Source organism: Telopea speciosissima, chromosome 2 (genome assembly GCF_018873765.1).
Source record: "Telopea speciosissima isolate NSW1024214 ecotype Mountain lineage chromosome 2, Tspe_v1, whole genome shotgun sequence".
Lineage (NCBI taxonomy): Eukaryota > Viridiplantae > Streptophyta > Magnoliopsida > Proteales > Proteaceae > Telopea > Telopea speciosissima.
The window spans coordinates 74157283-74300871 of NC_057917.1; the positions used below are offsets into that span (position 1 = coordinate 74157283).

The following is a 143589-nucleotide window of genomic DNA, read 5'->3' on the forward strand; positions in this document are numbered from 1 at the left end:
GGTTGTGATTTGGTTGGAAAGTGAAATGGTGACTTGATGCTGAAGGTTACTATTGTATTGGTTTCATAATTGGATCGGAATCGATCGAAATTGGCCAAGCTTCCTATTAATGTTGATTTAACATTTTTTTGAATCAGTTATGAATATTTTTATCTTTATTTTTTGTGATTTTTTCCCTTATTTTAGTCAAAATAATAATAAAAAAAAAAACCAATGAAACTTTCCTTATATAGCATGATCTACTTGTCTTTTGAATAAATAATTTAAAGAAATCATAGATCTTTGAAAATTTTTGCTTCTTCTTCACAAATCTAATTTTTGGGGTGAACTTATTCTGATTTGAATTGAATCGAAATCAATGGAGGCAGATTTTATGTTTGATTATGAGTTTTTAAACCTTGCTTAACATTTTCATCATTGCAGCCCAAGTGTCAGGGCTCAAGAATAAAGGTCGATTCGAAATGAAGACAAAACAAAATAATTATAGCAACGTATGCACTCTCTTTCCCCTCTTAGGGCAAAGTAATTATTCATTATAAAGTGGGATTCATCTCTACCATGTGTTCTTAGACAAATGTGTCAGAATAAATATTCTTCTTCCTTTAATTGGACTTTCTAAATGACATCTCTATAAGTATATTTGGAATTTTTTTTGGTAATAGTGTATTTAGAAATTGACACCTTCTTTTGAATTTTCTTTGTCTTATTCGCGAAAGTTATTTAAATTAGAGGTAAAAAGAATTTTCAGAATTATTGGCACATGACTTATCATTATGTATTAAAGTAATAATAAAAATAATTTAACGGTCTTAATAAAAAAATCTCTCCTTTAATTATTTCATCAAGATCCTAGATTTTTAATGAATATATTTCTCTCCATGCTTATTCTTGCCAACTAAATGCTTAACTTGGATTAGAAATAGAAGGAACGATTTACAATCCTCTTGCAGCTAAACATGCCCTAAATTCACTACTAATGAATTTGTCACTTATTGGAAAAAAGGGATTCTCCTCTTTTTATGTGTTTTAAACTTTCATTGATGTTTTGATTTCAAGAAACTATGACATTTGAGAATTACTAGTGATTTATAGAGTAGGATTGATAGAATTGGCTGACCTTGATTCCAATTAATTTTGACTTTCGCAACCTATTTTGAATTCTATCGCGAATATTCTTTGATCTTTATCTGTTGACTATTTTTTTCCTTCTTTTAGTCAATAAAGTAATAAAAATTTCAATTAAAATTATCTATTGTAGCAAAATTAACAATACTTTTGAATAAAAACCACAATTCTTAAGAAATCTTTTGGCTGTGTTTGGTATGCATTCTAGGTCGATAATGCATTATTGGACGATAAAAACAACTATTTTTATCATTTGAAAATGCAAAATCGACTTAGAATGCATTCCAAGAATGTATAAACACTACCTTTGTTTCTTTCTACTTCTAATTTCTAGAGTTCTAGTCAATTTTGATCGATTAGCATCGGAATCAAAGGAGACCGATCCATGCCTATTTTTTGTTTTTTATCCTCCATTCCTCCTATGAATTATCAACATTAAAAATTAGGTCAAATTGACCAGTAAATTTGGGAAATAGGGGTGATGTGTTGATTTTGAACTAGATTCAGATACATCGATTCAAATTTTGATTCCAACCCATATTTGAATAGATGAAACGGACCCAGTTTCTCTAAATCCATGGTAAAAGTAGATTCTTTTCATCTACAGATCTAACCCTCTGATTGAACTGGAGAAGGATATTTCGAATATTCAACAATTAGGGGTGAAAGTTAATGATGATATTTATTCTTCAAAAAAATTAAATCATAGCGTCAAATCACCAACGGTTAATAAAAACTTAAATCCACATGAAAATGGGCCAAAATTGGAGAAAATTAGCCAAGACATTTAATAAATCCCTATAATTGGTCAGCCTCATTTGTTTTCTACAAATCCCTATAATGATTTATGAGATGATTCAGATAACCAGAAAATCTGAGAACCTAGCTCATGTCACCGATCTATGATTCATCCCCCATGTGTCTAGACTCTTAAGACATGACCTGTGTCTTTGACAAAAAATAAAACTGCCAACCATTAGAGCCTCACAAGTCAAAAAATTAAAATAAAATTAGGAAGGTTAATAATAATCCTTTATCCTAATCATAAAAGGCCCAATTCCATAACTTATCTTACAATCCTCATACCATTAGTTGTGCTTCCATGCTATTTAAATCCTCTTGGGTTAGCCAACCTGGTTTGACTATGTTTCAGTTTAGGTTTGAACTCTGGACGATTGGAACCTTAACTAGAACAAAACCCCTTGGCATCTTTGCCTCTATAGGCTAATTGGTGCTATCAAGGATTTTAAATTTGGAATCGAGGTCAGACTGATCTAGGGAACCTTATCAAGGGTTTTTTCCCCTCTGGATTTTAAACTTGGAATCGGGGTTGAATTGGTCCTTGACTATTCCGATCTGGATTGAATCGAAATCGGTCTCAAAAGCCTTAGAATCGGTCCTCAAATTTGTAAACCCAGTAAACCGATCCCAAAAACCCTAGAATTAATTGTTTTGAAATTGCTAAGATCAAGTTCGATCATGGCCGATTCCAATCCAAATCAAACGATGACCATTCCAATTCCAATTTTTGAAACAATGGGTGCTATTTTATGCAAATAGATAATTCAACTTATACATTAGGCAAATTGATGGTAGGGTTTTTCCAGTGGCATTTCAAATAATTTATAGATAATGTGAGCTCTTTTATTATTGTTTTTTTCTCCGACTCTAACCATGTGTACTCCTTGTAAATGATACCAATTTTTGTAGCACCATTAGTGTGGCATGCATGCATATTTCTCTCGCACTAGCATCGTGGAAATCCTCTCCCTTTTCTTATGAGAAAAGAATTGTCACAACATCAGAGCATTATTTTCCCTCTCACATAGGGGTTCTGTATTATTTTCTATTTCTCTCTCTCATGATCTAACCATGTGGACCCATATAGATGATATTGTTCCTTGCACCGCTATTTCTTCTCATACATCCTCTATTATGAAGTTTGGTTGTTTAGCAAATAAACTATATATAGCACGTCTCCTCATCGGTTAAGCAATTTTTTGAATGAAAACAATGCCACACATGATAATTAAAGATGGGAATCCAAGGCTATGAAATGCTGGTGTGGGCTTTTTGTTGAAATATTTTTGATAGCCTTCCATTGGTTTCATCTTCTATTATTGATAGGCAACATTAACATTGCAACCTAACATCACCTTATATAGTGTTGAGAAAAGAGGTTTTAAAATGTATTATGGCAATGACATGGTGATAAACAGAAACCACTAAAATTATGGCAACATATATAAACCCAAATTGCCTTATAAATTGAGGTATGAGGCTTTGAAATGGGTGATGCGAGAGATAACTGCAATCTCTTCAGTCCTTGCAGGAATCCACTTGTTTATGAAGGTTTGCTTTGAAAATCCGAAAGCTACATTAATACCAAACTTTTGAAATAAACATCACAGTTTCTTTCTTTTTGAGGAAGGGGGGGGGGGGGTGGCCTTGTTTCCATTACCCCCTCCCCCACACGAATTTTTATTCTGTTTGGATTCCCGTCTGGTATAGTTGTTCAGTTTCTCTTACAAGGAGGTGAAAATGACGATTTAACCTCACTCGGACAGGGGGTAGATCATCATTAATGAACCCTATGAGAGGAATCGAACAACTGTTCCGAGTAGGTAACCAGAAAGAATAATAATCCCTCTCATATACACTATGTGAAGTAACAAGCAAGGAGTTTCCCCCTCCCTCTTTAATACAAAAAAATGCAAAATTAAAGAATTCTTCTTTTGGGCTTTCCTAAAATGAGCTGGAGAAGGGGTGATGGCATTTCTTGCAACCAAATTTTATAGAGGACAAAAATCATCTCCCTCTCTACTTCTAAGAGTAGCTAGCTAGAGGAGGCATGAGTTTTTCTTTATTTCCATATTAGAGTGTGAAAATGGAAAGATTACCAGTAAGTTGTCATTGTAGTTTTAAAAATTAAAAGATTCTTTTCTTGGACTCATCATTCATAATGGATTCTTTATGATATGAACACCATTTTCTATAAGTCTAGTCTTGTATTAGTTAGAAAGACAAGACCATGAGATTTCAAAAATACTTTAAGAGATAAAAATACTTGTTTACCTTGATTCTGAACTGGATAAGACCTATTAAATATCATTTCATGGAGTTTAGATTATTTTATATGCATAAAATAATCAACATTAGTGATGATTATCTTAGTTATTAAACTAATGAAGCTTCAAAGTCAGATAATGGGCTAGGTGTGGAAACAGAGTTAAATGACTAAAATTATTTTTAAAAGTCATGTGCTGAAGTGGAAAAATCTACTTGTTCAACCATCCAAGAATGGAGTATTTTAATAGGGTATTGAGGGGAATACACACAAACCAACAAATTAAAGAAATTCTAAAACAAATTTCATAACCAGCACAACCTCAACTCTCATTCTACTTAAGATCAAACAAGAACTTAATTGGGTGGATTTTTTATTAGAGAAAATAGTTCTATTATTTGTAGCTTAGACTTTGCCTCAAGATCAGATGATCATATAATTTGATCAAATGTATCTTTCTCTGATTATCATAAAATAGATGGCTATTAGTTACGAAAAAACGAATACAAATCGAAAGTTAGAATTATTCATAGTTGTTGGTGTTTAGTGAAGTGAATAGAATTTTAAGAATAGGATTTTCTTATTGACATCCCTGAACGTGTCAAATAATTTGTAATCTTATATTTTCGCCCTTTGAATATATCAGTGTATCACATTTTTTTCCTAATGAGGGTCAATGCTATTATTTTAAATGCATACTCAAAAAATGTGCGATTAATATAATGATACCTTTTGAAAATGATATAATGATAAGTCATGTTTAAATTATTTTTGAAAAGCCCATTTAAAATATGACAATAAGGAGTAATTAAGAGAGTTTCTAAATGACACCTCTATATAGGTGTATTTAGAACTTGATATTTTCTAAAAGGGTAATTAAGAGAGTTTCTAAATGACACCTCTATATAGGTGTATTTAAAACTTTAACATCTTCTTTTAATTGCCTTTTATCTTATTTTCAAAAGTTTTTAAATAGGAGTATAAAAGAATTTTCAAAAATAATTTGAAAGTGATATATTATATGATTATCAAAAGGTTAAATAATTGTCATACACACTTTTCGAATATGCATGTGAAATGACACTATTACATTCTTTGGAAAAAATTATGTCAAACTATAAGGACGAAAAAATAAAGTTACAAATTATTTAACACCTTAATTGTATCAATATGAAAATCTCTTAAAAGAAAGTGTCAAGTTGTAGATACACCTATAGAGGTGTCATTTAGGAGTCCCATGAATGAAACATAAACCAAAAATTAACTGACTCCATTCTTTGATATAAAAAAAGGGGTGGGTCCTATGTGTAGTGGAATGGGTAAATCGAAAAGAGAAGGATGACAAAATTAGGGGAAAAATAATGTAGTAGATCCATGTTGTTTTTTTCCCATGAATAGTGTAAAACTCCCACTAAATTTGGTGGGACTTTTGAAAGGGGTGGGGTGGGGTGGGATGGGGTGGGGTCGGGTAGAAGAAATAAGGAACCACGTAGGTATAAACAATTCTTAATTCAAGGATCGTTGCTTGTTAAAATCCACCACATGTATCTAAAATTCCAAACAACAATCATTTTGGGAATTCTATGGAAAAAGACACAACTATCTCACCATTTTTTTTCCACCCCAGTTTTTGCTGGCAAACAGACAGGGCTTATATGATCTATGAATCAAGGTTTAACTAGAAATTAACTATATGATCAAGGGCTAATTGATGATTTAGCATAATTTTTTTAATTTTTATTTATAGAAGATTTAGCATAAAATTTAATGTTGGATGTAACTCATTTGATACGAGGCTAATTCCTCATTTCATGGCAATAAACCTGGGTCTATGGAGTTGCCAGTTGTAAAAATAGAATTAATTGTGAAACTAGTTCCTACCTAGGGGTACCAAAAGTTAAATGGTCCCACCATGCCTACCTATGATCTCTTTTTGGATGTTAGGCCATACACAAGGCAGATAAGGACCCACAAGGGACCAGCAAAGGGGCCTGAAGGACCATAAATATTACTACATTATTATACTAATAATACTATTTTAAGAAGGGTGGGGGAGGGGTTGCAACTGAGCTAGAAGTTCATCCCTAGCCTTGATCTAATTGGATGAATTGAACCCATATGATATATCATAATCAAGTTGTGTATACATATAGTTATTAGACATGTATTAAACCCAACTCCTGACTACACCTAATTACTAAGAAAAGATCATGATGGTGACCAGTCATGACATATAATTACTACTTTGTTGCTGTTAATCCAGGGTTTGCCCTGGTGGTTCGCTACTCCATTGGGGGAACTGCGTCAGGAGCTTGATCGGTGGTTCAAGTCTCCTTACCGATACCAAATCCACATTTACTTGCTTTCCAAGAAGTGGAGCCCATGTAGATACCATATTGATCCCTTGTGGGTCTTCTGACTCTTTTCTTGCCTCCTTGTGGGGCCCTGTTGGTAAATAGGCCCTTGACAACTGCACCAAAAAAAAAAAAAGAAAAAAAACTATGTTGCCTAAACAGGAAAAACATTTTCTTAAGTTATTAGTAAGAACTGAAAAGCAAAAGCAGAGGTGGTTAGATGAAATTCGTGACATAGAAAAAAAAGGTTCATTTATCAAACAAGGACAGTTTGTGTGAGGACTGAGGAGGGAAAGGGAAGGTAGTAGGGTCCTTCATGTGGCACACACACACAAACTTGTGTAAGTTTTTAAGATTTTAGGACCCATCATTTAAGTGGGCCTAGAATGTTATAATCAGATATGATATTTGGAAGAAGATATAATTACCATTTAGGATTTTATGTCAGCTTATTTAACCTACAAGACCTCTTGGAGGGAAAAGAGGGGGGGGGGGGGGGGACCTCTAAAGTGGTTATTTTAGGACATGGGACTGGCCACTATTGATAATAGGCTAGAGTTTGTTGGAACCCTTGAAATTGGAATTGGAAAGAAGAAAAATTTTCTTGAAATTTATAATTTTTTAAAAAGTTTTTTCTTCAATAAATTTGAGAATCTCACTACGAGAAGTAAATTTCATTAATTTTTTCCTTTTTAATGATAAAAAATTAATGATCAAACATAGAATAATTGGTGATTCAAAGAAAGTTATAGACTCCATCTGATTTCAATTATCAAAAGCATAGCCATAATGAGGACCTATTATGAGCACCTTGTGCATTGCAAAAGTTGGCACAGCCACCTCCATATCTGATTGGTTCTCTCTCTCTCTCTCTCTTGGAGAGAGTTTTGTTTCAGACAAAATTTAATCAAAAGTTATGCTTCTAATCAAAGGCTTTTGTCTCTCTCCAATGTAGGCTTTATCTCCTCCCAATTTAAAATTACATCATAGAAAGCCACATTTGTTTATTGAGATGTCTCTCTCTCTCCACCCCTTTAATGAAAGAAGAAGAAAAAAAAACTGCATAACCCTTCTCTCTCATATTCTCTTTTGGCCTATTCTCCATGTAACCAAGAATTTGTGACTACCTTTTTATTGCCCACACAATTTGACTGTGAGTAAATAAAACAAAAGATTTTTATTATATAATCTAACCATATTGTATGGTAAAAGAATATTTAATTTTGATGTGTGATACCATTATTACCCCTCCTTACATGAACAAAGAAACTTATATTCGTTAACAATGATAATCTCAGTATAACCAACCGTGGTACTCTCAGATGGAATTTTCTTTTTTCAATCTTGGATTGAGAGAATTTCTTGATCGAGACCTTTGATTGATGTTGAGAGGGCATCACTCAATCGCACAAGAGGTTTTTTTTTTTTTGGGGGGGGGGGTGGGGGGCATTATCGACTTTATCTTATAAGGTTTGGATGGTTAAATTTTGGATTGATACCTTCGACTGATGTTGAGACTTGAGAGGGCATCACACAATCACAAAAGAGGTGGTGGTTTGGGGGCGGGGCATTATCGACTTTGTCTTATAAAGGTTGGATGGTTAGGTTTTGGATTAGTCAAATATTTTAGCAAATTAACAAAAGTATCCTTAAGAGAGCCGTTTGTACTTGATACTCAGCAACTACAAATGTCCTTTTCCTAGGCAAAATCCTTCAATGACAATGAAAACCAGATAAGCTCTAACGAACTTGAATTGAATAATAAATTACCACAAGATGAAAGAGTTCATTTCTAGACACATCACACCTTTAATTGTTTAAAGAAGGATTTTGTAAAATATTACCAAGCAATGGGTCCCACTTACATGGCAGGTGATTAGTCATTTCAACTATGTGCTTATTGGATAATTGGAACACTAATTGACCAAAAAAAATATGAGGATTAGGTGGGTATGAGTTTTCCCTCAAACTAAGTTTTTATCCTGGCTGTTTAACCTTTAAGTAAATGACCAATTTAGAAGCTTAATCATAACTTAACATATAAAAAGTAGGAGAAAATGTTCTCCGGCGGTGTAGGCCACGCCAAGACACAGTGGGAGGCGAAATGACCTCCTCGCCTCCATGAAAGACAGATTTTTCGCTCCCAAGATGCCAGTGTATGCTCTCATTGATTATCGTGCGTGTGTGATCCCTGCGCTCCCCCACAATAACGTTCTCCCAAAAAATAGATTGTTTTATCAATCCTAACATGATCTGGATCATGACTATAACAATAGGATTATTCGGGATACGATCAATTGAAATGTTGATTGGTTTCTAAAGCTAAATCCATCCACACTAGCATTATGTGTAAACATTAGTATTTGTAGCTCACTGAATTATAGTTTTCCAAAATCAATATTGATACCGATTCAATTTATTATAAATCATATGCATAATACATGTAATATATATCTTGTTTTTGGATTGAGTGGAAAAGGGATGGATTTGGATCCTCTGTGGCCTAGAGTTAAGCGACTATGGTGCTGCGCTCAACTCACAGGTTGCCACATGAATTTCATGCTAATCCAATGGTTGGTAGGCGAATTAAATTTAAAATTCAACAATGTAAGGCAACCCCAGGATCCAAATCTTTGTGATGACGACTAAATCCCCATAAATAAGGGGTAACTTTCGTGTAATTTTTGATTGGATGTAATTATTGAGATTTTCTCTCACATAAATCTTTTTCTTATTAGATCTGTTCTTGCTCAATCTTTGGGATAAGAAGTTTTTGCCCTTACAAAAATCTATTTTATATTATAATTTGACCATTTTACCCTTTGTTCGCATCATATTACCAGATATCAGTCAGGTATTGGTATCGATATCGGCCTACATCATTTCCTAAATCCCTGCCCTGGTTTGCATTTGCATAATACAACTACTTCTCTGTCTCCTTCTATGAAAGGCAGAAATCCTTGTGAGGAGAGGGGGGGAGAGTAACTCAACGCGCAATGCCAAACACAGGGGAAGGAGGACAAAATGACCACCCAACCTTTTGTGAAACACATAAATCCTGCCCCAAGATGCCTCTATATTTCCTTCCATTGGTCCCCACAAGTCGCAGAGGGCACGCTCCCCCAAAGAGAATGGTCTCCCCTAAAGATTATGATGATGATGATGACGAACTGGGATTATTGTATGCTTTTATCATCTTTTTAGAGTAGTAATTTAGTGGGTGGCGCTGTAACGGCAGAAGAGTGATGTAAGGGTAGTTTAGTAAATGTGCCTAACGAGCATGCAAGATTGCAAGCTAGATTTGGGCTTTCTCTGTGCTGTTTTAGTGTTGGACAGTTGGGTTCCTTGGGTTGACCTCTCCTCTCTCTCTCTCTCTTTCTTTCTTTCTCCTCAGCTAAAGTGTATCAGACCTTACTCATCACCTCAATCCTTTAATATCTCTTCTTTTAATTTTTGAATCTTTCCCTACATTTTCTCTTGCAGGCTATAAATGCGAGTTCTGCTGCTTTACTTCTATTTTACTGTTTCTCACTTTCTCTCTCTTCCCCTCTGGTTTTCCTCCATTGCAAACCAAGCTTTCTTTTTTTTCCGGCTTTCCAAGGTACCCTCATTCATCCAGAAAGAAGAAACCCCACCAACCATTTCACCAACCTTTGCTTTTATAGCCCTCTAAAGTTCTAGATTACTCTTCCTCTTCATCTATTGCTCAAAGATTGGGTTTTTGTCCGGCCTTAGTTTGTTTTTCTTTTATTTGGTTTTTGGCCCACCTCTGTTCAGAAGCCCTACTTCTAAACTACTCCTCTGCAAATTCCATTTTTGGGCTTTTGAGGTTGCGTTAGTTCTGGTCGAAATCTCCCTATCTATGCCTATCGAAACTCTGTTGGTTGAAAAGTTCAAGAGCAGGCCTGTTCTTGCTTCTGCTAGGTCTCAAAGTGGAAGATCACGGGCGTTAGATCCCCACAAATGGTACTTCTTTTTTATTTTAATTATTTTTTTGGTGGATCCACATTTTAATCTGTTACCTTGGACAATATATTGCTGTCTAATTTTTGGTTCTCACTTTTTTTAGAAACTTGTATTTTTGTTTAAGGGTGTTAGTGCAGGGTTTTGATATTGTTTGTTCATCCCTTTTATGATGAATACATTGTGGGTATGGCTCGGATGGTAACGGGGTTTCCTTAATTTCTGAAATGGCTGAAACCCCAAATGGGATTTTTTTTGGTTATCTTTGTTTTCTCATGGAACTCTGGATTTGAACTTCTTGAAGAGACGTATGGGATTCTCGTTGCTTTTTCATTTTCTTTTGTGAAGTGAGTTGAGTAGGGAATTGTTTTTTGTTAAATGGGTACTTAGTATTTTCTTGGCTTTTTCCTGGATTAGGGCCTGAGTATTAATTTTAGATGAAGATGCTTTGAATGTGATGGGTGACTTGGATAATTTGTTCTAGCTTGTTTCCCAAGGCATTCCAATATGGGATATATATGAGTTTACTTATACCATCAACTCTGAAACCGTCCAGAAAGTTTTAGATCGATGATGGGTGAAGATGTCCAGACTCCAGAGAGAAACTTATATTACCCTAATTTTTTGGTATTTCAGGTGGGGTTGGATCGGTGTTGCAGCCCATGACATTTACTGGACAGTTCCTGAGCACTACATATAGGCATTTTCCTTCCTTCTGTATCCTGATAATCAAAAATGTCATCCGAGAGCTCTCTGAGTACTCAATTGTCAAAGAAATATTTGAGTTTAGAACTATGGGTTTGGATTTGTATAGGCGTTGGTGCATTTATCTTGTTGGTTCTGTTAATCCTGTCTATATGGGTTGCTCGGAGAAAGTCAAGGACCCTAGACAAGTTTTCCCTTTCCCAAATACCCAGTGTCTCGAAGGAAATCAAAGTTGACAGGGTTGGGGCTCAGAATTTCCATGATCAAGGTTTAGTCCTTACAGTCCATGATAAATCAAGTGACAAAGATTCAGAGAAAATGTTAGTTCATTTGGGCATGAGCAAATCTAGTGAGGCAGATAACATCAGCCAGTGCAGCTCAGTTTATCAGCTTGAGAAAGGTTGTAGCTCACAGTCATGGGAAGAAGGAAGTTCTGGGACTGGTCGCAAGCAGCCTTCATATGGAATTGCATCAGCTTCTCCTTTAATTGGTTTGCCTGAGTTCTCACATCTTGGTTGGGGTCATTGGTTTACTCTTAGGGATCTTGAATTTGCAACAAATCGCTTTGCGCCTGAAAATGTTCTTGGGGAGGGTGGATATGGGGTTGTTTACAAGGGCCGTTTGATCAATGGAACTGATGTTGCAGTGAAGAAGCTCCTTAACAATCTGTAAGGATACTCTCAATTGCTTTGCCACTATTTGACATTGGTTTCAACCCTTTGACGGTTATTCATTTATCCTTTATGATTATTTTCTGAATTGGATCATAGGGGGCAGGCAGAGAAGGAATTCAGGGTTGAAGTGGAGGCCATTGGCCATGTTCGGCATAAAAATCTTGTGCGCCTTCTTGGATACTGCGTGGAAGGCGTTCACAGGTAAGATTCGTTTATGATTTACATTCCTGCTGCCTTAATCTCTTCTGATTTTGGAGTAGGTTGAGTGTGTAAACAAGGAAAGGCAGTGCTGTTCTCTCTCTCTCTCTCTCTCTATATATATATATATATATATATATATATATATCCATCACCCACTCCTTTTTTTCCTTCATTTCTTAATCCTTCCAATAACAGAAATGCAGCTGCCTCTTTTCTTCTCTCTAAACTGTGACAGAGAAGGTCTCTCTCTCTCTCTCTCTCTCTCTCTCTCCTTCTTCTATTCATTTTTATGATTCCTTTTCATGCTATGCATAGGTTTCCTTCCCTGTGGAACTCTTTTTTTATTCAATCTGCCTTGGTAATTATTCTAATGGATTCATACTATTATGTCATAGAATGCTTGTGTACGAGTATGTGAACAATGGCAACTTAGAGCAGTGGCTTCATGGGGCTTTGCGCCAACGGGGATCCCTTGGTTGGGAGGCTCGCATGAACGTCATCCTTGGGACTGCTAAGGCGTAAGTCATTCTCCCGGCTCAAATCTGTTTTTCGATCTTCCTTTCCACATATGTATAATATGTATAAAGAACTAAAGATATATTTGTCCAGCTTTGAAGCTTTGAACATTTTGCTGAAGTGATTTTATGTTTGTGGTAAAATGATTTGCAGGCTTGCTTATCTGCATGAAGCAATAGAACCAAAAGTCGTTCACCGTGACATAAAATCGAGTAATATCTTGATTGATGAGGAATTCAATGCCAAGATTTCCGATTTCGGATTGGCCAAACTTTTGGGTTCAGGAAAAAGTCATATCACCACCAGAGTAATGGGGACGTTTGGGTATGCCTGCATAATTAACTTACTTCCCTTTTCATAGATTCTTGTATGTTTGGTTGTGTTCTTTCTGTTGTTTTGAGATGTTGGCCAATGTTGGACACAATCTTTTGGTCGAATATTAAATGCCAGTCTCTCATACTTGTTTTCAGGTATGTGGCACCTGAATATGCAAATACTGGTTTGTTAAATGAGAAAAGTGATGTCTACAGTTTTGGTGTCCTGCTGCTAGAAGCAGTTACAGGCAGGGATCCTGTGGATTATAGTCGGGCGGCAAATGAGGTATTCCACTATAGGCTCTAATTGATACTCAACTGGTCCCTAGTCTTATTTGAGAAAATTAATGTTTTAAGTTTGCAAGGAAAGCGATTAAGTACCCCTACGTATGCTTGTGGCAGGTCAATCTTGTTGAGTGGCTTAAGACGATGGTGGGCACTAGGAGAGCAGAAGAAGTTGTTGACCCAAGCCTTGAAGTTAAACCCACAACCCGGGTTCTAAAGCGTGCCCTTCTGGTTGCGCTGAGATGTGTTGATCCTGACTCAGAGAAAAGACCTAAAATGAGTCAGGTTGTTCGAATGCTTGAAGCTGATGAATTTCCATCTCGTGAGGTGCCAATCTTCTATTCTACTGCTTATCTGTTTCTCTTTAAACCAATAGGGGGGGGGGGTTCTTTTAACCTAGAAGCTCATTTTGCATACTTCTACAAATTTTCTTTCTGCAGGATCGGAGGAACAGGAGGAGTCAGACAACTAGCATGGAAATTGAATCCATGAAGGAGAATTCTGGCTCGACTGATGTGGAAAGCAATGTAGCGGCATCAGAAAGTAATACAACTGAGAGATCTCATGGGGGCAGGACTCAAATCACAACCTGATCTGAGTGAAATAGTCTCCTTGCCTCTGAGATCTGAAGCTTTCTTTAGAATTAATCGAAAGTCGACATGCATTATAGATTTTGTTAAAAGAGATAGCCTTGATAGAGCAATCAGATTGGGGAATGGGTTTTTTAAAGTGTTGGTTCTTAGAAGCCATAGCTATTGAATGATGTTGAGAGTTGCCCTCCATCCATCTGGGATTTGTTTGCAGTAACCAGAAAAGGGGAAAGGAAAAAGAAGAAAAAAAAGAAGGGGGTGGGGGGGGGGGGGGGAGAAATTCTTCATGTACAGATATGTTTCAGGGTTCAATGGGGTTTCCTGTCGTTTTTTTTTTTTTTTAATTCTCTTTCTTTGCTCTCCTTGTTCTTTCAATCACATTTTTACTGTTCTTTGGCTGGAAATGGACTCTTCAATAGCTCTTTTGTTAAACTTTCTTTTCTATATTAGTTATTAAAATAATTTAATCCTTTTATATTTTTGCAGTAATGGGTTGCTTTTCATGTGGTAGAATTATGCTTATTCCATCTTCTTTTTACCCTTTTTTTTTTTATTTTTTATTTTTTTGTCCTTGATTCAGATTTGCAGAAGATGATTACTTTTCTGTGTTCTTTTGCTTCTATCTTAGGCAACATGGTGGAAACTTATCCTCCAATTTAATTGGATTTACTGGTTGTCTTGATGATCCATTAAACTTGTCCAAATAATTAAATCCCAGAGGGAATTATGAGGTTGGGGTGAGGACTGAGGAAGATTCAATTCAACCTGAAAAGAAACAACTCAAAGAGAGTGAGTTCAGGAGAAGGGTATTTCCCAAAAACTGATTCCAGCCATGAATGGTTTCAAAGTTCAGAACCCACCTTGAATTAGACAATTGGTGGGAAATGGGAATTATTATCAGATGGATGAATGATGATTCAAATGGGATTTGTTTTTTATCTGATTGGGTGGGTTATGTGGGACCCATTTAAGCTTCTACTTGTCTTAAGGAGTAAAGGATCTGCCATTGATGAATTCTATGCAGTGTGTGAAGACTTAGACAAGAAAGAGTGGATGGAAGAAAAGAAAATCAGAGAGAGAGAGACAGTACTCTGCTAGTCTGCTGCTCACCATTACCTTTCAGTCCTTCAATCGGTGATTCAATTCAACTGAGACATACAGAGAGACTGCCCGAGGCTCAGTGCGCCTGTAACGGTCATAATCTTTTGGGTTTTTGTTTTAAAAAATATTTTTTGGTTGGATGAAACGTTATTCGTACACGGTTGTTTTCTTAGACGGAGACAGGGGCTTAGATTCCGGTCCTTTCTGCGTTCGCTTTGACAGGTGATTATTTGAATTGGCGTGCCAGAAAGCTGGTATGGGTCTTTTCGCCACGTCACCTTTTTCATTTAATCCCACTAGAACGTAGGGCTTTTTTTTTTAGTTGGATAATTACTAAAACACCGCTCCTTAGATTTTGGTGGGGGTGGGGTAAGAACTAAAAGAAGATGATAATCACATGAATTCTGTTCTGCCATTCTAACTCAAAATTCCCTCCGAAATCTATGGGTGTCAAATTGGTCGGACTCGGTTTGACTTGGCATCTGATATATAAAATAGAGCCGAATTTTTGTGAATAGGAAGGCCGCAAGGACTATTATGTCAAATTGACTTGGAGTTTTTGTTTCGTTTATGGGAAAAAGAAATATTATTAAAGAAACTGAAAATATTACATTAGGTTAGGCTTGATATAGTTTTGATAATAAACCAGGTAAAAATTGAATTGGAGTTGGCCAAGTAGCAAATTATATAGCTTCGAAAAATCCAAAGTCACTTCTACAAGAAGAAAAAAAAATAATAATAAAAAAAATCCAAAGTAAAAATAAAATGAAATTTCCCTAAAAGAAACGGATGGCTAAAAATAGAAATGGAATTTGCCAACACTATGAGAGGGCATATGAATGATTCTTAATATAAAGGCTCCGTTTGATTGCAAGGGGAATTAAAGGGAAGGGAAGTGAAATTTTTATACTTAAAAAAAAAATTTGTGTAATCATTATCCTATGTGACAATATCAAACTAACTTCAAATCATTCCATATTTGGTTATTAAATTCCACTTTACTTTGCATCCAATTCCCTTTAGTTTAAAATCTAAAATAAATATTACATGTAAAATATATCATTACTAGATATGGTAAGAAATTTAAGTAGTTTATACAATCATATGGGGTAATGATTACAAATGTTTTTTTTTTAGGTTTGAAAATTTTTCCTTCTCTTCCCTTTAATTTCCTTTGCAACCAAACGGAGCCAAAAAAGGTTTGATTGCTACCTTGGAAAATAGAATTTTTTTTGATAAATAATTGAGAGTGGTGGAAATCTAAGTGTTTTTTTTTTTTGGGAAGAAGAATTTCAAATGTTTGTGTAGCCTTGGTAGTGGACGTAGGTAGGGGTGTCAATTCCAGGCCCGGCCCGGCAGGCCCGATCGAGCCCGCCCGGTTAAAGCCCGACACGGATCGGACCGATTCTTCAATGTGTCGGGCTTAGTTTAATAATAGGGTGGTCCCGATGTGGGGTCCTAGCCCGTCGGGTGCCCGACCGGACCAACCGTTTTCAAGCCCGACCTAGCCCGCCCAGCTACAGCCCGACCTAGCCCGACCCTTTAAGCAAACCACCCTCCATTAATCCATTTTGCCCACCTGATAACCCTCTCTCTTTTCCTATTTAACTCCTTAAAATGATTAGCTCATTAAGCCCAAACTAAATGGGCAATTCAATTGATGGGTTTCCTTAACTCAAAAAAATGTTTATATTCTTCTCCATTAAGCTTCTCATTTCATAGAATCAGAATCAGACATATACAAAAAGGGCTGGGGGTGTTCTTGCTCCAAAGAGAAAACAAATAGCAGGACGAACCCAGTACCGTCAATGATGATTGAGCTGATAAGCATAAGCACTTCATAAATTTGAGTTAATTATAATTACAAAAAGAAACAAATCAGTAAATAAAAACTAATAAACATAAGTTCTTCCTTTTTATTGGTAGAAACTAATAAACATAAGTTCAGGAAAAGATTATGGTTTGAAAAATTGGGTTTGGATTTGGGTCTTGAATGTGTTTTGGTGGAAACCCATTTCTTTTCGCTTTATTTTTTGAAGTAGGAATTTAATTCTGTAAAGGCCCGATTAAGAACCGGGTAAGGCCCGATGAAGAGTTAAACAGGCCCACAACCCGGTTAAGACCCGATTAAAGCCCGATTTTAGTACCCGATTAAAGACCGACACCGACCGAACCCCGATCGAGCCCGACATGGCCCGGACCGAATACTTAAATGGTCGGACACGGTGCAACCTGCACAATTGGTGAGGCCCGGCTAGGCCCGACCGAGCCCGACCGGTTGACACCCCTAGACGTAGGGAAGTTACCAGTTACCAGAACCACTCTAAATTTCTTTTTTTTTTTTTTTTTTTTCTCATTTGTTTGTTTGTTTCTCTTATCCCCTTATTACTTCTTGAGTGTTTTAAAATTTGTTTGTTTATTTGATTATTAAAAGGGCAGACCTAGTGGTCGTGGGATTGAATCGAGAAACAACCTCTCCGTGAAGCGAGAGTAAAACTACGTACATTATGACTTATTTATTTGATTATAGAATTACTGAGTCGTGGCATCTTCCTTAGCAAATAGAGCATCACTCATCCCCTGTTGCTCAATTTCTCCTTCAACAGAATCTAGCTCTACCTTGGCAACCTCCAACTCGAGATCAATGTCAGGGATAGCCAACTTTGCCCAAGACCTCAACACCAGTTTCAACCTTTTTAGCTTATGAGATAAACAGGAGATGCAAGAAACCATCATGATCACTCCAAAATTTGTCAAAGTGACACGTTTACAAGTTAGGAGATAGCCTCTGAGATGATCACCAAGGGGGCATGGTCAGAACAAGATTGTTATAGGACACGCTGGGAGTAGTCCTAGAAATAATTACACCATTAATGTCGTTACAAAAACTACGATCCAATTAACACCGCTGCCATATTTCCCCTGCGGCTATTGTTGGTCCAAGTAAACTTCTTACCCTGCGAGCAAGGGGGATTGAAATCAAACCACAGGATAGATTAGCTTGATACTCTGCCGTCGAACCAATATTGAATCTACCAGGCCCTCTCTTCTCATGCGATTGTAAGGTTGCATTGAAATCACCTACAACGAACCATGAAGCAACCCATCTGACCCAAGAACAAGCTGAACCGAACCACAAGGAATTGAATTAATTGGCGTCAAAAGGACGATGAGATTTCTTTAACCAAGAAACAAACAAAAAAAAAGAAAAAAAGAGGAGGATGAGATTGGGATTGAGTGATTGACTGCCAGTCTAAGTCTACCACCCTCCCTTCCTTCCTTCCTTATCGATCGGTAGAGGATATCCCTTTTCCCACCAATTTGAAATATATATACCGTCGTCGTCAGTTCAGTTATATAGTAAATCCAGAATTCCTACCAAAAAATAAGGAGATTCCCTGATCGATCCCTCCACCGAGAAAAAAACCCTAGAAAAACCCCTCCTCCTCCTCCTTTGAGTCGAGTCTTAGAGAAGGAGAAGAAGAAAAAGATGGTTGAGATGGCGAATCTTCCACTGGACATAATCAAGGAGATCCTCTTAAGGTTACCCGTGAAGTCCCTGCTTCGATTCAGGTGTGCTTCCCAAGATTGGCGATGTTTGATTTGTGATTTTTCCTTCATCTCTATGTACCACAATCGATCCATAGAGAAAAACCGGCCTTCTTCTCTCATATTAATTGATGATCATAAAAATAACTTTTACACAGTAGTAGACAATTCATGTCACAAACTCTTTGATGATCTTGATATTATGCCTTTCTTCTCAACAACTTCTTCTACCGAATCCGAATTGGAATTGGAATTGGAATTGGAATTGGGGGGAGGGAATAATTGCTGCCAGCGTCATATCAAAGTCGTGGATTCGTACAATGGGTTGTTATGCTTTTCGTTTTCAGAAGGGTATCGAATGGTTAATTACAGTGACCCCGTATACCTGTTGAATCCAGCCACTCGAGAACTCAAGAAGCTTCCACCACATTCACATTCTCCCTCTGAAATATTTTATGATATTCGCAGAACTATTTCTATTTAAATTTCCAGAATCACGAAAAACGCCAGTAGTCAATGCTTCTATTCATTGGATGGTAGGTTTTGGTAAGATATACTGGTTTGATCTAGTACATGAGGTGTTTAGAGAGTTACCGCCGCCGCCGCCACCACCCCCCCCCTGAAAAAGTACGTTACAGAAGAGATATTTCGGTGATGGGAGGATGCCTTACTGTTTTCTTTGATAACTTTTGAGATTTGGGTGATGAAGGAATATGGTGTCAAGGAGTCTTGGACTAAACAACTAATCGTTTTCAATTCTCACTCGCATGGTTCCTACTTTCCACCATTATACGGTTGGGCGTGGACACCAATTGAATTCTGGAACGATGATGATGATCAAATTCTGTTTGAGAAAGATGGTAGACAGCTAATTTTGTACAACACCAGGACCAAGACGACAAAAGGGATTCTTGGAATTCTTGGACTTCCACCTACGTTCCCAGCATTTACTCACGCCGAGACTCTGATTAGGCTCAATCAAGGGTGCAGGGAGTGGCCGGTAACAGTAGGAAAGAGAAAAGCAGCAGAAGACGATCGAACGAAGATAAACAAGAAGAAGGGCGGCGGGGTAATTGAAAATCGGAACCCTGGCCTGAGTTGAATTGAGTGGCCTCTCTTTAATCCTATATATCCCACTAATTAAATTCACCTATTTTATTTTCATTTTTCTGGATTAACAAAGATTTTGTTAAAGATTTGATATTGATTTTTTGGTCCATCCTACTTAAGGGCCCATAGGGCAACTACAACCTAAGGGGAAGGCTAAGACAAGCCTAAGATGCTTTTTTAGGCACAATATGCAATCCAAGAGAGTCGAACCCCTGACCTCTTTGGGGACATGCACCAACTTGCAATGCCACCAGCCAACCGAGCTAATGGTTGTTTACAATTTGATATTGATTCATGTCTTGCATAACTGTGCCTTTCTTTTTTTTTTTTTAAACCTCTTTCAACTGTGTGATTCCTTAGGGTTCATTTGGTTGCAAGCATAGTTCTAAATATCGATATCGTATCGATTTTGTATGTAACCGATTCCATACCGTATCAGTGACACGGTACGGACAAGGTGGGTAAAATGGTCAAGAAATCTACTTTTTGAGGAGATTTAAGGGTAATTTTGTTCGATATGATTGATCCATTCTGATTCCGTATCGATATCGTATCGGTTTTGCAAATGACCGATACCCGATCTAATACCGTGCACTAGAACCATGGTTGCAAGGGGTATTAAAGGAAAGGGAAGGAAAGTGAAATTTTCATACTTAAAAAAGAAACTTTTGTGATCATTACCCCCCAAGTCCAAATCATTCCATATTTAGTTATTAAATTCACCTTTACTTGGCATCTTATTCCCTTTGGTTTAAAATATAAAAGAAAAATTACATGTAAAATGTATCATTACTAAAAATGGTAAGAAATTTAAGTAGTTTCCTTTAATTTCCCAGCCTTAAACGAACCATAGTTCCCTACAATGACTAAACATCATCTTCAAGTGGCCAGGATTGGTTTTCAGCAAGCCAGTCATTCAAGTTTCATATTTAAAGAAAGATCAAAGAATAAATATCTAGGCATGAGCATTGCATCACATCCAGCCATCAAGTGTGTGGCTGATTTCTTTAAGTCATTTAGAGCCTGCCAGTCCCTCCCCTCAACATGAGTTTTGGCTTCAACTGAATCTTCCATCGATTGTTGTTGCTAGTTAACTATACTTAGCCATTAGTTTCTATTTTGGGCTTAGTTTTGTAACCTCTATCCTAGATATTAGTTGGGAAGGGATCAGATTCTCGTACGAGAGCGCCTGTAACGCGTTCAGATGGAATCTACCATGTGGGTATAAATTGGAGGGTATCCTAGCTTAGGGTTTAAGAGTTACATATAGTTTCTAAATTTGCCAGCAAACTGCTATACACTGTAGGCCTGCTGTGGTTGCCAATCCAACCATTGGATTGCATTCACTGTTTTGGGGGCATATTATTATTGTATTTTTTAATTTTTTTTGGCAAATGCATATAAGCATATTACTATTGTCATACCCTTGCTGCTGAACTAGATTCAGGTCTGATCTATTTTTTTCTGTTTTTGATTTTTTTTTATACCCCGAATATTATCTGGGACCCGGGGAGGCCCCTAAAAATTTATTAAATAAAGTGGAAATAAAAGCCAAATACAAGGGGGGGACATAGCTGCCTTAACCCAGCCCAAGGGAGAAAAAAAATCACTCTGACACTCAAAAAAGAAGACCCATAGCCCTTGCACCAGAAGCTTGTCACACAGATTTAAGGGTGTCAAATGATTGGGTTTCAGTTTCTCGGTTTGATTTTGGTTTGTCAAGGCCTCAAGGGATTGAAGAAATGGCTCTCTTCAGTCTGTATCTCTTTAATGGTACTCAGATATGGATTTGGTGGTGGCTTGTTTCCTTGAAGACGTTCAAATTAAGTCAGTTGTTTATATGTTTGATTCTTTGCTGACAGTCGGTTCTAAAACAAAACAATCAAAGCTTTATGAATGGATTTATACCTACATTAGCAGCAGCAGCAATGGCTTTCTCTTTGGTCATTCCACATTCTTTCAACTCAAGCACTCGCCAACCAAGGATACGAGGATCTGGAGGGAGATCAAGGCCACAAAATTAAGCTGTTAGATATTAAGTTAAAGATTGATGAAACATTATGATTCCCAATTCCGATCAATCATTAAAATCTGTTTTGCCCTTGTCTACTCACAAACCAGTAAGATCCATCCTCAAATCTTGAGAGTTTTCTACAACCTCGACATATATGATTTTTTTTTTTGGTAAACAACTCAACTAGATAATTGTGAGGAGTGTAGGAGTTTCTAGTAGGACATCTTCACAAGGTGTAAACACTCTAGAATTCTTTGACATAATTCTATTTATTTGAATAAACATTCCAAATTAAGATAGCTTGCCATTCATGGACTACTTTCAAAGTTCAAATAACAGTATCAAGTAGATAATTGTGAGGAGTGTAGGAGTTTCTAGTGAGACAATAGGTCTAACAACTCTAGAGTTCTTTGACAGATATATTCTATTGATCTGAATAAACATTCCAAATTAATATCTCTTGCGTAATCCCAAACATAAGTATGCATCAGCAAGAATTAAAAAGCAACAATTATAGGAGGCACATCAATGGAATTTCTGAATATTGAAGAACATGAAGCATGGGTTGCCATGCCTTTAGGAACAACTTGGAGATATTTATACAATAGTAGAAATTCGCTTCTGAATTGATATTTAAATGATGAAGGTGCACTACACAATAGGATAAAACTGTCAAGAAAGCATCAAATGGGTACCAAGTGAAAGTATTGTGAAAGATACGCCGAACAACTTGAAAGCAACATAAGTAAGCAACGAAAGGATTAAGAAGCTAGTAAAGGATTTCTTATGAGAAGGCCAGAGTAAGAAGCGAAGATTCCACCCAATTAAAAGGGAAAAATTGCATAAACCTGAAAGAGCAAGAGAACTTACAAATCTCTTCACTGTTGGTCTAGACTTTACCGCCACTTTCAAAGACAATAAAGGAATCCCCAATTGGCAATTTTAGATGTTACAAGAATATGCAACAGAAGAACATAATAAATGGAATCCAGATCTTAGTTAAGGGGAATATCAAAATAAGAAAAGTTGGAAGAAAAAAAAAATGCAATGCAAATATTAAGGAATCTAAATGGATTCCATTTGATTAATGTCAACCATTTATTGAAATTTATTTTGAGTTAAGTTAATGGCTGAAAGGTATTGGTGTCACACATTGTTTATGCTAATGTTTCCCCCCTCCAAAAAATTGATTCAAGGCAGCCATTGAATTAACTCCACCATCCTATTTACACAACTGCCCATTACATACATAGAAGACAATTTATATATTAGAGTATGGACTCATATTTGGTCAACTTGCTTAATATTGGTGGTCAGACTTTTTTTTTAATATAGATAATATCACTTTATTGCCAAAAGAAGAAAAAAGGAGGGAAGACTTACTAACTACTCTTCACAGAATTGACATCACGGGCTGAAGAAACAAAGAACACCCACCCGCCCAACACCCTAAGACAGCACAATTCGAGACAACTGAACCCAAGAAACTTGAATTTCCCAATTCCCAACCAAGTATAAATTCCTAAAATAAGGCCATACTCCCAGATCCATTCTCTCAAGCATACAATATTGAAAGAAAAAAAAGGAGAATAAAGTCAAATATAACCTTGAAGAAGATACTGAATTGTTTCTTAATGAATATGGAATGCTTGATTTGAAGTTCTCTCTCTCTCTCTCTCTCTCTGTGTGTCTCTGTTGTTATTTTATGGGATACGTTATGTTTCCCATGCATAAATGAAATAAGTAGCACAAAGTGCGGAAAGCCCAGAAGAGCTTAGCTCAATAGCTAGATGAAAGGGAGGAATATAATGTTGAAACTAAAGAAATATCTTAATATGCAGAGAACATGCATGGAGCCATAAGACTGCTTAGAAGAAGTTGTTTTTCTATAGTAAGAAAGATAAGCGAAATAATGTGTCTAGAGTCCACACCTATCATTCATGCGTTAGGTACTGTTTAGCCATCTTGACCAAATCTGGATGGGAATCATAATCTCATTGTTGACTGAATCTCCTCTCCTCATTTATGTGTTAGGTATTGTTTAGCCATTTCAGCTTTAGTCATTGTCCAACTAAATTTGAAAAAATGTAAGGTTGACATTGACATCATGAAAGGACCAGTTTAGTAAGTCCAGGTACTTGGGCTGTTTATAATTGCAACAAAACCTTTTTTATGTCAAATATACAGAGCAGCTGGAGAAGGAATGGCCAACAAAACTTTCCAAATAATGTCATATAGAGCAATTCTACCAGAGAGAACTTGATGCAGCCAGCCAACCTAGATTCCAAAGATCATTGGCTGCTCCACAGGCCCAGGTCTGAGTTATTTTCCTGATAAAACAGGGTTCAAAAGGCTTACCGACAGGTTTGTTGATTTCAGAAACAAACAATGGAGAAAATAAGATAAAAAGAAGTAAGTGATACGTGCTAATCTAGGACTGTGAAAAGTACCCTTGAACAGTACCCAGGTATAATAACATGAACATTAACTTAAGAAAAGAAGAGATAGGAGGTAAGAGTTCTCACAACTCTTCATTAACTATTGATTGGGGGTGTTCGTGACCTAGTGTTACATGTATTTTAAGAATGAGAAAATAATAATTAGAAAAACATCCTCCTAACATCTAGTTTCCGTAAATAAATAAATTAACTTAGAAAATAATATTCTCTTAATCTGCTAAACTGCTAAAAAAATCAAAACAGAAACTAAATCTAATAGGACTTTTCTAGACTCATGTATAAGAGCTTATGAATGGGCCCCACAAGATCCCTATTACTACTATTATTAGATAAATACTAAACTAATCTCTAATGGATCATACTTAGATGGTTGGATTTATATGTCGTGCTTTACACTAAAAACTTGTGCAAGCAATCCAATCCCCACCAACCAGAGGATCAGCTACTGTACTCCTCTTCTTGTATAACATGGTTACTCATCGTGATTGGTCACTTATTCATCCAGATGAGCCCATCACCATGGATCCCCTTCCATTCCCTCGCCATGGGATGCCAATCAAAATTTCGCCCAAGTTTTTTTTAGAGATCAATGAATGTTGGATGCTTGAAAGCCATATGCGGCATACTCTGTAAATTCAGCAGCAGTTGGTTTATAACCAGTAATCTTGACCGGTCAGATGTTAAGCAGGTATCCATGTTCTATTGTCTGACATACGCACAAAGACAATGAGAGAGGAAAAAGAACATCAGATCATCCTCAGAGCCTTTTGAGTCATTTTTACTCCGCACCCATGAAGATTTTGGGTATGACCATAACTTGTAGTCTTGTAAAATCCAGATTGTTGTTCAGGAAGTTTTGAATAAAGGGAAAATCTTGTTGTAAAAAGTTGTAACCTTACTTTTTAAGGTAAAATCTTATTACTCCACATGTGTACTCGGAAAGCATGCAAGACACTGACAACTCTTGAGAATGACAAAAGAGTAAGTCACTTTCAAATTATTTTGAAAACCCTTTTTTACCCCCGACCTAAGGAACATCTGGGAATAAGACAAGGGCAATCAAAAGTTCTCCACTTTGGTTTCAACAAGATATATCATATTCACCTCGACTTCTCCATGTAAACTATTTTTTTATTTTCCAGGATCCTTCTTAGAGACATGATTTACCCTCATGGTAAAAAAGAAGTATATTATACCAAAAGAGTTAAAAAAAAAAAGAAAAAGAGAGGTTACAATCCTGTTGTAACCAACCTTGGCGTCAACTATATATATGTATAGAATTGACTAAAAAACAGCTGGTCACTCAAATTCTGCATAGAGTGAGTAAACATACTGAGCAGCGGTCGAATAGAGGCTTCTTCCCACCATGGGGCCCTCTGTTCTCCGAAAGGGTTAATGTACATAAACAAATGCAACATGCATAATAACTGTGAAAAGAGGTAAATGATTCAGGATAAAAATTTCAAAGAGCTATGTATCATTTCCAGATGCAGTAAATGTCCAACTAAATATGAAAAGTGTACTACTAGTATTGACGAAGTGAAAGCACTTGGGAAGCTTTAAAATGACAATACAGAGCAGCTGGAGAAGAAATGATAAAAAAAAAACTTCCAAATTATAAACATACAGAGTACTTCAATGATGAGATGGCCAAAGATAACCTTTTCCAAAATACAATTACAGTGCTCATGGATGATGACCCAAATGGTTTCCAGATCTGAAAGAGAAATAGATCCATTCTGTTAAAAATACAGAATACTACTCATTTACAACAGTCAGAAGAGAACAACTTCTCATGAACAGAGAAAAACACAGGTAAGTGAGGAGAAAGACCATATGCTTACATCATGAATTGCACTGTGTCAGTGATATGACATGAACTTATCACAATCAGATAACAGTTTTTCGTCTGATCCATCCAATATGAAATCTTTCATCATGAACAGCCAAAGGCAAATAGAAATATGAATGATGATACCCTGGAAAACAAAAGTAATCAGACCACCAATACAAGGTAGACCTGGGAACCATCCGGAACTGATGGTTTAAATACAAATGAAACTCAGTTTCTGTAGATGTTGAGGCAGTCTTCTGATTTTGTGTGCATATGAATATCTGCTTAAATCCTTGGGGTGCAATGGTTGACCTTCAACGTAAGAGAAGAGAACAATGCAAATCAAACTTAGTTTCTGTGAGATGCAGATGCAGTCTGCTGATTTTTTGGGCACATATGAAAATCTGCTTAAATCCTTGGGCGCAGTGGTTGACCTTCAATGAACAGAGACCAAGTCTTGCAAAATATTGTCATCTGTCTGTGGAAATTAAGATAAAAAGACCACATGAATTTGGTAAAAAAATATATATTACCTTGGTGCACATGTGTTCTGTACATCTCTCAAATGGGCACGGAGACCACTGGCACGAGATCCAGATGATGTGCATGTGAATGATGACATGACTGAGACAAACTTTTCCATTGATTTCTCTGCTATATCAGAATAATCGCTTAAATGGGAAATGTTACATCCAAATTTCCTTTCACTGTCCATCTTCATAAATTTACTGGAAAAACCAGTAATGGAACTACCTGCAGGTAATAAGCATATCAACTGCAATTTCTTTTATGGCGCATATTGGAAAGCCATGTCATAAGTTATAACAAAGACAGTGGAAAAACGAAGAGAAATCGGAACAGATATTATAATCCACCTATTTGTAAAGTATAGGTACATAAAATTATGTTTCAATTCTTCAATACAATCAACATTTGATTACCATTAGGCTCCACACCAATTTGCGGCAGCAAAGATTTTGACTTCAAAACCCTCAAATCACATTTAACATTCATTTTATAATTGCATCTAAGGTTAACAAACACACCACTAGCTTCTATCAATATTTGCACTTGCATACTCAATTTAACCATCCAAGCAGGCACTTAGCATTGATTTTCTAATATTTATTGTTTCTTTTCTAGACTCTGACCCAGATTGCGCATAGGCTGACTTGATACAAGAATTTATAAAAATGGGAACATAATCCATCCATGAATGATGGAATAGGCTTGTGTAATCATTCCTCCATATAACACCATAACGTAGAATCAATCTGGATCGTTCAATTGTGGCCAGCTCTTAGATTGATACAATTAAAATCAGCACAAAGGAAAAACAACTCCATTTGAAATTCACTGTGCTTTATCAAATCTTCCAGCTCTTCTTAAGGACTTATTTCTATTCAAGTAACACATCATTTGGTATGGCATGGATTACTGCAAGTATCACCTCATGCTGATGGACTATGGGACTGGGCATCTGAATATTAAGATCTGTGAATCAAGATCTATTTGATAAATAGATAGATGATACAAAGAAGTAAGAGCATCTTAAGGGACAGATCAATTGCTGGTTAGAATGGACTGTGGGTACAAATCACTAAGATGGGAAGGCAGTGGTGTCCACTTTCTTAAAGCAACCAGCAAGTTGAATGACTTCATGGGCTTTGAGATGAGAAGGGTGATTATTATCAAATTCTAGAGTGATCACTGGAGCAGTGATGGGCCTCAGAGGCAAATTTTCCAATGAGTACATGGATTTGCTACCAATAAAAAGGCTTTGTTTAGGGTGTGTTTCGAAGTTGAAGAGAAATTGGTAACTTGGATCACCTGGAGTTTTTCTGGAATTAAATGATTGGGAAGAGGATGTCTTAGTTATCCTATTTGCTGGTCTAGGAAAAGTATATCCTCAAATAGCCATCTATCAGAGGAAAAAAAAAAAAGTTCCCTCAAATAGCCAGAGGGCAGAAAACTGTTGGCCGTTAATCCCAGAAGTGTTTTATGGTCAACTCATTCTTTCACTCCCATTGTCATTGTGGTCAATCAGGAAATCTTTCCTTAACTGCATATTACATTTAGATCCTCCAAACTCCCTCCAAGATCTCTTTTTAGAGCAAGACAATATGGACAAACTTGTGACAGTGGACCATCTCATGTCAATGGAACATTGCATCCCCAACTAATGCTTTTTTGTGCAGGCAAAGTTTAGAATTATATTTTTTCTTTTTAAATGTTAAGAATTTTTTAATCAATTCTAGCAGCTTTTTCCTTTTGAGTATGAGCTTTTGGTCCAGTTTATGCTGAGATTTGTGGTGTCTTAGGCTGGAGCACACAATCTCACAATCCTTATTGAAACTTGACCTGGGAGAACCATTAGTAGTAAGGGTTGGATTGCTTGGAACTCCATGCCTTTTGCAGTACGTGGACAAGGTAGAAGGAAAGAAATCACACATATATATGTAATCAAGAAGGTGACTCATTTGACAAAATTCAAGGGAAAAGTATTTGTTGCGCACTCTATTTACAGTATAGCCTTTTGACATTGATCACATAACCTGTCTGATGACTATAATTTCTATACTCAAGACTTCTCTATGTAAATAATATTTTTGTTATCAACTTCAACTTTATAAAACAAAATCTGGTAGCTACATGCACTTGGATATTACGGATTTGTGTGTTGTATATGTAATGGAAAAAAGTGTGAAAAAAAATCTTTGTTCATACTTCATTCAATAATAAAAAAATATAGAAATAAAAAGGACAGAGAGATATATACCAAAAATGGTTTGACTGCATTCTCTACAAATATGTTGCCAATACCTTGACAAAAATCTACCTCCACATTATCATATAAGAGGACAAAGTTGTAATCCCTCTATGTTCTTTCCACAGAAGGAATGGTGTATTCTGCACCCAAGTGATATCTTATATGGCTTCTCGCATTTTATTGAAAAGGTCAACAAGGTTAAAGATGAACAATCTTTCTTTTAAGTTCTAGGGTCAATAAGGGTCTACCATACAATAAAAAAGGTTAGAAGTTCCATGATCGATGTCATAAACTTTGACTTCCATAGTTACAATGGAATACTTTCAGCACTATATAAGAGTGCAAATCACTGTTATGAAAATCAATTGATAATTTAAACCAAACCAAGGACAGGAAACAGGAAGGAAAGAACGCATATAAACTATTTTATGAAGATCATATGAAATAAACAAAATGTTGGTGCAATGATGCAAATTAATCTTGACAAATATGTTCCATATATGTGAACCCATTTCGTTTAAATGGTTTAATGGAACTTTGCATGTCAATTAAACAAAACTCTTTATGGTTTCATACATAATACACAAGGAAATAATAGCTATTAGAATTGGTACATACTTTTTCTGGGAAGTGATGCATGATGCTCGGCGTACTTCACTTCAACAGATTCCTCAAGAGAATAGAATAGATGAAGGCAAACAAACAAATAAGAGAAATGAATTATAGCATAAAATTTTCAAACTCAGAACTTCTTTGACAGGGTTTACACCTCCTCACCCTCAACAGTGTCATTATTTCTTACATGGACTTTGAGAGGGTCAGAGGGTTTACACCTCACCCTCAACTTCTGTCTTGCGGTTTTGTTCCATTTCCTCCTGAAGCTTCTTTGCAAGATCCTCATCACTCTCTAATACAGCAGGCTCGGTGGCTGATTCTTTGCCTTGTTCATGAATGAACTAAACCGTGTTGAGGGTGTTCAAGGGGAAGAGGTGAACCCTGAGGGTGATCAAGAGGAGCTGAACGGTGAAGGTGTTCAGGTGGAGGAGCTGAAACCTCAACAGAGCGAGGGTGTTAAGGTGGAAGAGCTAAAGCCTCAACAGGGTCATTATTTATTACATGGACTTTGATCTACACCTCCTCACCCTCAACAGGTCATTATTTATTTACATTGACTTTGAGAGGGTCACACCTCCTCACCCTCAACTTCTATCTTGCGGTTTTATTCCATTTCCTCCTGAGGCTTCTTTGCAAGATCCTCGTGACTCTCCAATACAACAGGTTCGGTGGCTGATTCTTTGCAATGATCTTTCTCCTCAACAGGTCATTATTTATTTACATAGACTTTGAGATGAAGCCTAGTAATGAGGAGAAAGATCATTGCAAAGAATCAACCACCGAGCTTGCTGTATTGGAGAGTCACGAGGATCTTGCAAAGAAGCCTGAGGAGGAAATGAAATAAAACCGCAAGATAGAAGTTGAGAGAGTTGAGGGTGAGGAGGTGTAAACCCTCTCAAAATCAATGTAAATAAATAATGACCTGTTGAGGGTGAGGAGGTGTAGATCAAAGCCCATGTAATAAATAATGACCCTGTTAAGACTTCAGCTCTTCCACCTGAACACACTCACCCTGTTGAGGCTTCAGCTCCTCCACCTAAACACCCTCACCGTTCAGCTCCTCTAGATCACCCTCAAGGTTCATCTCCTACCCCTGAACACCCTCAACACGGTTTAGTTCATTCGTGAACAAGACAATCTTCTGCTTCTTGATTGAGTAAGAAATCAGAATTATACCTTCCTTTACAAAAAATTTGCAAACATCCGAGTTCTTTGTTGCATTTGCAAACTGGATTAAGAGTATAACCAATTAATGATACGAAGAACAAAAAAGACAATTTTTAGAAGTATGAAAAAATAAGACAGAAAACAATTTAATAGACTTACTAGTAGCTATCGGATGACTCAGGAAATAGGGATTCCTTTTGTAATTTTACTTCCTCTTCGTAATCGGGAAGAGGAGTAGGGTTTTAACTTCCATCTTGTCTCTGGATAAAAATCGTCTCCAATTCTCTAATCTGGCAATACCTGGCAATGCTGCCTTTAGAGAGTGACACATGGCATTTTTGGATCGTGCGGCTGATGTTAAAGAAACCCATTAAGTGCAAGTGAAACCCATATTACATCCGGATCTTCTTAGATGACCCACCCGCTTTGAATCCCAAAACGATGATGACGAACACTCTATGCTGTTATCTTTTTCCTCTCCGAGAAATCTCCATGGCTGTCCCACCTCTTCTCCTTCCTTTATTCTACTTACCCATCTAACCGAAACCGTCACCATGCCTATTCCCATTTCTCATCTAACCCCTAACCTGCAAACCATCTCGATCTTCTCCGTCTTTCTATATTCTAGCATTTGGGTTTTCAGACAAAGGCAGGCGGCAGCTTCCACTGGAAGAAGAGAACCAGGGATGCTCACCCCGGAGAAGATGACCGGATGGTCACTTCAAATGGACAGATTTCTGGCGAAGGTTGGTCATAACGAGTACGATGCGATGAACAAAACGAAAATAAAAATGGGAGAAGGGAACATGTTACAGGGGGGAAATTACTGGAAGATATGGTTGGATTTTCGATTACCGGCGAGAGCTCGCGATTCAGAGCGATGGCTTAGAGAGCAAAGACGAGATGAACCGAATCAAGGGATGGGGAAGTTACATTACAGACCCAAATAGAGGAAAACAGAATAAAAGAAGAAAAAGAAACGTTAACAAAAAAAAAAGGGAAAAAGTAGAAACAGAGGGCAAGTTTGCCGTTGGATTTTTGGGTTTTCAAAGCGGGTGGGTCATCTGAGAAGATCCGGACATAATATGGATTTCACTGGCACTTAATGGGTCTCGATAAGAATCATCAATTCCTGGTCAGCAAGCAGCTGACCGTGTTTGACTACTTCACCATTCACTTTTTCGCCATTTACCTTTTCGTCCATCTTTGGAGTGAGATCTGCACCATTCACTATTTCACCAGTCCCTTTTTCACAATTCACTTTTTAAAGAAAGGTTAAACAGTGAAATACATATAATTTATAAAAATTGTTTTATATATATATAAAAAAATAAATTATGGGTTCATGTTCTTTGTGCCGCAGCAGAGACTGCGCCTGCCACTCGGGGGGTAGGATGGTCATTGCATCCACCCCTATGTATCTGAGCACAACCTGCACCCTTGGTACAGAAAATTTTTTTCCATAAATTATAATATTATATACTAGGTCTCAGAAAAATTGGGTCGACCAAAATTTGATATTCTTAGGACTCGTTAAGTTTCTGGTTGTATCACCAAGCTTTGGAATGAATTTATTTGGACTAAAAAATTCACACCCAATTCTGGCCCATGGACTCCTTAAGGAAGCCCAGAATCATTTGAAATGAGTTTGGTTGAGGTCCCATTTAGGTTGGTACGGTCCATCTCAATCTGAGCCATAAAATTTTATTTATTTATTTATTTTTAATTTTGTATGAAAGTGTAATCACACAAACCGCATATCACTCCAACAAACATAAACTTTAGAGTTGATCGAACTCTATTTTTGTACTTTTTAAATGTAAAAAGTGCCCAGACAGCCTTTAAAAAAACGGAGAGATAAGAAGGTAGAGGAAAGGTAATGGCAGGGACATAACGGAGGGGTTGCAGAAGTGATCGCAGCGGGCATATGTCGCCGGCGGGGTTGCAGAACTGCTCGCAGCGGGCATATGTCGCCGGCGCCAGAGAATTAATCACTAACTAGTTCACAAAACTGTTACGTTTTTTTTTTGATAATTAATCACTAACTAAAGAGAGTTAGCTGTTTTTTCAAACGACACATGGAGAGGAGAACCGACTCGCTACTTTTAGCTTTCACCCACCAGAAAAGGCTGACTCAGTTACCTGTAATGAGTTTCAAATTTGCAAGCCTGCCGATGAAGATGAAAATTGCGAGATCAACTTGAGATGCCTAGAAGTTCTTCAGAGCTCCTGAAACTGAAACTGCTCCTGATAACGATGAAAGCTCATCTTAGCTTAGTTCAAACTCTAGCCTTCATCATGATTTCGAACGGAAATCTAACGAAGCTGATTATTTAATTGAAACGTTAGAGTTTGTGTAACTACTTGGGTGAGCTTCCGATGAAAATAAAAATTACGACAGTGCCAAAGGTCTTCACAGCTCTTCAAACTGATGCTGATACCGACGATCTGAGCTCATTTCAAACCCTAGCTTATGCTGAAGCCCTGACGTGAAGCATCTATTGAAATAAAAACAGGCGCCAAACCCTGTATTTATAAGAACGGAGCAGCCTTTTTTTGGTAAAATGAGAAGGGAGAGGCACAACCAGATGGAAGCTAGTATGGGCATTGTGCCACGTCATTGTTTTCATGGGAAAGGTAAGGTTGTTCAATCGCATAATTACTAAAACACCCCTGCTTTCGATTTTGTTTTAGAATGGGGAGGTAAAAGGGAGATTCTATTTGTACAAAGTCTTCCCATTGGCATAGGTGCGAAGCATCCTCGTTGCTCTGCAACTGCGTGCGACTGTCTTAGATTTCAATAAGATACCGGCACCCTGCAACTGCGTTTCTCAAAGGTTGAAAACTTCCTTGGGCTAGTAGTGTTGAGCCCAAGAGAAAAACCCTTCTTCTCTCATCTAAATTGATGATACTAAAAACAACTTTTACACAGTGGTAGTAGACAATTCATGTCATAAACTCCTGTTTGTTCTCTTCCCTATTTGCTAAGATGGTCATTTTTTCTGGGTTTACTCGTTGAATTCCGATAACTGGAGAAAACTTGGAGATGCAGATACTATCCCACTCCCTAATCTATTTGTCTTTCCAGATTCACGAAAAAAGCCAGTTGTCAATGCTTCTATTCATTGGATGGTATGTGGTAGTAAGATATACTTGTTTGATCTAGTACATGAGGTGTTTATAGAGTTATCCCTGCCGCCACCACCACCACCTCCTGAAAAAAGGACGTTACAGAAAGAAAGTGAAGTTTATGAAAATTCTTTCCCCTTTTGAGTGTTCAAACTGTTTTTTTTATTTCATTGTCAATGTAAAGTGAAATTAAAAAAATTGATTTTTAGTAGGTTGCAGTGTCACACACTCCTAGGGGTTGCGACCTTGCTTGGAACCAAAATTTGGTATTGGGGGAGGCAGAACTTGTTACACCCTTTGTGAACGTTCTGGCAAACAGGATTACAATCAGATAAAGTGAATCTACTCCGAAGTCCCTACCTACATGATGAGAGGTTTTGAAAGTGGATCCATCCTTTAAGAGAGACAGGTATGAATCCCAAATCCACAAGGGTGAATGATTCTATTTTTTTTTTTTTGGTTACCGGGATATTGGAATCCAACCCTGCTTCTTCTTGTAATTAAGAACAACACAATACCTAATTCCACTTCTGATTTAATATCTTCTATCTATTATGATATTCATGAATCAACCTCAGCCTCATCCAAGAACTCCCCCTAACTGAACAGAATGGAATAGAATTTAACAGGAGCAAAAAAGAAAAACGAAAAAAACATTGACAATGAATCTTGAATATGTTTGATAACCTAAGAAGGAAGCCTATGTAACACAAGCCCATCATGGCAATTGGAGAAAAACTCTAAACTGTTACTGCAATTTCCAAGAATACAAACCAGATTTCCCCCATCCCATCCCATGCCCACACCTGCACTTTTTCCATACTTTTAAGGCAAACTCTACCTCATTTTCCAATAAAAAGAATCCAACTCCCTTCCATTCTCCAACACTACGAGGTATATATGTTTGACGGTGCCATGCAGGATGCTAGAATTGTCTTCAAAATTTGTTGGAAATGCATTTCCCTATCAAGTAAGATTCACAAACAATAGATTCCGAGTCCACTGCTTTTACAGTTTCAAGAAATCTCTCTGTGAACATATCTGGGTCTCTATAACCATCTGTTAGGCCTCTAGAGGAATAAAAGGAAATGATGAGGACAAGACAAACACATGAGCTTCGGCACCCTCGGAGAGGGTAATGATGTATAGCACCCATGGTTGTTGTAATTACTTCAGGGGAAGCAGTTTCCTGTCCGAGAGTGTGGCCTACGCCAACACTCCCATGTGTCTATCTCTCTCCTCCTTAAAACAAGGGGGCAGAGGTGTCTTTTCACATGGGGAGGAAAGAGATAGACTCATGGGAGTGCTGGTGTAGGCCACACTACCAGACACAGATCTTTTTCCCTTACTTTAGTTTGAAACAAATGCATGAACCACGTATTCCAGCCTCCCAGGAAAACTTGCTAGAACTACACATGTAGGGCTGTCAAAAGTTCCAGCAAGTTTTAATGGAATGTAAAGTCCAAATACCACGATCAAATACATGCCAATGTGTTGGCCTTTTGTAGTGTCACCTTTTCTACCATGACAAATGGTCATTTGCTTAGTACTCTTGTCATTATGTACTCCCAGCATGGTAGCACTAGAATAGTTATAAATCAGCATGTAGCAAGGATATAGTATTTTTTTTTTAAAAAAAAAAAGAGGAAAAATTAGCTACTATTATATATAGAGTGGTTAAATTGGCATACTGATCATTGAGGAATCTGAAGAAGAAGCAATGAGATGCAATATATGCTCAATCCAATCACAGCTGCAGCAATAGAATTATGTAGAAGACGCCGGCTGTCCTTTGTGGGTATAAAAACTGCCTTCAGTGAATTGGTCAGTTCAAGAAGTCGGTAGGATATCTGCAGAAGCAAGTGGAGAATGCAGACAATCAACATGGGAGAAACCGAAACTAGTTCTTCCCTATTAATATTTTACTTTTTCCCTCCCATATTTTCCAAGAAATGTGAGAAAATGTTCTCACCAAGACATAAATAGCAGTTGTAAGCATGAAGTTTAGCAACGGGTAATCTGGAATAAGAACAAGAAGCCATTTTGGCTGACCATTTGGCATGCTAGATCTGCAGATTGATTGAAAAAAAATATATTAGGGTGTTTGCTATACTATGCATGCACAACTCCAAAATAATTCCGGAGACAACATCAATAGATTGAAAAGCACATATGAGCCCTTTGACCGTTTTAACTACATATGCTGCCATCTAAATATATGGAAGGTTCATTTGAATTAATGAAGTCTGCACACCTCAGCCAGATATGAAACTAGGAAATGTAAGTCTCCAGTGTTATCTTGCCATGCCACCTAATAATCCAAAGAAATAAAACAAATGAAGAAAACTGGAAAGGTAGTATCTAAAATAATTTATAATTTTGACAGAAAATAGAGAAAGAAATGTGCAGCTTACGCAAACAGAGTCAAAGAGAAACTACGGAGCTGCTGTGTGCAATTTCGCAAGCAAATGTAAACACTGGACCAGAAACAACAGGAATAGTAAGAAGCTGACAGCTACCCTAGATCCTCATTTTAAAAACCAGAAGTTTATAAACATATAATGTAAAACTCCCCAATACATACGTCATGGGTATCCATGGGGTGTAAGGATGGTACTTGTTGTATGTAACCTTGTCCAGCTTTTAAATAAATTCATACCACAAATAACCAGCCTAAAAGGAGAGAGTATTAGATCAGGCCAAAAATATTAGAACAGGCAATTCTTTTAGGGTTGAAGTAAGATTTAAAAAAAAAATAAGCAGTATAGGGGAGAATATTATCATGGTAGTACATTCAGCAGCTATAGGATTATGCAAGTCACCAGTAAAGAAACTGCTACAATGATTGTCTTAATTGAAAGTCTTTGCTTGGTTTCAGATTCCTCTAGTTTATCCATCCACTTCTCAACCTACAATTTTTTTTTTCTTTTTTTGGGTGGGGGGGGGGGGGGGAGAGAAGAAATTGGACATTTAGCAACAGGATTACCACGAAAGCTGGTAGTGCAAAATGATGGTAAATTCAGAGCTCCAGTAATTACTGTGGGATGATAATAAGCATAAAGCATTCCAATGATCCAGATATAACGGTCAAGGCCTGATCTGAAATGCCATTCATGTAGACTTGGCAAATTTTCTTTTGCTGGATCAGTGTAACCTGTCATAAGAAAAAGTATTATACATATAAACAGAACACATTTCGACAATGTGATATGTGATGACTAGAAGAGCTAAATAAATTGCAAACCTAAAAGGAATGTCAAAGGCCACCAGAAAAGGTCAAAAACTCCAGGGACTTCCCGAATCAAGATAACCACCAAAAAGCATACTGTAATTTTTACAGCCATCACGGATCCTGTCTCGTTGTACTTATTAAAAATACCAAGTGCTCCATACACCATAAGAGTGAAAAGCGTGTGCATTGGGCAGATATAGTACAGCATATAGTCATTGTTAAGAACAATACAGCAAAATGCCACAAAGAAATTTAACCGACACATCATCTGCAACAGAATCAAAAGAAACTTTCATTTCTGCATTAATCAAGAAACCAAGATGGAAGGAAGAAATAATCTCTAATAGAGAGTATGACACATGTCTACATAATCATCAAGTTACCTGAGCAAACCGTGCAAGACTAAAATCCTTCCGAATGTAGTAATAAGAGAAGTTCCCAAATCCAGTCATCCAAACATATGCAGCAATGAAGACACGTATGGCATTGTAAAACTCCATTGCAGCAAAATAGTGGTACATTAAAAATAGTACCTGGTAAAAATGACAAGACAAAGGACAGTAAGAAAAAAAGAGGTGGGGTGAAGCCACACTTCCCTTTTATCTTGGTAAAAGGAAATTCTATTCAATGGACAAGGAATGCCCACCTGCATCCATCCTTTCCACTCCTCAGTTTGATGACGATCAAGATAAAGTATAGATTTTCCAGAAAATGCTGATTTGTCATGGTGCCGCTTGAGAGAAGCAATAGCTGAAACTATGATGAGAAGAGAGTAGAGAGAGAAAGGTCGCGATTGTATGTCTGTCAAAGGGAATGCATAATATCACAGGCAATATTAGTAGACTGTATTTTGATGTAATTTTCTTCTCTACATTTATACCTAAAATATGAGGCAATTGTATCATCAGAAACTCTTAATTTCTAAAACTAAATGGAACAAATAGAACATTTAAAACCAGAGAGGTGAAAACAATGCTTCTTTAAGAATAATAATTAAATGAAACTGCAGCAAGTACTTAAAATGAAGCAAAGCAACAATTTATTTTTTTTTAAAAAAAATAAAATAAAAAATCGGTTTTGTTGTTAAGCTTGGATAACTAGTTATGATCCATGGGTTGCAAAAGCGAAGACATATCACCAACCCCTGCCGCTCAAGAAAAGAACCGCTGAACCTTGAGAAAGATGGCTCATGAATTTTTAAGTGCTCAAAATCTTCGAGGGGTCTTATGGTGTTACATGGAAAAGATGATGAAAGAACATAAAGTGAAGACTTCTACAATGACAATAAGTATGAAGAGTTGCAAAGACAAGGTACAAACTACTAGTCCTCTAGTTACAGCATATTTATTTTAGCTTCTGTATTGGTCTAATAAGAGAATGCTACATCATAAGGGGCTCAAGAAATGTATGGGATTCTGTTCCTGGTTTGGGATAATTGTAGAGAAAAAAATATACAGGTTCACCAATCCTCACACACACCCTCTGCATCTGTTTTGCAACATTCAACCATGCTTTGCCTGCCAGATGAGGAGATCATGACAGTGTATGTGGGACACAGGGCTGCTTGGTGGTATCCTTTCTCTCTCTCTCTCTCTAAACTTTTTTCTGCTGAATTTTTCTCATCCAGCTGCCCTTTCTTATAAGTAAAATTAATATATACCTTTAATTTGATCTTTCTTTAATGAGGTGCATAAGCAGCTATAAGCATTGTCCTAAAATCTTGATTGTACAAGTGGAAGTACAATGTTGGCTGTATTTCTAATTTTTTTTATGAAATGGCTGTATTTCTAATTAAACTTGAGAAACCTGGGATATGCTTTGGGTATGTCTTGGGAATGGAGATGGTTCCTTTTGTCTTCTAAGTATTTCAATTGATAATCAGGTGGCCCTTTCCAAAACTGGTAATTATATTTGAAGGAAAATATCCGTTCTGTCAACTGAATGAAACACAAAGTCAGGAATTTCAACGGACATGAGCCACCACCAGTTGTGTAATGTGCTCAAGGCATATCAACTTTTAGCTGTGAATGCATAAGACGATCACAAGTCTTGCCATTACACATGTTGTAAGTGTTTCCAGTCAATTTATGCACCTGCATTGTGAAGGTCATGGGAAACCATCTGAGGGGGTCTGCAGCTCTAGGTGCTAGGTTCTACGGTGGCCAGAAAAAGGCAAAGGCAGAATAAAGCCAGAAGCAAGGTGGCACCACTGAAGGGCAAAGCAAAGGTTCTCTGATATTCAATTACAACAAACAATAGTCGCCCTTCTCCTTTCGTCCTCTAATCAAATAATAAAATCAACAACTAAGAATAATCATCCAAGAAAATATAACTAAATGATACCTTGAAAATGGGAAGACCTCAAACAATATTGATTGACCTTTAAATTAATGGAAAGAGACAACTGTAAGTCTTCTCTGGTTGAAATACTTAGAGCTCATAGAGACTGAGTTTTGGAACTTTGCTGCCAAATCAAAAGTTCTAGTTGCTACCAAATGGGGAAGTTGGTACGTGAAGTTTTTACATACACTCTTCCCTTTGAATTCAAAGTCATGTAAATTGTAAACAAAACATATATCTTTGCATTAAGTGTTTCCATGATTTATTAAGTCACTAAAAGTCTGAAATCAGGGTTGATTTCGATTGGATGCACCTTCCATGTTTTCTTTCATGTAATCAAGCAAATTCCATGTATGCCATTGCCAAAATACTTCCCTCAATGGGTATCCATGATAAATAAATCTTCAAAAATCATGAGAAAAATATAACCAGAGAAAAGGGAGGGGCACCTTAGTGGACTCTGGAAACAAGTCAGTGCAATCACATAGGTAGAAATAGATCAGAATCGCTCCAAATTCAGCCCTAGATGAAATTGCATGATTTCTTGAGAAATGATGAACCATCAATTGTATAAAAAACTTTTTGTGAAGAACAAAGACTTACATGGCTCTCAAAGTTGGTCGATTCTCCAGCAAGAACAAATCATCCATAGTTAGAAACCTAGATAACCATGGCAACCCAAACAGAAAATAAGTCATGCTTCCATCCAGGCACGAGCAGAAACTCTATCAGGATAAAGTGTCGTCAGTTAACTACTGACCTGACTATGTTTGCTTTGACTGATGAATTCTGAACTCTTGCAGATGCTGATCTTGTAAGGCCCCCTACCAGCAAAATGGCACGATCATCATCCTTAATTGTCTCCTTATCCAATTCAACCAGATTGACATCTGAATGGCTGCTATCCAGAGAAGTATCAAAAGCTTGAGTGCATATTTTTATGGACCATATAGGAAGTTCGAGAAGTAGAGAGCACACATTGACAGGCACACAGAGTCTTTCAGTAAGTATAAACATAACACTAAAAGTCTAGAACTAACTTGTCCATCAGTGATAATTTTTAACATAAAAGATATCATAATGAGTTTATAATTTTATAGTTCTAGGATATACAGATGAGTTTCATCAGTTGAATCATTCACAAGCAAAAACAAAACTCCACGGTTCTCGGACAAATCTAGTAGCATTACACTTCTATGAACTATTAATGGTGGTTCATACAGAAGCAAGTGAAAGGTCTGTGAGAACCTCCAAATCTCAAAAGACGGCTTAGATCTGACTTTAGTAATAGGAGGAGAAACTTCTTAACTATTTTAAACACAATATTATCCCAGTGAGAAACTTCTTAACTATTTTAAATGTATCACAGTCAAGCAATCGCAAGCAAGATTCTAAAGTCTGGTGTGGAACAAACAACTTACACTTTCAGAGGAGATGAAGACTTTCTATATTCCAAGATCTCAGCATATATCCATGCAATAATTACTGGGGCTATTCCAAGCAAAAAAGAAACCTTCAACATATAGTTAAATGAAAGCATACTAAAAAGAGAGTTAAATTAATGCATAACAAAAAATTTCAATCAAGCTTTAACATGGAATACTTAATGAAAAGAAAAAGAGGCACCACATAAAATGTACCTAAACTCAAATAAATCTGTGATGCATAGATAGAGGTACAACTGTACAAGTGTTGAAAACTAACAAATATTGGAGCTTTGTATTGCATGGACTAAACAGTCCATAATAATAAGGGAAGGTAGCCCAATAAAGTTTATGCCCACAGCCCATATATAATGACAACCCAACATCTTGACTGGCACCAAATTTGGTGCACAGGTGGGTCTCACTCTCCCCAACCTGCCAGTCAAATTTCAAGTGGAAGGAGATTGGCCAATTGCAAAATAGAACATAAAAAAATGGATGAAAGACAGGAAAAGAGGAAAAAAGTTTAATGTATACAACAAGATGGGTTTAATGACTACAAAAAAAAAAGTCCAACAAAAGGTGGGTTATATGGTTGGACTACCCCAATGAAGAGGCACCCAGGATCTTGTGCACCCCTTTAACAATACAGATTCATGCAAAAGGCAGAATCACAACCCTTGGACATTGGCTTCCATCTATACTTATAAAGATCAGAGAAACAAAAGGCAGTCCAATTGAAAATAGGATAGGTCTCATGCTTATAGAGAGCTGCCATTTTTCTAACCCTTTCCTCTGAGGAGGAACAGAACCAATTTAGTTTGATTGGCATGGAGGAACAAAGCCTTCCATTAACCTGATAATATCTTTGGGGTAGTTATCCCCCACAGGAACTTCTCTGTGGAGGAAAAAACTGCCAATCAAGATCTAAGAAAGTGTCATGAAAGAAATCATCCCACCTCTCTTTTTGATTTCTTCATGTGCACCCTGAACATCAATCATTTCCCATTCCTGCCCATCTCTGGATATGCCTAATCAACAGTCTCCAATCTATCTGAGCACTTTAGGTAGGAAGGAAAAAAAGCATATAAACTGTTTTATGAAGATCATATGAAATAAACAAAATGTTGGTGCAATGATGCAAATTAATCTTGACAAATATGTTCCATATATGTGAACCCATTTCGTGTAAGTGGTTTAATGGAACTTTGCATGTCAAGTAAACAAAACTCTTTATGGTTTCATACATAATTCACAAGGAAATAACAGCTATTAGAATTGGTACATACTTTTTCGGGAAAGTGATGCATGATGCTCGGCGTACTTCACTTCAACAGATTCCTCAAGAGAATAGAATAGATGAAGGCAAACAAACAAATAAGAGAAATGAATTATAGCATAAAATTTTCAAACTCAAAACTTCTTTGACAGGGTCTACACCTCCTCACCTCAACCTTAGTTAGTAAAGTCATCATACGCAAGCTTCATATTTTTAAACGTATAATACTCCCGCCGAGGATATACACCTCCTCACCCTCAATAGGGTCATTATTTTTGCCATGGACTTTGAGAGAACATCCAACCGTAGGAGGTGCAAAAGTAGCCGCCTCCATCTCCAATCATCCTCGCCATCTCCGTTCAACAAAGCGGCACTTAAGTCTTGTACTCTCCTCTTGTTTCTCCGGTCTTTCAACTTGCTCATGTCATTTTCGGACAATCTACATTCATTTCTTGTAGATTATTGATATTTTGGTATGTTAAATGATAATCTTAGAGATGTTATATAGCATATTATATTATTGTGTTTATTTTAGTTAATAAAATCATGATATTATTTTGTTTATTAGGTGGTGAATGCATGTTATATAATGAATATATGTCCGTTTTTTTAAAGTATTATTGCCGTATGCCGTATTATATCCGTATTAAACGCTGCATCGCATTATTACCGTATGCATTTTATGAAGCCGGATTTTTGAAAAGTATTATTACCGTCTAATCCGCTTAATCGCCGTGACGTATCCGCTCCCGCTCAATTGCCGCTCCCGAACTTACTAACTAAGCCCTCAACAAGGACTTTCAGAGGATATACACCTCCTCACCCTCAATAGGTCATTAATTAGTTATATTCTTAATCCAGCTTCTTTGCAAATGCAACAAAAGCTCCTGGATGTATGTGGAAGAATGGAGTGGAAAATCCATTTTTGATTCCATCGGAATCATATGAAATTTTTTCTAAGGGAAGGTATACCAGAATCATATGAAATTTTTTTCTAAGGAAGGTATAATTCTCGATTTCTTACCCAATCAAGAAGCAGAGGATTGCCTTGTTCATGAATGAACTCAACCCGTGTTGAGGGTGTTCAGTGGGGAGGAGCTGAACCCTCAGGGTGATCAAGAGGAGCTGAACGATGAGGGTGTTCAGGTGGAGGAGCTGAAGCCTCAATAGGTGAGGGTGTTCAGGTAGAGGAGATGAAGTGTCAACAGGGTCATTATTTATTACATGGACTTTGATCTACACCTCCTCACCCTCAACTCCCTCAACTTCTGTCTTGCGGTTTTGTTCCATTTCCTCCTGAAGCTTCTTTGTAAGATCCTCATGACTCTCCAATACAGCAGGCTCGATGGCTGATTCTTTGCAATGATCTTTGTCCTCATTACAAGGCTTCATCAAGTTCATCCAATCAGCAAGACCTTTGGAACAGCTCTGCGTCCTTGATGTCCTGCTGCATCTCTGCCTTTGGAACAGCTCTCATAATCTTAGCAGAACCAGCCTTTCCAGGCTAGGGGATGCTCATGGATCTCCCATAATCATCACCTTCAACAGGGTCCTCTGCCTTTGGAGCAACTCTCACCTGGTCCTTTCCAGGTGAGCTTCCTTGATCACCACCCTGGTTCAGCTCCTCCACCTAAATACCCTCACCCTGTTGAGGCTTCAACTCCTCCACCTGAACACCCTCACCTTAACACCCTTACCCTGTTGAGGCTTCAACTCCTCTACCTGAACACCCTCACCCTGTTGAGGCTTCAACTCTTCCAGCTGAACACCCTCACCGTTCAGCTCTTCTAGATCACCCTCAGGGTTCAGCTCCTACCCCTGAACACCCTCAACACGGTTTAGTTCATTCATGAACAAGGCAATCCTCTGCTTCTTGATTGGGTAAGAAATCAGAATTATACATTCCCTTAGAAAAAAATTTCATATGATTTCACTCCATTCTTCCACATACATCCCAGTTCTTTGTTGCATTTGAAAACTGGATTATGAATATAATTAATTAATGATAAGAAGAACAAGAAAGACAATTTCGAAGTATGAAAAAATAAGAAATAAAACAATTTAATAGACTTACTAGTAGCTATCGGGTGACTCAAGAAGTAGGGTTTCCTTATTGTAATTTTACTTCCTCTTCGTAATCGCGAAGAAGAGTAGTTTTAACTTCCATCTTGTTTCTTAGTTCTTCTTCGATAAGAATCATCAATTCCTGGTCAGCAAGCAGCTGAGTGTGTTTGACTACTTCACCAGTCACTTTTTCACCATTTACCTTTTCGGCCATCTTTGGAGTGAGATCTGCACCATTCACTTTTTAAAGAAGGGTAAAACAGTCAAATACATATAATTTATACAAATTATTTTATATATATATGCATATATATATATATATATATATAAATAAATTATACACTAGGTCTCAGAGAAATTGGGTCGACCAAAATTTGATCTTCCTAGTTTCTGGTTGTATCATCAAGCTTTGGAATGAATTTATTTGGACCAAAAAATTCGCACCCATTTCTGGCCCATGGATTCCTTAAGGAAGCCCAGAACCATTTGAAATGGGTTTGGCTGAGGTCCCATTTAGGTTGGTGCGGTCCATCTCGATCTGAGCCATAAACTTTAGAGTAGTTTTTTTTTTTTTTTAATGAAAGTGTAATCTCAAAACAACACAAACCACACACGAAAACTTATTTTTGTACTTTTTAAATGTAAAAAGTGCCCAGACAGCCTTTACCCCTCCTCTTTCTTCTTCTTCGCTTACCACCATTGCCCTAACCTCATCTCCTCTGCAAACAGTCCCCAGTCCCCACCCTCCACTATTTACTACCGCCCCCACCCCCTGTGTGAAGAAGACGACGGAGAGAAGCTAGAGGAGCGGTAATGGCAGGGACATAATGCAGGGGTTGCAGAAGTGCTCGGAGCGGGCACATGTCGCCGGCACCGGAGAAGATAGTTCACAACTAAAGAGAGTTGGCATATGTCACGTTTTTTGGTGGTTATTAATCACTAACTAAAGAGAGTTGGCTGTTTTTTAAAATGACACATGGAGAGACCTGCTCGCCGAGGAGGAGAACCGACTCGCTACTTTTAGCTTTCCCCCACCAGAAAAGGCTGAGTTAGTTACCTGTAGTGAGTTTCAAATTTGCAAGCCTGCCGATGAAGATGAAAATTGCGACAGCAGCTTGAGATGCCTAATTACGACAGTGACGAAGATCTTCACAGCTCTTGATACTGATAACGACGATTTGAGCTCATTTCAAACCCTAGCTTATGCTCGAACCCTGACGTCACCACTTCACACAAAAAGCATCTATTGAAATAAAAACAGGCGCCAAATAACCCTCTATCTATAATTACGGAGAGGCATTTTTTTGATAAAATAAGAACGGAGAGGCGCAACCTTACATAGTAAATTCGGGAACGGCAATTGCACAGGAATATATACGTACGGCAATTAAACAGACTAGACGGTAATAATATTTTTAAAAAATTCGATTTAATAAAATATATATAGTAATAATACGATATGCGTCTAATACATGTTTAATACGACAAATACAATAATAATACTTTTTAAAAAACGAACATATATTCATTATATAACATGCATTCACCACCTAATAAACAAAATAATATCATGATTTTATGAATTAAAACAAACACAATAATATAATATCCTATATTATATCTCTAAGATTATCATTTAACATATCAAACTATCAATAAAATAGTCTCTAAACCATAAAATATCAATAAAATAGTCTATTACCTTTGTATTTGCTAGCTCTCTCATTCCCTTTTTCTTTTTCTTCCTACGGGAAGGAGGTCAATCATTGTATATTGCATAAATTCTACTTAGATTTGTTTAGAAACAAAAAGGAAGAGAAATCGGTTAGGTCTTCACACTTGATTTAATGAAATATATTTCAACATTCTCATATATACAAACAAACAGAGCATATATTAGCCATTAGGTAAAGAACAACTGCAGTAAAGGGCCATTACAAACAAACAGAGCATATATTAGCCATTGGGTAAAGAAAAACTGCAATAGATTCGATCCAGTTTGGGAGGAAGAACGTTTCAGCTATTTCTGTATATGGGTTTGCAGGTTTTACTTGACATCTACTGTCAAACTTACCCAGTGTGGGAGGAAGAATAAGATGATGATGGATGTTGAATGGAGATGGTGAGGAAGAACAACAGTGGAAGAAAAAAGAAAGAAAGGGATACTAACCACAAAGGAGAAGCGTCGCCGTTGCCGTCACCGTTACCGTCGCCGTCGAAGCTTTGACGATCGCCGGTGGCTGTTGAACGGAGATGGGAAGGATGATTGGAGATTGGGGGGGGGGGGGCAGCTACTGCCTGCTAGGGCTCGACGCAAATCGTAGAATGGACTATGGAGAAAGGGAAAGTGAATCGCAAATCGTCTCTTTGGTTTTTTTTTTTTTTTTAAACATTAGGGTTAAAAACTTAAAAAGTATAATACCGTATAATACCCGAATTATACGAGTATAATATTAGGCCGTTTAAAAAATGCATTTTTTTTATAAAAATACGGGAAAGTGCGGGGACGAAAGTATTTTTCATCTAAACGTTCGGGTACGCATATAATACGCGTACTTACTAACTAAGGGCGCAACCAGATGGAAGCTTGTACGCGTATTTTGCCACGTCAACGCTTTCCCCGAAAAGGTAGGGTTGTTTAATTGATAATTAATAAAACTCCCTTGTTTTCGGGTTTTTTTTTTTTTTGAGAAAATTACATGATTAACTATTTTTGGGTTTTCATTTATAAAACTGTCCACCTATGTTTGAGTTAACAAAAATAGACAAAAACAACTAAACAAGTTAAGGTTTATAAAACTGGATAAAATAGTCTCTCCATCCCACACTTACTTTTTTAGACATTTTTATCCCTATCATTGATTTATCGCCCAGGCATCCTCTGTTCCCTGCAACCCTACCCTTGTCCCAGCCATCGCCATTCTCTGCTACCTCAAGTAACAAAGGCAAAAAAAAAAGAAATTCTTTCAAAGGAAAACTGCTGAGGAAGAAAGGAGAATCACTGTTTTATTTAGTTTTGTAAAACTAAACTTTTTTTTATCTATTTTTGTTAACTCAAACATAGAATGGACAATTTTGTAAATAAAAATCCAAAAGTAACTAATCATGTAAATTTCCCTTTTTTTGGGGTGGGGGGGGGGTGTAAAAGGAAGATTATATTTGTAAAGAGCCTTCCCATTGATTGGCATAATCCCGTGGCAGCTGCCATCGCGGTGCCAAGCATTCTTCGTGGTGCCACGTGTTTTTTTTAGCATCTATCGATTATGTTTAAAGAAATTCAAATTTAGGGTGAATAACCACTTCAATCAATACGGATCGGACCTTTATCCGCTGCTGTAACTGGAGCGCTATTGTGCAACTGTCTTAAATTTCAATAAGATACCGGCGCGTGTAATTGCGTTTCTCAAAGCTTGAAAACTTCCTTGGGCTAGTAGTGTTGTGCCCAAGAGAAAAACCCTTCTTCTCTCATCTAAATTGATGATACTAAAAACAACTTTTACACAGTGGTAGTAGACAATTCATGTCATAAACTCCTGTTTGTTCTCTTCCCTATTTGCTAAGATGGTCATTTTTTATGGGTGTACTCGTTGAATTCCGATCACTGGAGAAAAACCCTTTTTCTCTCATCAATGCTTCTATTCACTGGATGGTATATGGTGGTAAGATATACTTGTTTGATCTAAGTACATACATGAGGTGTTTAAAGAGTTACCGCCGCCGCCGCCGCCGCCACTACCACCTCCCGAAAAAGGACAGGAGAGATATTTTTGGTGATGGGAGGATGCCTTTCTGTTTTCTTTGATAACGTTTTAAAAGAAACTTGGGCTGCTTACCAAGCTTGAGATTTGGGTGATGAAGGAATATGGTGTCAAGGAGTTTTGGTACAACACTTGAATTCTGGAACGATCAAATTCTGTTTGAGAAACATGGTAACCACCTAATTTTGTACTACACCAGGACCAAGACCACAAAATGGAATCTTGGAATTCATGGACTTCCACCTGCGTTCACAGCATTTACTCACGCCGAGACTCTTGTTATGCTCAATCAAGGGTGCAGGGAGTGGCCGGTAACGACAGAGGGGAAAGGAACCCTGGCCTGACTGAGTGGCCTCTCTTTAATTCTATATATCCCACTAATTAATTGTCTTGTCACCAACTTTATTTTCATTTTTTTCTGGATTAACAAAGATTTTGTTCAAGGTTTGATATTTCCTTATTCAAAAAATTAGACTTTTTAAAGAACACAGGAGTAAATCTGTCTGATCCAGACTGATCTGGATCGGTATCAATCAGATCAATACCGATTATTAAAACATTGCTCTGGAGACTTGTACCATTACCAGATCGGTGATAGAGTAGCATTACCCTTGGTCCGTAATATTACACCAATACCAGAGATTCCGCGTCTTTGTGCAGTTTCCCAGCATATACGGAGCCAAACTCCTGCAGAAGGGTGCCAGTTCAATTTTCAACTTCACTGCTTGTTCATGTCATCGTCTACTCATCATAAATATTAGACATGTGACTAATCGATACTGTCTTTTTTATTCAATAGTTGGAACTAGGGTTGCAAGTTTGGCCTTGTTGGCCTGAACCTGCCTTGAGTCCGAACAGGGCCTAGGCTAAGATTTCTGGTCCTGAGGGAGGGTTAGGGTCAGAAATTCTTGGCCTTGAGCTAGGGTCGGGTCGGGTCAGGGTTGAGACCTCGGGCTCAGCCCAACTCTGATTTTGACCCTGATTTTAGCCCTAAAGAAATTTCTTTATTTATTAAACAATAGAAGTTTTTCTACATATGAACAAGTACTTAGCAAACTTGGTATTTTGTGATGCATAAAAGCCAATTGCTATCAGGAGGTCTTGGATTCAAGCTTACTCTTTCAGATCTTCCCTACATTTGTTATTTTAATTTGCTTATTGCAGGGCAGGGTCAGGGCCAAAAGGCCAAGCCCGACCCAATCAAGGTCTTGGGCTGGGCTTGGCCCGTCAAGTCAGGGTTAAGATCAAGGTATTTAGGCTCTGAATTAGGGTCAGGGTGACCTGGGCTCAGCTAAGGGGATTCAAGGTTGAGCTAGAGTTTTAAAAAATCCGACCCAACCCAACCCTGCTGCAGCCCTAGTTGAAACTCGCATGTGCGTGGACAGAATAATAATAATTCACCTTAAAATTATTGGAAAAGCAACTAGTTACTTTAGAAAACCAACCAGACGGAAGCTTGCTTGTATAGGTCATCTTGTCAGGTCAACTTTTTCATTAAATCCCTCGGAAAAGTAGGGTTGTTTAATTGCATAATTATTAAGACACCCTTCCTTTCGATTTTTTTTGGGGGTAAAAGGGAGATTATATTATAATTTAATATAAAAAAATTACAAGGAGTTCACACCCAGCAAGGACATCACCACAATTGTGCAACTCTCTAACCTGATGCAAGAAAGTGCAACTTCGAAATCGATCATGCAGACAATGGATGTCCTCCATTACGCTCATGGCAGCCAGTTGGTTTTTCGTTGCCCAATTCGAAATAGATCTCCTCTTGCCGAGTTCATTAAAACCCCGGGTATTCCATGTACCCAACTTAATCATTGAGAAATAGTGGGGGAGGAGCGTTGCACTAGGCTCCTCCTGGCCGGACTTTTATCGCATTGACGAATCGACATTTCTGTAACACCAACATGCTCTTTTGGGTTCTCCCTGGCCTCTCGACCTTCTAGAATTGCAAATCTATTAGGCGAGTGACCCTTCATGGAATCCCAAGAATCTCGAGATGATCCATTAATTCCTACCTCACAAGAGAGCATCATGGTTGCGCTTCCTGATGCAAAGTGATTTGTATCATTTGTCTCTACGACAACTTTGTTCTGGCGCCCCTGAAAAGAGTTTTGAGAAACAAGTTCGATTCTTTTGCACGTATCAATAGATGAACGTACATGTGAGAACTATTCACTTGTCTTAATTTTGTCATTTACAAGGGGAGGGGGGTTTTACGGAAACAAAATTAAAATGTGATTAATTCTGAGATGTAAGTTCACCTGTTGGTACGTACAATTGATCTATTCTCTTGAGAAACCGACTTTGTGGGCCGATTGAGATCGAGATCACTCCTAGGTGGGATCTTCTGAATTCCTGGTTGCAACTGAATTTCCGCCAAGAGACTGATGCTTGTCACCGGGGGGTGTCGCCGGAGCTGCATCGGAAGAACTATCAAACTCCACGGGCATTGGCCTCTTCCCCTTTGAACGGCAACGATTGAGGGTCTTCCAAGCACTGTCAATCACCATGTTATCTTGGCCACAGTCTGGATTTTCTGTAGGTTGAGTGATCGCAACTGCAAGACATGAGCAGTCATTATGGCCAAAAACCTTTGTTGCCCCAGAAATGCAGGTTTAAACTATAGAGGCGTACCCATAAAGGTAGTTGTTTCTCCTTCTCTTGGACATGGTCCATGGCCCTCATCCAGAATCTAGCGACTCAAATCTGCTGCTTGGAAATCAAGAAATGAAGATTTCGCTCTCCAGTCCGAACCGGTTCATATCAATATAAGGTTCCATATCGTTTCCGATCTGGTTATCATTTCGACAACTACCACGAAAATGACCGCCTCCGGCTGCGAATTCAATCTCAATTCCTTAAACTATGTCAAGACCACAATACATTTGATGGGGGATAACAATGATTTAGAATGTTTCTTCTCCATTTTCACTGATTTTGGCTGATTCCAATCCCAATTCCTATTTTTAAACCTTGGGTAGGAACCGCGGTTAGCTCGACAAAGCAAGAAAATGTTGGCCCAACCTCACCTTCAAACCAAGGTTTCAAAGGTGGAGACTCGTCTTCTTGTATTCCCCCACTTCTTCTTCTTCTTCCGATGATTCCTCTTCAGATCTGCGACTGGCATTCCCTTCATTTGAACCAGTAATTTCTTCTGACTCGGAATCACCCCTGGGTTCCTCCGATCACCACCCGAACCATGAAGCAACCCATATGACCCAAGAACAAGCTGAACCGAACCACCAGGAATAGAATTAGCGTCCAAAGGAGAAGATTGGGATTGAGTGATTTTTTGTTTTTTTTTGGTTTTTTGGGTTGAAATCCCTTCCTTCCTTCTCGGTAGAAGAATAGGATATCCCTCTTCCTACAAATATATATATTTTTTTGGTAAATCTTCCCACAAATATGAATCCGTCGTCAGTTATAGAGTAAATCCAGAATTCCTCGCAAAAACCCTAGAAAAGCCCCTCCCTTGAGTCTTGAGTCTTGAGTCTTAGAAGAAAAAGAAGAAGAAGGAGATGATGGTTGAGATGCCGAATCTCCCACTGGACATAATTAAGGAGATCCTCTTAAGGTTACCCGTGAAGTCCCTGCTTCGATTCAGGTGCGTTTCCCAAGATTGGCGATGTTTGATTAGCGGTGATTCTTTCTTCATCTCTATGTACCACAATCGATCTATAGAGAAGAACCCTTCTTCTCTCATCTTAATTGATACTAAAAACAACTTTTACACAGTAGTAGACAATTCTTGTCATAAACTCCTCTTTGATGAAGATGATATGCCTTTCTTCTTAACAACTTCTTCTTGTAATATCGAATTGGGGGGGAATAATAATGATTACCGGCGGCGTAATATCAAAGTCGTGGATTCGTGCAATGGGTTGTTATGTTTTACGTATTCAAAAGGAAGGATTAGTTACAGCGATCTCATATACCTGTTGAATCCAGCCACTCGAGAACTCAAGGAGCTTCCACCACATCCAAATTCATATTCTTCTCCCTTCTGTGAAATATTTTTTAATTCTTTCGGTTCCACTCGGATCGGATTTGGGTTTGATCCCATGAGTAAAGACTACAAGGTCGTTAAGCTTGTAAACTGTATTGAACATGGCCATGTCTGGGTGTACTCGTTGAATTCCGATAACTGGAGAAAACTTGGAGGAGACATCCCAATCCAAGTCCCAAAACAACTATTTGTCCATCCAAAATCACGAAAAACGCCAGTGGTCAATGCTGCTATTCATTGGATGGTATCTTCAGGGGAGATATACTTGTTTGATCTAGTACATGAGGTGTTTAGAGAGTTACCGCCGCCGCCAACTCCTGGAAAACGACGAGGTTACTCCAAAGATATTTTGGTGATGGGAGGATGCCTTTCTGTTTTCTTTGATTGCGTTTTAAAAGAAAATTCTACTGCTTACAAGATTGAGATTTGGATGATGAAGGAATATGGTGTCAAGGAGTCTTGGACTAAACAACTAATCGTTTTCAATTCTCACCCGTTTGATTACTACTTTCCACTGGTATATGGTTGGGAGTGTACACCACTTGAATTCTGGAACGATGATGATCAAATTCTATTTGAGAAAAGTGGTGGTGGTAACCAACTAATTTTGTACAACACCAGGACCAAGACCACAAAATGGAATCTTGGAATTCGTGGACTTCCACATGTGTTCACAGCATTTACTCACGCCGAGACTCTTGTTATGCTCAATCAAGGGTGCAGGGAGTGGCCCGTAACTACAGAGGAGAAAGGAACCCTGGCCTGACTGAGTGGCCTCTCTTTAATTCTATTATATATCCCACTAATTAAATTGTTTTGTCACCAACTTTATTTTCATTTTTTTCTGGATTAACAAAGATTTTGTTAAAGGTTTGGTATTGATTCATGTCTTGTATATTTATTTATTTATTTATTTTTCTTCAATTCCAACTGTGTGATTCCTTAGTCTTCGTTTGGTTGCAAGCATAATTCTAAGGGAGGCAGAACTTGTTTCACCCTTTGTGAACGTTCTGGCAAACAGGATTACAATCAGATAAAAGTGAAGCTACTCCGAAGTCCCTACCTACATGATGAGAGGTTTTCAAAGTGGATCGATCCTTTAAGAGAGACAGGTGTGAATCCCAAATCCACAAGGGTGAATGATTCTATGTTTTTTTTTTTCTCACCGGGATATATATTGGAATCCAACCCTACTTCTTCTGGTAAATTAAGAACAACACAATACCTAATTCCACTTCTGATTTAATATCTTCTATTACGATATTCATGAATCAACCTCAGCCTCATCCAAGAACTCCCCCTAACTGAACAGAAATGGAATAGAATTCAACAGGAGCCAAAAAGGGGTAAAAAAAATGCATTGACAATGAATCTTGAATGTGTTTGATAACCTAAGAAGGAAGCCTATGTAACACAAGCCCATCATGGCAATTGGAGAAAAACTATAAACTGTTATTGCAATTTCCAAGAATACAAACCAGATTTCCCCCCATCCCATGCCCACACCTGCACTTTTTCCACACTTCTAAGGCAAACTCTACCTCATTTTCCAATGAAAAGAATCCCACTCCCCTCCATTCTACAAGGTATATATGCTTGATGGTGCCATGCAGGATGCTAGAATTGTCTTCAAAAATTGTTGGAAATGCATTTCCCTTTCAAGTAAGATTCACAAACAATAGATTCCGAGTCCACTGCTTTTACAGTTTCAAGAAATCTCTGTAAACATATCTGGGTCTCAATAACCATCTGTCAGACCTGTAGAGGAATAAAAAGTAATGATGAGGACAAGACATAAACACATGAGCTTTGGCACCCTTGGAGAGGGTAATGATGTATAGCACCCATAGTTGTTGTAATTACTTTAGTTTGGAACAAATGTATGAACCAGGTATTCCAGCCTACCAGGAAACCTTGCTAGAACTACAAATGTAGGGCTGTCAAAAGTTCCAGCAAGCTTTAATGGAATGTAAAGTCCAAATACCACGATCAAATACATGCCAATGTGTTGGCCTTTTGTAGTGTCACCTTTTCTACCATGATCAAATGGTCATTTGCTTAGTACTCTTGTCAATATGTACTCCCAGCATGGTAACACTAGAATAGTTATAAATCAGCATGTAGCAAGAATATAGTAGTTTTTTTTTTTATAAAAAAAAGGAAAAATTAGATACTGTTATATATAGAGTGGTTAAATTGGCATACTGGTCATTGAGGAATCTGAAGAAGAAGCAATGAGATGCAATATATGCTCAATCCAATCACAGCTGCAGCAATAGAATTATGTAGAAGACGCCGACTGTCCTTTGTGGGTATAAAAACTGCCTTCAGTGAATTGGTCAGTTCAAAAAGTCGGTAGGATATCTGCAGAAGCAAGTGGAGAATATAATCAACATGGGAAAAACCAAAACTAGTTCATCCCTATTAATTTTTTACTTTTTCCCTCCCATATTTTCCAAGAAATGTGAGAAGATGTTCTCACCAAGACATAAATAGCAGTTGTAAGCATGAAGTTTAACAACGGGTAATCTGGAATAAGAACAAGAAGCCATTTTGGCTGACCATTTGGCATGCTAGATCTGCAGATTGATTGAAAAAAAATATATTAGGGAGTTTGCTATACTATGCATGCACAACTCCAAAATAATTCCAGAGACAACATCAATAGATTGAAAAACACATATGAGCCCTTTGACCTTTTTAACTACATATGCTGCCATCTAAATATATGGAAGGTTCATTTGAATTAATGAAGTCTGCATACCTCAGCCAGATATGAAACTGGGAAATGTAAGTCTCCAGCGTTACCTTGCCAAGCCACCTAATAATCCAAAGAAATAAAACAAATGAAGAAAACTGGAAAGGTAGTATCCAAAATCATTTATAATTTTGACAGAAAATAGGAAAAGAAATGTGGAGCTTACGCAAACAGAGTCAAAGAGAAACTACGGAGCTGCTGTGTGCAATTTCGCAAGCAAATGTAAACACTGGACCAGAAACAACAGGAATAGTAAGAAGCTGACAGCTACCCTAGATCCTCATTTTAAAAACCAGAAGTTTATAAACACATAATGTAAAACTCCCCAATACATACGTTATGGGTATCCATGAGGTGTAAGGATGGTACTTGTTGTATGTAACCTTGTCCAGCTTGTAAATAAATTCATACCACAAATAACCAGCCTAAAAGGAGAGAGTATTAGATCAGGGCAAAAATATTAGAACAGGCAATTCTTTTAGGGTTGAAGTAAGATTTTAAAAAGAAATAAGCAGTATAGGGGAGAATATTATCATGGTAAGGGTGTCAATTTGGAACCGAAACCGAAACCGCCAGTGTAAAACCGTACCAAACCACACCGTTGCAAAAACGGTACGGTATAGTCAAACGGTTTTGACCACGGTATGGTACGGTATCGGTATTGGGTACAATACCGTCGGTATGTACCGTTACCGTACCGTTATACCGAAACCGTACCGTATATTTGTAAAATCAATTTCTAACTCCTAAGACCCTAAACCTAAATCCCTAATTTCTTAACGGCTTAGCCTCTCGTCCTCTCACGCTTTCGACTTTCAGAGTTTGAGACTTTGAGTCTCAGTGTCTTACAGTAATGGAGCATTTCACGCTTTCGACTTTCAGAGTTTCAGACTTCAGTCTCACAGTAATGGAGTAATGGAGCAACCTTAACCTCTTCAAAGTTCAAACACAACTCCTCTCACAAGGGTCGTCTTCTTCAGTTCAGCGAAAACCCTAACAGTGGAGGCGGAGATTTATCAGGTACACAATGAATCTCTCTCGTTCTTGGTTCCTCTGAGTGTTGTTGTGGTTTTTAATCACTGGAAAATTTGTGAAAAATTTCAGTTCGATTTCGTTCTCTGTGATGTGGTTTCTTCTATTTTCTGATTTATTTCCTCAAAGCTGCTGCTCTATCTTTCTCTCTCTCTATGTGGTGTGTTTAAAGATATGCTGCTGCTGCTCTCTCTCTCGTTCTTGGTTACCTCTGAGTGTAGTTGTGTTTTTTTTCAAGTGAATCACTGGAAAATTTGTGAAAAATTTCAGTTCGATTTCCTTCTCTGTGATGTGGTTTCTTCTATTTTCTGATTTATTTCCTCAAAGCTGCTGCTGCTGCTCTCGCTCTCTCTCTCTCTCTCTCTCTCTCTATGTGGTGTGTTTAAAGATATTTCTGGGTTTTTGCTGAGCAAACCGATTTTCTTCTCTCTTTGTTGAACTTGAACCAGTGTCTTTTGTTTGTTAAACATATTGCGCAGGCTGCTGCACTTAGGCTAGAAATTAGAGGTGGGGAATGGAGAAAAGCTTATTTGCAGATGGATGGGGAACCATGGAAACAGCCAATGGACAGAGAATTCTCAACATTTGTGGAGATAAGAAGGGTGCCTTTTCAATCGCTAATGATAAATGGAGATTGATTTTTCTGGCTTACCATTGATTTAGGGTTTACATATTGAAGTAAGTTCAAAATTATAATTAATTTTGGACACCATGTAAAGCTGTTTAAATTCTCACTGGGCTTGTAATTAATGTTCTGCTGCTTAATGACTAGTTTCTCAAAAAAAAAAAAAAAACAAAAAAATGGTTCCAATACCGAATAAGCGTCATTTCTAATGCCGGTAAAAAAAAACTATTTTCTAACCATTTCATGTCGAATTTGTACTGTTTTTATAGTTTTTTTTTTATAAAAATAGAATTCATACCGTTTTTGTACTGTTTGCATACCGTTTTTATACCATACCAAAACCGTACCATGTGTATACCGTTTTCATACCGTACCGTCACGGTACGGTTGCGGTATTGAAAATAGGACTTCTAAATGGTACGGTACGGTATCGGTATTGGGTACCTATTTTTGGTACCGTACCGTTTTACCGAAACTGTACCGGTTGACAAGCCTGTATCATGGTAGGACATTCAGCAGCTATAGGATTATGCAACTCACCAGTAAAGAAACTGCCACAATGATTGCCTTAATTGAAAGTCTTCGCTTGGTTTCAGATTCCTCTAGTTTATCCATCCACTTCTCAACCTACAATTTATTTTTTTTGGGGGGGGGGGGGGGGGTGTGGGGGGAGAAAGAAATTGGACATTTAGCAACAGGATTACCAAGAAAGCTGGTAGTGCAAAATGATGGTAAATTCAGAGCTCCAGTAATTACTGTGGGATGATAATAAGCATAAAGCATTCCAATGATCCAGATATAACGGTCAAGGCCTGATCTGAAATGCCATTCATGTAGACGTGGCAAATTTTCTTTTGCTGGATCAGTGTAACCTGTCAAAAGAAAAAGTATTATACATATAAACAAAACACATTTCGACAATGTGATATGTGATGACTAGAAGAGCTAAATAAATTGCAAACCTAAAAGGAATGTCAAAGGCCACCAGAAAAGGTCAAAAACTCCAGGGACTTCCCAAATCAAGATAACCACCAAAAAGCATACTATAATTTTTACAGCCATCACGGATCCTGTCTCGTTGTACTTATTAAAAATACCAAGTGCTCCATACACCATAAGAGTGAAAAGCGTGTGCATTGGGCAGATATAGTACAGCATATAGTCATTGTTAAGAACAATACAGCAAAATGCCACAAAGAAATTTAACCGCCACATCATCTGCAACAGAATCAAAAGAAACTTTCATTTCTGCATTAATCAAGAAACCAAGTTGGAAGGAAGAAATAATCTCTAATAGAGAGTATGACACATGTCTACATAATCATCAATTTACCTGAGCAAACCGTGCAAGACTAAAATCCTTCCGAATGTAGTAATAAGAGAAGTTCCCAAATCCAGTCATCCAAACATATGCAGCAATGAAGACACGTATGGCATTGTAAAACTCCATTGCAGCAAAATAGTGGTACATTAAAAATAGTACCTGGTAAAAATGATAAGACAAAGGACATTAAGAAAAAAAGAGGTGGGGTGAAGCCACACTTCCCTTTTATCTTGGTAAAAGGAAATTCTATCCAATGGACAAGGAATGCCCACCTGCATCCATCCTTTCCACTCCTCAGTTTGATGACGATTAAGATAAAGTATAGATTTTCCAGAAAATGCTGATTTGTCATGGTGCCGCTTGAGAGAAGTAATAGCTGAAACTATGATGAGAAGAGAGTAGAGAAAGAGAAAAAGGTCTCGATTGTACGTCTGTCAAAGGGAACGGATAATATCACAGACAATATTAGTAGACTGTATTTTGATGTAATTTTCTTCTCTCTACATTTATACCTAAAATATGAGGAAATTGTATCATCAGAAACTCTTAATTGCTAAAACTAAATGGAACAAACAGAAAATTTAAAAGTAGAGAGGTGAAAACAACGCTTCTTTAAGAATAATAATTAAATGACACTGCAGCAAGTACTTAAAATGAAGCAAAGCAACAAAAAAAAAAAAAAAATCGGTTTTGTTGTTAAGCTTGGATAACTAGTTATGATCCAAGGGTTGCAAAAAACAAAGGCATATCATCAACACCTGTCACTCAACGAAAGAACCGATGAACCTTGAGAAAGATGGCTCAAGAATTTTTCAGTGCCCAAACTGAACTCTTCGAGGGGTCTTATGGTGTTGCATGGAAAAGATGATGAAAGAACATAAAGTGAAGACTTCTACAATGACAATAAGTATCAAGAGTTGCAAAGAGAAGGTACAAACTACTAGTCCTCTAGTTGCAGCATATTTACTTTAGCCCAAGGAATTAAGTCTCAGACTGTATCGTATCGTATCGTCTCGGCCGATACGTCTTGGTATCGGTTGTGGTCGATACGATACAGGTCGAGACATATCTTTTTTTTTTTTAAATACAAATGCCTCGACTGTATCGAGACGTATCAACCAATACGTACCGATACGATACGATACAATCCGATCGATACGTATCGATACAGACGAGACTTTTTTAAAACATTATTTTATTATATTTAAAATAACGATACGTATCGAGTCGTCTCGATATGTATCGACCGATACATATCGATACATATCGAGACGACTCGATACGTCTCGATACGTATCGTTAACTTAAAACCCACATGCCCAAGTCATTCTTAGAATAGAAAATCGAGCTCCTAGCAGGCTGGCGGAAAAAACCTGGTTCCAGCTTTGAGAAACCCATCAAAAAACATATCTAAACTTGGTTTTTGGGTAAGATTTGTTGAGGGCTTTCATTCCTTTGCCAAAAACGACCCTAAAGTAGCTGAAATCTCATCATTTGGTGCATCTAACAGCCCACATTCGAAATCAAAAGGTGTTCTTGAAGGGAAAGGTAAGTTTTTTGAAAAAAACTTGATTCTTTTGAAAAAAACTTGATTCTTTTGCTTAAATCTTTGATTTTTGGTATGTTTTTTGGTATGAATCAAAGGGAATATGTTAAACTAACATAGAAATTGCATTCTTTGTATACATTTACAAAGATTTGAGTTCAAAATCCATGTTTCTTTGCATTTTTTACCCAAAACCGAAAATTCCTTCTTTAAAATGATTTTTTTTTATTTTCTTCTAAAATTTAAAACAAATGCTAATGTATATAATATATGTAGTACATTATGTATAGATCTATGACATCCCAAGAAGATTATACATTTACCCTAAGATTATACATTCTTCATGGCAATAGAGTGACTCTACATGTAAGAAATTTCATCTTTTAATCTTTTATAACAATTTCAAAGTGCCGCACTTGTCTGGTTATTGATTATTCACAATTCTTAGTATATATGCATGATATATGACACAAATTGCTTGTTTATATTGTTTTTATTGTCCAAAAGTATATTTCCATGTGTATTTTGATCATTTTCATACGTTTCTGCACCGATCGATACGTATCTCAGATACGCTACGATACGATACGTCTCTTAAAATCACCCGACCGATATGATACCCGATACCGATACTTAAATCCTTGCTTTAGCCTCTGTATTGGTTTAATAAGAAGAGAATGCTACATCACAAGGGGCTCAAGAAATGTATGGGATTCTGTTCCTGGTTTGGGATTAATTGTAGAGAAAAAAATATGCAGGTTCACCAATCCTCACATACACCCTCTGCATCTGTTTTGAAACATTCAACCATGCTTTGCCTGCCGGATGAGGAGATCATGACTGTGTATGTGGGACACAGGGCTGCTTTGTGGTATCCTTTCTCTCTCTCTCTAAACTTTTTTCTGCTGAATTTTTCTCATCCAGCTGCCCTTTCTTATAAGTAAAATTAATATATACCTTTAATTTGATCTTTCTTTAATGAGGAGCATCAGAAACTATAAGCATTGTCCTAAAATCTTGATTGTGCATGTGGAAGTACAATGTTGGCTGTATTTCTAATTAAACTTGAGAATCATGGGATATGCTTTGGGTATATCTTGGGAATGAAGACTGTTCCTTTTGTCTTTTAAGTATTTCAATTGATAATCAGGTGGCACTTTCCAAAACTGGTATTTCTATTTGAAGGAAAATATCCATATTGTCAACTGAATGAAACACAAAGTCAGGAATTTCAACGGACATGACCCACCAGTTGTGTAATATGCTCAAGGCATATCAACTTTTAGCCGTGAATGCATAAGACGATCACAAGTCCGGCCATTACACATGTTGTAAGTGTTCCCAGTCAATTTATGCACCTGCATTGTGAAGGTCATGGGAAACCAACAGAGGGGATCTGCAGCTCTAGGCGCTAGGTTCTATGGTGGTCAGAAAAAGGCAAAAGCATAATGAAGCCAGGAGCAAGGTGGCACCACTGAAGGGCAAAGCAAAGGTTCTCTGATATTCAATTATAAAGTCTCCCTTCTCCTTTCGTCTTCTAATCAAAATAATAATTTCAACAACTAAGAATAATCATTCAAGAAAATATAACTAAATGATACCTTGAAAATTGGCAGACCTCAAATAATATTGATTGACCATTAAATTAATGGAAAGAGACAACTGTAAGTCTTCTCTAGTTGACAGTGTTTACCTGCCAAATCAAAAGTTCTAGTTGCTACCAAATGGGGAAGTTGGTAGTGAAGTTTTTACGTACACTCTTCCCTTTGAATTCAAAGTCGTGCAAATTGTAAACGAAACATATATCTTTGCATTAAGTGTTTCCATGATTTATTAAGTCACTGAAAGTCTGAAACCAGGGTTGATTTCGATTGGATGCACCTTCCATGTTTTCTTTCATGTGTTCAAGCAAATTCCATGTATGCCATTGCCAAAATACTTCCCTCAATGGATATCCATGACAAATAAATCTTCAAAAAACATGAGAAGAATATAACCAGAGAAAAGGAAGGGGCACCTTAGTGGACTCTGGAAACAAGTCAGTGCGATCACATAGGTAGAAATAGATCAGAATCGCTCCAAATTCAGCCCTAGATGAAATTGCATGATTTCTTGAGAAAAGATGAACCATCAATTGTATAAAAACTGTTTGTGAAGAACAAAGACTTACATGGTTCTCAAAGTTGGTCGGTTCTCCAGCAAGAACAAATCATCCATAGTTAGAAACCTAGATAACCATGGCAACCCAAACAGAAAATAAGTCATGCTTCCATCCAGGCACAGGCAGAAACTCTATCAGGATAAAGTGTCATCAGTTAACCACTGACCTGACTATGTTTGCTTTGACTGATGAATTCTGAACTCTTGCAGATGCTGATCTTGTAAGGCCCCCTTCCAGCAAAATGGCACGATCATCATCCTTAATTGTTTCCTTATCCAATTCAACCAGATTGACATCTGAATGGCTGCTATCCAGAGAAGTATCAAAAGCTTGAGTGCATATTTTTATGGACCATATAGGAAGTTGGAGAAGTAGAGAACACACATTAACAGGCACAAAGAGTCTTTCAATAAGTATAAACATAACACTACAAGTCTACAACTAACTTGTCCATCAGTGATAATTTTTAACATAAAAGATATCATAATGAGTTTATAATTTAATAGTTTCAAAATATACAGATGAGTTTCATCAGTTGAATCATTCACAAGCAAAAACAAAACTCCAAGGTTCTCAGACAAATCTAGTGAGAGTCATTGACTCATAAGGTAGATTGACTATGAAAATAGTAGCATTACACTTCTATGAACTATTAACGGTGGTTCATACAGAAGCAAGTGAAAGGTCTGTGAGAACCTCCAAATCTCAAAAGACGGCTTAGATTTGATTTTAGTAATAGGAGGAGAAACTTCTTAACTATTTTAAACACAATAGTATCACAGTCAAGCAATCACAAGCAAGATTCTAAAGTCTGGTATGGAACAAACAACTTACACTTTTGGAGTAGATGAAGACTTTCTATATTCCAGGATCTCAGCATATATCCATGCAATAAATACTGGGGCTATTCCAAGCAAAAAAGAAACCTGCAACATATAGTTAAATTAAAGCATACTAAAAAGATAGTTAAATTAAAGCATAACTAAAAATTTCAATCAAACATTAACATGGAACATTTAATGAAAAGAAAAAGAGGCACCACATAAAATGTACCTAAATTCAAATAGGAGCATGAGAAAATGTGTGATGCACAGATAGAGGTACAAGTGCTGAAAACTAACAAATTGGAGCTTTGTATTGCATGGACTTCCCAGTCTATAATAATAAGGGAAGGTAGCCCAAAAGAGTTTATGCACACAGCCCACATATAATGACAACCCAACACCTTGACTGGCACCAAATTTGGTGCACAGGTGGGTCTCACTCTCCTCAACCTGCCAGTCAAATTTCTAAGTGGAAGGAGATCGCCAATTGCAAAATAGAACATAAAAAAATGGATGAAAAGGCAGGAAAAGAGGAAGAAAGTTTAATGTATAAAACAATATGGGTTTAATGACTACAAAAGAAAAAATCCAAAAAAGGTGGGTTATATGGTTGGACTACCCCAATGAAGGGGCACCCAAGTTCTTGTGCACTCTTTTAACAATAAAGATTCGTGCAAAAGACAGAATCACAACCCTTGGACATTGGCTTCCATCTATACTTATAAAGATCAGAGAAACGAAAGGCAGTCCAATTGAAAATAGGATAGGTCTCATGCTTATAGAGAGCTGCCATTTTTCTAACCCTTTCCTCTGAGGAGGAACAGAACCAATTTAGTTTGATTGGCATGGAGGAACAAAGCCTTCCATTAACCTGATAATATCTTTGGGGTAGTTATCCCCCACAGGTACTTCTCTGTGGAGGAAAAAACTGCCAATCAAGACCTAAGAAAGTGTCATGAGAGAAATCATCCCACCTCTCTTTTTGATTTCTTCATGTGCACCCTGGACATCAATCATTTCCCATTCCTGCCCATCTCTGGATATGCCTAATCAACAGTCTCCAATCTATCTGAGCACCTTAGGTAGGACCTTAACTAGTTAAGATCTGTTTTCACATCATGGGGCCACAAAGAGTCAAAGATCCAATCTCAATGACCAGAAACCTTGCTAGTTATGACATGATAAATTCCATTAGAGTAGAATATACACCTCCATATCCAAAACTGACATCTTTGTTATGGTTTGTTACATTTTGTTGGCAGAATGTCTACAATCCCATTCCTGAAAATATTTCATTTCTCTTCTCTTTATAAGATTTTTTCTACACCTCTAGACAGAGAAGTTCTGTCACGAGCAACATTGGGTCTTGACTTTATATTGACTAGGTGCCACTCACAACTCAAACTATAAACCACTTAAGCATGCTTCTTTTCTAGGGAAGGAAGTTCATGTGGCAAATCACAAAACCGTTCAGCATCCAACCTCATATGAGAATATACTTCCAGTCTTGTTCAATAAATTTCATCCAAATTAAGAAATGCCAACAGATACCCACTAGGAGAAACTATAGTACAGTTCAGGATGCGTAGAATTAAGCAATGCTCAAATAGCAAAGGAAAAAGGTCTACAAAGAAGTGCAAAATAATAAGTAATATATCACACCTCAAGATCACACCGACCGATGGAAACTCTAATGAGAAATTCAGCAAAAGCTTCCATGAAGACGAAAATAACAACAATCAATATAAAAAACAACCACAAAATCACACATTCTGCTTCAGCATTTTAACATCAACAGCCGATGACCAAGTAAACCTAAAAAGAATACAAAGAAAATGACATTTTCAAATGAACGGGAACTGAAGAAGCTAACCTGACCCGGCGTCACAGGCCCAGAAACCATCATTTTCATTCTGCAAATCAAATCAAAGAAAAACACATCGACATTAGATAACAGGAAAAGGAATTGAATTGGATAAGATACCGAGATCAATGTTGAAAGATAGAAAGAGAACCAGTGGAAAGCGCTCTGAATCTCTGGTCACACTTCACAGTGATCTATGGGAGATCGTCATTAAAACAAGAAAGAAAACCCCCAATGAAATCGAACTGCCTTAGAGATCTGAATTCACAAGCAATAAAACCAACAAACTACAACAACAACAACGATTTGCCTTTGCTTTCAAACTGGAGAAATTGTTCGGAGCCACGTCGCTCTCTCACAGCAAAGACCAACCAACGAACAGAGAGAGAGAATTGAGAATTAGAGAAGGAGAGATCAAGAAACAAAGAGAAGAAGGTGGGCAAACACATCATACGACCGTGTCTATTTAATTAATATTATAATGAATTCATCTGACCATTTGATTCAAACATTAGAGTAATCTGACGGTTCTAATTTGTCTAGTAGTTGTAATGACGTATAAGATGACGGAGTTTGCACCAAACGGTAGGGCCACAGATTTGGGGCTACGATAATAAAATGAGAAATGGAGCATGACATCATGTAATGACCCGAATAATACGCGCTCTGGTTCTTCCTCGGTTATTGAACAACTAAAATTACTAAACTAAAACTAAAGAAGTATTAAAGACGGCACTATTATGTGATTATCATTTAATTAATCATTGTCATTGTCTTAACTTTCTAGGTAAGGAAGTGTGGACCCTACTTTGTTTATAGAAACCTGGATCCCCTGTACCGCTTCTGCATACAGTGTGTATTTGATCTAGCCAATAAATGAGTATTTATGAGAATATTTGGGTCCCCCACTTTGCATCAGACACCTTCTGGAGATGCATCAACATCACAGAAGGGCTGCGGTTTCTATGTAATCTTACCTTATATTTTCTTACCAATAAAAAATGGACTCACTTTCTCTCCACTCCAAGGAGAAAAATTCCTAATCAAACGGTGGGAATTAATGATGAACCCCAAAATCTAATAATAGCAACAAATTATCATTGGTGAAGAGAGACTCTCTTTGTTTTGTATTAAGGAAAACTTAAAAAAATGGCATATCTAGTTGCAAGAGCCTCCCAGTCTGGTGAGAGTCAAAATGTACGTAGTCTTACCCTCGCTTCGCAGTTTGCCTAGCCAAGATAAATTACTTTTGGATATTTTTTTTAAAGGTTTTTTCATAAGTTTCTCTTGAAAATTTACAAAATAATGTGACAATTCTAACCACTAAATAAGTAATGGAAGTATTAGATTATTTGTGAAGTTTCAAGCTCAAATTCAACCACATACGACCCCGTATGTTGGTATGGATTACCATATTTATCCATGCATGTCTATAAAACTCCGACTATTACTTGGATTTTTAATCCTTATATTGTCATTTAACAAACATAATTAGGTTGAAACTTAACATGTGAAACACATTTAGGGGGACCTTGCCCCTATCCAATATCTAATGTGGTTCCTACCAAATATATATATAATTAATGTAGCAATTATTTGGGAATACACTTTGTCTTTATATATAAGTTTATGTTTATAGTATACTATGTTATGGAATCTTGAAGTTTTGAAGCTATGCTCTTAACTGCAACTTATGTCCAGAGAAGGAACCCTTTTAATAAAAGAAAGGCATAAGAATTTTTGAGTTGATTAAACTCCACAAGTAGTAGTAGACCCAAAAAAAATCCACTAATAGTTAGGTACAATGGCTCTTTCATGCGTATTGAAGTGGTTAGAACACTACTAGATACTACATATTTGCTATCTGGTCGCGTGGTTCTTGTGCCTAGACATAAGAGCGTGCGAAACTTCCATCCTATCTTCTTTTTTATTTTGTGGTAAGACTTCCACCCTATCCTCCATGAAATAAAAAATCGCATCTATGTTTATGCACATGTGTACTCTCATTGGCCCCCCATGCTAGTATAAGAGCTACACAACCAGACAACAATTAAATTGAACACAAGAAGGTACAAGGCTTGAGTCTCTTCTCCGGCTTCGATCCAAGCTTCTAGGATTGTGTATTGGGTTTAGGAAGCCCTTCTCTGAAATCATGCAGGCCGCGCTCTTGTAAACTGGTCTGGCCCGTAGAAAGCCCAAACCTAAAAAGAACAATATAAATGGGTGAACTCCCCCTCCTAATCCTAATGGTGGGGTGAGAAGACAAAGTACAGGTACCATACTCTTGTTGATTGGAATAGTGGCTAGACAGGTTGGGGCGGGTGAAGGGCACAAATGATCTTAGGTCAGGATGGATCACCTATTTGTATGTGTACATTATTTGTACGGTTGAATGATGACATGTGTTCTTTTTCTTCTATAAAATTGGTATGGATCCCATAAATTGTATGGTGGAGGTAATACATATAGTTAAGAGGAGGAAAAGATACTATTGATTCTTACTCCATCTTGTTTGATTAGATTTTCTTGAGATTGTTTGGGAGAGAAAAGGAGCTTTAGGCAAGAAAAGAAAAGAACAAATAGAAAGGAGAGAAACAGACACATAAATCAATCGTTGCATCATCATAATTCCTGTCTCTTCTAATTTGACTATGTAAGCCCCATATAGGAATAATTATCGCCTCCAATTTGTGGGTATCTCCAATTCCTCCAATTCCTCTAATAGGGGAGAATGGATCCCACCTTGGATAGTGTTTTCGGGCATAGGGTAGGGTGGTCATTTCCACCCCCATGTGAGGAATTGGAGGAATTGGAGGGGATAACGATTTCTCATATAGACCCCATATGGATGAAATCATTTTCTAGACTCTCATCGGTGTAGTGTGTAAATTCCTTCTTACATGGGCATCATGAGAAACTCTCCCCCATAAAAGAATAAGAGAAAGACACAAAGTTTCAGTTGATTAAACTCCACCATAATTGACTGAAAAAAACCCACAAATAATTGGATATAATGATTCATTCATGCTTATTGACCTGCTTACAACATTACTAGATTGTACTCAATTGGTAGATATGAAAGGCTAGATTGGCTTTATATTGAGAGAGAGATAGAGAGCCCATGGGTCTTGCAACTAGGCCAACAATAGAATGTGCGTTTTATTTATTTATTTGGTAATAGGTAACTTTTGCCTCGTCCAAGCGGTGAAGACCATTTTTTTTAAAAAATTTTGAATATTAGCAAACACCAATCACTGACACTTCCTATATGGTTTTGCTTTCTGATTTCGAATTTTTACCATTTTAAGTGTGGGCAGTGCACCTTTAAACTGCATTGAACGATGCGTTGCACTTGAACCTTGGATTTTTATTCTCTGGTCACCATCCGATGCACTTTAAAGATGTACTAGACAGACAATGCTCCATATTTGAGAGGATGAAAATCCGTTCGTTTCTTCCCTATAACCGTGTTAAAACACTAAATCAATCAAACAAACAACATACAAAATATGGATTGAATGCGAAGCGGAGTATAAGAATGTTGGTGGATTATCAAAATGGTGGATAGAGTTAAGTAAATGAAATTAATTATCCCAATGTACGCTGATTTTTTTTAAATATATTTATTCACATTCTACGGATTTAATGGGGGAGTCAAATGCATGAAAAATTATTAACTACAACAACTTTTGCTTTTGTTTTTCAATGATCTTTGTATTTTCCATCCACTTCCAGACAATTTTACTAAAACAAATAAAAAAGATATCATTTTCAGGTACAATGTTATCTATTTATGCATAATGTATTTTTTTTCTAATTTTTTGTTGGGAGAGGGTTGGGCATGCCGTCAGTTTTCAATAAACTTGCAGTATACACCAATCACAAGGCTCAACATAGGAGGATAAAGGGGTCTTTTCTAAAGGGAGGAGAGAGGATGATACATGTTGCCATTTTGGGCATCGTGGTGACATGCCCAACTTTTTTCCTTTTTTTTTGAAAATTTTTTTATTTTTTATTTTGCATTGTTTTCTTGGAAAGAAGTGAAGCCCCAAGAATGCCTAAAGACAAATAATACATTAAAGGGAAAATTCCTTTTGAGCAAGTGACGCTATATAAACATCCTTTCTCTTTCTCTCTTTTCCTGACACTCTCTCTCCTTTCCGCCTCTATTGACAAATGGTTTCCCGGGCATCCATTGAGTGACTCAGAAAACTCTCTCCTAAATTAAACATATGTACATTTTAAGCATATGGGAAGGGAACTGAAAGTTCCCCCCCCCCCCCAAAAAAAAAAAAAAAAACAAAAAAACAAAAAAAAAAAAAAAAAATGAAAGGAAAATCTTAAAGATAAGGAGCAAATATGCAACACAAGTACTTGGAAGTTGGAATGACTACGAATAAGATCCACTGCATAAAGGTTGTGGGGCCTATTATGGGATGGGGGGAAGAAGTAGCAAACAAACAGAGAGGGAAAAAACCATCCATTTTAGCACACTACTTGTTTGACTGAATTGCCAGTCCAAATTCTATGATAGTGGTCTTATTCTTTAGTTCAATGATTCCCTCCTTGATCAATTTTTATCATTTTTTTTTGGTAATATATTAAGCCTCTTTTTAACCATGGAAGGGGCAGATGTGATGATGAACAAGGCCAAGTAAATCCAACTAATAACTATGAGATCTTTAAATTTCTTACAAGAAAATCTTGGCCCAAAATTTGTATGACTTAGATAATTAGATAATTTAGATCCAATTAAAGCTGGCTGTGGTGATTGGATCTCTCACTTGTAATAATTTTAATAATTTAAAAGAGATGAATAACCAATTTAACTAAAAAGGTTTTCAATGAAAATCCATTAATCTTGAATATTTCAGTAAAATTATAAGTTAGGTTAAAGCTAATTGAGGGTTAATTTGATTGGATCTTATATCAAGATCAGATCTTGGTCCTGTTAAATCTTGTGTTGGACCACACATCACCCTTGAGCTTAGGTAGGTTTTCACTTAAAACACAATTAGGTTGGGACCTAGGAATCTGGTTAGGTTCCATTGATGCTTCTTAATTTAGGGCCTAACATAAACTTACATTTAATATGATAATTAAATTGACTTGCTTGTTAACCACAAATGTAAGATATAAAGGTGAGACTGTAAGAAATAGTACCTTAAGAGACCAAGCACATATAGCCTTCTCTTAGTTGTAGTCTGTAGCTTTATGGGCTATATAAATTAATTAAAGGCAAAAGCTATCTTTAAATTTGTTTCCTTCTATGTAAACTTGCATTAGCTTTTATTAATTGCCTTGCTAAGCCTAGGCCGGTCTCAACATGCAATACTATGGATTAGGTGTAATAGAGACACAGTCTTGTTGCGTTTTCTTTGTTTTTTAGGGAAAATCTTTCTATCTAAATTAATAGTTTGAAGAGTGTGAACACTGAGTCCTCAGCAACTCTATCCTTCCCCACTTCCACCCTAAATTGATAACTAATTAATCTCAAAACCTGACAACTTAGTGTATATTTTGGACTAGAAACCAAAGGTCTGAACAAGCACTTGTGTATGGTAGACTAGATCAATTCAGAGTTGATTTTGAATTTTGAGTTTCTTACAGTTTACTTTCCATACTTGGTAATATCTTTCAAAGATGGCATTATTACGATGAGTTCGGAATCAAGTTGTAAAAGTGGGAGATAGTAGGAAATTGAAGAAATTGAAGGGTGTTGGAGGTACGATATCTTGTATTTTGTCGCTTGTGTTTGTGGGCTGATTATAAGGGGATGTTAAGAGGTCGTAGGGTTATATGGGTATTTCGATAATACTATCAACAACAACAAATTCAGTCTTTTTTTCCCAACTTAATGGGGTCAGCTATGTGGATCCAAACAGAGGAAAATTGAGGCCAAAACAAAAAAAGGAATAAAGAGATGAGAAATGAAAAATGGAAAATGCCAAATAAAAGATGGAAAATAAAAGGAAAAGATAAAAGATGAAAGTACGGAGAAAGATGCACATCCCAACAAGTCAAGAGAATCTCAACTAACTGGGGTCTGCTACATGGATCCTTGCCCTCCAATATGCTCTATCCGAGGTCATACTTGGTACAAGACCTAGACTATGCATAAATTATGATTTTGTAGCGAATTCATTATCTGTAATTTGATAGAGGCGTGAGGACAAGCGACTGTAACCCTATTTTCCATTGATATAAAGTAGATCTCATCTCACAGTGAACATAGACAATCTTATCAAACCACGTAAATCCTTACATTGGGTGATAAGTTTAGGTTTCAGTTTCTACAGAGGAATCAACCACATCAATTGGTCTAAGGGGACTGAATTTGGACTCTGTAACATCTTAATCAACTTTAAAATTAATGGCTAGCATTGTTGGACCTAGCAAACACTTATAGAGGAATAGTACATAGTACAGTTACACTTTCATTTTGCATCTCAAGGTCTTACAATGGACTCATAATACAGTTACACTTGCATTTTGCTCATAAGGTCTTACAATGGACAGTGACAAAAACTTTAAGAGTTTCTTACAATAATGTCTTAAGATTCCTTTGCAGAGAAAGCAAATATATCAGTTAAGTAGCCAACCCAACCTAGGTGGGATCACTTGCTGGTCAGCCCAATACTAAGATGAGACTATATCCCAATAGAAAAAGACAAGTAGTAGAAGGGTTGTAGGGTCTTTTACTAAGGCCCACCATAATATGCCATTCTCACAGTATACTACAATCATATCCCTCCCTCCCCTGACATCCATCCCTAATAAAACCCTTATTTTCTCTTCTAATAAAGTCTAGGTTTCCTAACCGAAACTGGCCCTTTATGTACCTTCCCAACTCCTTGTAGTCCCACCTCTTCACATCAAACAACTAAAATACATTAAATGCAATTTTTTTAGCAAAAGCATGCAATACTCTTGAAGAAAAAAAATCCATTCTTAGGCTCATTTCTCATATTGGAAACCTAATTACAGACCATCTTTTCACAAAATAGAAAGGGATTGATCCACCTTTTGACAAAACTGAAGTGGGTTTTTTAAGATCAAGAAGAATATTTGGGTTCTAATAAGTCAAAAGATGAATTTAATGCCCTAAACATAGGTTCATGATGGAAAATTTAATACATGTACAATGTAAGTAGGATAAGAGATAAGTAGTCGTAGTAGTAGTAGTAGTAGTAGAGGTTTCATCATGGTTGTTGTTTTGGAATGAAGGAAGGTACTATGTCTTGCAGAAGACCATAGTCAGGAAACTGGAGCTGCTGAAGAGTAGTTAAATTTTGTGAGTACATTGAGCTTGAGTCACCTTGGCTATTAGTGTGATGATGAGGCATTTGAATCAGTAGTTCTTGAGGGAAGATTGGTCCTTGAGGCAGTGCTGTTAACATAGAAGGTGCAAATAGTCCGGCAGCCGCATTTCCTCGAAGTGCCGATGGGATAGGATGGATGTGTTGGCCTTCATATGTAGTAATCACAATCGACGGATCCTGAAATGATCGCTCGACGCGTTTCTTCACTGTGCATTTCTGGCTTGTGCACCTATAATAGCTCCTGTAATTGAAATTGAATGTAAATTTAAATTCTCTGTAATTTGGTAAATGTTTGTTAGTATTATAAGAGAAAGTATCAGAAAATTAATAACAAGAAGCTAGTGGTCTAATTCATCAGTTAGAGCTGCCATTGCAGTGGTGCAATTCAGGTCAGTTACTTGTACACAATCATGAACAGCTTCCCCTCTTCTCCCCCTCTCCCCCTTTTGAATTAAGATTTTGATAAGAAAATTAACCTTGGGTAGGGACTATTCTTGACAGCCTTCTGCCCATATTTTCTCCATCTGTATCCATCTTCAAGATGATCAACCTCACTTTTAGTCATGAAAGCGAATCGCGGTTCTCTTTGCCTCTTCTCTCCTTTCTTTTTGGGCTGTTTGTTCCTGTTGATTCAACCAGAATTGAACTAAACATTTAAGATGAGCTAATGGTGGGTATATAATTAAGGTTCTTGATATTACATTCTCTTTCAGTTGCAAACACTGGTAAGAAGCAAAATCAGAAGTTATATATATACCAGTTACCAGTTCCCACATTTCATAAGAGAAAAGCAAATTTTCACAAGGAAATCAAAAAGAAGAAAGAAAGAGAGAAGGATTTGAAAGAATAGGTTCAAAATGGTTCACTTTGAGAGATCTTATTCACAAAGAAAATCAAAAGGAAAGACAGAAACCAAAAACTATACTTACACTTTCTTAGACTTTTCTGAGACTTCTTCAGATCCTGTAGACTCTTGATGACCTTTCTTGCTTTTCCCTGAGTCTTCTTCAGCTGCAGCTTCACTAGAAGAAGATGAAACAGATGAATTCACAGTGGCTGAAATGTCACCAGTCACCACTGAATCACCCTTACCACCACCACCACCACCACCACCCAACTTCTGAGAAGAAGTAGTATCTGAAGGAAACAAATCAGGTGATGATGAACACGAAAAGTCGAAAGCTCTTGCTACTGAATTGTAATCGATTGAACCATGTAAACAGTCAGTGAAGGACATGAGAGATGGATCAGAACCACGAGCTGACAGATCCAGAGCTGAAGTCTCTCCAACCCCATGAACAGTTTGGTTATACATGTAAGGATAATGACTCTGATGAGCCTGAGAGAATTGCTGGAAACCTGTTCTTCCATCGTTGTGAAATGGGTTATGGTGAAAGAGATCTCTAGCTTCATCAGACATGGAAAAATTGAAGGAGAAGAAGAGACACAGAGATAGCTCTGAAAGAAAGCTTTTTCTCTTAGCTAGGTTTTTTCTGGGTTTGAAGAGAGAGAGAGAGAGAGAGAGAGAGAGAGATGAGACTCAAGTCTTTGAAAGAGGTTTTGGGGTTCATTCATTTTATGGAACTTAGAATAATTCTAATCTATGTTTGTTGGATAGCAAAAAGTCGTAAAGAAGAAGCGCGATAATGAGTCAGCGAAAACCACCGGCTTAGCCGGTCATCAATGCCTTCTCAAGTAATAGTCAATGTTTCAAACTTTACTGTGATCTTTGTACGATTAGGCTAACACAGTAACACGTATCCAAGTAATGGCACCGGCATTTGACCGTAGCCGACAAGAGACTTAGCTCGTGGGAACCTCCTCCCTTCCTCTTTCCTTTTTTTTAAATGGCACGTTTTGTAGTGCTGATGACCATCAACGTCACCATACGCTCTCCTGATATCCGAATTTCGTGACGTTTATGGTGTCAAATTTTGGTCAAATTTCAAAAAAAAAATTAAGGCCACCTGCCACGTCATCATCCTCATTGGATTCTGATGTGGCATTGAATTGGAACGTTAGCTCATGCGAGATTACAAAATTGCCTATTCCCACCTTTCTTTTCTTAAATTAAAGTTTGAAATGGCAGTGAGGTCCTTGTCTTCTCTACCAAATAATGGATGGTTCCTTTCATCCCTACATCATCAGGTCACTCTCTCTCATTGGAAGATGAAGAAGAAGAAGAAGAAGAAACACTTGTAATTGACCAAACTGCTAGAAAAGGAAATTAGGGTTTTAAAGGGTTGCCCATAGATATTCTAAACAAGGTTAATCTTATCTTGCCAAGGTGAAGGGATATGATTGCCAACCTAAACAATCCTAGAGATTGGGGATTATGTCTGCCATGTATCAATGTGTACATGTTCTTTTCCCCTTTGAGTAATAGATTCTTTATTAACTTGGATTTAACTATACGATCTGAATAATCTACTTGTCGATACCGATCTTGCTCTTCTAATCGAATCTCATCATCAAACTTGTTCATATGTTTATCATGTATTGGATTTTTTCGTTGTTTTTTTTTTTTTTTGGGGGGTAAAAAAGCAATATATTCAAGAAAAATTAAGAAGAGGAGGAATTAACAAATAAATACCACACTTAAGAGGGAGGGCAAGCCCCTAAGAGAGGAGGAGGGGGGGGGGGGGGGCGCACAGGGCACAACTAAGAAAGAGCGAGGAAGAATCCACACTCTAGCAAAGAGCCTATTTCTGGAAATGTTGGAGACAAACACTTAAGTCACAATCAAGCTTCCAATCTCAAAAGAGATGGCGTTCCAAATTTGTAGATACGTTCTAGACTTGTTCGACCATCTCCTTAAATTTCTCTCATACAAGATGTGATAGATGCACAAAAAACAAGTTTTAACCCACAAGATCACTACATGACTTACCATTGAAAGAGAACTTAACCGACACTCATTCATGCTCTAAAGCACGGACTCATGGATAGAAAGGCTAGCATTGCCACCGAAAGAGGACCTTTTCCTTGTATTACTTAAATATCTAATCATAATTTTTCAAGATATTGAAGTTCAGTTATTTTTAGAAATTTATTTAGTTACTTTTCAAACTCCATTACTCTAGGTTGTTTTTTACTTTTGTCATGTACAACCATTTGATAGGTAGAGCATCCATTGTGGTCCATCTCCACTATATTGCTTAACAGAAGACTGATTTGACTATTTGAATTATCAAATAAGTAAGAGACATAGTTGATTGACCATCTATTAAATTTCAGAAGCCACACTCACTCATTTGGATTGTTGTATCGATAAAAATTGACTTATTTATTGTGTCATATTATGTAATACTTTCGTCTTATGGAGTATTAGCTTCAACTAAATTATAATTAATGTGTTCTTATGGCAAATAAAATGCTCAAAACACACTCACCTTGACTGCATGGTCATATTTTCAACTAAATTAATTAAGCTTTTCCCTAACTAAATGGCCTAATTAACAACACATTAAAACTATACTTAGTTGTATTTGACCTAAAATAATTGAACCACTCAAACCATCAGACCAGAGGATGAGATGTTTCATTAACTTTAGAAGTGTAGGGACCAATGTATAGGTTTCAGGACTTAGAAACATGGTAGCTTAGAAGGTGGGCCAGATGGGCTCCACATGTTTGCCACCTCAAGCTTGTCTTCATGCTTCGAGTTTCAACCAAATAACCATCTTAGCATGTGCAACGGTTTAAAGACTTTTCAATTTTCTCTTATCTTTTTTATTTAAAAATTTCAAATCTCGAAGTTGGAATTCGTCGCGTGATTGGAAATAAAATCCACAGAGCTCTAAAGATGAACTGTGGCTGCTGCTCCAATTTAGAGGTTCATGTCGGAAGAAAAACCAGGATTTGCTACGTCATCATTCTGGTTATGACTTATTGAGGAAGATTAATTAAGCCCTCTTATGTACCCAAAGAATAATCTCAGTAGTCAATCCATCTTAGAAGCCTTAATTTACTTCTCTTCTAAGCTATTTTATGTGTTTGTTAGAGAAGACACAATTTTGGATAAGGATCAACATGACATCTTTATCTAATGTGGCATTTGTTTTTTGTCACTTAAGAGGTCATATAATGTTGCTATGACTTATAGCGAGTTCATGTCCTGTAATTTAAGAGAGATATGAGGACGAGCGATTGTAATCCTATTTTCCATTGATATTGAAACAGATCTCATCTCACTGTGGAGATAGGTAATCCTGTCGAACTACATAAATCCTTGCATCGTATGATTATTTGTTCATTAATTTTTTGTATTGTTTTAGGTATTCGTTTCTACACATGCCACCTCTTTTTCGTGTAATGAGTTCAACTGTTCATCTTATATGTGGGCTAGTGTGGCAGCTAATAAAGGAGTAAGAGAAGATAAGGAGAATAAGACATTGAGGGATTTAACGTGATTGTACTGAAGCCTACGTCCATGGCAGGGAATGAGTCATTAGTCTTTTCTTTTTACAATAGTGATATAAATACAACCCTAACCCTAACCCTAATTGAAAAGACATGCTCTGATACCATGTAAATATTCATCCCAAAAGCTAGAACTATTGAATGGAGAGACTCACAAGTATACGTGGGACCTTCTTCCAAACAAAAATGCTTCTATATCTCCATGTCATTACTTCCACTTGGCAAGTTTCAGCCAATAGTCAGTAAAAAAATAAATCAGGGGCTATCCTCAAAAATTCAAAATGGTCGAGTTTCAACGGGGAGAGCTCTTGTCCAACACTCTGCCTGGGCTGCAAATAGTGTCGGACAGAGTGAGGCGTGAAAAGATTGCCTCACCCTTGCCCAAGCGCCTTGCCCGAACAAGGGTGAGGTGGTCTTTTCACATCTCACTCTGTCCGACGCTGCACATGCAACCTAGGCAAGGTGCTGAACAAGATCTTTTTAGGGTTTCTACCTATAAGTTAGACAATCTGGCTTTCCTACATGGGCTCCCTCTAAATCTTAGAGTGTAACAGGATAATATTGCTGCTTTGAAGGGGTAAATCCAAAGTGATTCTAGGGCTGATGTGGAAGGGATGTGGGGGCCAGGATTAGCCGTGTCACCCTTTACTTGGCTAGAAAAGAGGATTTCATCTTGTAAAGGAATAGGGACAGATAAAAGGCATAAAGCTCTCACTTTAAAGAAGAAAAAAATATATATATATGAATTACAAAGTGTGCAAAATTAGTGATGGGTTTGGCAAAATGTCACATTATTGTGAAAAGTTAGAGATATGTCAAATCAGCCACATCGTCATGATTTATTTGTTCTTGAAATGGAAACGTTTCTTCCTACTTATACTCTCTCACAAGCAAAAGTTTAGTATTGGTTACTAATTTGAAATCTAAAAAGATAAAAAATCATATAATATGACAGTTAATGCACTGATATTTTTGATGAGTTAGCAGAACAAATACACTGTTTGAAAGAAAGGGGTGTGGGGCTCACCTAGACTAGACTAAATAGCTAGCCTTCCTATTGAAACCCATATTATTTCCTTAGTCAAATCACTAGCATTCCCTATTAGAATAATTAAAAACTTAATTATAATAATATGGGTGGGGTCCCCTTCTTACCCAAGAACACAGTTTCTTCTTCCATCAGATATGGTGTCAAATGGGAGACACACTAAGTGGATAAAATATCAATAATTGTATAGTTAGTGAGTTAATTTAGTAACTAGTTTGATTAATTAATTAATTAATCAATCAATCTTAAGTAACAGAAAAAAAGATCATTATTATTGATTAATCTCAATTCTCAAGTGTCCTTCAGAGATGGAAGGGTAAGGGGGGGAGGGGAAGAAGAGGGGTTGCTTGAGTGGTACGACTTTACATGGAAGGGTGGAAAGAATAAAAAAAGAGCATGAGATTGTTGACCTTCTTGTGTCCTTATGTTTGATAAGTATGGTATTTGGCATTGTTATGGGATGTCTCTATCAATAGAGGAGGGCAGGTTTTTTGTTAGGTTTAATTGCTCCAAAAGAAAGATTCTTCTTGGAGATATGGACTTATCTCCTTCACATATAAGCCATTGCAAACAAATACAGCCACCACTGTCTCTGTTGCAGGTTTCTTAACCTATATATATATATATCTACATGTGAAGAAGTGTGAACACTATTCCATTGCATCCAAACCTTATCTTTGTGTGTGTAATAGCTTGTAATGTTCACACAATGGGACCAGCAAAACTAGGGTTCTTCTTTGGTTTTGTTTGGGAATTTTTATCCTTTAATCCATACCCAGATTGATATAAGTACCCAAACCCTTATCTTTATTTTGTGTTTTGTGTGTGTAGTTCAACTCAAGCTGAAGGCCCAGCCACCTTATGTTATAACTTGTACTGTTCACACAATGGGACCAGCAAAATTAGGTGTTATGTACAATAGTCCCATATCGGTCCCGTAAGGGTTTGGATGTGGGTATATATGATATTGGGTTTCCTCCCTTTGTAGACTGGTTTATGAGGGTGAGTTCCTTCAATCGTAACATTGGTGTTTTCATTGATCTGTCCTTTTGCGATTGATTACTTGGGAGGGGCGACCTGGTGCCAGAGTGAGAGCCCTTAGGGAAGGGCTATCTATCACAGGGCAGAATCCTGGAGCAGGGTGGAGTTGCATAGAAAAGGCGACCTGATCCGGAATGGGTCGACGATGACATCGACCGTTAAAGGGCATATATGATATTGGGTCAATTCCCTCCCCTTGTAGACCGGCTTATGAGGGTGAGTTCTTCCAGCCCTAACACTAGGGTTAGTCTTTGATTTGGTTTGGGATTTTTATGTATTAATCCAGACCTAGATTGATCTGAGTACGCAAACCCTTTTCAATCCTCTCCTAAAAAATGAAATGTACCGACGATAATTAAAGACGACAAAAATTTCTTAATCGATGTTTAAGATGTTCAAAATGCACTTTATTGGAGTTATAAATTAATTAATTTGGTATTAGACTAAGGGGACTTCTAGTCTAACTTGATAGTTGCAGGTTACCTACCATACCAAGCCAACAAAAAACATGAAACTAAAAGATAACCATATAAGGGATGTAGTAAATTACTACATTAAGGTATTCTTTTCTGATAAATAATTTGCCACGTTACTACCGTCTTCATGAAAAAAATGTGGCCATTAATTCCTAGTGGTTGTATTCTTCTACAACCACTTCCAAATTGTAAAATCTCAGCTTAAATTCCACTTCCAATATGAAAGGATTTCACTTTTGATAGATTCTCTTCTGTTTGAAACATTTTTTTTGACTGGTTCTAACAATTAAAGAAATATATATTAGATTGATAGAATTTTGTTTTACTTCAATTCCACCAATTAACTTTGTTCTCTGTTAGAAAGGAAGGAAGAAAGGGAAAAGCTTTCTATACGTACCAACTATTTTCTTGATGAAATCATTATAAGTGTAAGCTTAGTAAGACAATGGGGAGGTTGACCGGGCCATGCTTTTATACTCTAAAAGTCTATGCTCAACAAGTCAAGTTTTCCTCAGACCATGTAGTACCAGAGAAGAATTCAAAGGAATCACTGTTTGATTCTGATACAGAAATATTTTAATTGAAGTTCAGAGAGAGAGAGAGAGAGAGAGAGAGAGAGAGAGAGAGAGAGAGAGAGAGAGAGAGAGAAGCTTGACTTGGTATAATCTACTTTACAAGAATTGTTTTTTGAAGTATTGTATGGTTTGAACACTTTTCTCCTTGAAAGAAGCAAGGAATGCAATTGTGGTTGGAAATGCAAGCAACCTTTAAGGAAGAGAGAAAAGCACTAGTGGAAGCTTATTTTATCAACTAAACCAAATCTTCTACACAAAAATGGATCAAGACCTTATTCAAATGTCAGTCCAGATGTTCAAAAAAGTGTTTTCCAATAATGTGTTTTAAGAATTATTTGGTTCTTGTATCCAAAATAATCTTCAATCAATTTCATCCAATCCATTGATAAATTATTATTTTTTTATTTTTTTTATAAGAAAAAAAAACCCACAACATGGGGTCATCTACTTAAATTATTGACTTATATATTTATTTAAAAAATGGTAAGTTATTGACACATGATAATGTTTTTAAAAGAAAAACTATTAAAAAATTAAAAATTATTTTGTACACTTTTCTTCTTTAAGGTTTTGTTAACTTTAGTTGGTGAAAGAGCATAAAAACCTTTTAAGTGAGTTCACATTATGTGGATTTAGTTAATGGGCATCTATAATATTTTATACAAGGTTAGAGGGTTAATTAGATCCAACCGGTTAAAAGTGAAAGCTCTTTAGTTGAGCAATTAAAAATTACCCAAGGTTAAGAGATAATGACGGTTGCTGCCTAGTAATATTGACTGGTTTGATTCTAGAAATACAAGAACCTAAAATGATGCAAGAAACAAATGGAAATCATAAACAAACAAATCATACAGTCACACACAAGGATTTACATGGTGAGATGAGATATGTCTCACTATCAATGGAGAATAGGGTTACAGGTGCTCGTCCTCACACCTCTCTCAAATTATAGAGGATAAATCATCCCTACAAATTTAAAGTGACCCCTATATAAGCACACATTAACAAAATACCCATGTAACCCTAAAAAATTTTCCATTCTCCAATATCATGAAATCTTTGCAGCCAACAATTGGCACCATGAGAGCATACCACTAAGTTGTAAATTTTGAAAGGAAAGACATTCTCTGTCCAAAAGCGTGTGCAACTTCCCAAGAAGACGACATATATAGCACCAGTCTGTTGGGGGATCGTTGAGGTGTCTTCACCAAGAGACGGCTTAGTACTAGAGGGTTTGGGAGATAAATGAGGGGGTGCAAACTTAGTTCCACATTAGCTAGGAAGGGAGATCCTGAGCTATTGGTAAAGGATGATCTCCTCTATTTGGTATGACGCGCTTTAAAACCATGAGGCTCATGGACCAAAGCAGATAATATCATGCTAAGAGAAGGGTTAAGTCGTTACAACGTGGCCCTTACGTCAGCGTGGGGCCAATGGTAGCATGCGGAAGCATCTATCCAGATGGCATTCGGCTTTCTTGGGGACCTCTGTGTTTGGACATAGGGTGCACACTCCCGACAGAGTTTTTTTTCCAAACTTGTAAATTTCAAAATACGACTACTTCCATGGAGAAGTTTCCATGCACATATTGATGCAGCTTCTTGATTTGGTTCATTTAGTCTATAATGCCATTCTCATGGATAGTCAAAACAAATCAAGTCCAGATCTTTTTACGGTCCAGGAAGGTAATCATCCTTACATTTAGAGAAGAAGACCCTCTGTAAATACTTCTTTATGCGTCAGGAAAAGTACCTACAGGACTAAGTTCTTAAAGTGACATGTAAAAAAGTCAAGAGCAAGATTGTAGGAAGAAGAATGGCCCAATCACTTAGAAATGTTAAACTAATTATTCAAGTATCAGTTCCCCTTCAAGCATTCTCATCATTCATGTATTCCATTTAATTAAATAAAAGAAAAGGATTCATAAGTACATCTATGAAATTTCAATAGGATCACTCAACATCAACCCTAATGGGTAGTGACTTCAGTTCTCCAAGATTAACCTTAGTCGAGTTTTCGTCTTCTCCAGTTCTCCTCTACGATCTAAGTAAGGCTGCAAGAGATTCGGGTTGCCCAAAACTTTTAGAATCCCAGTCCAACCCTGAGTCCCCTTAGTGGGGTTCAGCTTGACCTGGCCCTGACTCAAGGCCAAAAAACTCCAACCTTGATCCGCCCTCAGGGTCGGGCCAGGCTGACCCTGATTGGCCTTGACCAAGGGGGGGGGGGGGAAGGAGATGTATGGGCTAGCCAAGCTGGGAAGAAGAAGAAGAAGAAGAAGAAAGAAATAAAGAAAGAAAGAGAAGAAAGAACATGAAGAAGAAGACAGGGTTGGGTTGGGCCAGGCCGGGCCGGGCTTAGCCTGGGGCCTCAACCCTAGCTCAACCCGGCCCTGAGGGCCATAGCATCTCAACCCACACACTATTAGGGCTCAAGGTGGGCTCGGGCTATCAGGGCCAAACTTGCACTCGTATGTATATCTAAGAATGTAAATGGATAGTCAAAAATTCGTATCCGATTAGCGTTCGAATCCATTTAGAGAAATCCATATTCGAAAAATAGGTATCCGAATACTATCCAAATCCGTTTGAAAATTAATTAATCAGATAAAAATGCGATAGTGCTATATCTGATTCGTATTTGATCAGTTTATATCTCTATGCACCATTGAAGGATTAGGTTCTAACTGCAGGGTGTCTTTTGCAAGCATGCACCTTATATTATTGGATGAAAAATAAACATACAAATCATAGATCGATTGGTATTTAAATTGTGAGATTTTTTGGTCGGAATATGCTTTCAGATATTATAAAGGATTCTTTCTTCTATCGACTCTTTCATCAACTGATAATGATTTTTACAAAGTTACCAACTATGATAAAGAAATCATTAGGACCCCAACCCCAAATTTACTAACTTCAAACCTGTTTAGATCTCTCCCAACCCCATTTCCTCATTCTAGGTTTATTTTCTTTTGGCAAAATCTTGTGTCCTTTAGTTTTCATTCACAGGAGCCTTAGAATGGTCTACCAGCATTCTAGTTTACCATGTTTGGCAAACAAGACCTAGCTACCAAAAACCAACCTAACCATATGATCATCATAGTATAGCCATCAATATTGACCATATTTATTGATGATGATCATAAATAATCTGGTCAAGGATTACATAATGTACTATAACGATCTAGAAGATTATTTAGGCTGTGTTTGGTGTGTATTCTCAGTCTAGAACGAATTATAAAACCCGGGTTTTTTTTATTTCTCGCTTCAGAATATGTTCTAAACCCAAAATTTATTCTGAGAATCATGCATACCGAACATGGTCTAAAAATCAAATGATTGTTTTGATTTTTAGCATATGGTAACTCTTCAATGATGGGATCCAAATTAATTATGAAAAATAGTACTTTATTTTCGTTCGATGATATGCTCGCGTGTTGGAAATGGGAGGGATATTTCAATTTGGGATTATCCATGGTTTCCTCTTTGGAAAACTACTCAGATCCAAATTACGGTCATGAATCATGTCTCTGATTTATGGATTTGGCCTTTTACCAAAAAAGGGAAATTTTCAACTAAAGTGGGTGCGAATTTGTTTGTAAAGATCGAATTTTGTTCTCCCTCGAAGGGACTTTGATTTTTAGTGTGTTTGGAGGTCAGTGTTAGCTTTGAAAATTCATCCCATGTTTGTTACGTTTTTGTAGAAGTTGATTGCTAAGGAAATTCCTACTAAGAATAAATTCCCTCACGATTTGCAAGTCGACCGCTTAATTTTATGCGGTTTGTAAAAAAAAATTGAATTAAATTGGCATCTATTTCTTTCGTGTGATTTTAGTAAGCATCTCTATATTGCAGGGGTATTAGCTAGGATTGCAGACTGAACACCTCTAGACTTTGTCTATACTCCATCTGATAAAGGCATATTAATAACTAAATCCTCTTTATCCAAGGCTGATTGTAGAATGCTTCTATCTATTATGGCCATTGTTTCTTAGTATAGGTGTGGTTGAAATGAAATAGAATTGTGCTTTCGTGCTCTAAACTTGATTTCTAAGCCTCATGTAGTCTCTCCATCAATCATCTGAGGGAGTTTCTATGACTCTAATGGAATACCAGAGACTTAAGACTGGGGAAAGACCAGTTGTTATTTGTGTTGGCAACATGGAACCAGGCACTAGAAACGTGGGATGGGTTTCTTTGTTATTTCATAACTCTAGTTTTCTTGTACTTTTTGGCTTGAGTATAAGCTTGTTGTATGATCAACAAACAATCAAAGAAACTTATACAAAAAACTGTTCAACTATTTTTCTTAAATTTTTTTTACTAGTGATATGAACAAATTCTTATTGTCCAATCCCACGGGGACACGTGGCCAGAAGAACTCTGAAGGCAAGTGATGAAAAAGGGATTGAGGAAGATGACCTAGAGTAGCCCGATCTACGTGAGCCCAGGGGCAGGAAATCAAGATTCAAGAAGGTTATTGATCTGCTATAGCTCGACCTACGTAAACTTGGACGTAGGAAATCAAGATCCTGGAGGGGCATTTTTGGAAAAGCAATGAAACGGTTGAAACCTGTGGAAAAGCTATAAATAGGAGGTGCTGGATCAGAAGAAAGGAGACTCGTTAAAAAACTCTCTGGTCTATGATAGAACAGGATCTCATTTTTCTTATTTCTAACCTTCTTCCTTGTATTCTGGTTCAGATCAGCACCATTAAAAGTAATTGGGATCTCCGGATCTCCAATTCATAAATCGAAGTGTTATCAAAGGTTTCTTGCAATTTTCTTTGCATAACAACTAACAAACCCCAACTCTTCATACAAATTACATAAAGTATCCAAACACCTAACTTTGCTAAGTAGGATGGATAGCTACCCCAGCTTTGTTAGAACATGCATTGTATCTGGACTTGATATTTTCAAGTTAATCTAGTAGAGGTACGATTGTTCAAAATGAAATTTATTTAAAATTACAAAAGCACCCCTACTCCATAAAAAACAGACAGATTAAAATCACAAGATGGTTTTTGAATTATAATTTATCCTCTTTATTTTTCCAGCAAAGACTTTAGAATTTTATTAAAAACTCAACCTAGGGATCTACGCTGCTAAATTTATCGAAGGAACCATTATATATAATTAAAATAGGACCGAGTATCCTCTCACCCATGGTGAAGGAGGAATTCATTTACTATGGGCATCACTGGTACCGTTAGATGGCCAAGGGGAGGGATAGTTCTGACCTTAAACTATAGGGGGTGACGGTTGATGGGACAAGAGTCCCATCACATGATTACGCCAACAATGGTGAGACGATTCTTCCTCCTCCACTAATAGAGAAAAACTTTTGGCAAAGAAAATTGTAACCATAGATGAGAAAATCTGTTCCATAGTTGCATGATTTAGAGTCTTTTTGACTCACATTACCATTCCCATCTATACTTGTTTAGAAAAATATCTACATGTGGTCCTCACATTTATCCATATGTCTCTTAAGGACCTAAACCCTAAGTACTTCTTTAAGTGGTCTCATCACATGATGATTTTTCTGAGAGTGGTTAAAGAATTTTGAGGACAAACCCTTAGGCCCTCACCTTCAATGTGCTCCTTTTCCATGAAACTAATTAAGGAGGTTAAGGTTTTATTGAAGGTTTGAAATATCTCCACCTTCGGGAAAAAAAAATTTCCTTGGGACAGCAATGTAAATCTGAACTAGTCTTTCCAAATTAGGCTTCATAGTGATAGTTCTAATTCCTCTTTGGCCAAGGAAGAGAGTTTTCTAAGGAAAAAATCAAGAGTTACTTGGTTGCAGCATACTTTTATAATTCAAGGGTGCAGATGTAATTGTTCAAAATACAAGGGGTTGTTTTGTAATTGGATCAAAGTATAGGGAGGTCCGTGTAATTGACTTAAAAAATATTCACCAAAAAAAAAAAATAACATTTTAAATAATATGATTGTCTCTTGGTCCTTGTATCCTAAATTAAAACATTCTTAAGTACACAAAAATTAAAACATGCTTTGATTTGTTCACCAATTTTTAACCATGTGGCGGGTTGATGTGCTAATTCTAACAATTGTATAGTTATCATTAAAATTGGATTGATCACATATCAAATTTAAAAATCTATTTCTATCAAATATTCTCTTTTGTATTGACATGAATATTTGTACTTTTCAGTAATTCTTGTATGTCTATGCACTTTTTTGTAGTTCTTAGATTTTTCAAAGCTTTATTTTGACACTAAGCGAACTTTGTTGGATCCGGCTCATCTCCAGGGAGCTCAGTGCCTAGGGCAAGCCCAGGGGGCATCCAAAGGTTGCGCTGTGCTACACACATCTTGGCGTACATCTAGGGATGTGTGCGGCATAGCCCAACGGCCAGATGCCTCCTAGGCGTGCTTGGTTCCCTGGAGAGGAGCTCAATCCAACTCTATTTAGGCTAAAACTTGACACATGCTGGGATTTTAGTTTTGCCTATCTACAAAATTTTGGTCTCATCCAATCTACCATGTGGCAAAAACTTAGAGCATCTGAATAAACTTTTGAGGATTGCCCATCTTGGATAACTTAGCCGTAATCCTATCAAGTTGCAGTTCAGCAACATATTAGGCCTATACGTGGGTCCGGATCGGACCTCCACCCTAAAACCCGATGCTGTTATGATCCTAACCGCTTTTAACCAATTTTTTGAGTCTCATTTAAGCAATCTACTTTGATACTCTTGAAGTTGGGGTCAATTACCTAACTGAATTATGACTGAGTGGGAGTGTGGGACAACTGACCCTTTTTCTATTTTGGGGTGCTGGGCCCCACACCGGGTGCCAGATAAGGAACCACAAGGGGGTCCATTGGGAGACACTTATTTTTTGTGGTGTTAGTTTTTTAAATCACCTCTGTAACAAATATGATCAGATGATAATTAGCATCTTTAGCTTCATAACAATTTTTAGTTTGGATGAACCAGATGGTCAACCCAGGAAGTTAGATCAGGAAGGTCCCCCCCTAAACGGTTCAAACCGTTGTTGGTTCAACACACTCTCTCTCTCTCTCTCTCGCGTAGAATTCAACTATTCCAAGTTGAGCACTCGCACTTCAACCTTACCCTACTGTCCTTCCTTTGGGAAGTCAGGCTATCCTGAACCAGTAGGGGTCACCTTCAAGTTGGTATGTCATAACTCAACCTGAACCATAGCCCATAGCCGCCCATATCAAGACCGAATCTAAAGAGTCAATGGAAAGGATAAAATGAAATTATTAAAATTGAAAAAAGAATGCTGCCTGGTCCCATTCTCTATGCGCCCTCAGTCCTCACACAAGGGGTTGAAATGACTGCCCCGTCCCTTTACATCTCCTAATTGGCCACACAATGGTGCAAGGGCTACATGATCGGGTAGCATTCTTTTTTCCTTCTTAAATTTGATGGTTGGGTTCGTTGCCAGGTTGCGTAGCGTACATTAGTGCTTTCCTATGTCTATTTCTTTTATCCCACAATAGAAACATATGTCATTTCATAGGAAGGAGGAGATAGATAGACACAAGGAGGTGGCACCGCACATTACGCAGCCTAGTAGTGTTCTTTTTCCCTAAATTTCTTGTTAATTAGAAGACGAATAAGTAAACTAGAGTTAGGTATTGACTTCTTTTGGATTTAATTTCATGAATTAGCTCAATCCATAAAATCAATTATAACTGCAAATAAATGAGATTTGCTTCAAAGAAGCTAAGAATTCTTGTATTGAACAAAATAAAAAATATGAAAATTTTCATGTATCTCCCCTGAGGTATCACGTAATTACAAAAACACTCATTAATTTTGGAAAATTACGGATGTCCCTTATTTTGTAAAAGTTAACAACATCCATCCCGTTAACTTGGGACTAATAGCGTTATAATTAAAAGAGAAATTGATCAAATTGCTCTCATCTTTCTCAAACCGTTTAGAATTTGAAAAAAAATAATAAAATCAAATAGGAACGCCTATCCAGACATCCAACATGGGGTAAGGTGATCATTTCATCACCCTATATCTAGGTGTAGGGATACGTGGCCAAACAATATTCTTTTTCCCATAAATTTAATTGATGAAGTACGTATATGATGCATTAATGATGGAGATGACTAGAAAAGAATTCACTAGAAATTCTGTGTAGGAGTGCACTTCGTGGGATTGACTAGAATAGTAAAATTAATTAAAGAGTTTAAGATAACCAGCAATCTGTCATGTGGGCAGCTTAGGTAGTGGGTCTAATCATGGGAAGCAATTCCAGACACGGAAAATATTCAGTGACAATGGCTTTGTCGATCAAAGATTATGTCAAAAGATAGTCAAAAATGTATGTATTAATTAATGTAAAATATACACGGATACGTTCATGTTCATACGTAACCATTTCTATTTTAATTCCAGGATTTAAAATATAAAAGAGGACCCAGTTAGCTATTAAAATTATGGGAGAATGTTCTTTGTGCCGCAACACAGGCTACGTTCAGATATATGAGCCTGCCACTTAGGGGGTAAGATGGTCATTGCGCCCACTCCCATGTACCTGGGCACAGCCTACGCTGCGGCACAGAGAACAGCACCCCTAAAATTATATATGAAATTCATTATTTTCTTAATAATACATAAGCTTTAGATGTTCCAGACAATAAATATAGCGTAAGAAATAATTACTATATTAATTTTTTTCATACTTGAACTTAGGTCATGTTTTAGGAAAGATTCGACGTAGTTTTATATGGATTCTACTGGGAGATAGGATCAAAATCGAAGTAAGCCGGTATGATTCTTAGTTAATTCACCAAGTTTGAAGAGTGTTAAGTAACTTTACTACATATAATTCATGTTGTTTAAAAATTCCAAGAGGTATCACCCCCGAGAGGAGGGAATATATTAAACTTCTAAAAGCATAAAGAAGTACAATCTTAAGAAGGTCCTCAAGAAATAAATGTAAAAAACAAAGCCTATAACAATGTAGAAAAGGATAAAAAATTACAAACAACAATCACACGGTGCATACAAGGATTTATGTGGTTCAGCCACGGTGAGATGAGATCTGTCTCATTATCAATGGAGAATAGGGTTACCGTCACTCATCCGCACACCTCTTTCAGATTGCATTACAAAGAAATAACCCTTGCTACAAATTTATAACGAAACCCTATACAGGAAATTTTGAACTTTCCTACAAGGGCATTGTAAGAAGACATCGTACCCCCAACAACAAGGATTCCTGAAAACCTTGAAACGTGTAACTCACAGTCCAGGCCAGTACACAATAGCATGAGCAAAAACATTGTCACATCCCTAATATCTAAGCCCTTTTAATTGAATTTTTGAAACAATTGATTTTAATTATTCTAATACATAATGAGCATTGAACAATTATCTAATCTAGTGCATGCCTAATATTGTATTGTTATCATTCCACGTTCAAATAGAAGGTACCATTTGGCTGTCTAGATATATAGAGTTTTCCAATGGAAAACAAATGAAGAGAGGGGAGGGTTCCTGATGCAAAAATGGTTTTCCATCTCTTTGGTTGTCTAGTAACTGCAAATGAGATCGAGCCCACAAGCTTTTCCTCTCTACCCCTTATTTAAAACTTTTTCTCTTCATATTTTATTAGATTTAGTTGTAAAACAAATTTTACGACTAATATTGATTACAAAGAAAATGGTATTGCTTCCAGGTTTCTTATAATTTTTTTGGCAATCAAAAGCGCAAATAAATTTTAAAGAAAAAGAATACTACACTACCCTTGTACAAATTTCTCTATACTCTCCTCACATAATAAACAGTGAAATCCACACTGATAATTCTCTTTCCTATTCTGATTATGTAGGCCCCATGTAGGCCCATATGAATGATACTATTTTCCAACCTCTCATTGATTATAATGTGCAAATTCCTTCATACACTGCCCTTATAAGAAAGCTCAATTTGCTTTTCACCTACCAATTCCAATACTTACAGATTTTTTCTTCTCCAAAGGATTCAAACTTCTCCTTCCTCATGCTAGGGCATTGTATGAGGATCCTCTATTTCATTCCTCTGTCTTCATTGTTGCCTTTATTCATTAGAAACAACCTTGAGATAGTTTGGGAGAACACACAAGAAAATGAAGAATATTGAAGAATTGGATGTTTCATGTTACCAAACAATCCCAAACTTTCTATAAATTTCAAAAATTTGGGCTTGCCTCCATCAAAAGTAGCATCATAGCTAGATCAATGGATTTGAACCCTCACCATGTAACAAAGTGTGATGAACTGCAATATATATGAGAAGAAATTAATTAGGAGGTTGTCCTTATCACCTTTATTTGTGGGTGGAAGTTGTTGGATCATGATTTTTAACAAATTAATGGGTTTGTATTTTTTTTGGCCAATGTATGAATGGGGGGATTTGATTTTGGATCACATCAATTTTCTCTTCTTAGATATGTCTTTTCATAGGAATAACCCTCAGCCTATCTGATCCCTTCATCCTAACAAATCCAAGAAAAGGAAGGAGAAACCCACCTCAAGCAAACCCTGACTTTGAATTTTTCTCATTAATAGTAAAATAATGACAATTGAAAAGAAAGCCAAGAACTACTTTGTACGACCATGCCCAAGGTATTTGATTTGTGCCGCTATAAGAGGAAGAATAGTTTCCAAACCTAAACCCACATTCCGGCCTCATTCTCATATATTTAACTATGGGAAAGTGTTTTTTAAGAAAACAGCACAGGGAAGCGCACCAATGGGTTTTGCCTCGCGGAAATGACATCAATCCTAGAAGGGTAGTGAGGTTAAATCATGAAAGGAAGAGAGAGATAGACACAAAGGTGTTAGCGTATCTTATCCCAATGGATCAGAAAATCTTTTCTCCCTAACTATTTAGAGAGAGAGAGAAATCTAGGTGAACCACCTTGGGAAGAAATCTAAGTGACCCAGCCGCAAAAAAAACAACCCTCATCTTCACTTAAAAAATGCAACAAGTTAATGGGTTCAAGGAAGGACGAGGTAGTAGCCATCATTCGAGAATCAGGGACAAGCACATTCCTAGCTTGTAGGCAAACTGAAGTATAAGGTTGTTCTGTATATCTAACAGTACTTATAGTCCTTCCAGGTTCAAAATCCAGGTATTAGACTTGGGATCGGTCATGGCCAAAACCTTTTCGGACCGAAATTGGATCGGTCCAAATCATTTAGGATCGATCAAAAAACCCCCCAAAATCGTTTTTTTTTATTTTTATGGATTGAGTCATGTATCGGCTAGAGTTGGTGGATGCTGTGATCTCGGGATCGGATCGGTCAAAATCGGTTGATATCGATCAAGTTAATATAAAAAAACTTAAAAACTTTGAAAAAAAAAAATTCAGTTGGATCGATCAAGGATCGGATCAACCGGTCCAACCGAGTTGGGCGATCCAATCAACGATCCAATCAAACCTTGTTGTATTGGTCAAATCTTGGGATTGACCTCAATCGATACCAAATCGATCCAACCAATATCGGCTGATCTGATCCGATACCTCAAACCATGGTCCTTCCTTACAGAATTCCACAACAATCACCTCTTGCTATCAAGGCTGCAAAATGTTGTTAAAACCTCACCTATTTTATGAGCTAGGGCTGTACTTTGTTGTCTAGAAATTAACAAATATTTTCCCATTAAAACATTAGAGATTTGTTGACTTTTGGATGAGAAAACATTGGAAAATTGGTAACTTTTTTGGATAAAAAACCAATTTCACCTTCAAATTTTCTGTCCTTTTTAAAAAAAAAAATTCAGTTTCATTTGACTGATTAAAAAACAGATGACATGCAGAGAGCTGCTGTCACTATCTATATGTGTACGCATGTAACATGAATTTTAGCTTAGAATGCGAGTACACCATATATAGCTCTTCAAAAGAAGGGGTAGTAGGACTGTGTACATTATGATCCTATCCAGATTTACGCGGCGGGAGTCTTGTGCACTGATAACGTCCTTTAAATATGAGTACCATAGTTAAGTAATGAACCAATTCTTGTTGGAGAAGGATATGAAATGTTTGAGAGTGACAAAGCATGATGATGAAGGAGGTACGTTAGGCCATTGTCCCTTGACAAGTACATGAGAAGGTTGGAGGGCTCTAATTATAATGCCTTTATATCATCCTTTTAAGCTTTTAATTGGTTTCATGTCATCTATGACTAATCATTTTCGATGCATTTGATAACTCTAAAAGATTACTTAAACAATACTTCAGTCTGTGTGTTTGTTTAGAAATCTCTCTCTCTCTCTCTAAACACAACAAGTCTTGTAAAGTAAAATGATACATTATGGAGGGAATGTCATGTCTTGGAGCTTAGCTGACTTTGTTGTTGTTGGTGGAAAGCTGTTACCACTATAAGTGATGGGGTATACACCTTTTTTGAGGAGTTGAGAGTTTGTTTAACAATTAACAAGTATGATATGGACATTTCTTCAAGATTAATGGCCCAACAACTCCACTCCACTCCACTCCACTCCACTCCACTTGTGTTAGTTCTTAAGCTAGATTAAGATTGAAAATGCATTAATGATATAGTGAAAAAGTCCACCATTCTATGCATTAATTGTTTTCATCCAGCAAGAAAAAGAGGAGAATCTTTTTTGTTTCCCTTTCAACTGGATTATAAAGTTCTTGGACCACTACCAGGAGAGTTTGATCACTTCATCATTAATCGGATTAAACTCAATGTTAGTATTAGATACCTCTTAAATCAGATTAAGGTGGTGTTGACATTTTTTGTCCCAGTCGGCAAAAATGCTACAGGACAAGACATTTAGAATGAAAGGTTCATAGAGGTGGTTGGGGAGGGGGAGGGGGAGGGGGAGGGGGGTGGGGTTCAAGCCCATGTATCCATCAATTTGCCCATCAAGATTAAGCCCATAGAGGCATCTTTCAAGCCCTAGAACTCTATTAATTCAGTCCATGATGACCCACAAGCAATAATGCATGTGGAAAAAATTTTAAGGATTAAAGAACGCTACCCAGGCCCGGCCCGGCCCGGCCCCGCCATAGACCATGTACCGTACCATCGACCTTCTCGTGCTTGTTGCAGCCCTTCCTTCCTTCTATTGGTTCTGCTCTGTGACCCATGATGAGCTAGTGGGAGAAACTCTGGGATCATGTCTTCGAGGATGAATGGCGCTTGTATTTCTTTTTCCTACTGAGAAAACTGTGTCTTTCATTACTGATTGTATCTTGAATTTACGTTAATCACCCCTATGGTTTCAAATAATTATGTTTATCACTCCTACAATTTCATCTATTTCATAAACCTCTCCTGTATTTTGAAAGATTTTTACAAACGTATCCCTACCATTAGATGAGACAGTTAAGTAATGATGTCATCATCCAAATATTAATTAAATATCCATAATACCCTTAATGAAGGTGCTTTTATATAAGGGAAATTTACATCCATCACCCCTGTATTTTCCAACAATTACATCTACTATCCTTGAAATTTTAAAAATTACATACATACCCCTGAGTGCTAACTCTGTTAGTTTTAATTTGAAAAGCTAATTTTGCCCTTTCTTATTTGTTATTAATAAACTCACCCCCATCCACCCTTGTTATCGTTGCATACCCTATTATCTGGACCGACAAGGGTTTGGGAGTCGACGACCTTCCATTTTGCGATCACCTGTTGCTCCGACGGAAGTGTTATGCTTGATTTGGCAGAGGATGTGTGGGCGATGATTTTCCCTTTTGAGACGATGGTGTTTCAAGCAAATGGGGGTAAATATGTAAAAAAAACACTTTTTTTTGGTGATTTTTTTTATAAAAAAATCAAGGGTGGTAGACGTAGTTGTTTGAAACCACAGGGATGGTAAACATAAATTTCCCTAATAACAAATAAGAAAGGGTAAAATTATTCTTTTCAAAGTAAAACTAACAGAATTAGCACTTAGAGGTACATACATATTTTTTAAAATTCCAAGGATGGTAGACATAATTATTTGAAAACACAGGAGTGGTAGACGTAAATTTCCTTTTTATTTTTATTTTTATGACTTCCACTTCCTTTTTACCTTAGTCAATTAGGACCCCATTTCTGATCTATATGACTCTATCCATTTATGATTTCCAATAATATAGAAATGGGTTTTTGATAAATGCCCCTTTGAAAATGCCTATTTGTTCAAATGCCCTTTGCAACTTTTCTAATTGTAAATGTCCCTTAATTTTAAAACATTGTAGCATTTTGGTCCAGTCCATTAATTTGGAATGTTAAAATGCCTTTTTAATTAAAACCGATCAAGATTAAAAAACAAAATGAGCAAATTGCCCTCATCTTCCCCAAATGGTTTAGAGTTTGAAACTGAATTTTTTTTCCCAAATCGTTTAGTGTTTGAACCTATCTGAAAAGCAAGATCACAAGCTGTCCAAAATTGTCCGAAATTGAACGCCTTGAGCACTATGTTCAGGTGCTTTTTATTTACAGTTTATGTAACTTAATTTGGAGTCCTAGGTTGAGTAGGAGAGTCAATAGCAGGTCTAATTTTGTTTTTCCGAGTAGTAGGTCAAATTCCAAGTTAGTTTAGGATTGTTTGAGAATTAGTGATGTACTGCCATAGACCTCCCCTACAAATTTTAAAGTAATAAATCTTGTTTTTCTGCAATTGAGAGCTGAGTGGATGCAAAGCCAACTACAGTGAACTTTCAAGTACCCCTAGGTGGAGTCCATGAAGCAGTAAGGTGGACTTCTTTCCCCTCCTGTTTTAGTTTTTATTTCTTACTTTCCCTTTTTCATTCTTCAAAATACTGATCAGTGATTTCAAGATCTTTGCTGTCTTAGGTGATACCCTGTTTTAGAAGGAATTCTCTCCCATCGAGTTTATTCCAGTTCAGTTTGATCTGAAATTCGGTGGTTGATGTTTTTCTACTATATTCTATTGATTTCTTAGTTGAAATACTCCCTTGGTTCTGGAATTTTCGGTTTCCATATTCTGAATTCTATTCTTAGCTTGTTTTCTTCTTATTTTGTTATTCCAGTTTATTCTCTGTTAGTTTCCTATTATTTCCTATTCTTCCCCGCTACTGGAGATCCACTGTGCGAATTCTTCTCTTGAGACCTACACATAAAGCATGAGAATGTTCAAAAAATGTTCACCACATGCCAATTGCGGGGAATTTGGCTCAACTAAAACAGAAGTATTTCTAGGGGAAAGCAAGAGATTTGTCAAATTCAAGTCCACAGAGTGCAGTAATCCCGTTTTCTCACCAACTCGCATGCTCTTTTTTTCTCTTCCCCTCAAGATCACAAGCTGTCCAAAATTGTCCGAAATTTTGGTATAATTTCCCCTCAATTCCCCCCCCCCAAATCAGATGGGTTCAAACCCTAAATAATTTGGGGAAGAAATTCAAATCCTAAACCATTTGGAGAAGATGAGGGTAATTTGATCATTTTATTCTTTAATTTTGATGGGTTTTAATGAGAGGGGCATTTTAATCATTAGATTCCCTAAAACTAATGTTTAACATCCCAAATTAACAGATTGGACCAAAATGCTATACTGTTTTAAAATTAAAGGGTATTTGCAATTAGAAAAGTTGTAAGAGGGCATTTGGACAAATGGCCATTTTCAGGGGGGGCATTTGTCAAAAACCCTATAGAAATTGTTGATGCATTGTAGGTTGTAAATCAATCAATATATGTTACTTGTAATGTGGCGCAGATGACAGGATCCCAAGACTTTTTGAGGTTGTAGCTTAGTTCCCACTGTGAAAGCTCAAATGGAGGTAGCTCATATCCTATGTTATATCCCTACTAGGTAAATCTAGAGCTTATGCTGATTACCATTACCATCCATTCAGTTTGTTCTGGTTTAACCTGTACCATATAGATTCCCCTACTAAAATCCATAGAGCCAAAGTAACATAGACCCCCTTCTGTCCCCTTCCCTTGGTACATCTGTAGTTAGTCCAGATAGCTACTCATATGCTCCAATGGCTAGGCATACCTGCAAGTTTTTGTCCTGGGAATGTGGAGCAGAAATCCAGCTGTCACCTGACAGAGTATAGATCCTAGAGAATCTCACTCAAAAGTTGAACCATGGGTGCCATTATCTTGCTTACAAATTTTGACCTTCAAAGGATGTTTGGGTGATGGTGAAATAGAACTTTAGGGCAGCCCTTTGAAACCAAAATTTCAGCTTGGCTAACTGCAGCAGCAACCATATATGAACAGTTGGGTATAATATCACAACCAAAACCTGTTCAAGAATCTAAGTGCATATATGATATGGGACGGTTTCTCCGCACCCACAGTGAATGGAGAATTCCTTGCCCATGGGTTTTTGTCTTGGGATGATTATCAAGAATAGTGGGAGGGCGTTATCGACTTATACAACAAGAGGACAAAAATAATAATGACTCTAGATGAGTGGGTAGAGGAAAACTTCTTCTATATAATAAAAGCTTTCTGTGGTGATTAATAGAGGGGTCATTTGTTAGAGCAATGGTAAAACGGCTGCTAGGGCAAATGGCAGAGTTCAACCGATCTATGAGAAAATGATCCAAGCTCCAAAGGAAAGACTAAAGTCAACTATGAAACTATAACAAAAAATGATTTTTTTATATGGAAAAAAAATTGGGTGAAGGATGGGGTATAATTTGATCAAATAATTTAAAATTTTAATTAAATTGAGCATAATTGCATTAACCTTTATAATTTCTACTATTCAAATTACTTATATGGTGTAGACACCACCCCCTTTCTCGCTGCAATATGTACAATCAATATAAAGTCCACCTTTGACCTGGCTTCACCACCAAAATGGAGTCTCTTCTTCTCTCCAAGAACTCAATGATGTCGCCATTTTTGAATAGGGCCACAATTTTTTCCATTGGAGGGAACCCACACTGGGATCAATCAGTGATGACCTTCCATCAGATCAGCAAGTGTAATCTTCCCACAATTGCCAGTGTCCAGTCTATCAAATTGGTTGCAGATCTGTAGAATGTCTTTCTCTGCTACCTTTCCCATCTCCTTTAGCTTGTATATAACATACTCTGATTTACTGAAAGTATGAAATACAAGATAAGGGCAAGATTTATTCAGTACAAGAGACAAATCCAAAAGTCTGAGATAGTTATGGACGTTGAGAGAAGTAACAAAGATATGAAAGTAAAGATTACAACCCCATGGCAGAACAGTTCAAAACTACAGAAATTTGAAATTGGAAAAGATTACAAAAGCTTGGGGGCTGGAAAATATAGATGGTAACCAGAAACTTGAAATTGATATGTAACACAATAAAATCTGATGTTCTTGATAAAATTGATCAAGTTTCAGTTGACATGTCAAGACATTTTGTGAACTTCAACCAAAAAAATAATAAATAGTTTCACCTTAAAACAAAAAATAACAGCCAAAGTTATCTCTTCAACATATAAAAGTCGAGCAAAACAATTCCTCCACTAACTCTACTCCCCAAGAGTATGAACTCTCTCAGTAATAGATACCCAAAATATACTATCTTGTTTGTGGTCTACAAGCCACCCTATAAGCTCTCTCAGCATACATATCAAAGGCCTGCCTACTATTCCTATCCAACCAAAGGCACTGAAGGACAGTATCAGTGACCACAATTTCATGACTTGATGACTGATGCCCAAGATCTTTCCCACCCTGGTATATCAAACCACACATCAACGCCAATGGAAATGAATCAATCTGACCAACTGATTCAGCATCACCATTCATGTAATACTCGTTACGATTGTTTTAATAGATAAATACTGAGGATATTATTATATATTAAGAATAAGAAAGAGAGAGGGCAAAAATCCTTTGAAGTAACTCTCCTATTATCTCAATAGCTACCTAAGGAGAAGAAAAGAGTCCTAACCTATAAAAATCCTAAAATTGGACTTCATAACAACAAGCTTAAGCTGTGAAAACTCCAAATTGCGCTGTCAATCAAGCCTTTTACGATCCTAACCCAGCAAACAGGCTTAGTAGCTGGATCAGGCCATAAATTTCCAACTTATGAGAGCTCCTTGTCAATATAGGTGCACACAGCCCACTCCCCTGTCCATGCTATTCATGTCTCCAGCCACTAAGTCTAGTCCGTAGAGATTGAGGAGAGCATACATTATATCTGGGTCACCACACCAAAGGTCACTCCACAAATGAACATTAGAGCCTTCACCCACCTGAATTCAACGAACACTAATTTATACACTGAGTCTCCACAGCCTCGGTGCAAAAAAATGGTTTTTTTTCTTTTTCAAACCGTTTTTTTTTTTCAGGCCAAGAACACTCACCAGGAAAGCTTCAAATCTTTTAGAAATTTTTCCAGCTGAGGAGGATTATATAGGTTAAGCTACATCCACGTTAACAACCCCGACCCCCCACATCCCATCCCACTCCCACCTTAAAAAAAAAACAGGATCACAGTCAAGAAAGTGTATCAGATCACCAACCTTAGGCTTTTAAGTTTGAAAGGATCAACTGACATCTGATTGCATCAAAACCTTGGAGATCTAAAGCAGACCCAAATTAAAATAATGAAATTTTCATCTGACTAGGACCACCAAACAGATCAGCCAATACAATTATAACAAAGCAATCTTAATAAACAAATTCTGTACTGGTTGACCATAAGAATTCACCCCAAATGATAATCAAATTAAAAGAAACTATGCAGATAATCTATTACCAACTAATATTCCAGAGAATTTCCAGTTAGTCAGGAAAACCTAAGCAGGTTACTTGATCAGCTAACCATGGTGGTCTGGCAAGTAATTAAATCAAACCAATCTTAATAAATACCAGTTATTTCAAAATCTGAGTCACCACTCAATATAACCAGCTAAGGAGATGCTTCTTGTAGCAGGCAGCATTCGTATGTATCCATAGTGGAACCATCATTCAAGAATACAGCCCATGACAAGTTTTCCATCTTACACTCAAGCAATAACTCAGACTTGTGACTACAGAAACCTCAATGCAGTTGTTATATTTTTGCCAACAAGGGGAAGGGTTCTCTGGTCTGCACAGTGCACACATTTAGTGCCACGTGGCAGGTCAGATGGAGCTGAAACTTTGAGGACAGCTCGATACCAAGGTCCCCTGCTCACATGTCAAGTTTCAGCCCAAACAGATTGGTCAAGGGGACAAATATAGATTTGAAAAATCCAGGACCATGGCATGGGGCATTGCCAATACATGACAAAAGAAAATACAAGGGAAAATGCCAATACATGGGAAGCTACATGATTGAGTTTGAGTTTGAAATTTGAGAAGTGACCAATCTAGAATGTGTTCCATATATACAATGACCAGACTTGCCACATCACCCTTTCATGTGGCCCCACTAATGCACATAGCAGAGATACCAATCTGGTCTGCATAGACCAGAAAAACTTTTTCCAATTTGTGAACTTACTATTTTGACATAAAAAGTAAAACTTCTAAGGAAAAAGTTTTTCTAGTGTGACAAAACTAGTCCTGCATCATTTGCTGCATGGATGGATGTTGTGGCAATTTTGATTGTATGGATATCCAGGAAATGGCCTAAGATTGGCCACATGTCAAATTTCATACTCAAATTCAATCATACACCCTCCCATGTATTAGCATATTCCCTTGTATTTTCAGCCACCCATTTCATTTTAGAAAAGCTTAATGTTTTCACTGGATTTTTAGATTTATTTCGCCACTTAGACAACACTCTGATTTGGCTGAAACTTGACATGTGAGTAGGGGCCTTCGGGGTCTAACTGTCCACAAAATTTCAGCTCTATCCAACTTGCCACATGGCAAATATTGGTGCTGGACCAAACTAGAAAAACCTTTTCCAACTTTTAATTAAATGAGACGTCCTGCTAGAAATTCCACTGACATCCACTGGCTATTGATAAGACTGCAAAATTGTATTATCTTTGATTCTTTGCTCACCTATGGTTCTTTCTACATAAAATTACCCCTCCATATTAAATTCAGTGCCAAGTGAAAGTTGGACAATACAAGAGCACACCAGTAACCGAAGTACAATTACGAACCTTATGATTAACACAGCATCAACACGAATTGTCAAATTTCCACCAAAACATTATACCCATCCACCTCTACTGAGGAAAGGTCAAACATCAACCACCAAAGAGGGTAATAATATTAATAACTGATCCCCTAGTAAGATTGCCCTTGTAGGCTCAGAAAAAGGCATTTAAACCAGACATTTAAAATTTGGGTCAGATAAACAGGTTGAACCAGGTTAAACCTGAAGTAGTCCCCTTAATGAAGAAATCTGTTCTATCTAAAGAGATGACCTCAGGTACAATCTTGAAAAAACTTTCCGCAAAACTATTGGATTTGGTCCTTCATTTTCAAGGGCTCTTCTTTCTACTGGGTAAGCACAATAAGGTACCTTTCATATCTATACCTGCAACCCATTGAAATTCAAAAACACAACCCGGAAACCATCAAACTATATTTAACAGAACACCACCAACCAACTTTCTCCAGACAAGAATAGTCCCCTCCAACTTCCCCACCACCAGTCTTTTACTTCTATCCACCAAATAAACAACTTAAAGGTAGTACACAATATCTTGGACTTTCTCCTTTCCTAATATCATTTGCTCTCATAGGAGATATCTTCAGCCTAACAATTTGACAAAGTCTTACTCTTCACCACTATTAGTAAAAAAGTGTTCTTGATGAATTTCAATGTCTACCAGTTCAAGATACCACAATCTAAGCGAACAATGTTCCTATTTACAACTTATTCTACGCACTGAAGTTTAAGCATCTTCTCTTCAGAACAGAGGCATTGGATAATGATATATCTAACAGATTTTCTGTAAGCAGTATCGGTAAATCAAGACACTTCCTGTTGCAGCAAAAATGGTTAGACCAAGTATATGTTTTGGGAATTCTATTCAGTACTTCTGCTCTACAGGCCTTGGCCTTCATTTTTATTCTTTTCCATATCATGTTCTCTTAGGCATCCTCTGCTTTCCGCCTACAGGATTGTATTCTTAATATTCTTCTCCCTTTCTGATAAAATTTGTTTTTTTTGTTTTAATTTAAAAAATCAAAACACATCCTACATATTACTTTTTCTCCAAATAGTGGATTAGGTATCTTCTCTTTGGGTAGCAATTCACCATGCTCTAATCCAATAGGAGAACTTACAAACTCTTGGTGAACCAGAGCTCCTGGATAATCAGACTTTAGGATTAACAAGGGCTTAAATGTTATCAAATTGATTAAATCCAGACCATAATATCGAAATATTGAATAAATTCAAGAGAGAATGGGAAGCTCAAAGTAATCCCCTTATTGTACCATAAATCTCCTTCTTGGCTGAGTTATCAAAAATCAAAACAAGTTTAAGAGATGTAGAGGCAAAGTGGAAACCAGTAACACGCACCTCACGAAACCATTGTTGTCCATGTCTGCAGCGAGAAACTGAGAGACAGTCATATCCTGACGGAGCACCCACTTTGCCATCATCCTGTGCCGCTTATCAATTCGAGCCTCAGCCAGATAAAGGAAGGCCCGAGCAACAGCCAACGTAGAGACCAGAAGCCAAATTGAGGCAAATAGACGACCAGGCATAGACTTAAATGCCTGATCACCATACCCAACCGTAGTAACAGACATGACCGAGAGATAAAACGAATCCAACAACCCTAGCTCTTCCACAAAATGCATGACACCAGTACCAATGCCAATGCAGATAATCACAACCCCCAAAGCCAAGGCTACCTTCATTCGAATCCTCATCCTTCCCTTCTTCACATCAACCAAATAAGACCTCGCATCATGCTTTCCCGTCCCCTTGACTGTACTCAAAAGCAAACTCTCCTGCAAATCAAGCACGTAACTCACCATGCCCGTAAGCAAGATATCAATGAACCCAAACCCAACCAAAACGAACATAATCGAGAACAGCTTCGTCGATGTCGAGTTTGGGGTAATATCACCATACCCAATAGTGCACATGGTGACGACACAAAAGTATAGGGCATCAACGACTGGATGGGTTTCGGTCGCCGTGAAATTCTTACGATTAAAGGAGTAGATTAGGACCCCAAGCGACATATAGATTACAAGAAGGACGAAAGCCTGACGAACGATTGATACGGAGGCATATTTGGGCTTTGGGATTGAAGCGTGGTCGACATCGTTGATGGTGGCCATGGCAGGGGCTGTCTTGCAGCGATGAAGATTCTTTTTGGTCCGATGGTGATTGGGATCTGTGAGCCATGATGACTGCTGTTCTTGCCTGGTGTCAACTGGGCGAGGAGAATTTACGCTTAGGATTAGGGCATCGGTGAGGAATGAAGATGGTTCAGTGGAAGGAGATGATGAACCGAAGATTATTCGGTCTTTGAGCTGTGATGGGGTTAAGGGATGGGTCACATCTTCCGCCTCTGGAAGAGGGCAGGGACAAGAAAGTGTTGAGGATAGTTGTAGTGGTTTTGGTTCTCTTAGATTAGGAAGTAATGGCTCTTTCTCCATTAAAGGGTCACTAGAAAATTTCTAGTAGTTAGCCGATAAACTAGATTCCAGGGAAGATTGGGATCACCATGACCCGCTTACAAGATTGGTGGACTCGTTACAAACAGAGATTCAAAGATACAGAGAGAGAGAGAGAGAGAGAGAGAAGAGATTCCTCAAAAGTTGAACAATGGATGACGAGAGCGAGAGCGAAAATGGAAAGAGAAACTGAGACAGCATTAAAGACTTTGATTGAATCAGAACGTTACAAAGGCGGAAAGACCGTTTTTATAGTTTACAGTAGGCCCAAAACAAAACCAAAAAAAGTTAGGGTATGTTTGGTTGGTGAGAAATGAATAGAAAACAATAAACCAAAAGCAATGATGAAACCAATGATGAAGTTGTAAGTGTTTTCTCTAAGGTGTCTAGAGTGTGCTTGGTTGGTATGAAATGGAGAGAAAGTAACAAACCAAAAGCAACGATGAAATCAATGATGAATGTAAGTGTTTTCTCCCTTTTTTTGAGAAAAAGGAGGTTGCATGGCTCCTACACAGGAGCGTGCATGCAAAATTACTGTCCAATCCCTCCTAAAATCAAAAGTGTTATATATGTGGATGCTCATATGTATGCTTTCATTGGTCTCCACGCTCGTGCAAGAACCATGATCAAATAGCAATCTCTTGCCCTCTTTTTTTAATAATTTAAAATTTCTTTTTTTTCCTTACCAAACAAACATAGCTTGAAGGTAAAAATCCTAACATCCCCCATCACCACCTTTTTTTTTCTCAATCTTATGCACAATTACCAACATCCCTAAATAGTCTACACTTTACACCACTAACTAACGAGTATGCCTGCTGTTTTTTAAGAACTCATTGGTAATTTATGGCAAAAGTGGGAAACAATCTTTATTTCCTTACAATGAATGAAACAATGTTAATATGACGGTTGCTAGCATCGGATGGATGAGTATCATCAAGACAAATCACAAGTCAAATTTAGTGGGCTATCTCTATCATATCGAGCATAGATTTTGGATTAGTTTTTCTTATATTTTCATGTTCAGTTCAAGAAGAGAAAAAAAATTTCGAATATTTTTCACTTTGATTGATTATTGACACATGAGAGGAGAGCACTATGTAAGACCTGACCAAGTCACCATGTGGAATATAAAACAACCAGTGGAGGAATACTTTGTTACATAGTTAGTAGAGGAAATCCAGTCCTTTTATTCTAGAATCTTTTATTATAATGATGGTTAGTAGCATTTAAATTTCAATATAAAATTAATTATTAGTATGTATTTATGTTGAAAATGTCTATGTACTAATGTATTGTTATTAGTTTATATTCACATAAAAGACTAGATATTGAAATCTATATGTTTGTAGACATGATATAATATATGAACGGCAATGAATAGGAAAAATGTCAATAAATAAGTTTAGTCAAATATAGTTGTATTTTTTAACTCCAATAAATGAGTTAGTGAAACACCAAGAAACACGAAAAAACAAAACAAATTCATGCAAGAAAGACACAAGAATTTAACATGGTTCGCACACCAATTTGGTGTGCTACATCCACGAGCGAAGCTGAAGATGATTCATTTGTAATGGAAGAAAATACCATATTGGTTTTCAAGTTGACCGACACCCATGCCGATATTGTGGACTAAAACCATGCTCCCATCTTCTTAGGTGTCTTCCAATGGATCTTTTTTCTCTCTCCCTTATATATTTGTATGTTTGGGTTAAAGAGAAGCTTTTTTTTTTTGGTAAGGAAGAGAACCTAGTTGATAAATTCTATACTTGTGCTTTGGGTCTGCCATTGTCAACTTCATTTTGAGTTGAGGTCCTCTAGTAGAGAGAGTCTCCCATTTGGGTGAGTAAGTCCCCAAGAGACCCTTGTTCTGGTTTCTTCTGGTTTAACAACCAGTTGCCTGGTACTCAGTAGGTTCATAGCATCTTCAGGACAGAGGAGATGATCCAAAATTCCAAATAGATCAGCTCCTGAAACCACTGGATTGGAACCTATATACTAATGGTTGGTCACACTATATATATACCATTATCATGACTAATTTCAAAGAATTAACCACCCCATTCATTGACTGTTACACATGATAATACACATAATTAAGATGTTTTAATTAAACCTGGCACACCAAACCACATGCTCTTCTATGTGCAAAACATATATAATCAAGTTTTTTTTTTTTTCAGATTAGTAGTTGAGAAATTAATGATTCCAGCAAATTACTGAAAATATTCTATAATCTATTCTAAACAATCCATTCCAACTATTTCTTTAGAAAGATAGATTGCTAAAACAGAGGCTATACATATTATGACACTTGAAAAAAAAAAAGCTCTTACTAATGAAGATGATCATATAAAGTTCAGTATACATACCTTATGGAACCATCATTATCTAGATCGGCCGCCACTAGATCACCTAGAGTCATCTTTTTCTGAAGTACCCATTTCGCGATTTTTCGATTTCTCTTGTCAATCCTTATCTCAGTCAGGTACAAAAAAGCCCTAGCAACAGCCAGAGTACTTACTAATAACCAAATTATAGCAAAGCATCTGCCCTTTACTGTCACGAATGCATAGTCTCCATAGCCCACTGTGGTCACCGAAGTTACTGATAAATAGAAACTGTCTATCCAGTTCAATCCCTCTAGTATATGAACCATGATCATTCCCACAGCAATACAAGCAATAACAACAACTAATGCCAAACCTACCTTCATCCTTATCCTCATTCTTCCCTTAGTTTCGTCGATTATATAAGCTCGAAGCATTGAATTAATCCGATTTGCATCCACTGCACTCAATAGCACTGCTTCTTGCCTATCTAACACATATGTTACTAATCCATTTAGCAATATACCGACGAAACCGAAACCAACTAGTATGAAAAAACATGTAAAAAGCTTAGTAAATGTAGTGTCAGGCAATATATCTCCATACCCAATTGTGCAAAGAGTTACCACAGAAAAATATAAAGCATCTACTGGTATGTATGTCTTATGACCAGTGAAACTTCCACTTCTCATCACATAGATGATAACACCAACTACTATATACAAGATGATACCAATGAAGGCTTGTTTAACTACCCAAGGGGTTGATCTCAAGATAGGCTTGTGAGCTGTAGAAATCTCCCTTAAGTCTGTGAATAAGCATGGAGCACTGTGTGAACGATGTGCTAGTTGTCTATCTTTGCTCAAGTTAGCTACGAGGTTGAGGTAAGATGGATTAGTTGTCTTGCAAGTCAACGATGGAGAGATGATCGGAATGCTACCTTCTGAATTGGTACGATGAGGAGTTGATAGAGGAAGGTCAAGGAAATCAAAAGATTTTGGTCTTTGCAGGGTAAGTTTGCTAGATTTATTTCCCACTTCCTTGGAGAGGAGGAGCTCATCCATGGCAGAACTTTGTTACATTATATCAAATTGATATTTAAGCTCTGCGTAGTGATTTATGTTGTTTTCTATCTTTTTCTGGACTCCTCAAGAAATCAGTTTGTTTCAACAAGAAGTCAATCCAGAAGTATGGAAGGGTTGGTTTCCATGGGTAATTCATCCATGGGTCAAGGACAGCACAAGCTCAACTAAAGCCTTTAGTGCTTCCAACCATCAGTCATCCCCATAGCTAGGCTGTTTGGTATCAGTAGTTACATTGCCAAACCCCAAATATCTCACACAAATAGGATACAGGGATGTCAGGCATCAAGAAATCAGGATCTCTCATTTCAAGTTGGCTGTGACCACACATATTTTGAGGCTAAAAAAACAAATTGTTTCTTTGTCCCTGATGGAACTCTAGAGTGAAAATGGATCAGGCAATATTCTGACAGTATAATAAGCCATTGTTTTAAAATAAAATAAAAAAAAAATTTCAATGATTCTTGATTTCTGAACCCCTCTTTTAGATCAGTCATGAATACAATTGAATCTTTATGTTTGACCATTTTTCTTCTTTTAAACAAGTAAAATAGCCTAGAATCAATAAAACTTATCTCTTGAAGCAATAAATACAAACCTTATGAAATAGAAATTTCAAAAAATTGCAGATATGCTGAAATCTTTGATTTTTCTTAATCCAGTTTCCAGGTTCTGGCTACTTCTGATCCGATTTGAATTGGAATAAATGAAATCCAATCCAGTATCTAATTCCATTAATTAAACTTTGCAGGAAGTACTCAGAACGGGGTATGGGGTCAATTCTGAGTCTAATCATCCCAAAATTGGCCGGGGAAAAAACCACTGGAATCAGCTGAACCCAAACCATATTATCTTGTTCCATCATATCTTCTTACAACCACATTATCTTGTTCCATCATATTTCTTACGAGTTACCCAACCAGTTGTAATAGGTCTACCCCCAAAAAAACAAAAACAAAAAGTAAAAGGAAAAAATGAAAATCCCTCTTGCTACAGCTGCTGATAAGAAGGGAACAAAGGGATTGAGTTGTATCTCATAATGGAGCCAAACCACTTAAATGGGAATAAAATGAAGCAAAATAATAGTGCACAAGCTTGGCTAATTTTTTCGCATTTATATTTAATGGTCAATAAAAAGTTTAAGAAATATGTAATGCTCCTTTTTTCCCCCTCTTCTTTGTAATTGAAATCCACTGAATAATACTCATCAACATGCTACTATGTTCATGAACCAGGTTACTCTCTCCCTGTATCCATGACATTTAGATGCAAAGAACAAAGGGTAGAAGGAACATAATTGTCATCAACCCATGTCATACTTGACAGTATTCTACACTCTAAGGCACCTTTGCCCACCACAAATATTAGCATCCAAGGTTTAACAGTAATCCACATGGCAGATGGGCCAAATCAGGTATCCACATGGCAGATCAGAACTAATCTCCCATTTGGTGTCACTAAGAGAACTTTTTGCCATTTTTGAATTTATTGAGGGGTCGACACACAGGCAATTCAAGTCTGGGATAAGTACATAACTAAACTAGTATGTTACGATCCGTAACTGCACAAGCAAGCTCAACCATACCACTTACACATTGCACATTGTTTGGATACACAAGTAAAAAAGAAGACCCAGATTTTCTGCCTGCAGTGAAGACACAGTCTTGAAATACAAAGGCCCCCTCCATCAAATGGAGCAAACTACCTGAAAATGTCTGGTACAAGTAATCTGATCTTTAGTACTGAATATTAATATATAATTTGGAACTAATCATCATCCTCAAGAACACTTCGACGCCTCTGGATCTGATGAAGTCATGGACAGATAATGAGTGCAAGAAATTACAAAGGCAACGAAAAAGTAGTACGCTGAAAAAATAATGTGACTCACCGTTACTTTGGTTTGCTTAGAAGTCTGACTGTTAATCTGCTCCAGCAATGATATAAGCTTCTCTTCAGACACCTAGAGATGAAAATGACTTAAGGTAATATTTTTTTATTTTTATGTTTTCAGAGAGAGAGGAAAAGTATGGAAGTGTCTCATTAATATCCTTTTAGGAAAATGTCATGAGAGATTAGATGCACCTTTCCACCTTACCTTCTCAACTATCTGACCCATTTGAGCAGCTCTCAAAATAACATCCTCAACCCCTCGTGCCTTCTCGGGTTTCACCAAAGCAATCCGAGCAACTATTGGGAAAAGAAGAAAGCACTAATGTAAAGAAGTATTGACTAATAATTTAGAAAAAGCAAATTGATGGTAAGAATAAAAATGGATGAGGGGGAATGAACATGTTGGCAATCATTGTGTACACCTTAATCTAAAATACTTCTAAGCTGTGCTACAGAACTAATCTCTCTAGGCTTTTTGTTTGTCACTAGATAACTTATATTATTTTAATCTCTCTCTTCTTTTTTACTTAGAATGAAATTTAGCAGATCTATCACTCTGTAAATTGTAGAAAACTCACCAGTAAGGCCAATAGAGTCAATTTAGAAGCTCAAATAAAAACCGTTAAGTGTCCCAACACTGGGGGATGTTATGTCAAATCCAACATCAAGTATATAAAATCCTGTCAAATATTTTGACATCCACAAACATTCCCTCGTGTTATTTAAATCTTGATGTGACAGTTCATTCTTCTTTTTCTTTTTCTTTGGGTTTGTGTGTGTAATAAGTAACAGTGGAAGAGATTTACTGATGAAGAAAACAGATAAAGTACAAAGAAATGATACAATAACAGACTGCCATAGCAAAACAGTAAAACCAGGAAACTAAGCCATTGGGAAAGGGCTGATGCAGATTCATGGATGAACTGGCTTGACCATTCTGGCCATCCACACCGAGAATCAAGCCCAAATTGGGATTTGGGTCTAGTAAGATATTTAGGATTTTATTTATTTTTAATGAAATAATCATGAAATCTTTTATTTGGGTAGGACACGAAGGAGATCAGATTGTGTTTTCCAGTTTCCTTATTTGAGTAGTTTCCTAGTTTGTCTAGTTTCTTTATTAGATGTAGTTTCTTTCCTTTTAAATAAGTTTGTAATACATTGGAGAAGTTAGTTGAATATGGAATAATTTGGTCAAGTGCTGCATGTGTTTGTGCGCTCTTCCCTTCTTCCCCTACAAGATCCCTGTCTCCATAGTTGTAAGGCACCGCCTAGGCCATCCAGGAGGAATATTGGATGCAAAGCGGTAGGCCACCTTACTGAAGCCAAAAGAGAATGAAGAATAACAATTTTCTCCCATCTCTAGTGTTTCATGCATCGAATTACTTTTTTGCCACTACTCATCCAATTTGAGTTATTTGTCACTGGTGGGTCACCTCTACTTTCAGTGGCAATAAAATCACTGAGCTCCTGTGAAACTGAAGCCAAAAGAGCATCCAATCTTTAGTCATCAAGAGCAACTACAAAAGCTCGTTTTGGATGTCCTTCACATGTTCCCATTGTTTCTTTCTAGCCAGATGCTCAGATGAAGCTATTGCAACCATCATGGAGCACTTAGCAACTAAGAAGCATAACATTGTTTGAAATCATGATTCCAAAAATAGACAAGGTTTATGTTCATTTCCTCTTAACAGTTAAACCAGAACTCTAAAGTGTACGGGCATTGAATCCTCATGTGAGAAACTGAGTAAACAACTTCTAAGAAACAGAGAAAACATTTGGTAAGCAAAATCCATTACCTGTCCAAGGAAAAAAAAAAGCTACTTAAACCATTTTCTAGATAATGTCATTTACATGCATTCTTCTTGAGTAAAAGAAATTTATTGCAGAGTTAAACAAACTAATCACAGTCCCTAAGATTCTATTTAGTCATAGACAAGGAGATGAGTTTCCATCAAATAAGCAATGGAAATAAGAAATCCCAACTTCAAGGAAAAGCAAACAGAAAAATGGGGTACTTCCCAACAAAGTGATATAGTACTTGTTAAGAAATACAAGCAAGTCAATAACAATATAATGAATGATGCAACTTACAATGTCTTTTCTTTTTCATTTTCTTTTTTGAGGGTGGTGAGTGGTGAGGTAAAAAAGAGTATTAACCAAAAAAAAAAAATTTTAACTTACGCCTCTCTCGTGCATCAGAGGATAAAATCTGACTCAGCATCAGTTGCCTCTGCTCTTCCGCTTCCCTGGAATTATAGGTTAAATGATTCCGTTCAAAATTGTTTTTAAGAACCAACCTCTACAGTATAGACAACTCATGGCATTATTATTATGTTGACAATGATGCCTACCTTTTGGAATCTTCCTGTGCTTTCTGCTGCTCTGAGTTCTGTTGATTTCCCTGGTTTTATGAAGGAGTTCATTCAGTAAGACAATTATAATTCACAAAGAAGAGACAATAAGCTGATCTATAGAATCTACATCTACTCAATCAACCCCTCCCCCCCCCCCCCCCCAAAAAAAAAAGGATCACTTACAAGGCCACGTTGCCCCATCAGCTCTTGCATTCTTCGTTGCCGGATAGCTTCCAACTCAGGATCAGCCTATATTGAAATCAAAAGCAATATTTGACCTCATAAACCGGACCAAACACACCAAAAAAAATGAAAACCATACATCTACTCAATAGTTCTCTTTCTGCTAAAACTTAAATATGACAGCCCAACCGCGCCCCCCCCCCAAAAAAAAAAAAAAAAAAACAAGAAGGGCACCCACTCCCTTTCCTTAATCCCGTAACGTTACAATCTTGCAACTCATTATGCAAAGACATAGCACGCATCAAGTACTTTAGAAATCCCTCAACTTTCGCTCAACGGCTTGCAGATTATGGTGTGTTCTCATCATTGAATGAGAAGAATACAAATCTAGAAGATCAGTTTATTAAAACCCTAAATTTTCCAACTAATGAGAGAAAAATCAATTAAAATATAAGAACTTCAAAAAATCGAGAGCATCAAGAAATGTTGGATCTCAGCGCATGTGTTCGAAATCAGCAAAACTAGTAACATATGGTTCTCACTAATAACAAAACAAAAGGTAACCTAGAAAAACGACTGATTGCAGAGATTTTTGAAAAGGCAAACAGAAGAAAGGAGACAAGAGAGAGAAAGAGGGTGAAATGGCTTCAAATGTACCATTTTTTGGGTGAAATTCTATCCGAGTGATGGCAGAGTAAAATCCAACCCCGAAAATGAACCACCTCCACCTGACGCAGCACCAGCAGTCCTCTTGAACGAAAAGTGTTTCGAAATTTCAGTGTTAAAACAACGCGGAGTCGCGGACTGAAAACTACAGCGCTTTTATTCGGGTGGACATCAGTGGAGGCCGCGCAACTAATATTCTATTTATTTAGTTAGCAAAAAAAAAATTCGAGCGAATTTTCTTTATTTATTTTAGCGAAAGAGATCCCTACGTGGGCGCCCAAGGTCATATGATCCCTTACCCCCGTGATGATCACCTTACCCCCTGAGTGGCAGGCCCATGTGTTTGGGCGCAGCTTGTGCTGCAGCACAGAGAACATGAGCCCTTTTTTTTAGGAGCGCTGTTCTCTGCACGAGAACGCACGGGGACACAGGTTATGCCCAGACACATGAGCGGGACGTGATGATCATTTCGGCCATTGGGGGGTGGGGTAGTCATTACGCCCACTAGTGTAGAGAACATTTTCCCTTTTTTTTTTTTTTTTTTTGGGAGGGGGGGAGTAATGAACATTCCCCTTTTTTTAGCTAGGAGAAGGTCACCTACTCATTTGCCACATGGTAAAATTAAATGTAAAAAAAATCTGAATTACAAAGATGGTGCACATATTATTTAGCTCCATTTGGTTGTAAGGAAAATTGAAGAGAAGGAAATCAAAATTTTCAAATCTAAAAAACAAAAAAGAAAAAGAAAAAACTTTTGTAATCATCCTACCGCATGATTATATCACTAACACGTAATTATTTCATATTCTTGACCAAAAAAAAATTTTATTTCATATTTAATTATTAGAAAACAGAACACTACCTAGTCGCGTGGCTCTTGTGCCCAGAAACATGAGCACGCAAAAGTATCGCCTTGCCTCGAATGAAATAAAAAATCGCATCTATGCTAATGCCCTTGTATACACTCTCATTAACCTTGGCGCTAGTGCAGGTGCTACACGACAAACACCGATCTCTTACCCTTAATTATTATTATAAGCTTTCACTTTACCTTGGATTTAAATAGTAAAGTAAAATTTATATCTAACAAGTATTATTACTAAATATTGATAATAAATTTAAAAAATTTATAGAATCATGTTGAGTAATGATTACAACAAAATTTCTTTTTAAGTATGAAAAATATTACCTTCCTTCCTTTATTTCTTTTGCAACCAAACAAAGCCTAGAGATGCATGGACAAACATTAGAGGGTATGTCATTACGTTGGCTTCCAAATCATTTCCTGGCCGACATACAGCTGACATTGTGCTTTAGATCTAGAAGTTGTCAATTGGTCGGTTCGGTCTGATTTCAATCACAGACTGAATTGGCTTCGAAGTGGAAATGGATGAATCCAAAACCAAATCAATTAGAAAAGGTTCATTTCAGTCCAATTTGTATCAATTTCCTTGCGGTTTCTCTTATCGGTTTGATATCAGATTCATATGGTTTGGATTTGATTTACCATGTATATATATACATAATCGGATTTTTTTATTGACACCGCTCAAGGCTCAAGGTTTCAAATAATTTGCAACTTTACTTTTTTGTTCTTTTAGTATGATATACAATTTTTTCCAATCAGGCTAATAATGTAATTTCACGCATTGTACTACAAAATACGCATGACAACAACCTTTTGATAATTCATAATAATATGTCATTTTCAATTTATTTTTCAAAACCCTTTTATTCACTTACTTTAAAAATCTTTTGAGAATAAAACAAAAGACAATTAAAAGAAGTTGTCAAGATCTAAATACACCTATAAAAGTGTCATTCAGGCACTCATACATAATTATGAGACAAAATTATAAATTTTAGGTTGATTTTTATCTCGGTTTGGGTTCAATTTTGACCCAACGTTTCAGCTTCTGTGTGGTTTTCAATTGTTTTGGTGCGGTTCAATTTTCGGCAAGTTTCACAATATTTTTACCATATAACTATTTAAGAAAGAATATTATCCTTAATCCGGCTGTCTTTGTCATACATATTTTGCCATATGAAAAAATGAAACAAATCTAACTGTTGGATATCTTAAGGAATGGTCTTGATAGGACATGTGAAAGTTCAAACTCACTCACACCCTCACATGACCCTAACATTTTGGAATATTACTTCATTAAAAAAAAATATTTTTAAATATAAATAGATCCTAATTGGAACAAGGGTTTTAGAATAATCCACAAGTCCATAGAGTTTGGCACGACTCTTCTATTAAAAAAAAAAATTATCTTTTCCCCATTTTTACACGAGATATGTCACTTGTCAAAATGGAACCAGAACTAACCATTTATGATCGAACTGAACCCGACCGCAACCGCAGAGAAATGACTCAATTTTAATTTTATGGGTTCTCTTTTCCTTTCTGTTTTGATTTAGATAGAAAAACCGACAATTCTAAAAAGTTTAAGAACCAATAAAACTAAACCGAATAAACTCAAATTTCTGTGTTGCCTTGTGTTCAAGTAAAGGTTGAATCTGTATTTCTGAGGGACTGTATTTCTAAGGTGGCTTTTTATGATGCTAGAAACTCAAATTTCTGTGTTGCCTTGTGTTCAAGCGAAAGCTGATGTTTCGAAAGGAATGTATTTCTAGCATGGTTTTTTATGATATTAGAATGTAGATTAAGAGAAAACGCAATAATATTGAGATGGTAAGCTTTAGTTATTTTAAAGTTATCAGTTCATGCTCTCAAATTAGATGTAATTAAAAGGAATTAAATTACAGTGTACTAATATGAAACCGAATGTGAACTAATACTACAAACCACATGTAAACTGAATCTGAACCGTAATTAAACACATTACAAATCAAAATTACAAACTATTTTTTAAAAATGGGCACTACAAATGGCATGTAAACCGATGTGAACTGGATAACGAAAACTGAATAGAAAACAGTAAAATCAGACCGAATCCAAAACAAATTTGATTTTATCTGATTCCTACCAGCTTCGCTTTTGCTTTACACCTTGTCAAAATGTAAACCGAACTAGAACCGAACTGATTGACACCCTTACTCCTTCATATGAATGCAGGATTCGATTCCAAGACCTCGCTACAACCAGCTAAAACCCTTACATACCGCACAGGCCGATGCCTTCAATTTTTATTTATTATAAGCCTTTTGATACAAAGTGGTCGAAATGGCAATGTAGTAGAAAAACTGGTGTGAGAATTATCTGGACTCTAGTGTAGAAATGTCAATGTACCAGAAAAACTGGTTGAGAAGAATCAACCTAAATTTGATCTATTGCTAATATATGTTTGGTGATGTGTTCTGAACATAAAAGAGCAAGAGAAAAACTGAGAGCACATAAGCAATCCAATTAACTGCCAAATAAATGCAATATAAAAGAAAAGTTGGTTTCAAACTAGTAAGGTGATTTCTCTCAATTATTGTCATAAAAACAACATACAACCTGGCTAAGTAGCAGCTTTTCGTCTTAGAAGGTGATGAAGGTCAAGGGCACTGATTTTGGAGGCAAGTATGAAGTCATTCTCAGTGAGTCCACCTATGGAATAACAAGACCATGATCAGTACCACAGCTTCATGCATAATGAACCCCCTCTCTCTCACGCGCATACAAAGACACAGGGTGACTTGATTAACAGTTTTCCTTACCAATTGAATGTGTCCATATTTCAATTGTAACATTGTTCCATCCAACAAGATGAAGATCAGGATGATGACCTGCATTTTGAACACAGGCTTGTTGCTTACCAACATTGAACACACAAAAAAATCCAAGAAGCACATGACCAAATACATGATTATACCTTGCAAAACCTCTAAAACCCAAGAAGCACATGACTAAATAGATGATTATACCTTGCAAAACCTCAAAAAATTATTCTATCAAAAAAGGGGGGAAAAACCGATGCCTTCTAGTGTTCCAATGTGCCATCAATACAATCAAGGCTTCTGGATTGCTAGGACTAAGGCCTACTGAATTTACCTTCCACACTTGTGCCCGTCCAATTTAGGATGCATAAATCACCATAGCCTTAACGTGTTTCATTTCAACTGGCTGGTATGCCCCATACCTTAGCTATCACAACCATGGGTTTTTATTTCGACCCGTTTCTAAAGAAAAGGAGGAAAAACAAAAGGAAGAGTGAATATTCCCCAGGAGTTACAAAGTGTTCCAATTAATAATTAAATGACATTCCATCTATCAAGATATAATTAGATGCTATTCCTTCGAGTAATCTGTAGTGCCAAAGTTTCCTGATATGCAATAAAGAACCAATTTCAGATGGCCTCTTGCCACGGAATCTCAATGCTCAGTTTTGTAGTAGGGGAAAACTACATTCTTGGTTTCCCGACACACAATGCATACAATCTGACACAATCGAATACACATACAGACTGATGATGTTCTCCAGAGATATATAAAATAAAAGATGGAAGATCAATAAAGTACTTTACCAAGTTCTCTAGAATCATCATGAATCCAATCCGAGTTAGCATATTATATGATAAATCAGGTTGCTGTTCTTAATTCCTCCACAAATCGGGTGAATCAGGAAAGAAATTAATTAGGCTGTGCACCTAGTATAAAAAGTGCTCAGATCAAGGGCCCCATGATGGACCTTTCCGCTCATCAGAGCAGATTAGATGACGGCAGTATGGTAAACATTTCTCACAAAGGTTATCAAGAAAACACAGAGATGCCTCCCTGTATGTGCAAAAAAATGTGGGTTTGGCTGTCAACCCTCAGATGTATGGACATTCACTTTGTGCAATTCCTTTGAGGAGATCAAACCATGTTTTAATACTGGAAGTAAAATAAGCATAAATATTCCTCCACAAAGCAGATTAGATAATAGTAGTATTGTCAACATTTCTCATAAAGTTATCAAGGATACATGTATCCCTGTACATACAAATGAATATGGTTTCGTCCGTCAACCCACAGATATACAACTTGTGCAATTCCTTTGAGGTGATCAAACCTTGTTTTATTGCTGGAAATAATATCTGCATGAATATTCCTTTCTGATAAACAATATCCATTGCTAAGGGGGAGATAAGAAGCAATATATTAAGGAAGAAGATTTCCCTAAAAATACTGATGAGCATGACAATCCATCTACAATCTCATCAAGCAGCATAGTAACTGGCTTCAACTAAATGGACAATGTTATGCATTTCTTTTTTTTGGATGAATAAATATTAAATTACAAAGAAAAAAGAGGGAATATACAAGCCCAAAGGCAAAGCCGAAGCTAGGAACTAGCTAGGGCGCAAAATGGATAGAGGAAGACCCCAGGCAACAACAATAAGCCTGTTCCTTGGGGAGTCCTTCACATCCGAGGTGGGGAGGGATCTGATTTAGATGAAACATAAAAAAAGATGGCCTTCCAAATGGTGTCGAAAGAGCGGGAGTTGGACGTCCATCTTCTGAGGTTACGTTCCATCCTTATATGGGAGATAGTGGCGCAAAAGGCAATCTTGCCAACCGAATCACAAATCGTCTTCCCTCCAAACGTCATGTCAATCCAAATCCATTCCCTGCTGAGGGGGAGGGGGGAGCGCCGACCTGGCCAACAGTGTCGAAGAACACGGGACCAGATGGAAGAAGCAAAGGGGTAGGCGAAAAACAGGTGATCTGCATCTTCAGCCCCATTCTAACAAAGACAGCAACTAGGGTGAACCTGAATATGCCAATAGATGAGAAAGCCTTGGGTGGGAAGGCAATTCCTAAGGGCGCGCCAAGTGGTGAGACTATGGCGGGGGATGTGGCCTCTAAACCAGACAACTCTGTGCCAAGGACAGGGGGTCCCTCTATGTCTAACCAAGTCCCAAGCGGAGTGAGAGGTGAATCTGCTTGAGGGGGAGAGGAGCCAGAGAGTGGTGTCACCTCTACCGCGGTGCCCAGGGGGGATGGGGGGGAGGGAGCTCCACAAGTCAGCCGGGGGGGGGGGGAGTGGGGGGGGGGACCAGGAGTCATTGGAGATGATAGAGGCCACAAGGGCAAATCTGTCCAGGCTGGAGGAGTAGATCTCTCTGGGGCTCACAATGGAAGAGGACATCAGAAGGGTGCCAATTATCAAGCCAAAGTAAAGTGGTCGAACCATCATTTATCCTGCAAGAAATGGCATCTCTGGCTAAATGCCTCACCTGGAGAATCCTGCGCCATACCTAGGAGGAATCAGCCCCTGGGCTAATAGACCAAATGGAGTCCCTACGGAGGAGCCCAGCATAAACCCAAGAAGTCCAGATGCTGGTTTTGTTGGTGAGGAGCTTCCAGATAAGCTTGATGGATCCAGCAATGTTGACATCTTTAATTCTCCTGAGCCCAAGGCCTCCTTCAGCTTTGGGGACACAAAGGGAAGCCCAGTTCATGGGATGAAGGAACCTGGCAGAGTCCACTCCTTTCCAAAGGAAAGCACACATAATAGATTCAGTCGCCTTGATAGTAGCCTTTAGGAGGCCAAAAACACCACTCCAATAGATGTAACAAGATTGGAGCACCGATCTAATCAGCTCCAACCGTCTTGCATAGGAAAAGAGCTTGGCTTTCCAAAGCTAAAGCCTCTTACGAAGGAGATCCAAGATGGGGGAGCAGTGGTAGGCTGAAAGTCTGGCAGGGATGAGGGGAAGGCCAAGGTAGTGGACAGGTAAGGTGCCAATGGAGAAGCTACAGAGAGAGGAAAGTGAGGCTTTGGTGGTATCTGGGACACCGGCTAGGAAGAATTTGGACTTATGGAGGTTGATGCGGAGCCCCGAAAGGTCATGGAAAAGGTGAAGGGAGGACATGATGGACTCAATGGAGAGAGTGTCAGCCTTGGAGAAGATCATAAGATCATCAGCGAAGGCAAGGTGAGTCAGGTTGGTAGGCTTGCATTTAGGGATGGGGGTGATGAGGTGGAGGTCGGTTTTAGATTGGATGCTACGGGAGAGGACTTCGAGGGAAAGGCAAAAGAGAAAAGGGGAAAGGGGACAACCTTGACGAATACCAACAGAGGAGGGGAAAAAATCAGCCGTGCTGCCATTCAAAAACACAGAGAAGCGAGGGGTGGAGATGCAGTGATAGATCCAGTTAACAAAGATGGGAGGGAAGGACATGTTAAGGAGGACTTGGGAGATGAAGTCCCAACGGATGGAATCAAAAGCCTTATGGATGTCGATTTTCAAAAGAGCAGACGGGGGGAGGGATTTGCGGTCGAAACCTCGGACGATTTCCTGGCAAAGGATGATGTTATCCAAGATACTTCGATCAGTAATGAAGGCGGATTGGTTGGAACTGACAAGGGAGTCAATGACAAGGCTGAGCCGGTTGGCAAGAATTTTAGCAATGAACTTGTACAGGAGATTGCAGAGGGAGATAAGCCTAAAGTCAAACATGGCTGAGTAATGTAGTCCTAGATAGGTAGGATACCTACTAGGAGCCAGACAACAAGATCAATAGCAAAAAGGGTTGCTGGTTCGAATGGACAGCTCTAAGTTTTAGGCTAATTCTAGGGTTTAGGATGGGAATTTGGGAATGGGTCTTATATGACTTTAATATGTAGGTCTAAGGGGTTATTATGGGATAAAAATAATTGGATTTGGGAAGGTTTTAAAATTCTGCAATTCTGGACAGAATTGAATTGCAGGTTTTAGGTTTAACAGAGAGGAGGAATGGAGGGGTTGTAGAGGAGACTAAGGGCTAGGTTAAAGGCCGAGTGTAGGGAGAGGTGTGGGGAATATAAGCTGGAAGTAGGGTTTGTAATTGATGGCTAAATCTGGAGTTATGAGGGAGTCCTAGTTGAGGTAGGAGTTGCAGGTTTAATGGAGGTTAGGGTTTGATGGATGGAGAGGGGGTGTGGATTAGGTTAGAGGAAGAAATTGGGTGTCAAACTTACTGGAGATTCCACTGGCAGCAGCTTGAACAGATGTGAAGGATAGAACCACCTTCGAATTGAAGAATATCCTCCCAGCCGTCACGGCGTAAGGAGTCAACCGGATTCCACCAGTCCCTTTCCACCTTAAGATCCACAAGGATGCACACTCAGAAGGAGCAACACTCAACAGAGTAGGGCAGAAACAATGGCAGCAAACAAAAGCTTTTCATTAATCAAATTCGTGTTCAAGGCTTTGCCCCCTTACAACCTTATATAAAAGACTCAAAAATAGACTTCTACTCTAAAAAGGAAAGGCCTAACCCAATCCCTAACCTATTAGGTAACTTAAACTGACTAGGAAACTAAAATACCTAAAGAAATAGACTCAAAACCTGACTGGACTTATAGAATCCTAATCGAGCCCAACTTACATCACATGACCACTTAAACAAGTCACATGATCACTTAAGTGATCACATGACCACTAATTACATAAAAATCAAAACTAAGGAATTAAAACAGCTAATCCCGTATGCAACCTAATTACCCATATTTTAGGCCTATAAAAGTGGTCTATTACATAGAAAACCCATGGGATCAAAGGCCCAACATACATATAACACAACCCTAGACTTATTTCTAAAGAAATAAGCCCATTTCGGTGATGAATCTGCATCACTGAGGCTCCTGAGAACTTGGGGATGAGGCAGAGGAAGGATTGGTTGATACTATGAATTTGATTCGGATTGAAGAAGAAGCTCTTAATGGTAGCGATAAGATCGGTGCCAATGATGTCCCAGCAATTGGTGAAGAACCCCATGCTAAACCTATTAGGGCCCGGAGCTTTGCTAGCCTTATGGGAGCGGACAGCGAAGGAGATTTACGAGTTAGAGGGGATGGAGCTAAGGGAGCTGAGGAGGTGAGGGGGGATGAATTTGTTGAGGAGATCATTAGGAAGGGGGGGTTGGGTGAAGGGAGGGGGGCAAAAGATACCAGTGAAATAGTTCACAGCTTCAGCTTTGATGTCATCGACAGAGGAAAGAACCGAGCCACCAGAAGAGGTAAGAGAGAGAATGGAGTTGGAGTTGGAGCGGGCTTTAAGGGATCGGTGAAAGAAGGCGGTGTTCGAATCTCCAAGCTCAAGCCATTTGATTCGAGATTTCTGCTTAAGGAAACTTTCTTCTTGAGAGAGAGAGGAGGCAAGCTCAGAGGCAGCAAGGACTTCTTCCTCAGCGAGGGAAGGGTTGAGGGGGTCAGACTGAAGGCGATGCTAGATGGAGGAGAGGGTGTCCCGACAGGAGGAGACACGAGAAGAGATGTTACCAAAGGTGGAAGAATTCCAAGATCTGAGAGCCATTTTGACATTTTTGAGCTTTTTTGAAAAGGCTAAAAGGGGGGAGGAGAATGAGAAAACAGGGATGCTCCAAGCGGCTTGGATAGGAGGGAGGAAGCCAGGGTGGGAGGTCCACATATCAAAGAACTTCAAGGGTTTCGGGCCAAAGGACACAAAGGGAAGGACAAAAAGAGATATGGGGGAGTGGTCTGAAAGACCAGGAAGGTCAAAGAAGGCATAGGAGGAAGGAAGGGAGGTGAGCCAAGGATCATTGACTAGGACTTTGTCTAGCTTGCAGGCAACTCTGTCAATGCCAGAGCGCTTGTTGTGCCAGGAGAGATCAGCATCCGACCACCTAAGGTCGTTAAGCCCAGAGTCATCTAGACAGGAATTGAAGGCTGTGACGGCTTGGAGGTCGATAGGGGAACCTCCTAGCTTTTCATGACTGAAATGGACCACATTGAAATCGTCACCGATACCCCAAGGCAAGGAGCCAACAGACAAGGAAATGGATCGGATATCCTCCCATAAAGGAATTCTATCCGGGGGACGGTTAAGGGCGTAAACCATGGTGAAAAAAAGAGGTGATTATGGAGGTGGTCGGAAATGCTGAGGTGGATTAATTGGGAAGAGGAAGAAGAGACCGAGATATGAAATTTGGAGGGATCCCAAAGATACCATATTCGGCTAGAAGGGGAATGGTCATAGTTTGAGAGGAAGGACCAAGAGGGAGCAAGAGAATGGGCAATCCTAGAAGAATTGGGTTCGAGCACCTTGGTTTCAAGGAGGCAACAAAGGGGGGGTTTGGAGGATTTGAGACGGGCACGGATCTCAGTTTGTTTGGCCGGGGCGTTTAGCCCACGAACATTCCAAATAGTCCAAGGAATCATAAGAGGGGAGGGGGGGCGGCAGCCAACCAGATGTGGAGGTAACTCTAGACCCCGGTGGGACACTATGGGGCCTGAGGCAGTAATCCTTCAAAGGGGGATAGCAGACCAAGCTGGAACCATCAAGGACGGATGAGGTTGGGTCACCATGCTTAGGCCGGACCGGTTCAGAGGAGATTAGTGGGGGGTTCAAGTGGGTTAAGTGGATTAAAGTGGCGGGTTGGTGGTTTGGGTCGCCAAGGGACGGGTTTAAGTGAGGTAAGACAAGGGGAGAGGGGTGGGCTTCTGAGAGAACACGTGGAAAAGTCCAGGGGGTATTAGTGGAAAGAGGGGACAACGATGGGGACAGCGTCGTGGGTAGGTGAAAGCTAGAAAAAGGGAGGCATCGTTGGTCAACAGGGAAAGGGTTGGGGTTTTCATTTACGAAAGAGGAAAGGGTGGTAAGCGAAGGCAAAAGGTTGTTTGCAGAGGGCTCTGTAGCAGAAGGCTGAGGATCAACGATGCAGGGCTTCAAGGTCTCGAGGAGTACAGGAGTGATAGCGACTTCTCCATCGGCATCAGGCTCCAGACTCGACAAAGCGGTAAATCTATTGCATCCCGCGTCAAAAGGACAGCGAGGTAGGTGAGCAACGGGCACCTCGCCTTGGGAGGGTGCTTCGACTGGGCCTCTGTGGTTTTTCCAGCAACGGTTTCTCTGCTTTTTCCGGCCACGAGAGGGGAAGGGAGAGTCGCTGTCTTCCAGATCCATAGGGGACTTCCTGAGATGTTCCTCATTTTCCACAAGATCAGAGTCATTTTCGGCTGCTGCCAGAGAAGACAGAGAGATCCCATTTCTAACGACGGCAGCTACCAGCGGTTCTACAGGCGGCAAAACATCGCGGCAAGCAACACCAAGGGCCCCAACCTCGACCGAAGACTCAGCAGCAGGGGAAAGAGCGGTTGAGGTGGCCAAAGAGGCGAGAGCACCAAAGTTTGCATCTTCCATCAAATCGACAGTTGGCAAATCACCACAGAGAGAATTGCCAAGGGCCCCAGCCTCAATCGAAGGCACAGCATCAGGAAGGGGTGCGGTTGGGGTAGCCTTAGCACAGTGCTTCAAGGAGTGGTCAAAGAGTTTACAGTCGGGGCAGTGAGGAGGCAGGCCCTCGTAGAGGACACGTTGCATGAAAGAGTGACCATCTTCCTCAAGGATGGTAACGAAATCAGGTGGTGGGACATCAGCACTGAGTTCAACACATATCCGAGCATAGGAGAGGCGGTCCATTCTCAAGGTGCGTTCATCGGAGAAGAAGGGATTGCCAATAGTCGATCCGACGATACTAAGACCCGTGGGGCACCAAAAGTGGAATGGAAGGCCAGGTAGAGTGATCCAAATGGGAATGGTCTTGAGATTGATCCTGGAGAGGGAAGTACGATGATCCCATTGCCAAAGAAAAATCTGTTTCTTACCAATCTGCCAAGGGCCTCCGTCCAGTGCACGGGCTTTGTCTGATTCATCAGAGAATTTGAAGATAAAGATGCCATTGGATAGAAGATAGATGTACACAGCGCCAGCAGCCCGCCATTGCTTCATGAAAGAAGTCTTGACAACGTGGTAAGGGGGACGGCCACCAAGGAAGTGACCAACGAGACAGCACTGCCACTTGGAAATTTCGTCATCAAGCAAGCCTTTGGGGCAGAACCCAGCAATGGAGTCATCCAGGGAGGTAGGTGGGACAAAATGAAGTGAGTGTCGAGCAGGTGCAGAAGGGGTGTTGCCAGAGAGGAGGGAGCTCCAAGAGTTGGCAGCGGTGGGACGATGGTGCCGGAGGGGAGGGGAGCATTCCGGGAGGACTCAGTCGAAAGGCATCACCACGTCTTTTTCTTTTTTTCTTTTTTTCTTTTTTTTGAGTAAATTCAAGAGCGACGTCCTCTAGATTGATTTGTGAGTTCCTTTTTTGCTTATAATGTTCTGCATTTCATTTAGCAATGATGACTCAATCCAGCTTAAATCAATTAATCCTTATCCCAACTAAATGGGGTCGGCTACAGGGATATTTGTCAATGAACACTGCACCTGAAAAAATAATTTCTCGCTAACTCAATCAACACCCACTTTAACCTCACTCATCAACCTAGAGCCTTCAAACTATCCTGACTCATAATCAAAGGCCTTTATTGGAAAGAACTGAACCATCTGAATCTATTCCAAGGTTTTTCTGAAATCTGAAAAATTAAGAACTTGCCATGATGTAATACAACCTTACAGTTCACTATTCTAACCTAAGTTAGTTACTACATTCATAAAACTCTTAATCTGAAGGCTGGTGAAGTATGATAAGAGATTAAAAAGGTGGAGCAAAAGAGAAATACCTTCTGCTTCAGCAATATCAGCCACAGCCTGAAATAACTCCAAACCTTTAGTGAAACTCTTCACCTTCCATGAACAGTTGAGCTTCAAGGTACCACCTTCATTTAACAGGCTCCATCCAGGTACCTAATAAGTAATTACAAAAAAAAATTATAATATTTATTTTAAACACAAAGAAAGCATATATAAAAATGGAACTCCAAAATAAACCTTAGGTATTAGCTCATTAGCTGCTTGTTCAGTCATGGGCCTGAGATCCTTTGCATTACATGGTACACACTTCCTTGTTGACAGATCTAACATAGCAAGGAAACCGTATCAGATAATACGAACTACACCTTGTCTATGTAAGCATGCTATCATCAAACTAAACTTGCAAGATTGTTTCCCCCTCCCCCTAATAAATGGCTTTATTTGATTCTATAATAGCATAACCAGCACCAAACGAAATCAGTGCACAAAAACATGTGCATTAGTCCAAGACACAAATGAACTGTGTTAAAGTGTTTAATAGTAGAGGCTCTTTTGTGATTGAAAATAAAAATTTCCTCATTCAAAATACAAATCGCTAAGAGCTAGAAGCTTACCCAAACATGGTGCAATGAACCTTGTCTATTCAACATACGAATCCTTAACAAAAAATAATAATCTAGTAACTTGAAAACAACACCCAAAGAGGGCGGACCTCAGAGCAATGGTAAGGTTGCTCCATTGCGACCTAATGGTTGCGGGTTCGAGTCCGGAAACAGCCTCTTCGCGAAGTGGGTGATATGGCTGCATACATTATGACCTTCCCTAGATCCCGTAGTGGTGGGACCGTGGGCGCCTCATGCACTAGGTATGCCCTTTTTTTAACTTGAAAACAACAACCAAATTGTTGATGAACACATTGACACTGCCCTTCCCTAACAGTTTGGACTTTTAGGTGAAACAGTAGCGAACATGGTATCAGAGCAGGGAGGTCAAGTGTTCAACTCCTGGGAAGTGCATCAGAAGAGTTTTCCCGACATTTCTTCTCCTCCAGGGAGTTTGAGCTTTTAGGTGAAACGGTAACGAACATGGAATCAGAGCAGGGAGGTCGAGTGTTCGACTCCTGAGAAGTGCATCGAAAAAGTTTTCCCGGCACTTCTTCTCCTCCAAGTGCGAAGGACTACGGCATGCATGTGCGGGGGAGTATTGATGTATAGCATTGATGCTGCCCTTCCCTAACAATTCAAGATTTTAGGTGAAATGATAGCGAACACAAATTACAAACAGGTTTCTATTTGAATAAAATGTCATAACCAGCACCGAACGAAAGCGGTGCACAAAAACCAGTACATTCATACATTGGACACGAACTAACCAGTGTGAGGACAGAAATGTCCATAGCAGATTGAAAAGCCATGTGCATTAGTCCAAGACACACATGAACTGTAAAAGTATTTAATAGTATAGGCCCTTCTGTGATTGAAAATCAAAATTTCTTCATTCAAAATACAAATCACTAAGAGGCTAGAAGCTCACCCAACATGGTGCAATAAATCTTGTCTATTCTACATAAGAATCTTAATGAAGAATAATAATCTAGTAATTGAAAACAATGCCCAAATCATAGTTATCAAGGTGTCGCCTAGGCGTCCAGGCTCCATGGTCGTCTTGGGTGCCTTGGTCCGCCTTGTTGGTCTCTCCTTGATTTAGGACCCTCCCCAATGCTTTGGTCGCCTTGCCACCTTGATAACTATGGCCCAAATTACAAACAGGTTTTTATTTGAAGAAAATTTTACCCTGAATCAAAAAACAGAATTCAGTAACACTAAAAAGAACAAGCCCAGCCAATGGAAGAAATGGTAAAAAGAGGAAAGAAAACATTCTAAGACTTCGTCCCCCCCCCCCCCCCCAAAAAAAAAAAAAAACATGTACAACTAAGAGAAAAAATGAGTGACCATAAAAAGAACGAGATTCTAATCCCCACCACTGGCAGGAAACCTAGTATGGTTTACTATAAAAATGAAAGTAGTTCACTGAACAGGAACTGATATAATTTGGAAATTGGATTGGATTTTGTTCTTCAAGAAGTTATTATAGGGTGATTGTGCAAATAAATTACTTGGATGTCTAATTCTTCTCAGGAACACATGGAGAGCAGGGACTCTCGTGCTTTCATTTTTTTGGTTGTTTTTTTTTTTTTTGGGGGGGGGGGGGGAGAACAACTCCATCATGTTAAAGGCCATCTCTTTCACAATCTCTCTCCTCCGGACATGAGGGCCCCCTAGAGATTCATCAGAGGATCAGTCATCCACCCAGCTGGCTTTTGGCATGGGAGTTATCCCCCCCTCCGAATTGCAGATCTGTCATGTCCACCATGATGCAGATAACTCACAGAAGTGGGCTTATTTTTGTGGAAATAGGCCTTGGGTTGGGTTACATACGTGTTGGGCCTTTGGTCCAAAGGGTTTTACCTTCTAATAAGCAAATTTAATGGGGCCTAAAATATGTGTAGGAAGTAGGAATATGGGATTTACTCCATTACTTAGTGTAGTTACTAGTTAGAGTCCTATTTTTTTATTATTTAGTCACTATGTTACTAATTGAACAATGTTCCATAATTTGATAAATGAAGGCATAGAATCCTAAGCAAATAAAATATAAAACTGTTAAGTTTTGGATTCAACTGTGTAAAATCAGGTTGCAGGATTAAAATAAGACATCAGGATGTCAATTCACGTGCTGTTATTTTCAATTGATATTTAAAAAGAGAATATAAAATCATAACGAAGCGGGATGGAAGGCTGCTATAAATTATAATACCATTTCAGACAATGGAAAGTGATGCACACCTTTGTCTGTACAAAATGTTCTAAACCCAAAATATGAGTTCCTACTTGATGACACTTTCACATGGTCCTGAAGTATCTGGGTTGCTTGAGAACTTGAGCTGTATATAACACTTGGGACACACAATAAGCGGGGAATAGCAGGACATTAAAAGTGAAAAATCAACATAAAAGGTGGTAGAGTAAAAGAAGGGAGATAAAGAGTTGCAGTAAATAAACGAATAAGAAAACTAAAATGTTTTAATAGTTTCAAAAATGGATAAAATGTATAATGCTACAAGGAAGAATATGAATAGAGGCTAACTGATACTACACTTTTTTATTCCATCATCCCAGGTATCATATCATGGAAACAAAAGCTCAACTCAACTCAGCCTTATTCCAACTAAATGGAGTTGGCTACATGGATCCTTTTTCTCCAATCAGTTCTATTCAAAGACATACTTGTTAATAGTCTTAAACTATGCATGTCTTTTCTCACCACTTCTCCAAGAGTCATTTTAGACCTACCCTTGGTTCTTTTAGCTCCTTCAATCTGAACCAATCATCCCTCCGCACTGGAGCATTCAAAAGCTTCCGTTACACATGTACATGCCACCTCAAGCGACTTTCCCACAACTTATCATGTAGTGGAGCTACTCCTAAATTAGCTTTAATTTGTTCATTCCCCATTTTATATTTCTAGTTTTACAACCATCCATCTCAACATCCTCATTTCAGCTACACAAGAGTTGGTTTATATATTGTTTCTTCACAGCCCAACATTCAGCTTCATACATCATTACAACAACAACTCGGCCTTATCCCAACTAACTGGGGTCAGCTACATGGATCCTTGCACTGCAATCAGCTCTATTCAAGGTTATACTTGATACAAGATCTAAGCTATGCATGTCTTTTCTCACACTCCTAAGGTCATTTTAGGTCTGCCCCTGGCTCTTTTAGCTCCTTCAATCTGAATTAAATCACTCCTCCGTACTGGAGCATCCAAAGGCCTTTGTCATCCATCTTAACATCCTCATCTCCGCTACACTGAATTTATCTATATAATGCTTCTTAACTGCCCAACATTCCACACCATACATCATAGCTAGTCGTATGATTGTCCTATAAAATTTTCCTTTAAGCTTCATACATCATTGTTGATCGTATAATTGTCTTATAAAATTTTCCTTTAAGTTTTAAAGGAATACGTTGATCATACCATACTCCGGACACACCCCTCCACTTCATCCACCATATTCTTATTCTTTGTGAAACTTCATTCTCTATTTCTCTAAGCTAGGCACTTTCCGAGTTAAAACAGGTAGTAATCCATCCTTAACTAGCTTAAAATAGTGTACCCACCATTCAAAACCCAGAAGGAGAGAGATTTAACTGGCTTACTCCCTCTACGCACATCTCTAGATTGACGGATAGCCGTTCCACAGGAAAAAATGAAAGAACCCCATATTCAGCCGGTAGTAAACTTCATCAATAAAGTTGACTCATGAAGGCAACTCATCAATCAACAGTTATCCAAATAATTGACACCCAAGTAAAGAACCTAATATGATCGCAATAACTCATATATGAACAATCCACAGTACAGGGATCCTGATACTTGCACAGTGATCAACCAAGATAGATTCACAAGCAAAGAAAATAGAGAAAATATTTTACAAGGAAAAATCGAGGTGGGTTAAGGAGAGAAGTACCGTCCATGAGCTCCAACCAACAGGGTTTTGAAGAAGGATGTTAATGGGACAGCCTTAAGAAATCAAAACACGAAATGAAATCAGATAAAAAAAAAATTACGTCAGAAGAAATGTTGGATCGGAGACTCGGAAGTGTTTGTCTTTGTTGTTCTTGCCTTGGAGTTGGAAGGAGAGAAGAGGCAAGCCTGCAACATCCGATTCATAGAACTCGTAAGTCGTTAATGATAAAAAGATGTTTGCCGCACTGGGCTTCGAGAAGCATGTCACGCTGATGAGAGTGATACACACTTGGAAGAGTCAGAACGAACGGTCTCTAAAGCTTTATCCAACGGCCATTCTGCTGCCACCGGCACCATGGGTGTCATTTGCATATCGAAACCGTTTTTCCAAAGCCAAATCGAACCGTTTAAATTAAATCTGTTAAACCGTTTATTAATCGGCTTGATTTTAATTCAGCTAGCGGTTGCTTCTTTGTTTGTAGATCAGTTAGGGCGCAGAAGCATCAACATGGGTGAAATTTTTTATTTTATAAGGGGTAAGATAATAATTTTGCACGCTCTTATGTCTGGACGTAGAGCCATGCAACCATTTAACATTCTTTTTTCCATTAATTTAATCTATTTTTATTGCGTACGCACAAATTGAGCCTAAATGTCAAGGGATCAAACCCAACGGAAATAGGGTCATTCCCAATTGTAACTCAAAATTGGTAACTCAAATCAACAACAAAACAATATAATTGAATTTATTATTTTAAGATTCCTTAGGAATGGCAACCAAGCACAAGGAAAATATTTAACTTAACCTAATCGCACTACCCTAGTAGAAGGCGGTGAGCAGATTAACCATAAACTGGATATATAATTGTGGTGGAAGGGTTTGCTGGTCCGATAGACCACGGTAGTCTGAGGACAAGGGAGGGATAAAAATAATCATTCTAAGGTATTTTAGAAACTTCGTCCTATAGGGGGTTAGAGTATATTCTATTCTTGTGGTCTACTGCTCCTCCACGTTGTCCCATCTCTACCCTGCCGAGCAGCAAAACATTTCACCAAAATCGTATTATATGTTTATTTTTAGGGCTGATGTTCTCTGTGCCGCAGAGCAGCCTGCGCCCAGATACATGGGTCTGCCATTCAGGAGGCAGGGTGGTCATTTTGCCCACCACCATGTGTCTAGGCGCAGCCTGCACCCCTGGCACAGAGAACATTTGGCCTTATTTTTATTGAGGTTCTGTTTCATATGACTAGTGATGATGCTACACCAGCAGCATAAAACTTCTCAAAGAAACAATACATTTATCATCTCTATTGCGGATCAAGAAACAATACATTTATTGTCTCTGTTGTGGATCTTAATGCAACGATGAAGTTATATCCCTTCTGGTAGCCCATAATAGCAGTTAGTTAAAAACAAACAACAAAAAGCTGTCATTTTCTTTTGGTGGTAGGGATGTGAGTGTGGGGGGGTGGGGGTGGTAAAGCTTCGACTCACAGAAGAAGATGTGAGTAGTGGGAGGGGATCCAGAGCTTCAACTCACAGAAGAAGTTGTAGCTTATATTTCTGGAAATTGTTAACCCATGGAAAATTTGTCAAATTGCTGTTACAATGTGCTCAAGAACAATGTTGCAAAGGAAACAATGGATTTTATCTCATGATGGATTTCCATCATATTGGCAGCCATATTAGTCATGGAACCAAAATGGTTAGCTTTTAGGATGTTCAACACTGTTTCTAGCCAATAAGAACATACTCTGTACCATCTCGGGTAATATCTCCAGCAGTTGGGGGCAAGTTCCTTCTGGAATAATCTTCGCGGACCCGTGCATGAGTCTCTGCCTCATGCTGAAACATCTTAACCAGCTCTTGTAGCTCCAACTTTTTCACTTCAACCTGTTCTTCAGTAACAGGCTCTTTCAACCCAAGGTTGAGCAACCCAACTCCAATTAGCACCATTCCTAGCAGGACGAGTAAAGCCGCAAACAGACCAAATGCGTAGGGTGTATTATCAGATCCAGGGATCCCATCTACATTGATCCCGAAGAGCCCTGTGATGATAGAAAGAACAAGGCCACACCCACCAAAAACGCCCAAATTATGTGTAACTCGGAGGCTTCTGTCCTGAATGTAACATCAACAGAACAAGTGAGGAGCTCATCATGTCAAAAAATGTGAGAGAAAGCATAAATAAAATTTGCATCAGATCCTCTAGTAGGTGCATGTGGTGTCTTTGAGTCGCATATGTTTGTGTGCATGCACACACCTGCAACCAAGCACGAACAGTGCTCTGCATCACATCTTGAATCGTAAATAAACGGCCACGTACTGCTTCTTGCTCCCCAATCATTTCCCTTGTACTCCGTCTTATATCCTCTAACAAGTTCCTAGCTGCAGTCCCCCTCAACTGTTGGAGAAGCTCAAATACAATCTCCTCCCTTGCATGCAGCGACCATTTAACTCGAATAACCTGCCATTGCAGAACTTCATGATCCCATCTCAGCAGGTTCATGTTTTTCTTTTCAAAGGATTTACTATAGCCATGAAATCAAATTTAAGCCTGTAGTCCAGATATTTGGAATTCACTTTCAAGGAACAAATTAACAATGACACTTACACAACCACTCAGGATAACATATTTGGAAAGGAGAAAATAATGTTGCAATCTTATACTATTAAAGCAACTTTAGTAACTACAGAGCCTAAGAATCTAACACTCTAGAATTTTTGTGTGCCCCTTTACCCTATATCCCTCCTGAGGACCTCAACAGATCAATAAAATAGGTTCAGTCAGAATTTTTGTCAAGTACACAGATCTTAACAAGTGAAAGCGTAGTTGCTGTAGTTGCAAAATCAGCCGCCATAGAATCTCCTCTCAAATTCAAAGATATATGTGACCATTTAGTAATGTCATCCTCCAAATTGGCTGGATGAACCCATAATCTGTCAAAGAGCTCCAGATGTTCATCCAAACCCCAATGCTATTCAGCCTGGATACCATTCTGGAATCTTACCCACAAATGTTTATCCAATATTCATAAGTTACCACATCCTTCCATCAACATAGAACTTTGTTGCTAAATTTCTAACCCCATCTACTAGAAAGAGATCTATACATTTCAGCAAAGATCTCACTCCCAACCTTCCAACTTCTTTATTTTACAAAACCGTCTTCAATAAACCATGCAAAATATCTTTGTCTTCTCATAAACATGCACCACTTGATGCAGAATGATCACCAAATAGGGCTTATTTCTTTAGAAATAGGCCTAGGGTTGGGTTATATACATGTTGGGCCTTTGTTCCCAAGGGTTTTTTTATGTGTTAGGCCACTTTAATGAGCCTAAACTAGGGGCATATAGGTTGCATACGGGATTAGCCCAATACTTAGTTTATTTTCCTATTTTTTATATTGAACCGGTTTAGAATTGGTTGCATCCAATTGGTTCAATTGGTCCAATTTAAGTGAAGTGTTCCTATTGGTCAATAGGTCCTTATATCCTATTGGCTAACATGGGATCTACTTTAAATTAGTTGTTTTTAAGTTAGATTCTCTTATTTTAAGTTAGTAGGGGTAGTTAGGATATTTTACTGTTTTAAATTAGTAATTTGATTGTAATTAGATCTCTTCCACGATTTTAAGTGAAGAGGAAGTTAGATTGTATTAGGATTTGGCCTTTGGCCTTTAATTATAAATAAAGCAACCGTGGGAGGCTCCCCCACATTGAGATTTGAAATTAAAATACAGAATTCGTGGCTGTCTTGCTGCTGCTCCTTGCTCTTCAAGAGTGTGTGCATCCTTGTGGGTTATCAAGGTGGAAGGGTGGGTGGAATCCTGCGACTCCTTACACCGTGACGGCTGGGAGGGTCTCTCTTCGAAGGTGATTTCATCCTTCATCCCTTAACTTGCTGCCGGTGGAATCCTATAGGAAGTTGAGATTTCAATTTCTGTTTTTAGTTTCCTTCCCTCCCCCATTCGATCCCTCTTGTTTTTCTATTTGAATTTCCAAAACCCTAGATCATCTAGGCATTATCCAGCCATCATCCTACCTCTGTTTTACACCAAAATCAGAGCACAGCCTTCCCATACCATCTCCCCCACTCGACCAGACTTGCTGCCCATTCTGTCCAGCCAAACCCTAAAATCCCTCTTATCCTTTAAACCCTAAAAAAACCCTAATTTTCTGCTGGGACATATTCAACCATCAGAAAACCTCCCTGCTGCAGCCGAACCTTCCCCCTAGTCCCTCTAACACTCGGCCTTAAGCCCTGCCCCTGAATCCTACTGTAAACCCCAGTTTTGGCTATTTTCCTAATTTTAAAAACCCGGAACCCTAACCCTAAATCTGCAGAATTTTGAAACCAAACCAAATCCAAATATTTTTATACCATAATGACCCTCTAAACCTGCAGATTAAAACCCTATAAACCCCATTCCCAAATTCCCATCCTAAACCCTAATTTTGCCCTAAAACAGCCCCTAATCAGCCCTAAACAGCAGGCTTGACCAAAGCTTGATTCCAATTGGCTCCTAGTAGGATTATCACCTATTCTAGGACTACATTACCACCCCATAGGAATTCACCATTTAGCTTCTCCATTTTTAGTGACTGAAGCTGAGTTAAGTGTAATAGACACCGGAGTAACATTAAGCATACTCAAATCAACACAAGTCTCCGGCCATCAGAAAAAACCTCATCTTCTGCCCAGACAAGCTCTTCCCCATTCTTTCAATGAAAGGGTGTCAGATGGATAATTGTCTTTGATTGACCCTGACATGGACACTCAAATATGGGCAAGGAATATCCTGCATGTTATATTGCAGTAACTGCACTCCATTATATTGCGCTTCTATCAACATTGCCAACCCCAACAATGGTACCTTTTCCAAGTTGACTCAAATTTAACTCTGAGAGACGGGATGGCCTCAACATTCCTCAAGATGGGCTGTAATGAAGCCACTTTGACAAGAATCAAACCTAAAAAGTACTAGGTGTCATGCATACTTTAAATAGGAGAAAAAGAACAAAGAAGCATTCGGTGTCACCTTGATTGTGTAACCCTATTTGCTTGATCACCTTGTGAACCTTTACTTTTAATTACCTGCAAGGTCAGATGAGTTGCAAATATATCCTACAACACAGCCTCGGGATCTTAAGGTCATAAACTTGAAAATGCCCTCAGGCAACATTTCGCTGGAACATTGATTCAATGGGCATAAGAATGTTTCCAAGAATAAAGCTGAGCCTTTTTTAAAGTGGTATCAGGGGCCAAGGAGTTGTAATTTCTGGAGATTCTACTACAAGAGTTCAAAGTCATTCAACCTTTTTCCTTTTTGCTGGTAAATAGCACAAAAATCCTTAATGTTTCTGACATCGGCCTAAAGCGGACCACCCAATCACCCATTGATGGATAGTTTTTTATACTGGGACTGAGAGGACTTTTATACAGCTCTCTACTTGGGGCATTTGCAGTACCATTTGTATCTGGTAATAAAAAAATTTCGTACTTAGAAGCCTTGCTTTGTATATCACTATATCAGGTGGAGTGTCGATTTAAAATATGCAGCAACCAAAGAAGTTCAGGAAAATAAAGTGCCATACATCATCAAGTATAAAATTGTAAGTTATAAACATCAACTAATATTTTGGAAAACATGTAATGAGAATTGAATGATGAGAGAATCAATAGATGTACTAGAACAATGATATGTCTAAAAGTTGCAGGAAAAATGTTCTGGAAATTTGTTTCATTACTGAATAAATTTCAATAAATTATTTAGGGTGTTACTTGGCCGGGCTCTGTCGGATTCAGTCGGGTTCTAATCAGTCCTTCAAATATTTGGGCGAAGACCACCGCCCAATTATAATCGATCCTTAAAGTCCAGACTAAAATCAATTACTTATCAGTCTGTCAATCACCTAGCCATAATTGGTCTCAGCCTATCGGTCAGTTATCAGGACTTAATCAGTTTCAACCCATATTCAGGCCATGAGTCATGGACCTTATCATGCACCCTTATAGTTTTTGGCAATGTCCTAGTCACCTTTATAGTCTATTCTCCATCTTCCCCCTTTTTAGCCATCCAATGTGAGAATAAACTCTTAAACTGTAGGAAATAATAGACAGCTTGTTGAGCAAGGTGTGGTTATTGGGTGAAGAGTTATTATTGTAGTCAAAACCCTCAGTTGATCCACACACTACCAAGTCTCAGTTTATGGGATGCAATGTTTGAAGCAAGCTGAGTTGCAGGTTGCAGGTTTCATGTCAAAGCAGTAACTTGTTTGCCTTATATCTTCACATCGATTCATCAGTTCCTCAAGTGGTAAAAATGAGATTTGTTGGAAATCAAATTAGCTTCCATATGGAACTTGAATCAAATTAGTTTTAATTTGTCTGAAGAATTAGGTCAATCCAACTTTGGGAAAGAAAGGTATTGCAATTTTAGTATGCACAGCTCGCTGGCCAGATGAAGCCCACTTCATTTCATGGTTTTAAGTGTGGGTCCCAATATAAGTCATACATATGGCCAAAGGCTCCACAAAATACCAATAGAGAGTAGTGTGGACTGTCTTGAGATCAGAGAGAAGAACCCTTGAAGTCCAAGAAGCCCTAGAGCAAAATGAGAAAAGAGAAGAGGGATAAGAAAAGAAGAGAGTTGAGAAGAAAGACTAAGAAGAAATCAAAAGTGTAAAGGTTGTTGGGAAAGAAAGCAAAGAATGACAAAGGGAAGAAGTGCGGTGCTTCTGAAAAGAAAGATGGGGCATGTTGCTTTCTGGTGAGTGCTTGAACTGTGTATGTAGAGAGCGAGGCATTGGAAGAAGACAACTTGTGAAGGTACGGTGCGCGACAAAATTCCTCAGTTGATTCAAGTGACTGTAGGTTAGTTGTTTAATAAAATACCACAGTAATTGCACTGTGTTTATTGGTGACATGTATTTGTCATTTTACCAGTAACCTTATGACCTATCAAGTGGGTGTTTGATAGAGGAGTTGGTGCTCCTCGTAGTGGGTGCTACTAAATTAGGTATTGGTGCTCCTTGCAGTGGGTGCTGCTAAACTTGTACATGCAATACATTCGGGCTGGATTTGGATGGTAGTCTAAGTGGCCATTTGCACTGTGGACATAGCCAAAAAGTGAACCACGTTATATCTTGTGTTGTGGACTGTTTGCCATGTGTGTGCTTGCATAACTTACTCAACTCGTTTGATTCCTTTCAAAAGTAAAATGGTCTTAAAAGACATTGATTCACCCCCTCTCAGTGTCACAGTGAATTCAACACAGTTGTACTTAAAGGAGCAAAGATGGGTTTCATTTTTTAGTTCCACATTGGAAAACTAGCAAAGGAAAAAGAGGGAGGATGGATAAGAGAGAAGCATTGGGAGTGGGTGAACATTCACAATTTGAAGAGGTTAATCATTTGGTTATTAGGTTGGTCGGTAATTAGGCACAATCGAGCCAATCGGTCGGGCACCGTCAGTCTAACCGGGCCAAACCAAGACCAACCTATTAGTTACAATTTTCTTAAACCTAGAACTGAGACCAGACTAGTTAGCTATTGATCGATCCAGACTTGGGTTTTATCAGCCGGTTCCGATCGGGGGTTAATCGGATTGCCTAATAATGACACCCCTAAAATTACTTCCTCCAGACAGTAGCATAATCCAGTCTCTTACATCTTGGATGACAAAAAAAAAAAGAAAGAATTTCCCATCATAGCCGAATCAATGTGAGGGTAGCTTTTTGCGTACCAACAACCAAAAATTCTTGGAGTCATCAAGGCTTTAGGTTCCACCTGAACAAAAAGTCAATGCTTGTTTCGGATGAAAATCTGGATTCGCTGGCACCGGGTGCTTCTAGAGACAGTACAAGGTAGATAATTTACAACTTCTCAAGGCCTGCAGGGCAAAGAGACCTCAAAACAGAAGTGAAGCTCTTGCTGTAGGTTCACTAAATCCCTCAGCTTTGATAGGGTGATAGTATAAGATGAGTAATGGCACTGGATGGACTCATGCTCCCATGAGGTCCCATGAAGGTGCATATACCAACATGGGTCCTCATCTTAGAATCTTGACTGAACATTTTTTCCATGGATCTAAGATAGGCTGATTTCTAGGCAGACTAACTAGCAAAGATTGAGGTAACAGAATCCAAGTTGTTTATGGGCCTTCTAATTTGACACAGTATTGTGTTCGATTAATAAGCCTGTTCTCTAGTTTGGGTAATTCTGCTTTCCTTGCACCATCCTCCTTATCCTTCAAATACAATACTTGATCTCAATAATTAATCAAAAAGAGAATGGAGGTAGAGGGAGGGGGGCTCATACTAGTTTCTAAGAAAAGCAAAGTAATTTTCATAGTAGTAGGCAGAATTCATACCCAACGACATGAGGCAAAGAATATACCTGTCTTGATAACCGTCTGATTTCTTGGTTTAGAATTATACTGAAAAGATTCATGTCCTCCTGGTTTCTCCTATCATAAGTGAAAATTAGTCTACTTTACATGTAGACAATAGACAATAAAGAATCACTGCCAAATGAAACCTCCACAAATAGGCCGACACAGTAGAATGTATGTGTACCTGTTCATAAATTTCAGCTCAACTTCATCTGCCTCCCCAAATATGGACTTGCGAAATAATCTAAAACAAATAAATTAATTAAAGAATGTTGTATTTATGTTGCCACAGTTTTAGAAATAAAATCATATACCACAAGCTCAAGTAAGATTCTAAAAATGTAGCTCATATGAAATCAAAACTGAAACAGGTTCCTGGTTTTAGACGTTATAGGCTGGCAACACCTTTAATGAAAAGTTACACTTCATAAGTTTGTAGGGTTACTCTCATTTTGAGTATGTGCTAGTATCACTCTGTATACTACATGTCCATAAAAAAAGATGAAAAGACAAAAACAAAAGGACTATCCCAATACTCATGAAACATGGGGATAAGAATTAACTGCATGAATAAACCCATTTAGCTGAGATTCTCCTGACTTGCTGGGCTGTACCTCTGTCCTCTTACTTTCATTTTCCATTTTTCTTTTTATTTCGTTCTTTAATCTGTCATTTTCCACTTCTCATTTCATTTCCTGTCACTCTCTTTACCTCAGGTTTTCCTTACTTTGTTTTTTGGATCCATGTAGCTGACCCCATTAAGTTGGGATAAGGCTGAGTTTTTTGTTGCTGTTGTTGTTGTAATGAACCCATCAAAAGTAATAATTCTTCAATTAGTTTGGGTCATAAGCATAGTTATCAAGGCGGGAAAGCGACCATGGCGTTTTAGAGGGACAAAATTCAAGGCGACACCGCCATGGCGCCCAAGGCGTCCAAGGAGCCTGGACGCCATGGCAACGCCTTGATAACTATGGTCATAAGCATAGTTCAAGATTTCACGAAATTTCGTGAAATATTTTGGTTTCGACAAATGTCGAAACGAAATACAGTGTGATAGTGAAGAAATACAAGATTTCGGTCGAAGATTTGAATCGTTTCAGCAAAATTTCAACCAAAACGATACTTTAGCTTTGTAATAAATACCATGTTTTGAATGATTCGACCCATTTTGCTGGTTTTGTTTGTTTCGAGTTTCAATAGGAAACCTTGAGAAAACTGTCATATTTGTGATTTTGGGCCAAATCACTCATGTACAAGCATGGAACAAGTTGTTGGTCAGTAGAGGAATGCATTGGAAGTGACGATTTGCTGCGTTGTTAGAAGACTAGTACAAGATTCAAAGCTGAAGGTATATCACTTTTCTCAAAATTAATTTTTACAAAAAATAGGGTAAAATACTTGCTTCGGCAGAGCAGTAGCAACATTCCAGTGGTTTTGATCCTGCCCAGAACGTGATGTGGTAATAGGACTCTAAGATGGGCACAAGGCGATTGGCTTGTATTCTTGACTCCCATATGTTTGACTCTTTGTAATGAACCATGTACGAAAATTTTATAATTTTATGTTTATTCATTCCTAATGCATATTTAAGCTGTTTTAATTGAATTATGTATGTTCTAGTACTAAATTTTGTGTAGAATAAGCATATTAGAGAATGTATATAACAACATACAGCGTATACTATCAAACCAGGGTCCAAAGTCAAACTACCATTGTGTGTGTATATTTTTTATCTAAGGGTTCGACTATTTTTAGAGGGCCTCAAATAGGATTTCCAAGAATTTTCGAGACCCAATTTAGCCATTTGAGCCTTGAAACCCTTCACCGAAACCTGGACCGAATTTCGGTGTTTCGTGAAATATTTCCGAAACCTGGAACTATGGTCATAAGATTGACATGAAAAATTCTATCACCTATCATCCCATCGAGAGAGGTGGCAAGCCAGATGTGCTATGACTTCATGAATAGTTTTTGGCGCCTTTATACCACCAGCAGCAAGAAGTTCCTGAAGCGAAGTACACCATCAAACAATAAACAGAGAATCAAGGAAAAACATGAAAAACAAAATTCATTCAGGCAAATTGAATATAACAAATTCATAAGTAAGCAAGAACAAACCTGAACTTCAGTGATTCCCAACACATTTATATTTGATGCAGATCCTTTTATGTGCAATGCAGTTATCAGAAAATTTTGTGCTTGCCAAGATCTAAGTACAACCGGGATGTCATCCTCATTGACAGTAGGATCACCAGCTGATTGACCCAATAGCTCAAATAATAGGCCTCCTGCAACCCTGACAGGTACCTGAATGAAAAAAACTATTATCATGACCCCAACCCCATGAAATGCCATTAAGCAACACCAGGAGTTAAAAATCATATTTGGTTGTGCAGAACCTATATCAAAACAATAAAAAGGCAGATATTATGATTAGCTGCATTTGCACCACAATCTCTGAATGTATAGAACATCCCCAATTTTTTTTGCTCCAACAACAGATCATCTAAAACTACATCCAAATATTCACTAGATAAATTCTAATTATCAATTTGACAGGTTTAAAGATTCAAGAAGCAATCCACCTCGTAAAAAAGGTGCTTCATGCGCTCACTAATCAGCTGGCTTTCATCTCTCAAAGCAGTACTTATGGCAGGATGTAACCATTGAGCATTACTCAGCCAAGTGTCAACGAATTTGTGACCTGCAGCAACATGACACCACCATGTAGGCCCTGCAGGTTGTTCCCAGTAAGGAGCTGCTACATCTGCAACAGTGAGGTCATCTTCATCATCTGTGAACTCAATTGGCTGCAAGGCCCAGGTTGCATCAGCTTGCACTGTTTGGACAAGCTCATAAATTCTAGACCAACCTATTGGAATCCACCGACTTTCTGGATATCTTTCCATGAAATGAAAACGACCTGAATGATAGTTCTCAGTATCTTTGTAGTCATCCAAAGGAAAAGTTTCACTGGCTCCGAACTCAACTAAGGGTGCAGACTCTAACAAGTTGCTCCTGTCCATCATTGGGGTTGAATCATCAGTCGATCTGTTTCTCAGTACATGCTTCTTCAAATCCTCGCCTTCTATTTGTTGTGTGGACTGGATCTTTGGACCAGATTTTCTTCGACTTGTCTTCCTACGGCTACGAACAAATTCAAAAGCACAAAGGAGTCCATCTGTCCAAAGTTCACTTCCAGGCATTATATCTCTATTACAGTGGAATTTTTTATTTTCTGTTTTCCTCATTTTGTTTCCCACAGAAGCTGAGTGATCATTAGACATGCTACTATTATTCTGCTTCATCTATGCAAAGCAAGCAAGGGCATCATCCATCACTAGCCAACTCCAAAATGTTCATTGACTGGAAACTCAAGAATATATGATGAAAAATTTTATCCTTCCAGCAGTGACTTCTAACACAAGAATCTGGAAGAATTTCCTCAAAAAGAGTCTATATAGAAATTTGTATCCACACTGCTTCCACTTGGAGTAGTAAGGTGCAGTCTGATAATCCCAAGTTCATGCTGCAATTCCAGGATATAGAAACAAAACATCAGCTTTGGCTTCACCTTAAACAGAAAAAGAAAAAAAGTTACAAAATCAGAATTATTCCCCAAATCAATTAATGAAAAATCCTTTTTCAATTTTCATTACTTCTTATTTTTTGTGCTTATGCTAATAAATATCTCAAAGAGAGAGCGAGAGGGACTCAATGTAGCAATAAGAATTTGACAGCTTCGGTAGTTTATAAGAACAGAAAATTGAACCTATCAATCGGGCAACGATCCGTGTAGCCGACCCCAGTTAGTTTGTTCAAGACTGATTTGTAATTGTTGTGTTGTGTTCATTTTCTTTTACTTTTATTAATAATATTTTGTCTTCGCAAGGATCCATGTAGCCGATCCCATTTAGTTGGGATAAGGCTGGGTTGTTGTTGTTGTTGAATCGGGCACAAATAATTTGAATGGATAGACCAAAAACAAATTTGAATTACAGAAGACAGGAAAAATGGATAGACCTCCATAGAGATCGTGGTGGATTCAGTCTAACATCACCATAGAATGCAGAATCCTACCCACTGAATTGGAGGGCTCAAATAACCAGCAGGTTAAATACCAAAATTAACCCCCAATCTACTAGTATGATCAGCCCCAAATTAACAGTATTATTAGGTCTCCCTAGGGTCTTCAATACCCGAAAAAGTTTATCTCAATCCAACGGTAGGATGGAGAGATATTGTACGATCAACAAAATAGTAACTAGGTTTCAGAATTAGTAACCTAGCTGTAATTTGACAACACAGTAACTCTCCATCAAATTAACAACAGATCATCCACTCAATAGTTGGAGTAACACATATCAAACCCAAAGTAATCCAATGTACACATTGCGTAGACCAATGGAAGCACACAGAACATAGCAACCATCAACAAAATTAGAAACCAGCAGAATTTCTTCAATTGACCAGAGATAAAACCAGCAGATGATACTTCAATACTAACCACCAATTGAAGGCCAAAATAAGATGTATCAGTACCCTATCGTGGCAGACCAACATGAGCAGAAATAGCAGTCACAACTTACAAGTGGAATTAGAAACCTATCAAGAGTAACCAAACCGCCATTCAGATCATGCCCATGCTGACGTATTGGAACAACACTTCAAAGATGAACCTTAACCTGATGGTCAGATGGTTCACTCACAGCTCCTTCACAACTAGTGAGCAGAAAACTCGAATAGCAACCGTGGTCTTGTAGCAGCCTCACAGATGAACAGCAGCAAATAGAAAGCTTCCAAAAGTATCACTCAAAATCAAAACAACAGTCTTCTACCAGGAATAAAACTCAAATATTTTCCTCTATTCAGAACCAGAAAAAAATATGGAAAAGGAGGAGAAGAAGAAGGGATATGACCAAGGCCTCTTATCTATAGCCTTGGTCAGTCTCTCACCAACCGGTAGGCCTCTCACCCACACCGTCTCTTACAGAAACCAAGCATAAAGCCAAGCTTTCTTTTTAAACTTCATCAAATCATGGGGTCTATTGCAGCAGCCAATTCTTTTATTAATAACAATAATCAATCTTCCACTTGCGTGGAGAGAGAATCTCTCTACAAAATAGTAATTAAATAAAATGGAAACTAATCCTAAACTAAGATTACTTCTCAAAATCTAAACAACTTCTAAATGGCAACTAAGAAATAGAAACTACCTAAGTAGTAGGTGGACTTCTAAGATAATCCTACCTAGTTACAAAAGATGGCAATCTAATTAAAGTAGAAACTAATATGTAGAAACGTATTACTGGTAGACATGGTTGGAAGAAGAAAAATAAGAGCTCAAATGGATATAAGACTGTCCATAAATACAAAAGTTGAAACATTGAGCATGTATGGATGAAGTCTTACTGGAACCTTCTGCGATATTAAATTCACACGAGAACAAGAGAAGTGCTGGTTATTGTCACTAATACAAAAATAGTTGCAAGCACACCAAGCCAACTTGAAATGTCCACTGCAATAACCCAAGAGAGCAAGTGGGGTAAACAAGCAGCACACATTCAAAAAGTACCACGTGTAGCAAAAACAATGTGGAAAGCTGCGTCAGCAAGGAATCTGCGCCGGTGAAAGAATTCTGTATAAGTAACATGTGGATGCAATTCAGTCATGAAGGGAACTTCAACAAAAGCCATTAGGAAGCTTTGAAGAAATTTCAAGAAGTAGTGAAGCAAGGAACTTAGGTACCTGAAATAGACAGATGAGTTGACTGGAGTAGTTTGTGTTTGGGCTTGTGCTAGTGATCCTAAAGTAATTTTTAGATTTCTATTCTTTTAAATTTTCTACAGGATGAAGGGTGTTCAATTTGCATGAGAGATCTGGTTAAGCCTGAATCTTAATTTAGAAGGATCTCCTTATGGTTTGTCCAATTTGAAGTAATTCAACAATCTTAATCCGTACAAGAGCCCGACCTAGGCTGGACAAATAAAACAGTTATCCGTACCTCAAAGGAAATCTATTCGCTTACATAACTGGTAACCAGGTATATACTCGGGTATTAGAGACTTCGTTTGATAAAAGTAGGAATGCACTTTAAATGCATCAACTAAAATTTACAGGAATTCATTTAATGAACTTATGTACAGGTGGCAATGATAAAATTGGTGTCAATTGGGTTTTCACATGATGCTGATACTATCTTCACTTAACCCCAAGGTACAATGGCTTGAGGATATTAAGTTGCAAGCTGCAACCTTCCAAATTAACAAAGAGAGTAAGGGAACAGGAAAAGCAAGTCCATATCAGCAATTAGAAGTGTATAAAACAATTACATTTGGACAGACTCTGTTTTGAGGATGATATTTTTTGTACAGATTAATGTAACTGTATCTAAAAAGAGGAAAGGACGCTGTCACAAACCGAAGGTCTCCAAATTTCTGATCATCTTTAAGGACGAAAAACTGACTAAGCATTTCAAGAAGAATTCACAACTTCTGCAACTAAAACAGTATATAATTATGCCCAAAATTTATAAGGAGCTTCCCTAAACTATAATCAAGTTTCAAGTTCCAAAACTAGTTCTTTCCCTTCATCGACAAGTTGTATATGCGGAAACCATTACAGATTAAAACAGACAAGTTCCAGTCTTTTCATTTAAATGAAAATCCAGAGGAGTAGGAAAATGCTTGCGCTGATGAATGACAAGCATTTCAACAAACCCAATTCATCAAAATATTATAACAGAAAAAAAAAATCAAGAAAAAGAAGAAACCCAACATAGTAGAAATCGTATTGAAATTAGACAACGATCAGAACCCATCAACACAAAATAAATACTTACGTGAAAGAGATGCTCTAGAGTATATACTTGGTAGTGAGACTATCCAGTTAACAGCATAAGATGAAGTGGTTACCTTTGAAAGATGGCTTAAGAAATGAGACGAATATCAGTTGCGCTCAAGCTGACCTATCACAGCAGCTCTTTAAAGTCCTGGAAGATGCGCCCACCGAGAACCACAAACGAGAGTGAGACAGACACGCTTGTTTGGATCCAAAAAACAGCCGAGCTTCGTGCGTGTCACGAAGTGGTAGCCTTATAATTTTACGAAGGGCTAGAATTTCTTGGTGTCGTCGAAGAGAGCTCCTCTGCACGTACGTTCACCTCCTCATACATGGTAGATGCCCACATCTGTCTAAGGGTGTCAATATGGAACTGGAGCAGAAAATCGAATCTAGATCCGAAACGAATATAATCTGGTTAAGTCCTGGATCTAAAATATATGTTTATAATTTGGTTAGGTCTGGATCCTAATCTTAGCTACCAAACCAACGGATTGAACTTAATTAAAACCGAATGCTGACATGTGGTTTGTGTGTTTACTAATATAAAAAAAGACCAAAAGCTGCATCAATCTTCTTATTTGCCAATTTCTTGCCATTCTAATATATTGGATCAATGTACAGCACCTCAGATCAAACTTATCCTTAAAACTTACAATGTGCATTTCAGGTTCCAAGTTTCATTAAAATTGGCCACCAAGGAGATCTAAATTCTAAACCCAAAGCTTTACCACATGTGTCGGATTGCCACCCCCAAAACTAGGTGAGAGTCTGTAATTCGTATTATATGAGAAAATGATCTCCACGCTGTCGATATCATGTCTTCTCACATTCTCTCTTTTTCCTGACATGTTGGGCCATGCATATGAACCATGAGACGCCCTCTCCCATGTTCCCATTGGCTTGGCATGAGAGATTCCATCCCACATTGGCAATGTGTCAATTTCATACCTTTCGCCTATATATTCACCAAAACATGTTCTTATATTCTTTAGGTTTTGCTAACCTCACAGTAAGGACTGTAAGCCTACCTTACTGTCCCACTAGACAATGGGAAACTGGGGTTATGAATACTAAATAAGATTTTCTCAGATTGGGATTTCACAGTAGCTGTGAGGTTAGCATTGTCATTCTTAATGTGGTTGTACATGCTAGTGGACTACTTGAATTGAGCTAGGCAACTTCTTACATATTACCCTTCCCTCTCACCCAAAAGAGAGTTAAGAACACAAGTTCAACTATATTTAGTCATCCAGATACATAAGAGTTCACAGTGATAACACCAGAACTTGAAACGCAGGAATCCTTAAAGATAAATATATAAACAGGATATTCTTAGGATTTTTGGTGAACAAAATATTAGGCTTCTTTGTTAAGCACTAATAATCTTATATCCAATGAACAGGATAAAAGCAGGGAAGAGTTCCTATTTTCCTTTTATAGACTAAAACAGGGGTTGGTCAAGCCCATGAGAAGATGCCACTGAAGCATCCATTTTCAAACAGATGAAGAATCAAATTTTATGTATTACCAGTTGCTTACATCCCAAGTAAAATATTTTTGTGGGACTAGATGATCTAATAAAGACTTCATAGTAAGATAAAGAAGTCTTGACAGTTCTTAGCTTCCTAGCCAAGCTGACTAGCCTTTAGTAAGTTGGCGTCCCGGCGCCCAAGCATAA

The 143589-nt window shown here is 38.0% G+C and overlaps 10 protein-coding genes, 1 long non-coding RNA gene and 1 pseudogene across 19 annotated transcripts in view; 3 read left to right on the forward strand and 9 right to left on the reverse strand.

The window, feature by feature from the left end:
• The first annotated feature begins 9960 nt into the window (after window positions 1-9960).
• Window positions 9961-13803, forward strand: LOC122652588 (probable receptor-like protein kinase At2g42960). Its single transcript, XM_043846376.1, has 8 exons — window positions 9961-10512; window positions 11146-11882; window positions 11985-12089; window positions 12485-12607; window positions 12759-12929; window positions 13076-13205; window positions 13322-13531; window positions 13645-13803. Exons 2-8 carry the CDS (start codon window positions 11245-11247, stop codon window positions 13795-13797), a joined length of 1530 nt encoding a protein of 509 aa, XP_043702311.1. The 5' UTR covers window positions 9961-10512; window positions 11146-11244; the 3' UTR covers window positions 13798-13803.
• Window positions 13804-25774: 11971 nt separating this feature from the next.
• On the reverse strand, window positions 25775-29310 carry LOC122652453 (exonuclease 1-like). The gene is made up of 3 exons (XM_043846195.1): window positions 29250-29310; window positions 26395-26614; window positions 25775-26295 (listed from the first exon to the last, which is right to left on the reverse strand). The coding sequence occupies exons 2-3, from the start codon at window positions 26580-26582 to the stop codon at window positions 26073-26075; spliced, it is 411 nt and encodes a 136-aa protein (XP_043702130.1). The 5' UTR covers window positions 26583-26614; window positions 29250-29310; the 3' UTR covers window positions 25775-26072.
• A 4886-nt stretch (window positions 29311-34196) lies between these two features.
• LOC122651532 lies at window positions 34197-40636 on the reverse strand (annotated as a pseudogene).
• Window positions 40637-51178: 10542 nt separating this feature from the next.
• On the forward strand, window positions 51179-52420 carry LOC122651099 (F-box/kelch-repeat protein At3g23880-like). The gene has a single exon (XM_043844431.1). It carries the CDS (start codon window positions 51179-51181, stop codon window positions 52418-52420), a length of 1242 nt encoding a protein of 413 aa, XP_043700366.1.
• A 577-nt stretch (window positions 52421-52997) lies between these two features.
• Window positions 52998-64174, reverse strand: LOC122651531 (protein REDUCED WALL ACETYLATION 4-like). Its single transcript, XM_043844942.1, has 17 exons — window positions 63940-64174; window positions 63798-63841; window positions 61935-62026; window positions 61267-61404; window positions 61110-61166; window positions 60957-61029; window positions 57666-57824; window positions 57403-57552; window positions 57032-57287; window positions 56826-56941; window positions 56610-56696; window positions 54749-54837; window positions 54579-54641; window positions 54419-54475; window positions 54137-54233; window positions 53860-54018; window positions 52998-53412 (listed from the first exon to the last, which is right to left on the reverse strand). Exons 2-16 carry the CDS (start codon window positions 63834-63836, stop codon window positions 53863-53865), a joined length of 1629 nt encoding a protein of 542 aa, XP_043700877.1. The 5' UTR covers window positions 63837-63841; window positions 63940-64174; the 3' UTR covers window positions 52998-53412; window positions 53860-53862.
• Window positions 64175-70817: 6643 nt separating this feature from the next.
• Window positions 70818-72699, reverse strand: LOC122651533 (WRKY transcription factor 71). Of its 2 annotated transcripts, XM_043844944.1 has the most exons (4): window positions 72486-72699; window positions 72040-72434; window positions 71587-71733; window positions 70818-71351 (listed from the first exon to the last, which is right to left on the reverse strand). In XM_043844944.1, the coding sequence occupies exons 1-4, from the start codon at window positions 72528-72530 to the stop codon at window positions 70991-70993; spliced, it is 948 nt and encodes a 315-aa protein (XP_043700879.1). In that variant the 5' UTR covers window positions 72531-72699; the 3' UTR covers window positions 70818-70990. The 2 variants fall into 2 exon arrangements, with proteins under 2 accessions (XP_043700879.1, XP_043700878.1); XM_043844943.1 differs by having other exon boundaries at window positions 72040-72699.
• Window positions 72700-95315: 22616 nt separating this feature from the next.
• On the reverse strand, window positions 95316-101217 carry LOC122651299 (two-pore potassium channel 3-like). Its single transcript, XM_043844635.1, has 2 exons — window positions 100086-101217; window positions 95316-95723 (listed from the first exon to the last, which is right to left on the reverse strand). The coding sequence occupies exons 1-2, from the start codon at window positions 101177-101179 to the stop codon at window positions 95576-95578; spliced, it is 1242 nt and encodes a 413-aa protein (XP_043700570.1). The 5' UTR covers window positions 101180-101217; the 3' UTR covers window positions 95316-95575.
• A 4849-nt stretch (window positions 101218-106066) lies between these two features.
• Window positions 106067-109869, reverse strand: LOC122651302 (DNA-binding protein DDB_G0278111). Of its 2 annotated transcripts, none has more exons than XM_043844640.1 (7): window positions 109703-109869; window positions 109046-109111; window positions 108860-108915; window positions 108690-108754; window positions 106711-106802; window positions 106504-106575; window positions 106067-106418 (listed from the first exon to the last, which is right to left on the reverse strand). In XM_043844640.1, the coding sequence occupies exons 1-7, from the start codon at window positions 109703-109705 to the stop codon at window positions 106380-106382; spliced, it is 393 nt and encodes a 130-aa protein (XP_043700575.1). In that variant the 5' UTR covers window positions 109706-109869; the 3' UTR covers window positions 106067-106379. The 2 variants fall into 2 exon arrangements, with proteins under 2 accessions (XP_043700575.1, XP_043700576.1); XM_043844641.1 differs by having other exon boundaries at window positions 108860-108909; window positions 109703-109867.
• A 3200-nt stretch (window positions 109870-113069) lies between these two features.
• Window positions 113070-126921, reverse strand: LOC122651300 (pterin-4-alpha-carbinolamine dehydratase 2, mitochondrial). Of its 4 annotated transcripts, none has more exons than XM_043844637.1 (7): window positions 126827-126921; window positions 126672-126724; window positions 124978-125075; window positions 122369-122454; window positions 122161-122284; window positions 113381-113449; window positions 113070-113270 (listed from the first exon to the last, which is right to left on the reverse strand). In XM_043844637.1, the coding sequence occupies exons 1-7, from the start codon at window positions 126872-126874 to the stop codon at window positions 113182-113184; spliced, it is 567 nt and encodes a 188-aa protein (XP_043700572.1). In that variant the 5' UTR covers window positions 126875-126921; the 3' UTR covers window positions 113070-113181. The 4 variants fall into 4 exon arrangements, with proteins under 4 accessions (XP_043700572.1, XP_043700571.1, XP_043700574.1 ...); XM_043844636.1 differs by having other exon boundaries at window positions 124978-125087; XM_043844639.1 differs by lacking the exon at window positions 124978-125075 and having other exon boundaries at window positions 126827-126902.
• Window positions 114328-114732, forward strand: LOC122651303. Its single transcript, XR_006331433.1, has 2 exons — window positions 114328-114409; window positions 114615-114732. It is a non-coding gene; the product is annotated as an uncharacterized LOC122651303 (long non-coding RNA).
• Window positions 126922-128211: 1290 nt separating the features above from the next.
• On the reverse strand, window positions 128212-138555 carry LOC122651725. 4 transcript variants are annotated; one of them, XM_043845230.1, is made up of 8 exons: window positions 137654-138555; window positions 137187-137375; window positions 136982-137073; window positions 135253-135312; window positions 135074-135143; window positions 128935-129138; window positions 128331-128792; window positions 128212-128294 (listed from the first exon to the last, which is right to left on the reverse strand). In XM_043845230.1, the coding sequence occupies exons 1-7, from the start codon at window positions 138374-138376 to the stop codon at window positions 128406-128408; spliced, it is 1725 nt and encodes a 574-aa protein (XP_043701165.1). In that variant the 5' UTR covers window positions 138377-138555; the 3' UTR covers window positions 128212-128294; window positions 128331-128405. The 4 variants fall into 4 exon arrangements, with proteins under 4 accessions (XP_043701165.1, XP_043701164.1, XP_043701166.1 ...); XM_043845229.1 differs by having other exon boundaries at window positions 135074-135164; XM_043845232.1 differs by lacking the exon at window positions 128212-128294 and having other exon boundaries at window positions 128632-128787; window positions 135074-135164.
• Window positions 138556-143320: 4765 nt separating this feature from the next.
• Window positions 143321-143589, reverse strand: part of LOC122652832 (AT-hook motif nuclear-localized protein 16) — a 1350-nt gene continuing 1081 nt past the window's right edge. The window contains exon 1 of the mRNA XM_043846707.1: window positions 143321-143589. This exon is cut by the window's right edge and continues 1081 nt beyond it. Within this exon, the coding sequence (XP_043702642.1) occupies window positions 143550-143589 (40 nt within the window). The 3' untranslated portion in view covers window positions 143321-143549.

Excerpts from the sequence above, each read along its gene's own strand:
- LOC122651531 (XM_043844942.1), bottom strand. The coding sequence starts at position 63,836 with ATGAAAATGATGGTTTCTGGGCCTGTGACGCCGGGTCAG. Across the intron at positions 61,030-61,109 it reads CGACCAACTTTGAGAACCAT|GGCTGAATTTGGAGCGATTC; the intron begins GTAAGTCTTTGT and ends AATTTCATCTAG. Across the intron at positions 54,019-54,136 it reads CAACTGCTATTTATGTCTTG|ATATCCTACCGACTTTTTGA; the intron begins GTGAGAACATCT and ends TTGCTTCTGCAG.
- LOC122651725 (XM_043845229.1), bottom strand. The coding sequence starts at position 138,376 with ATGAAGCAGAATAATAGTAGCATGTCTAATGATCACTCAGCTTCTGTG. Across the intron at positions 135,313-136,981 it reads CTCTCTCGATGGGATGATAG|ATTATTTCGCAAGTCCATAT; the intron begins GTGATAGAATTT and ends TATTTGTTTTAG. Across the intron at positions 129,139-135,073 it reads TCAGACGGTTATCAAGACAG|GTTATTCGAGTTAAATGGTC; the intron begins GTATATTCTTTG and ends CTGCAATGGCAG.
- LOC122651099 (XM_043844431.1), top strand. The coding sequence starts at position 51,179 with ATGCCGAATCTCCCACTGGACATAATTAAGGAGATCCTCTTAAGGTTA.
- LOC122651533 (XM_043844943.1), bottom strand. The coding sequence starts at position 72,530 with ATGTCTGATGAAGCTAGAGATCTCTTTCACCATAACCCATTTCACAAC. Across the intron at positions 71,734-72,039 it reads TCAGAAAAGTCTAAGAAAGT|GAACAAACAGCCCAAAAAGA; the intron begins GTAAGTATAGTT and ends TTGAATCAACAG. Across the intron at positions 71,352-71,586 it reads AAGAATAGTCCCTACCCAAG|GAGCTATTATAGGTGCACAA; the intron begins GTTAATTTTCTT and ends TTTCAATTACAG.
- LOC122652453 (XM_043846195.1), bottom strand. The coding sequence starts at position 26,582 with ATGAAGATGGACAGTGAAAGGAAATTTGGATGTAACATTTCCCATTTA. Across the intron at positions 26,296-26,394 it reads CAGAACACATGTGCACCAAG|GTCAACCACTGCGCCCAAGG; the intron begins GTAATATATATT and ends TGTTCATTGAAG.
- LOC122652588 (XM_043846376.1), top strand. The coding sequence starts at position 11,245 with ATGTCATCCGAGAGCTCTCTGAGTACTCAATTGTCAAAGAAATATTTG. Across the intron at positions 12,930-13,075 it reads AGAGTAATGGGGACGTTTGG|GTATGTGGCACCTGAATATG; the intron begins GTATGCCTGCAT and ends ACTTGTTTTCAG. Across the intron at positions 13,206-13,321 it reads ATAGTCGGGCGGCAAATGAG|GTCAATCTTGTTGAGTGGCT; the intron begins GTATTCCACTAT and ends TGCTTGTGGCAG.
- LOC122651302 (XM_043844640.1), bottom strand. Across the intron at positions 106,803-108,689 it reads CTCTGATGCACGAGAGAGGC|TTGCTCGGATTGCTTTGGTG; the intron begins GTAAGTTAAAAT and ends TTTTCCCAATAG. Across the intron at positions 106,576-106,710 it reads TGGGTCAGATAGTTGAGAAG|GTGTCTGAAGAGAAGCTTAT; the intron begins GTAAGGTGGAAA and ends TTTCATCTCTAG.
- LOC122651299 (XM_043844635.1), bottom strand. The coding sequence starts at position 101,179 with ATGGAGAAAGAGCCATTACTTCCTAATCTAAGAGAACCAAAACCACTA. Across the intron at positions 95,724-100,085 it reads GACAACAATGGTTTCGTGAG|TAAATCAGAGTATGTTATAT; the intron begins GTGCGTGTTACT and ends TCATACTTTCAG.
- LOC122651300 (XM_043844636.1), bottom strand. The coding sequence starts at position 126,874 with ATGAATCGGATGTTGCAGGCTTGCCTCTTCTCTCCTTCCAACTCCAAG. Across the intron at positions 122,455-124,977 it reads AACATTTTGTACAGACAAAG|ATCTGTCAACAAGGAAGTGT; the intron begins GTGTGCATCACT and ends TTGCTATGTTAG. Across the intron at positions 113,271-113,380 it reads AATATGGACACATTCAATTG|GTGGACTCACTGAGAATGAC; the intron begins GTAAGGAAAACT and ends GTTATTCCATAG.